The 141,477-nt window shown below is 39.0% G+C and overlaps 12 protein-coding genes across 15 annotated transcripts in view; 6 read left to right on the forward strand and 6 right to left on the reverse strand.

Annotated features, from left to right (window-relative positions):
* Positions 1-15,782: 15,782 nt before the first annotated feature.
* taf1a (TATA box binding protein (TBP)-associated factor, RNA polymerase I, A) lies at positions 15,783-22,061 on the reverse strand. The gene is made up of 11 exons (XM_054619129.1): positions 21,855-22,061; positions 20,706-20,908; positions 20,085-20,248; positions 19,659-19,772; positions 19,369-19,570; positions 19,016-19,137; positions 18,558-18,716; positions 18,272-18,338; positions 17,886-18,009; positions 17,614-17,768; positions 15,783-16,693 (listed from the first exon to the last, which is right to left on the reverse strand). The coding sequence occupies exons 2-11, from the start codon at positions 20,827-20,829 to the stop codon at positions 16,668-16,670; spliced, it is 1,257 nt and encodes a 418-aa protein (XP_054475104.1). The 5' UTR covers positions 20,830-20,908; positions 21,855-22,061; the 3' UTR covers positions 15,783-16,667.
* Positions 22,062-22,666: 605 nt separating this feature from the next.
* mia3 (MIA SH3 domain ER export factor 3) lies at positions 22,667-37,923 on the forward strand. Of its 2 annotated transcripts, XM_054619127.1 has the most exons (28): positions 22,667-23,272; positions 24,756-24,889; positions 24,992-25,078; positions 25,186-27,319; positions 27,876-28,205; positions 28,677-28,807; positions 30,758-30,889; positions 31,170-31,191; positions 31,299-31,387; positions 31,499-31,576; positions 31,753-31,863; positions 31,945-32,016; positions 32,109-32,213; positions 32,466-32,588; positions 32,684-32,771; positions 32,934-32,986; positions 33,101-33,191; positions 33,305-33,443; positions 33,655-33,817; positions 33,902-33,937; positions 34,064-34,131; positions 34,459-34,544; positions 34,810-34,923; positions 35,578-35,640; positions 35,727-35,773; positions 35,883-35,951; positions 36,425-36,836; positions 37,147-37,923. In XM_054619127.1, exons 1-28 carry the CDS (start codon positions 23,152-23,154, stop codon positions 37,392-37,394), a joined length of 5,346 nt encoding a protein of 1,781 aa, XP_054475102.1. In that variant the 5' UTR covers positions 22,667-23,151; the 3' UTR covers positions 37,395-37,923. The 2 variants fall into 2 exon arrangements, with proteins under 2 accessions (XP_054475102.1, XP_054475103.1); XM_054619128.1 differs by lacking the exon at positions 35,883-35,951 and having other exon boundaries at positions 22,668-23,272.
* A 1,073-nt stretch (positions 37,924-38,996) lies between these two features.
* Positions 38,997-45,943, reverse strand: aida (axin interactor, dorsalization associated). 2 transcript variants are annotated; one of them, XM_054619130.1, is made up of 11 exons: positions 45,599-45,943; positions 44,840-44,906; positions 44,691-44,744; positions 44,069-44,123; positions 43,916-43,979; positions 43,692-43,795; positions 43,501-43,509; positions 42,271-42,393; positions 42,017-42,139; positions 40,472-40,589; positions 38,997-40,384 (listed from the first exon to the last, which is right to left on the reverse strand). In XM_054619130.1, exons 1-11 carry the CDS (start codon positions 45,718-45,720, stop codon positions 40,285-40,287), a joined length of 939 nt encoding a protein of 312 aa, XP_054475105.1. In that variant the 5' UTR covers positions 45,721-45,943; the 3' UTR covers positions 38,997-40,284. The 2 variants fall into 2 exon arrangements, with proteins under 2 accessions (XP_054475105.1, XP_054475106.1); XM_054619131.1 differs by lacking the exon at positions 43,501-43,509.
* A 2,365-nt stretch (positions 45,944-48,308) lies between these two features.
* Positions 48,309-62,502, forward strand: LOC129107083 (dynein regulatory complex subunit 5-like). The gene is made up of 14 exons (XM_054618449.1): positions 48,309-48,557; positions 48,791-48,919; positions 49,436-49,884; positions 50,014-50,221; positions 50,496-50,558; positions 50,731-50,820; positions 50,916-51,023; positions 51,181-51,385; positions 54,018-54,149; positions 57,702-57,731; positions 58,981-59,094; positions 59,187-59,755; positions 60,654-61,103; positions 62,332-62,502. Exons 1-14 carry the CDS (start codon positions 48,435-48,437, stop codon positions 62,500-62,502), a joined length of 2,841 nt encoding a protein of 946 aa, XP_054474424.1. The 5' UTR covers positions 48,309-48,434.
* Positions 62,503-66,198: 3,696 nt separating this feature from the next.
* Positions 66,199-71,947, reverse strand: tmem151ba (transmembrane protein 151Ba). The gene is made up of 2 exons (XM_054618711.1): positions 71,452-71,947; positions 66,199-68,280 (listed from the first exon to the last, which is right to left on the reverse strand). Exons 1-2 carry the CDS (start codon positions 71,533-71,535, stop codon positions 66,838-66,840), a joined length of 1,527 nt encoding a protein of 508 aa, XP_054474686.1. The 5' UTR covers positions 71,536-71,947; the 3' UTR covers positions 66,199-66,837.
* A 2,675-nt stretch (positions 71,948-74,622) lies between these two features.
* On the forward strand, positions 74,623-83,758 carry nfkbie (nuclear factor of kappa light polypeptide gene enhancer in B-cells inhibitor, epsilon). 2 transcript variants are annotated; one of them, XM_054618978.1, is made up of 7 exons: positions 74,623-74,815; positions 74,894-75,317; positions 78,811-78,913; positions 80,148-80,358; positions 80,936-81,024; positions 81,901-82,149; positions 82,828-83,758. In XM_054618978.1, the coding sequence occupies exons 2-7, from the start codon at positions 74,995-74,997 to the stop codon at positions 82,894-82,896; spliced, it is 1,044 nt and encodes a 347-aa protein (XP_054474953.1). In that variant the 5' UTR covers positions 74,623-74,815; positions 74,894-74,994; the 3' UTR covers positions 82,897-83,758. The 2 variants fall into 2 exon arrangements, with proteins under 2 accessions (XP_054474953.1, XP_054474952.1); XM_054618977.1 differs by having other exon boundaries at positions 74,623-75,317.
* A 2,496-nt stretch (positions 83,759-86,254) lies between these two features.
* Positions 86,255-92,699, forward strand: slc35b2 (solute carrier family 35 member B2). Its single transcript, XM_054618591.1, has 4 exons — positions 86,255-86,478; positions 88,650-88,837; positions 88,938-89,098; positions 90,330-92,699. Exons 1-4 carry the CDS (start codon positions 86,459-86,461, stop codon positions 91,260-91,262), a joined length of 1,302 nt encoding a protein of 433 aa, XP_054474566.1. The 5' UTR covers positions 86,255-86,458; the 3' UTR covers positions 91,263-92,699.
* A 6,823-nt stretch (positions 92,700-99,522) lies between these two features.
* Positions 99,523-106,298, reverse strand: hsp90ab1 (heat shock protein 90, alpha (cytosolic), class B member 1). Its single transcript, XM_054618961.1, has 12 exons — positions 106,191-106,298; positions 105,047-105,193; positions 104,656-104,862; positions 104,137-104,296; positions 103,088-103,221; positions 102,690-103,004; positions 102,415-102,580; positions 102,082-102,272; positions 101,502-101,649; positions 101,067-101,335; positions 100,157-100,490; positions 99,523-100,076 (listed from the first exon to the last, which is right to left on the reverse strand). The coding sequence occupies exons 2-12, from the start codon at positions 105,191-105,193 to the stop codon at positions 99,958-99,960; spliced, it is 2,190 nt and encodes a 729-aa protein (XP_054474936.1). The 5' UTR covers positions 106,191-106,298; the 3' UTR covers positions 99,523-99,957.
* A 1,191-nt stretch (positions 106,299-107,489) lies between these two features.
* Positions 107,490-118,444, forward strand: rbm25b (RNA binding motif protein 25b). The gene is made up of 17 exons (XM_054618486.1): positions 107,490-107,662; positions 108,001-108,101; positions 108,318-108,529; positions 108,769-108,826; positions 109,026-109,186; positions 109,359-109,541; positions 109,647-109,730; positions 112,255-112,508; positions 113,218-113,335; positions 113,623-113,712; positions 114,063-114,136; positions 114,293-114,443; positions 114,675-115,086; positions 116,005-116,303; positions 116,627-116,725; positions 116,817-116,864; positions 117,646-118,444. Exons 2-17 carry the CDS (start codon positions 108,023-108,025, stop codon positions 117,736-117,738), a joined length of 2,415 nt encoding a protein of 804 aa, XP_054474461.1. The 5' UTR covers positions 107,490-107,662; positions 108,001-108,022; the 3' UTR covers positions 117,739-118,444.
* A 1,690-nt stretch (positions 118,445-120,134) lies between these two features.
* Positions 120,135-126,478, reverse strand: eif2s1b (eukaryotic translation initiation factor 2, subunit 1 alpha b). Its single transcript, XM_054618445.1, has 8 exons — positions 126,338-126,478; positions 124,727-124,969; positions 123,365-123,444; positions 122,961-123,112; positions 122,732-122,838; positions 122,081-122,178; positions 121,743-121,886; positions 120,135-121,118 (listed from the first exon to the last, which is right to left on the reverse strand). Exons 2-8 carry the CDS (start codon positions 124,965-124,967, stop codon positions 120,993-120,995), a joined length of 948 nt encoding a protein of 315 aa, XP_054474420.1. The 5' UTR covers positions 124,968-124,969; positions 126,338-126,478; the 3' UTR covers positions 120,135-120,992.
* Positions 126,479-126,547: 69 nt separating this feature from the next.
* Positions 126,548-129,557, forward strand: atp6v1d (ATPase H+ transporting V1 subunit D). The gene is made up of 9 exons (XM_054618446.1): positions 126,548-126,801; positions 127,363-127,480; positions 127,586-127,665; positions 127,746-127,813; positions 127,914-127,958; positions 128,034-128,137; positions 128,565-128,631; positions 128,714-128,792; positions 128,897-129,557. The coding sequence occupies exons 1-9, from the start codon at positions 126,761-126,763 to the stop codon at positions 129,039-129,041; spliced, it is 747 nt and encodes a 248-aa protein (XP_054474421.1). The 5' UTR covers positions 126,548-126,760; the 3' UTR covers positions 129,042-129,557.
* A 401-nt stretch (positions 129,558-129,958) lies between these two features.
* pals1b (protein associated with LIN7 1, MAGUK p55 family member b) overlaps positions 129,959-141,477 on the reverse strand; it is an 18,100-nt gene continuing 6,581 nt past the window's right edge. Inside the window, exons 4-14 of the mRNA XM_054618523.1 lie at positions 139,323-139,400; positions 136,260-136,367; positions 135,520-135,681; positions 134,933-135,010; positions 134,656-134,839; positions 133,276-133,344; positions 133,020-133,091; positions 132,210-132,371; positions 131,815-132,017; positions 131,404-131,514; positions 129,959-130,926 (exon numbers count right to left, since the gene is read on the reverse strand). Coding sequence (XP_054474498.1) covers positions 130,750-130,926; positions 131,404-131,514; positions 131,815-132,017; positions 132,210-132,371; positions 133,020-133,091; positions 133,276-133,344; positions 134,656-134,839; positions 134,933-135,010; positions 135,520-135,681; positions 136,260-136,367; positions 139,323-139,400 — 1,404 coding nt within the window. The 3' untranslated portion in view covers positions 129,959-130,749. The remainder of the gene's footprint in view (positions 130,927-131,403; positions 131,515-131,814; positions 132,018-132,209; positions 132,372-133,019; positions 133,092-133,275; positions 133,345-134,655; positions 134,840-134,932; positions 135,011-135,519; positions 135,682-136,259; positions 136,368-139,322; positions 139,401-141,477) is intronic.

Genomic DNA, 141,477 nt, shown 5'->3' on the forward strand with positions numbered 1-141,477 from the left:
AAAATGGAGCTCCGTTATGATACTATAGTGGGAGAATATAATAGCTTGTGTGCAGCAGTAACACATTAAATGAAAGTAAAAGCAAATTAGACATGTGAATGATGTGTCCAATGATGCGTCCGTCTGCATGAACATACATCACATGACACTGTTGACATTTTGACACGTCACAGTAAGAAAAGCACAGGTGTAAATAATAAAAATGAACGGTAGCTGAATTCCATTTAGCTGCTTCAAGTCCTGGATTGAACATGATGGCTCAATGTCACACTGTCACGGTTTACCTGGACACTTGAATAGAATGGAACTATCGTTACTGTTATTAGTAACAACAGTGCTATTCATGCTATGACTACTCAAATAAATTCAAACCCTTGTTCCTTGGTCAGTGGGCTAATCTTTCACCAAATGTCATTTAAATCTGTCATGTTTTTTTTAATATACGGCCAACTAATAGATAAAGGATCACACAAACAAAAGGGTAAAAAATGGGACGGGAGTGGAAGAGGTAATATAAACTGAATGAAATAAAATAAATTATCCAACACACCTGTTTAATGCCATAGGTCTATAAAGATGTGTCTTTAAACTGAAATATTTCAATATCCTTTGTCTGGTCATTTCCTGTGATGTATATTTCCTCACTCATCATTCTGGTCAGCTTTTTTTCAAATGAATCATCTAAAGGCCGACCGAGCTTGCTAGACGACATCTGCACCTTTTATGAACAAACAAACCACCTCTGTGTTTTCAAATTCCTTCAGCTGAACTCATATTGCTTTTCTGGGACCTTTGTCTTTCCAGTTTTCCTGAGGTTACAGTTACACTTCAATTACTTGTGAAGAAACACAAATTAACTGGATATAGATTATATGTATCTATTTTGGGAAGGTTTTACTTTGTGAATAATGTGTCAAACTTACACACTCATCATTTCCCAGTAATACATTGGTATAGTTTACATTTGAACCCGAACACTTTTGATAAAACCATGACACACACGAGTTCTTGTTATTATTCCCAATAAATCCAAGCTGAGGTAAACTATAAAGAGTGTTGCAGGAATGAATCCAAAACCAGGAAATTATTTGGTATCTTTGCACTTCTGGTTCCCACGTCTCAAAGTCAACAAGTTTCTTGAATTGGTTTTTTGTTAGATGCCTGAGATACTATCTGTGGTAAACATAATCTTAAGAGATTTTAATGTTTTGCTCTACGATATAAGATATGTCAGCAGACATTGGCTTTTTGTCAAGAACCGGTGCGATGATAACGTCCGGGGTTTGGCCTACAAAAATACGTCATCCCTTCAGCTTTCTATTCATGGTTAAAATAACACAACTTTAAGAACATTAGACACTTCGGGCAGCTGTGAGTCACACATGTCTGGCAGACTGCAAGTTTGTTGCTTTATTTCCTCACATACTCTTTTTCCATTTAAAAAAACATCAATTGACCTTTCTTTTAAAGTGACCAACCTGCTATGACTGTATTATATAATAATGAAAGAACAAAGACTTCAAGATGAAGATCTGGCATGTGTTAGACAACAAAAGTGGCCTGTATGTGAGATAGGGAGGTAACATTATTGGTGGTAATAAGTACTGTAGGTTTCTTTGGCAGGAGAGCCATGAAACAAGTGCCAAGTTGGCTGACTTTACAGTCCCATATGACAGGAGCACCCATGTTGCGGTGAAAGGGTCTTGCTGGCTTCAAACCCCAAATATAATCTGAGGTCTCTATTTATCCTCTCTGGCAAACTGAAACAATGCAGGGCATGTATTATTGCTTCTATTATTAGCCCTCTGTACAGTTATTTATAAATGGACACAGCTGATCAAAGCCTATTCAGATAGCTACTCCTGTTTCACTCGTGATAAAGGGTAAATGAACACGGACCCTGGCCTTCAGAGGAGACTGAAAAGTTTGGTGTTTGTTTGTTTTTTAATTCCGTACCACCCAAATGTAAATGTTGTTAATATACTGGTATTTTTTATTTTGTTTTGTGAGTTTTGTTTTGTGAGTTTTGTGATATTTAATCTAGTGGCCACAAAACTTCATTACTTTAAAATGTATTCAAAACCACAATAACTTCAGTAATATTTTAGATATTGTAATTCAGTAGTAATGGTAGAAATGTGAGTTTGTGTAGAGTCTTTTGAAATGAGAAGCAGATGAGATCTGTTGGGAGTTCAAACATTGGCTGCAGCAGGACTTGAGCAGTTATGTAAATTCAACCAGTTCTGCCTGTGTGGCTGGTTTCATTTGTTTGTCAAGCTGACACCATAGTATTCTCTCTAGCTGTTGTCAAAGTGTTTACATCTAATGAGAGGCTTTTTTCAGTTGCGGTTATCATGATGACATGTTGGTGATGTTGATCAGGAACAATTCAGATGCTAACTGGTTACCTGGAAGTCATGCTGGTTCACTTAATTCTAATTCCACTGTGGATGAACGATTTCTGAATCAAAACAACTTTATGTCAACCCCGTCTACTAGAAATTGCATTTATATACTACTAATTAGATTTTTCTGAATAGGTCTTGAGAAATGTAGCCTGAATTATGTTCATTGGACACGTTGTGGAATAGAGCTATATTTTTCTAGAACAAGCTAAGTGTTTGGCCAAGGTTTTGAGGGAGAATACACAATGGTGATTGATCCTAAGGCCCACTGATGAAAGCCCTTGCATTTGCAGTATACAAACTGGGAGTCTTCTTCAGAAAAATCACAAACTGCTCACAGTTGGTGAGACGTTTTCCTTCACCCAGCAGTGGTTGGTCTGCCAGAGAGGGCAGGCGGAGCTATCGCAACAGACGAAGTGGTGTACTTTTTTTCCCGGCCTTTGCTAGCGCTGCGAGTAAACGGTTTCTAAGGCAGAATACAGATGATTAGAATAAAAAAACTGCCGGACGGCGACACACAGGCAACACTAGGTGGATCTCTGGGAAGCTGCTTTTGTTGGCAAGACAGCATTCCGGCACTATTGATCATTGATTTGTATTTGCCTCAACCGGCTACGCAGGGCGAGTCTTGCCAAGAAACAGTGTGTCATAATTACGTGTAATTACCTCTCATAACCAAAGGTGTTGCCAAAGAAACTGCAACAGAGATCCTCGAGAGTGTAACTTCAACAAAGCTTTGCTATAAGCATAAATCATAAAATTGTAATCATGCTTTTATTGCTGGGAATGACATTCTACCGTTTTTTGTTGAAAATTACTGGTACAAAGATGTAGGTGTAGATGACAGGTCGCTTATATTGGCACTGAAATGAACAACATGCTTTAAAACGTATGGCTACATTTTTTAAATACATTTTTGTTATCATTTGATTATTAAGTTCAACTAGCCACAATGTCTATCATATATTTTGATTTGTTCTCCTTTCAAATGTCAGGGGGGTTATGTATAAAAAACAGCTACATTTGTTTTCACAACATATTTATTTTCAATATTTGATGCTTGTTTCTTTTTTGTAATGTTGCTTTAAAAATGGAAAGATGCTAAAATGACATTACTACCATTAATATCTTGATTCTGTTAAAATTATTTCTGCTGCTGAAAAGTGTTATAAGCCTTTTTTATTTCATTTTGAAGGCTCAACAGGATGAGAAACCTTTTACTCCCTTTTGGCGAGATCTTGAACCTGATTGAGAAGACTATCTTCCTTCATAAATGTCAGCCCATGGAAAACATGACTAAGTGCGGCTTTGTGTATCTGTTAAAGATCACACACATGATGAGAGATAATGTCAATCTTTGATGTTAAATACAGTCAAGTGGTTTTGTCTGTTTTTTTGGCATGGAAAATATGACGTGGTGCGGTATTCGCTGGCCCGGATAAAAGACCCAAACCACTTCCTGTCTACAGCGAGGTAGAGCCTCACATTTTAAACAGCACAGGAAGATCTCAACCTTATGTCACCTTGGAAACCAGTTGTCATATATTTACAAAAGACCCTAGAGACAGTGTTTGACTTTCACATTAGCCCATTTACTAATTGTTGTTTTTAGTTTTTAATATGCAAAAGCCTGCCCCTCACTCCCAATATTTCAACCCATCTGGCCATAAACTTCATTTCTTATTCAGGGCTGAGGATTTAAGAAAATGACAAATGTGGCTACTGATGGTTTCTAAGAGGGAACGGCACAGATGGGCCTACTGCAGACTCAACAGCTTGAAAAGCAACATGTCCAGCGATAGCAAAAAGGGACACTGCCAAAGATTCAACAGCCTGTCGACCTATGCCCCTTTACTTTCTGCACATTTATCAGCTTCCAGTCTGTCTGTAACACAACACAACACAACACACTCCTTCAAACGTGTCTAACCTCCTGAAACTTACTGGACTGCTCATCCTCCAATTCTAAATAATTATCATTAGCTTCATTTGGCAATTTAATTGAATGAGCAAGACCTTAACCGAGGGGATACAGCTTTCGAAAATGACATTCTGTTCATGATAAATGCTCAGGCTGTGCGACTATCCTCATAAAAAACTGTCAGAGCTTTCAAAGCACTACCCCCCAAAGAAAAAAAAATCTGCCCAGTCTGTCGATGCATTATGGTGCCTCCCTCATAAATACTGTCACACCACATGACTGCAGGTCTTCGTTTCTTTTTCTTTTTTTATTGGATGGAAAGTAGATTTTCGGTATCAATTTATGTAAGTATCACAGCAGGAAACAAACACAAGTTTCTGAGTTTGACATGTATTTCAGGTATGGTGAAAAACTCCCTAAAACACTCAAAACAATATCTGAAGCTCTGATAGATCAGTTCCTCTACCCAGCATTTAAACTGGCAAACACACATTAGATTTCATCTCACACAGAGAAGTAATTATAAGTCACCACTACACCAACGTACTGTGTGAAATTAAATTTAATCATGTTAAAATATGTCAGAAGTCCAAAACTGAATTGATAACAACTTGTAAATCTTTGTTTCAAGCAAGGGAAAGCTTACTTTTCACGTGTGTTACATGAATGCTAGAATACAGGGCATTACGGAACAACTGCTCTTAACAGTTAAATTGTATTTACAAGGCATTATAGAACAGATGAAAGTCTGGCAAAGAAATGTAACATATTTGTTAAGGAATATCTGGAAATGACCATGAGTTTATGGTCAAACACAAAATATCCCACAAAATAAGATTTAAACAAAAATAACAGAAGCTGACATTTCAACTGCTTTCATCATTTACTATTCAACCGACAATTTAACTGCTCTTAGTGGTTATACATCAAGTGACACTTTGCCTGCATTCATTTCTTTCTCTTCAAGTGACATTTCAATTTCTTTCAATGTTATACTTTGGTTGACGCTTCAAACCCTTTGGGGTGTTGGGATCCAGCAGGTGCAGGTTTGGTTATTAGCCTAATTAGAAAAATCTTCTTCACCTCTCTCTTCCACAATTCCAGGATTTAACTTCAACTTACATTTTAACTGTATTTTCAGCACTTTCACCTCAAATGATACTTCACTAACTGCTTAAAATTTACACTTTTACTTTTTTCAGTAACTGTGTTTCTGCAACCACATGCAACTGCAACTTCAACTGTTTCAATATTTGAACTATTTGAACTCACTTTTCAACTGTTATTTTCAACTATTTTCAAGGATACACTTCCACTGACATTTCAAATCCTGAAATTATGTAACAGATTGCATCCTATAAACAAGCTAAACAATGCTTTAAACTAAACCCAGAGCTGTCTAAAATCACAGAAAAACAAATAAGATAAATCAAATTTCAAAACATTTCATCTTGTGATACCAACCTCCTCAAAACCATCTCACAACCCTCAGGAAAGTTCCAACTGAAGGCTTAGAACTACTGGAATTAGCTGATGATTGTAGGCAGTGAAAATAAAAGACCCAAAAATCTGCCAAAAGAACAATGTCTCTTTTAAGTGTTGCAAATGCGAAGAGGCCAGCGTCTGTGACAGATTACCGGCAGAAGTATAGTTTACACCTAACAATAACAGCTACATCACCGAGCTCATAACAACCCTATTTTCTTCTGAGTTGGGCCAGTCGGCTCAGTATTATTCATTCAAGTTGGCATGTCCCTCCGCCTGAGGAAGGTTGAATCATCCTCACGGTCACTTAGCAACAACCAAATATTGTTTAGTTAACGATCAAAAAATTTAAACTCTCGCTCTCCCTCGCTCACGTATACACTCACGCTTATAGTGCATTAAGTCGCTGATGAAGCGTCACTTATCTTGGTAGTGCCTGATATATACGTACAGTGACAATGTGTTCTCTTGCAATTTTGGTTTACCTCATGCTCTGATGAAATCTGAGATAATGATCTCAAGAATAGCAAATATTGTCATTCTCCCTGCAGTGGGAGCCCAATTTAATTCTGACCTTATCCCGGAATGGAAGCATATCACACACATGGATGGATTTACACGACTGAGGGTATTAGATGATGTCTTCTGATATTTAGACCCATCGCCCACAGTGAGTGTCTGTTTATGAAATGTCTTCTTAGAGGTTATAAACCAAACTTCTCCAGCGCGACCCTGGAGTGGAGCGGCTCATCAGAAATAAATCCGCTGCCCTCAACCTTTGAAACAAACACAGTACTGACACAATATAAATAACAATGACTCCCTCTGCAATGGTCGCTAATCACGTCTAAATAGCAACTGTTTCTAGGACAGGGGGTCACCTGCTGCATGGCTGTGTGGGAGCCAGGCCCTTCAGCTCTGCATGGCCGTCCCACAGGGGCTGAGGTTTAGCCTCTGTTGGCAGCTGCCTCCATGCTTCTGGAATGGACTGCTCTGGACTATATCTGCAATAATAAAACTATATTTCAATAGACGTTATGTAAAGTACGTCAGGAATTACAGGACACAGTTATCTGGCTTTGTTTAAATGATCAACTATGACATTGTGTGTCTTTTATTAAAAGAGGATTTTCAGATGTAAGTTAGTGTTTATCCTTCGTCTCCTCAGGCACAGTTGCTAATTCTGCTCATGCTAACTTCTCTGCTTCCCCCACATTATTCTACACAAGCTGTTGCAGCTGTCAGAAATGTAAAACGCTTCACTTCCTGTATGACAGTGGATGATTTTGCAAGGAAAAACTTACCAGACACCAGGTGTATAGAATAGCAAATCCCCTCGTGAATCGGCTATTGAATAATAGATGTGCTCAGTTATTCAGAGAATAGTAAACAAATATTGGCAGTTGAAGGCAGACCTTTTACCGAAAGCACCATCTACGTTGGACACATAAATCTGATTATTTTGAGTATTTATAGAGACTTTCACAATGGTAAAATTTGTAAACTTGAACTAAAACTATCCTACATTTTTAGTTATGATAGGATAATCACCTTTAAATGCATGACATGTAAACTATATAATACATTTAATTGCATACCAATGGAGAAACATATAAAAAAAATGTTGATGCTATTCTTTTGTTACATGTTCAAATTAAATTGCATGCAGTGGAATTTCTACCATTTATCAACACTGTTAAATAGCCGAGCATGATAACATCAGAATGATATCATTACAGCTGCTTTTTATACGATGAATAGTTGCACTTTTAGAGCTCGTGTGAAAACTAACTCATCATATCAGCCTAAATAACACTGATGTAATGATAAACTGTGGCCTTATTTGGCTACAGTATATCATGGTGTCAGATCCCGATATACATGCTGTTATGAAAACAGAAAATGATGAACAGGATGTGACAAAAGTGAAAAAACTGACATCGACTCGGAGCAAAATAGAAGACTTTCCCCTTCAAAGACCATATTTGAAATGAGACAGGTTCCAATCCGGTATCCCATATATGTCTGTTTTCACATGACCAAAGTCCAATACATACCCAAACTTCATCTGCTGGCGGTGGTTATATTTACTCAAGGTAAACTTGTACTTAAATACAATTTTTCTTACTTTTGCTTAATTGAATATTTCCATTTTATGCAACTTTATACTTATACTCCACAGCAATTCAGAGGTAAATAGTATACGTGTTACAAATTTGATTTAGTTTGATCTAGTTACTTTTGACATAAACAACATATGATATGTTTATATGGTATGATGCAGTATTATTCTACCAATCTAAACAGTAGTATACAGAGTATCTCAATATGGATCCATATTGACAGACGTTAACATCAAAACGCTCTTACATGTATTTGTTAGTGGTTAAAAAAAGGAATAGTATAATATTCTACATTTTGAATTCAGGGCTTTTACTTTTAATGGAGAATTATAAACCATAGTATTTCTACTCTTAAGTAAAGGATCGGAATACTTCTTCCACCATTATCTGCTGATGAAGACTGTGAGATGTGGTTGAGAGCTCATGTTGGGATTTGCCAAGGTCAATAATTAACTTTTATAATCAATCATTATTGTTACAATTTGGATCTCATTTTTACTAGTATGTGAATGTGAACAATGGAAAATCTCTACCAGATCATAATTAAAAAAGGATCAATGTTAAAGGTTATGAATTGTGAAACACTGTCCTGTAAAAAAAAAACATGAGCTATGAAAAGTAGCTCTATTTTGAAATCTGTGACATTTCCTTTTTCAGATTCCATTGTGGTTAAATAAAATAGTTGTCCCAACCCATAACCAAACACTCAATTCTTAAGTTTTCCTAAAGAATAAAAATCACAGAATTTCCAACTGAGTTTCTTACTGAAACAATTAATGATATTTGTTATTCTGCTTCCTACAGTCAACAGCAGTAACTACTTTAGAAAATCTTGTACTCTATTAACAAAAACCCTCCTGAGAGCACTTCACGTGACCCAACAATCTTTCTTCTCACATTTTCTCTCCCTTTATCTGAGTCTCCTTGGAAAACTAATGATGTCCTTTCATGCTCATCTCCTCCTTGTCCTCTACAACTGACAAAGTGGAAACCTACAATGCAGGAAAGCTGATGAGTATGCAAATGACTGGAGACAAAGAGAGAGAGAGAGAGAGCGAGAGAGAGCGAGAGAGAAAGAGAGAAAGAGAGAAATGAAAGCAGAGAGGCAGTAGTGAAGAGTGATATGTGTCATTTGGTGATGTCATGCGTTCAGGCGTCCAGGGTGACAGCGGCGTTGGTAACAGCCTGAGTCAGAGGATGACATCAACGCAACAAGCTGTCAGACAGGTTGTGGAAGGGCTTAGTTTCACGCTCCCATTGTCCTCTGGTTTAATGCTGTTATTCAGCCCGCTACCGGCCTTACCATTTGTTAATCTGACCTAACACACTGTTAAACACAGGACAAAGACACACAAACAGCAAATTTAAAGGCCAGCAAAGAAAGAAAAGGCCAGCGGCGAAATGTCAGCCTGTAATACACCATCACAGCTTTTTGGATACAAAAGAAGAAGCACACGGTTTTGAGTTAGGTCAGGCAATGAAAATTTACCAGCAGACAGATTCAGCAAAGCTTGAATTGATTAGCTCAGTGGTTAGCATCTATATCATGTAGACTTGTGTATAATTTGAAGTGTATGCAAACAAATAGTGTCATTAGAAGAAGTCCGGTCATTTTGAATATTTTTATTGTTGTCTACAAATCCCTACAAGTCTGTGTGGCCAAAGCCTGAAAGACTTCCATTGTTTTCCAAAAACTATCAAAGTCACACATCAATGAGCCACTGTGTTGCACTGGGTGACATGTCCCCCTCATTACAATGAACATGGCCACTGTAGTTTATTGTGAGTAGATCTCCTGACACCGTCCTGCTACCATACTTACTACAGCGCAAAATGTGTATTTATCCACGATCTAAAATAGTCCCCAACAAATTCACTATTCACTCCGCTTTGATTAACATCAGTTGAACCCTCCAGTGACTAGCTGTTGCAAAAATGTAAGGAATTCAGAAAGTATTAAATAATGTTTTGGTCTTTTAATTTGAATTATTAACGATAAAAAAGATGTAGAATATCACCAAACATATTTCTTTGAGCTTTATTCTAACGTCAGCATGCTTGGATGCTCACAATCACAATGCTGACATGCTGATGTTTAGCAGGTGTAGTGGGTACCATTTTAGTGAAGTGTGACAGCAGGCTAACATTTGCTAATCATCGCTAAACACAATGTTCCGCCGAGGCTGATGGAAATGTCATTTGTTTTGCAAACCAAAGTATTCGATGAGGACGCAAGATAAAAAAAATTGTGGATCAACAGTGTTATTACAATTTATCCTGAGGGAAACATGAATGTCTGTCACAAATGTCATGACAGTCCATCCAATAGTTTCTCTCAAAACAACAAATGTGTACCTCCTAGAGACACTAGTGGTATATTCAGAGGATCACCAAAGTAATTGAGATATATCCTCCAGAGACCATGACAATCTGTATAAATTCCATAGCAGTCCATCCAGTAGTTGTTGAGATGTTTCAGTTTGGTGGACTGACAGACAACATTGCCATATCACCTTTTTAAATGGGTCCAAATACCTGGGGCCTGATCAGCTTGAATCTATTATTTCCACAGATTGATTATAAAGTGTTTTAAAAATGCATTTAAAAACCTGTCACCCTTGAGGCAATAAAACTCCGAATGACAAGTTTTACCACGAAGTTGGATAATATTGAAAAGTTCAACCATATAATCTGAACTAACTGACATTCAGAAGTGAGATGAGGTGTTGATTGAGAGAAGAGTGATGAGTAAAGGTGGAAATGTAGAGACAGACAAACAGAAACTCTGCAGTTCCCACATTCAGTCAAAATGTACCAGGCTTTGTTTCATTTTCCAACCACACAATCACCCACCATAGAGACCTGGTGCGCTGATAAACAAGGCTTCTTTGGGGGTTAGGTTGAGCTTTTTGCTCATTCATTGCTCACTGTGCTCACACAGATTTACAGATAAGTACAACATGAGTCAGTGCGGTGTATGTAGTTAACAGGTGGTTTTCAGGAAAACCGTTTCAAAGAATCGTTCAATTTACCTGGTTTTGTACCTGTAGAGTTTCAGAGAGTTGCACCAAGTGTGAAACTCATTTGCAGACTGCAGGTTTTTTATAAGTGAGTGTGTGGGTGGGTGTGTTGGTGGATGATATCACCGCTCAAATTGTATAAATATCCATTATGCTCTCTTTATATTTATAAAAAAAAGGGGGAACAGAGTTGGAACCAAAAATCTAAGATTACATGTTTACTGAAAACTAGTCATTATCCTCCTCTCGATAGTCAAAATACTCTTTTCAGGACAAGCAAAGGGCATACATTTACAGATGACGTCATGTGAATCCACGCAAAAGAGGCCCACATGTTGAGTAAAAGCAAGTTTTATCTTTCAAGGGCTCTTCAACACTTCTAAGTCTGAGATGAAGACATTACATCAGATACATTTAGTATGTTGCACTTGACTGGAGTGCCTCCTGCAGGAGAGGGCTATAATGACTCAATTACACAAATAGTTTATTTATGTGGCACTTTCAAAAATCCGGTAGTTCACAGTTACAAATAAAGTAAAAATTAAGAACTTAACAATAAGAAAGAAGAAACATTTGAATGAATATATTAATCAAAGTTTCGCGAGAGTGTTCAAAGCATAAATAAATAAATTGGGGCAAGACAACAGAAAAATAGCAATTCAACCTACACCCTCTGATTTTTCCAAGAATCTGGCTGCATGCTGCTTCAAAAAATAAGTTGATGAGAGTGATGAGAGTAAACCAAAACATTAATGTTGCTGGGCCAGAAAACCAAAACAATGAGCCAAAGGTTACTTAAAAGAATTCCCAAAGTCAGGTGATCATTTTCACACATTCAACCCATTCTCCTTCCTATCTCGTCAAATACCGACTCTTGATCAGTGCTCCTAAGCTGCTCCTAAGCTGTAAACTATGACGCTTGACGTACTCCAGTAGCTTCAGTTTTGGACGTGTCAGGGACGGCGTGTCAGTTTCCACTTGTTACATGCATAACGTCGTTTCAAAATGAGCTTCCGTCTTCACAGGAAGTGAGGTTTGGGCAACAAAAAAACCTAGTTGAGTTTAGGAAAAGAGCTTTAAGTTAAGTTAACTTGACTGACTTACGACTCCTGTGAGTCATGTGACTAACGACACTAACGGCTCACATGACCAGGGCGTGACAGACGAGTCATATGACTGGCAACTCATGGGAGTCATGAGACTAACAATACTAAGACTCATATGGCTAATGATTGACGTGACATTATGTCGACTTAACCTTTAATTTCCAGCATTCTCCTTGACAAAAGCCCTTTGTTGACCCATCCCACTATCTCACTCTTAATACTACGCCAGTCGCTCTGACCGTTTAATAATGACACGCCGGTGTGTTGACATTGGAGTTAATTGAAATAATGTTGTACGTCTGTATCATACGCCGAGGTTAACTGACCAATGTCAATGACGAGTTGGGAGTGAGACCAGGTTGGGTCATCACTATGAGCTCGCCTTTCACATTACACACAGTCTTGTGACCCATTCCTGATATTAAAAAATAAGATTTGACCAGCTTTAATATGGGATTTAAAGAGGATGCTTATGAGTTTGATGACCTGATATGAACCAAATATTAAACTCAGGCAGAAATGTTACATGCCTTTGTTCAAATATGCTCTTCTAGATGCAAACCACCCAAAATACTGTCAAGCAAACCAACAAAAAAAAGGGTATCATCTGTAGATTGTGTCACAGCTGTCTTCCCTTTCTTAATAATTGATGCCTGCCTGGAATTCTGTCTTGCTTCTTTCTTCAGATTTCAGATCATTCTGGGTTTTTTTGTTTTTTTTTCACTTGTGCTCCAGTTAGCTGGTCTCCACAGAGCTTGAAGGAAAGTCACAACATTCAGATTGCCACTTATCACACTCAGGCACGCAAGAAATTAAAACCTCCATAGCCTTAGGTGAATGCTCGGCTGGTCAAGGCATTTTGCATTTCGGAGTCATTACATTGCTGTTCTGCACTGCTTGTCCTCAGCTCGGTTGGGGTTGGGGTTGGGGGTGGGGGTGGGGGGGGGGGATATGTAGATAGGATATGGACCATCACAGATAATTACATATCTATGTAGACAGATATGTAATTATCTGTGATGGTCCAGTCCCCAGTGACAATATGAGATCAGATGTAAATTTATATAGAAGATGAGCTGTATGTTCCATGACCAAATCGTATTCCTCCCTGGATTAAATAGAGCAATCTTAGGAGTCAAGAGGATCAGTCTGTGTTCACCAGCCTGATCCATCCTCCCAGTGGGTGCACGGCAGAGAAAGCTCCTGGTCTTGGCACAAACACAGAGCCGAGCGCCTTCTCCCCAGAAATCAGCTCACAGTCTTTATTCTCCTAATACATTATTGAAAGCTATTTTTGCAGCTGCACTCCAAGAACAAAGAGGTATTGCAGTTGTCACTTTCAACCTTACAGACAGAATGGGGAGGATATTTTGGGATAATTATTATTATTTATTTGTTTTGCTTTTTACCTCTCCCTGAAGTTCCCCAAAACTTGACTGACTCCCCTCAAGCAATTATCTGCCAGTTTGATGAGTGTGTTGAAAGCCTTTTGTTATCAAGCTGTTCAAAAAGGGGCCATCGTAGGTTTGGAATACATCCATTACACGCCAAATGTAATTATGATAAGATTTAAAGCTGACATTTTTGAAGACGATTCAAAACTTCATGCTCTCCTGTTTTATCTCCGTCCTGCTTGTAGCATGCAGCACTGGCGAACACATCAGTATGTTAAGTCCAAATTGCATGCTTGAATTATCACGCTTTCTCCCTCTTTTCCCTCCACGCTCAAACCATACCAGACTTCAAATGCCTTGCAGAGTTACTGAGATGTTACACTGTCACTGTGCAAGTCTGGATTTTAGGTTACAAATCCTCAGAGCCCAGCAGACCAACCAAGCGAGACCCTGAGTCACCAACTGCTGTGTGTGTGTGTGTGTGTGCATGTGTGTTTAGTGTGCTAGGAGAGGAGGGAGTGAGACCGTAAGAGAAGGGAAAACTCAATTAATGTCAGCCTCAACACAACAAAGCAACATCCAGGGCCTCTCTACGCCAGCATTAAATGAAAACATCTCCCTTTACCCAATTTTTTTTCTCTCTGTAGCAAATAGATTCATTCTGCAACCTGCGCCGATGATTAATTACACTACAATTATTATGCCTGTCAGTTCACAGTGGGGTGAGGCCTAAGACGCTCCCTGAGCTAGAGGAGGTATAAAAGGCCTGTTAGAGTCATCAAATAAGCCCACAGAGAAAGGTTTTTGTTTTTTTTTACTGATAGATTTTACAGTATGTCCCATCAACCTTGGGGTGCATTCCAAGATGAACATAAATCATCATCATCTTTCCTCTTAGACTGACTGGTAGCTGGTAGAATAAGGGGGAGCTGCCTCGTGGCCAGCAGCACCAGTGGATCAGCAGCTTATAAACGTGTGTCACTACCTCCACCTCCCATTATTCTCCCAGACTGTTAGAGTGAAAACAAGTGTGTTGAAGTGAACAGGACAAAGAAAGGTCACATCAATAATAAATGGAATGAAGCACTGTGATTCGTCAGGTGTAGTATTTGCTGAATAAAAAAAAAAAAAAGACATTCATGTCTGGTTATTTTTTCCAACAAACTTAATTTCTAAATTGATTTATATTATTATATTCATATATCTTCATGTAACTTAACATTTAATGCGATTGAGGATTTTATCCATATTGCCCTCTGCAACCTCAGTGTCTTAACCAAGTACACATGGACACTGCAGACTTGTTAGCAGCCAGGACAGCCTGCCCCAAACTCCCGCTGCTGCTTCGGGAAGGAACAATAAGCTGATGGCTGCGATAGAGACACTTTTTGTGTGACTCTCTGGGATCCCTAATTGGGTGATTACAACGACCTCTGAGGTCAGAGTGTTCTCCAGTTTCCAGGGGAGAAATTAAAAAACCTAAACAAACCAGGTCCTTTTTGACATACAGTACCAGTCAAAAGTTTGGACACACAGAATCTAAAATATAAAACATATTCTGGTTTGTTGAGCATTTGTTTGTTTACCACATAATTCCATATGTGTTCCTTCATAGTTTTGATGTCCTCAATATAAATCTACAATGTAGAAAAAAAAAAAAAAAAAATAAAGAAAAACCATTGAATGAGAAGGTGTGTCCAAATTTTTGACTGGTACTGTATTTGGTTAGAAAAAATGACAAGAATCAATTGTAGCTGCAAACTACAATTTCCCAAGAAGCTCCCTTGAGGGACCTTTGAATGGGTCAGAGTACAATGGGGCCCTAGACAAAAGAGTCTCCACTTTAAATCACTGGACAAAAAAAATGAGTGCTTAAATGTCAAGGCGCCCTTGAGGAAGACACCAAACCCCCAACAGAGCCACTCCACGACAGAGAAAAAAAAGTAAAAAGGCCGCCTCAACGGTGAGCATCTGTGTTGGTGATTAAAAAATTAAAAGCTCCTTAAAATGCATGCTTCAAAAAGGTCACAACAGGGACACGATCCAAAAGCATTGACCAGCTCCTAACCGCGTCCTCTTCACTGCTCTCCGAGTTTTTGAATTTTCAAACGACATGTGTTGTGTATTCCCAGATCCCTTTTGCAGCTGCTCCTGTGGTCGGGCAAGTGCTTTGGGCTTTGGTTTATGTAATGACTGCAAAGCAACACACACACACACACACACACACACATCCACATACAGTACGGCTCACTGAGTTGCTGCATGGCCAACATTGTGGCAAGCCGAAACAGAATCATTACAAACACTTTCACTTATTAAATTGGCCTGCTGCTGGACGCAAGACTTTATTTCATGGTTGGGTCTTTAAAGGAAAGTAAGCACACGGTTGAAGGCCAGGAAACCGCCATTAGAAACACACAAAAGCCTCCTTTTTTTTTAAAGAAATAGATGACGTAAAAATATACAAGCCTCTTTGTGAAAATGAAGATTGACAGTGCTGCTTATACTGCATGGGTGTAAGATGCAAGCTGACCACAAGTCAGTTATGATCTCTTACTGAAGGCCCCTCTCACATTCAGGGAAAAAGGACTCATACTGACACTTTTAGCAGCAACCACCTGTCTTTGGTCCGTCCAACGTACTTAAACATATGCACATTATGTTGCTGAAAGCTCTGTGTTTATTATTCTGGCTGAATTAAACTTGACAAAGAGAATATCCCTCAGGCTGAGTGTGTTGTGACCTTAAAGCCCCTCAGACCAGCAGTTAAAGGTCAGCTGAGGTCAGAATGAGACTCTGGTTCCATTGAACTGTTTACAGAAACAAACACAAAACAAAACATGAACACTGACATTCAGAGCCACGCTGCCAAAATTAGGCGGTCATACCCTTCAGATACTCGGTGCAAAGAAACTGAACGAGAGCTCCACATAGTGGGCGATGAACTAACACTCAGGCACAATTAATTAACAGAATGGAACAAGGCTAAATAAGAAAATATGGATGTTCATAGATGTTCATTCAGATAAACAACATGTGAAAAAAACATATCGAGACTTTAGCTCTTCATCATCATTGGGATGCTTTTGCTGGGTTTTCCAGTTGTTTCTCCATTCTGATAGCATCTCAGCTCTGTTCTTGGTTGAGAATTAAAGACATAATTGATTTTCTCTTTGAGTTCTTCTCTCACGTTCCCTCTCCAATGGTTACCTGTCACGCGGTGTATTTGAGCATTAGGTCTGTAAGAAGAAAGACATAAATGCATAAAGATTTACATTATATGTACAAATTTAGCATAGAATTCAACTGTTTTCAGACTTGTTAGGTGCTGACAATGGTGCACCAGAGGACGTATGCTGCTATTGGCACCATTATGTATCCAACTACCTCATTAACAAATCAATATTTTAACCAACCACAGCTTTATAGTTTTCTCTAAAGGAAAAACTAATTAATTCCCCAACTTATTCAGAAATAAAGAACCATGCGTCATCTTTAAATATTTTGCTGAGAAAATATTGTCATTTAAAATTGTTCATGGTAGAAATACACCAAGCTGACTTTTTCTGTCCTGATGTCGGTACCTGGGCTTTAGGTGTCCGTCGAAACTGATTACTGATCCAATACCAGTCTTTAATCCACACAGTGAAGCTGAATGCCTCACTGTGTGGAAGTGGCTGGTATGATCCTTTAACGTCAGGTGTTAATGTGTCACACAGTAACACAAATACAGCTTGTACTTTTTTTAGGTTGGCCTTTCTTGTAGGTGGGCTTCATTTTGTTGCTGCCCTCATCAACAGCAGTACATTGCTTTGCAAATGGATAAGTACCTCATACAACCCAACTTCAAAAAAACTTTCACTTTAAACTGTGAAATCTCAAAATGCAGGGTTGAGTTTCCTGTGAGAAGCTATGACTCAAGAAGCTCATTTGGCACCTTGTAAAATCTGGTAACTGTGAAAGTGATTGTAACACCAAAGCTCCTATGTGTGGCATATTCATGTGATTATATGGTTTTCAGATGCATGATGTCTGACACCGTGCCTTTCTGTATTCTACCACTAGTAGTCACCAATTGCACTTCTGGCATGTGTCTGAAGTTCAAAGTTAACAGTTAAAGTAAACAATACTTTTTGTTTGCACACGCACAACTTCTTACCAGGGCAAAGGATTTTTGTCAGTGATGCCTTCACTTCCATGAGCTCTGGGTTCTCCTCAGAGTCTTTACTGGCGTGGAAGCTTGTGAAGTGCAGCGCAGGCCACCAGCCTTTTCTTGCAGCCATTTTTCCAGCGACAGAGTCCCTCCAGTCCTCTCTGTTGTGATACACAAATATACAGAAAGACTGGGATCAGCAACAATTAGTGACGTATAAAAAAACTTCAGTCCATCAAAAATGGAGCTTTCAATTTTCAAAACTTTTTAAACGTAACTGTAACTGTAGTTTTTGAATAATGGCCTTTAAACGCTTCCACACATCCAGGTTGCTCCTCCAGCAGGCGAAGTCCAGCATTTCCAGAACGACTCCTAAAGCTTTCTGGATGTCAGTTTTTTTCTCTGAAAAACAAAAACACATCAATAATGGATATTATGGAACAAAGAAAATGATGTAAGAATATTTGGCTATGACTTAATAGAACATATCTTTTCCAAGACCCAATAACAAATCGACTCTTGGTGTTTCCAGTTGGACATCACTTAGTTAAAAATAACTTGAATTAAAGTTTTATTTCTCATGAATTTGATTCATTTGAATTGTGTGTGTAATTAATTATCTGGTAAGACTTTTAATTTAATTTAAGAAAGAATATGCTTTTACCTGATTGAAGCCGGAGAGAGCTGTACTCCAACATCAACTCATGGCTTGGAACCATCACATGGAGGATCTACAGCATAAGGAAGTCAAGTTTTATAGATGCATTAGACACAGAGTATTTCTATGTGCTTAACTGTACATATTATTACTTTAAGGCATAACATCTAGTTTAACTAAATTAATATTGTAGTGTGAACGCAATTACACAGGGATCATCAAAGGTTTCATATATTTCTCTCTAATACCAGTATATTAGTATAAATGCAGTGCTTTTTGTATACAGATATACCTTCAATACTTTCATCAGGTCTTTCTCTGGAGCACTTTGCCGCTTTAGGTACTGGTACAGATAGACATGCGCATTGGGATTGGGTGGAAAAGTGTTGTCATATGCGTAATCATTCAGGACTTTCAAAGCCTCGTCGTGATCCTCATAGAACTCCAGCATCTGCCAGAATAAAACAACCATATAACAAGAAGTAGGGACATTTAGCAAACCTGACAGAAATATTTGAAAACATGAAAGACAAGAAGTTTAATTATAGAGGCAAGTGCATGAAACAGACTGATGACATTAAAGTGAATGGTATTTCTAGTGTAGGGAAGTGAATTTTTTACATTTTTGCTTTAAAATTACTTAATAATTTATTGATTATAAAAATTGTGATGAAATTAATTCTGTTTGATGTTTGATATTAAACATATATGTCTAATAATTAACTCAGGCGGTTGAGAATGAGTTCTTACCTCAACGTAACTCAGTACGAAGGGATCCCAGATGCCAGGTTTTTTCAAAATCTCCTTAAGATTCACAGAGGCCTGTCTGAAGTAGTTGTGCATGTCTTGGTTGTCAACACAGTCGGGATACTCTGAAACAGCAGGATCAGTTTACGCAAACAGTTGAGAGATTTTTCAAACATCAAATTACACAAGGTCGCACACTGAAATAGGTTCCCTACAACTTAACCACCTCTTTACCAAAGTAGTTACAAGGTCTGACCTGCAGGGGGCAGTGTGACATCACACAAGGACTTGCCACATGCCTGCGTAACTGACATAAATAATAGATGCTTTTAGTATTAAGCTGTGTATCACCTTACCAGCGTTGGTGGAGCAGGTATACTTTTTGTCACACCATATCATGTAGTCCAGTAAGCTCCTGTAGGCATGGATCAGTTTAATCCTCTGATACTGAGCTACTGACTCCTTCCCATATCTCCAACTTTCAGCGACAGACAGCTGATGCTTTGCCTCCTCGATGTGACCTTTATGCAGCAGGTGGAAACAATGTTCCAGAGAGATCTAGAGACGCAGAGGAACAGGTCTCAGATGTCTTTTAACGAATGTAAAATAAAAAAGTGTGTGCAGTCAGGTCTGCTAGCTAACATACCATTAGGTAATGTTTAACTCCTGAGTGTTTCATCCGTTCATAGATGTTGTTGTAGTCTTCCATCTTTGAGTTGGGATGATGGTGAAGGATCTCAGCGCTTATTCTCCAAATAAGCTGATATTGAAATTGCAAAAAGAGTGTTAATATCAAGGATGCAAGGCAAATTGAATACATAACTAATTATAACAATTATTTATGAATATACTCTGTTGAAATATTTGCAATCTTTGCTAATTTATTTTTTCTGGATGACTGTGAAAGAGAATTAAGTTGCCTTTTTTGAAACAGGGCTTTATGGGAAACTTGTGAAAAGAGTCAAAGTACTGTCTGCTCATGCTGTGCTGTATGTAGAGTTACGTGTAGCAATTAATGTTCTTCTGTCTCCATGACACAAAAACATACTAACGCAGATAAATCCAAACATACCTCCTTATACCGCTGACCTTGGCCATTGGTTGGGTCCTCTAATATTTGTGGGTAACATGCCATATATTCTGCTGCCTCTTGCCATCGATGATGCAGCAGGGCTTCTCTGATCAGCTCCAGACAGGCTCTGGTAGTCTTGTGAAACCCGGTTTCCTTTGGTGTCGCTTTATACGAAATAAAGTTAATATTTCATGATGAATGCATTTGTTCTAAACATCATTCACTATAATATGTTCTATAGCTCGACTGATACTGGATTTGTTCAGACTGACTCCAATATCAATATACGAGTGTAAAAAAAAAAAGATATATTACCCAATAGTCTTACTTTTTCCATAATAATCCTATTGATTATTTTACCAAAATTCTGATTTCATTGTACTAAATTATGCTGATTGGAAGATTTTTCAGTTGAAAAATAAACTCATTGTTTTTGGTGACAGTCTATGAAAATGAGATATTGTTTCTGAATTATTTCAACATATCATTCGTAATAATATTTTTATTTATCAGCCAACATATTCACTGATGACAATACTTCTGCAATTGGCCTTTATATAAGCCCTTACAATGTATCAGTTTAGCTCCATTAGATTCTGTATTGGAAACAAAACAACTCACCTGCACACATGGGATTAACCAGAGGGAGCCTTGATTTTTTCCCTTTTGAAGAGGTGTCGTCTGAGGAATTGTTGTCATCCTGTAAATCTTCGAAAAGCCCTAGCTCTCTCTGCAAGTCGTCCATAATGATCACAGCACTCCCTGACTCGGTTTATACAGCTGCCCTTTATGACTTGCTCTGATGCTCAGTGTGTGACGTCCACCTACAGGGAGAAAAAAATATTTGTGTTACTTACGAGACATGAAGATTGCCAATTGTCATGAGCCATATCTGAACAATTAGTTTAACTATTGATTGATCTTGTCATTATTTTTTTGTTTAATCTGTTTTTCCTTTAAATCATCAGAAAACAGTGAAAAGTCCAAGCTGAATTCTTTGAAAAATCGAAATCCCAAATATATACAATTTACTATAATGTTAGACAAGGAAAAGCAGCAATTTCTCAGATTGTATAGGCTGGAACATGCATTAGCAGTTTTGCTTGATGACTTGAACAATTACATGATTATAAAAACATGTGCCGATTAATTTCTTGTCCATCAACTAATCGTTTAATCAACTAAATCGTTTCAGCTCTGGAGCAGACAGATTTTTAATTAAGTTGTAATGTTAAACAGATAGTCAAAACAGATGGACGCACCCCAGTGCTAGTATTGTTTTATGATCTTTTAGACTTCAGTTAACTGTTTTATGAATGGTGTAACTGTAGCAGAGAAGAAAATATGTTACTCTAATTTGAGGCCAATTCACTAGCTGATTAGGTTTAGTTAGCTTTCTCAAAATCGTTTTAAATACACGTCACCAACGAGAAAACTAAATCTATTTCTGTATAATGACTTATTTTCATGAGTACCAGTCAAAAGTCTGGACACACCTTCTCATTCAACTACTTTGAAGAATCTAAAATATAAAACATATTCTGGTTTGTTGAGCATTTGTTTGTTTACCACATAATTCCATTTGTGTTCCTTCATAGTTTGGATGTCTTCAATATTAATCTACAATGTAGAAAAAAATAAAAATAAAATAAAGAAAAACCATTGAATGAGAAGGTGTGTCCAAACTTTTGACTGGTACTGTATATCTTTAGTATGAAAAGGAAAAGGTGATCTTATTCTCTTGTAAAACAAAGTTGGATGAGTTCCTACCCGCTGAGCAGGAACGTAAACGTTACTCGGATGCTCCTGAAGGTAGACAAGGTGCCGATGCTAAAATAACAGCTAAGATTTTTCTGCACCGGTGAGCCAACAATTAAATATATAACATACAGAACTCATTAAGACTTGGTGTTTTCTGTTGTCGATTAATGTGACTTCCACATGTTGTTAACTATTCACCACTATGCTCCTGATGCTGTAGCTACGGAAGTAGACAGAAAAGCTGCACGCTTATTGGCTGATGTGACCGGAAGAGGCGGAGCTTAGAGCTTCTTCTTCGCTTGTGTTTTTATAGTCTGCCAACATAACCTGAGGTCTCAAGAGCCTGAGGTCATGTGACAGAAAAGATTCTTGTTTCAGAGACTCTAGCTTCTGTTTTACACGTTTTGTTTCAAAGTTTAGTTCTACCTTGATATTTATAATGGCCAAGATTTAATTAAGTATTTAGTTCATTATGTTTTTGCAATGTTATTTCTCATTTACCTCTCTTGTCAGGCTTTTTGTGTTGTGATTTTTATGCTTGACAGTAAATTTATTTTGCATTAATAAAGTATGCTATATATAGCTTACAATCTATCTATCTATCAATAAATAAATACATAAATCTATCTATATATCAATAAATCAATAATATATATATATATATATATATATATATATATATATATATATATATATATATATATATGTGGTGTGTGCAAACATTAAACAGATCACATGATGAATGGTTTCGTTAATGATGGCTGTTAATGACATGCCAATAATCTTTTATTATTATTATTTTCAAAACTCCAAATTTGCAAATAGGGTCAATTGTGTTGAAACAGAATTGTTGGCAACATGTATTCTCTAATTTTTGGATTGGCATCACATACTGATTTTCCTTTTCAATATTAGGTTACAGTTTTCTTATGTTTTTCTGTTTGCATCCAGCCCATTGCAAAACTGCCTTTCCCCCTCTGTTATCTCATTTGAATGTGTATAAAAAAAGGGGCTCTGTGGAGATTAAATATCATTACAATGCACCTTTAATCCCCTGGGTGAATATTCCTGTTTTTCTGTCTCTTTAATCTTTTCGTGCTGTTTCCTTGTGCGTTTTCTCTCCTTTTTTCCCCCAGTGTGGGATCGTTTCCCACAGTACCACGAAGCAGCCACATCCAAACCTTATATCCTGTGTAAATCTACCCATGCCTACACCCAGCCGGATCTGATCTGCTGACGTGTCGGCTCCTCCAGGGCTCATGCTCCAGCAGCAGCAGAGTCAAGCCAGTCAACAAAAACTGCCAACATGGCAGCAAAACACTTTTACCGACAGGGCTTTTTACTACTTTTATTTAATTTTATTTCAACCGCAGCCTTGGAAAAACGGTTCTCCGACTTTAAAAGATGCGCCGATGAGGAGTGCAGCAGTAAGTTTGCTGTCTTGTTGTTCCTTGCAGCTCATCAGGATGCAGTCTCCTCTCACACAGCTAGCCATAAACTGCGCCTTATCTCTGGACCTGTTGCCAGTCGATATTGTGCGACCTGTGCAACCTCCTGCGGTCGTCCTGACGCCTCGTAGCGGTGATCTGCTCACTGACACCGGGACACGCTCACGGTTACACGCGTTATTAGCTCCGGGGTGTTATTGTTGCAGACGTAGCCCGTAGTGCTGGCTGGTCGCCCGGTAGCTCCGGCCTGGATAGTGGTGGCTAACGTTAGCAGCTAGTTAGCCACCGGCCGGCTTCTGGCAAAGACAATGCTGATGTGTTCAATGGTTGACAAAGACATATTTAACATTAGCTAATAAAGTATAGTGTTAACTCTATTGCTAAACCACATTGACTGTGGTTGTTTCCTCTCTCATTGTAGCCAATGTTAGTCATCACTGTAGTCTGCGTATCTTTACCAGTCAATTTAACTTAATTTGTTATTGTTTGTATATTCAAGTAATATTAGTACAGCATGTTGACACTGTTACAGCTGTTGTTGTTGTTGTTGTTGTTGACATTGTTCACCTGAAAAAAAAAAAAAAAAAAAAAAAAATAGTTGAATGCAACCCAAAAAGCTGGTGCAATGTAAGGTTGATAAGAAATGGTTTTATTGGCGGCTTATCAAGAGGAGAAGATAGTTTTGAGTCATAAAACAGTAAAGATTAGACACATCAAATAAAAAAAGCCACAGGAAGATCAAATCAATATTTTAAATCAAAACATGAGACCTTAAGACATGACTAAAAATCATGATATTTTGGTTTCAGTAATACACTGCATTGTCATGAACACAATGCAGATAACGCTTTACTCTTTGCCATCTCATTTTAGTTTAATCAGTTTAAGTGGCTTGTTGTGCGGCATGTTTTATTAAAAAGGAAAATATTGTAGAGCTGAAACAATAAGTGGATTATCACAAAATAACATGGCAATCATTTTGAAAAACATTCAATCAGTTGGTTGCTGCTTTTCAAATGTGAATATGTGATCTTTTGGGGTTTTGTACTGCTGGATGGACAAGACATTTGAATGTCTACTTGTATTTTTAAATATTATATTTTCTGAGATAACCCAAAGGCTTATATCAAGAAAATAACAGAGAGCTTAATAGGAAATTCAAATAATTATTAGTAGACCTATGGTATTATGAGAAGATCCAGAAAAAGAATGAATCAGTTTTTGTCTGGTGGCATATTCAATATGGCCTAACGATTAGTGAAAGCTTCGAAGCTTCATTTATAACATTAACATTAGAATTATAGATTACCATCAGAATGCTTTATTGAAAAAAGATAGATGTTATCATTTCCAAAATTCACAAAAAGTTTGAATTTTAAAAAGAGAAATATGTGAATAAAAACATGTTGATAAAGCTTATCTTTTAGTAATAATTCAAATTTTTCATATTTTTCTTTTACAGTGCTTCTGTGTCGGGGAAAAGCTATCAAAGATTTCTCGGGACCAGACTGTCGGTTCCTGAAGGTCAAAAAATCAGAAACTATCTATGTATACTACAAACTGTCAGGCAGAAGGACAGACATGTGGGCCGGAAGTGTACGTATACACTGATTAATATGTAATCAGAAATTGTTAACTTATAGCTCATGCTATGTTGTTATAATCCTTAACATGTTCTCTTCTTGTATTTTTCAACAGGTTGGAAGTAACTTTGGCTATTTCCCAAATGACCTTCTTGCAGTTAACCACCGTTATACTGACAAAGAAATTGAAGTTCCAGCACAGGTATGAAAATATGTTGCTCACTAATTTAATCAATTAGACACATGTAAAAATGTTGCAAATACTCTTGGATGTTTTTTTTAAATTGTCATTGTTTTACTTCTTTTCAGGAAACAGATTTTGTCTGTTTTGACACTGGATTTGATAAGTTTGACAATTACGACATAGATTTACTGTTAGGATCTTCACTGGAGGAGAATGATGGTGAAAATAAATTAACATCTGATCAAATTCAAGTGTCAGAGGGAGTGCAGAACGAAACACAGCCATCAGCTGAAGAGGCAACTGACAGTGAAAAACAAACTGAGCATCAAGATGACTCTCAGTACCTTGTTAAAGTCCCAGATGATCAAAGTGCCTCTTTACCTGAAGTTGACGTAGCAACTGAATCACCTCCTACAGAAGATGTAGATTCTGATACAAAAACTACACCTGGTGCTACTGAAATAGCGACAGAACACACAGAAGTTGAGAAAAACACAGTAGTGTCCATTCTTGAAAATGTATCAGAAAGGACTGAAGACACAGGCACAAAATCTCAAGTCTCTGATTTTGCTCCAGATAATGAACCAGTCACCATTTCTGAAGGAATGCAAATCCCTGAGTTAAAAACAACCCTTGGAACAACTTTTGATGCCGTCACCACAGATGACGAAATCACCAAGAATGTTACCCCATATGAAGACGAGGACAGCGAATATGTGGAAAATCACTCCGAAGAAGACATGGATGGTAAAGAAGAAACTCCATTGCTGTCTTTTTATGAAGTAAACATGAACAATCCAGCATTAGATTCCCTCAAAAAGCATAAAAGTCCTCCAACTACACGTGATGATAAACCAGAGGCTGAAGAGGAGAAGAACATGTGGACATCAATTGGAGATGCTGTTTTTTCAGTTGTCACCGGGGGAGAGAGGACGCCGCAAGATTCAAGTTCAGAGGAGGAAGACGATGAAGGGGATGAAGAAGCTGTTCCAACAACCCCTCAGAGTGTTGAGGAAGAAAAGACAATCGTAGAAGAAAAACAAATACCAGTACAATCATCTCAAGAGCCTGAGAAGATAGAGCCAGCCTTGTTCAATCATGACGACGAGAGTGATGGAGAAGTGATCGGACCTGAGGACGCTATGGAGGAAACTCTAAAACCAACTGATGTGCCGATACACCTTCAAAGAGAAGAAAGTACAATGTCAGTGGATCCGGTATCCCAAGAAGATACTTCTGCCATTCATGAGCCTCAAAACTCTGATATTAAAACAATAGATGAACCCATTGAGCATGAAGAAGTTGAAGAAGAAGAAGAGGAGGAGGAGGAGGAAGAAGAGGAGGAGGAAGTGTCCAAAGATTCAGAGGTTAATAATGATGATGACAGTAGCGATGCAATGGAGCAAAGTGAGGATTTGGACATTGAATTGGACGAAGACAAAACGGTGACGGATCTAGACCTAGCTGGTACCGAAACTGAAACACAGCAAGAGCCGTTCACTGAGGAGATGCAGTCAAATAATTCAGATGTGAAAGATGATGAAAAGACAGTAGATGACAGCCTACCTAATCCCATACATGATCACTTAATGACTGATTCAGAGAGTAAAGACGGTCAACCAGAATTATCCGTGAAGGAACCGGAGATTCACGAGGAACATCTTTCACAAGAGTCGAAAGATGAGGAAGAGAAGGACATACAGGAACAGAAAGAGGAGGAGGAAGAAGAATTACTTGAAGATGAAAATGCACTTTCTTTCCCAGAATCCGACAACAAAGACTCAGAACCCTCATCTGAAACCGCTCTGCCCACTGTGACGCCTCCAGAGCCAGAATACAGCGACAGCGTGATGAGACTGACTCTGCTTCGAAACCATTTCACGGAGGAGAAAATGGAGAAGCTCCAAAAGCATCTGGGTCTCAGGAATCTCTTCAAATTGGAGGCCATGTTCTCTGACTTGGACATAGAGTTGCAGGCTACCCGTCTTGCACCGATAAACACCACGCAAGACATTGAAAATGCGCTTGAGGGCATCCTGGAGGCCTCTGAAAACACCATCCTTGACGAGATTGAGAAGATACTGGATAGCCGGAGCTCAAAACACAGTTATGACCAACATCCAGACCCAAGCGCTTTGGATGAGGAGACTGAAATACTGGATGACTTCCAGGAGCTGGCATTCAGCCTACGACAGAAGTACTCTACAGCCAGTGACAGCACGCCTTTGGCCGCAGAAAAAGCATTAGATATTGACCAAGGTAGGTTTTGTTTTTGTTTTTTAATTTAAGTTTAGATAAAGGTTTTAGGTCGGTGGCTGTACCATTGTATATTCTGTTTTTAGCTCTGATTTGGGCCTTTCACACTAAGCTAAGCTAATGATCCACAGATAAAGTGAATGCAGAATTTGATACTGTGGCACAGCAGATATGAAGCCCTGAATTGTCTTTTTAGGCCCCATTCAGACGAGTGTCTTGTTTCCAGATTTATCCAGATTGTGTCTTCATCCAGCTGTTTTACAGCTTTGATGTAGCCTAGAGCCCAAATACAGATTTAAAATAGTTTTATTTCAGTAGTTCAATGTTTTCTCTGCTATTCAAGAGAGTCACACTGACCTCCTACTGAACAAACACCTTGTTCTTGACAAAGCCGTAGACCACACCTGCTGTCACTAGATCAAATATGTTTGAAGGAAACCAGAGTTACGCCTCCCAGAAAAAAATCTCCCACCTGGATAACCATTCAGAAACCTTTGAGACCAGCCTGGAAAATTACCTCCTTAACTCATCCCTAATTGTTCATGTGTTTTTGTTGCAGATGAACCCAAACTACAAGTAAAAGAAGACATGCCCCACATTGTTGAAGAACACAAGGTTGACAGTGTCCCTGAGGCTGAGAGCGATGACAACATCACAGTAACAGATCATGAAGAAAGGCCAGCAGAGACTAAAGAAGACCAGATGGTTTTGGACGAGGTGCACAGCGGACCCGATGTCAGTGGGGAGGAAGATGGCGGACACTTTAATAAAAACAAAGACAATCAGCCTAGCGTCAGTGGATCAGATGAGATTCAGACGGTCCCTCAAGCCACCCTGGAAAATCCCTTAGATGTGGGCCTTGGTGTCGAGGTTGAGCAATCACCCTCAGGTTGGTATTTATTGTCTGTAAAATGTTTTTTTAAGTTTCTTAAAACCTAGAAACAATAGTTGCTCACTTGGCTTCCACTCGGAAGGTGTTTCCGCAAATTTAAAGATTACTTTGAGTCTTTTTGCCAAGCTTTCACCTTAAATTTGACATTTATTTTCAAAATTCCCCACTAAATGTGGCATAATGAAACCCCACTATTAGCACTTCGGACTTGGGTTATAATAAGATATAGTACAATTAGGTTGAAAAGTTAATTCTTGGGGTCCGCAAATCAGTTCAATCATCAGTCTAAGTCATCGATAAGTCTTGTTGGGTTCTTTACTTGATATACCTGGTTTTGGAAGAATTGCGAGTTACTTTGACTATTTTGAATGCATGAAAGGAGAAACGAGTAATGGATGATTATTTTTTCTATTTTTCTCTGTACATAACACACATAACCTGACTAACAGTTACATTTTGTTCCCCCAGGTTCTTTGGACTCCATGGGACTCGAGTCTGAAAATCACGAAGAAGAGATGGGATCATTCTCAACTGGGATGGTTTACATGGGCTGCATCCTTTCGATGATCAAGAGTAAAATTGCAGAGTGGACTATTGAGGCAAGTCTAAGAATTGCAGCTATTGCATGCACTCGTTCAGCATGTATCTTTTAAACATTGGCTCTCTCTTTACTCTCTGACTTCAGCCATCTCTTAAACCAGTGGTTCACAACCACTAGGCTGTGGACCAGTACTGGGTCAAAAGGAATAGAAAAATTTGTTTTAAAAGAAAAAATACTTTTAAAAGAAAGGAATACTACTATTACAAAAAAACTTGGCAGAATCTGTCTGTTATGCCCTTTTTTCTTAAGTCTGCAAGGATATTTGCGATTCATTAAAAAAAAAAAAAAAAAAAAAAACCTGTACTGAAGTGACAAAATCTGCTCCCAATATCAGTATGCCTTCTCACACATAACCCTAACCCTTTTCCATAATGTTTTAATTTGGTCTAATGGTCACAATTAAGAGATATAAATGAAACAATGATAAAATACAGGTCTCACTTAACTGACCTATGATGTGCCTATTGCTATTAAAACATTTTTTACTTGCATCCTCCTGCACCCACACAATTTAAGCACAAGTTGTCAGTGATTACAGGGTGAACATTAGGACCTGTGTAGCGAGGGAAAAGTCAAATTTCCGATTGTGCCTGAACGTCTCCCGGGCCTCCCCCTGTCATGTAGCCCGTCGCTGTGTAAAGGCTGAAGTTCACTACAGCCCGAGCTTAGCTGGATACTAGCACAACCGGCGGGCCTTGTTTTGTCTCATATTTATTATTATAAAAAAAAAAGAAAAAGCCTGCCTTTTGATGAACTGTGCTGTCAAATTAATACAGCTTCTAAATCGCTTTTTATACTTTAATTTGAAACTGTATCTGAACCTCCAGCTCAGCTCGCCAACATTTCCTGCTTGGTTGATTTGTGATCGTGAATGTGACACGACGACTCATCTGGTGTTATCGTTAGCTGTTGTTGTTGCCAAGTCCTACTTATCACCTGCCTCTACTATCTAACCGAGGGCTTTAAGGGCTAACTTAGCAAGCGTACCTGTGTGGTTTACATTGAGGGTGTCTTACATTGAGGTGCTATCAAGCGGGTATCTGTCAAACTAGCACAACGCTACTTGTGCTAGTTCCGTTGTTGTTTCAAAGACCAGCATGGAGAGTGATGCCTTACCCAGACCCCCAATGGAGCCGGATCACGTTAACATGGTGTTTCCAAAGGAGCTGCAGCATGTAAGTGCACATCTGAGTTCAGCCTGTCCCTTGTGTCAGATATGTATGTTGTGCATTATGTACATGTGTTATGCATTGTGCTGCCCTGGCCTGTTGACGTGTTAATGAGCATATTGCTGATGCACATTGACCTGAACGTTAATTTTACTCACCAAACATGACGCAGTTCATGTTGCCTCTGAGATGTTGACAGAGTATCTTTAACCTCCATACGGGTCTTTCACATCTTGTTTTCTGTGTAGATCAGAGTTTGAAGTAAAACCTAGTATGGTTGCAGTCCTGCTTTTGTGCATTGCGATACTGGAAAAAAGTGTAATTGAAGTGAGTGAACTGGTTAAAGAGAGCACGATAATCCTGTCAGGCAGTGGTGTGTTCATTTATTTGTAATCCCTCTGTTTCAATAGAGTGTGTGTGTTTGCCACATGCTCAGTTCAAAGGTTTATCTGTGTTTGGAGCAAGAGTCAAAGTTCTTCTTAGTGTGACTCGGCATTAATGAAGTAGGGAAATCATGCTCCATTTTGACTACTGATACAATTCATAACTACGTCAGCCAAACAACCGTTGTGTGATCATTGATTTAACTGTAAATTGAAACTTAATATTATTCACATAGTAAGAAGAGTAACAATGGTATCTCCCCCATCATTTTTTTACATGCCTTAAGACATGGACCTCCTATCTTCAAACATTATGTTAAACCAGCTTTATTTTATCATTCCTGATCGGGTCCCTGATCGTTCCTGACTAATTTGGTTGTGTTTGTGTGCCACCAGGTGATTTCATTGCTGCCAGAAGAGTGGAAGCCAGGGGAAACCTTGTTTGGTTGTCCATGGCAAGCTGTTGTCATCACTGCTTTGGTCGGAGTAGTGACCTTCACCCTCTTCTTCTGGAGGACCGTGTTGGCAGTAAGTGTTGTTAAATTGCTGCTCTCATCTCTGCTCAAATGATGTGCTCTGAAGATGCATACATCATTGAAATGTCTTGAAATATTAGCTTACCTGCCCATGGTTTGAGATCGACATAATGCATTCTTATCTAGATCACTGTTTATCATTTATCACCTGTTCCTGATATGACAAAGCTCTTTTACTGCATGTTCATGATGATCATACTGTGACAGTTATTCCAAACTGTTGGTGAGATATCAAACTGATCTTTACTTATTGCCTTTCTAAATACTTTTAGGTAAAGAAGAGAGAATATCTTGGTAAGTTTTTACTACTTTTTATATATATTTATAGTATTACATTTCAAAATGCAGAAGTGTAAAATTTGACTGACTGTGTACTTTCTTTTGCATTTTTGTGGACTCAGTGGATGAAAAAAGGATGGCAGAGCAAATTGTGTCACTCAAAAAAGAGAAGAATGACGCATTAACCAAAATGTCTGAACTCCAAAAACGGGTGAGCTACAAGTTATATGTGATCAACTATCTATAAACTGCTTTTGAAAATGTATATGTTTTTTTATTTCTGGAACTTACTCAATTGTTTATTTTTATTTTTTTTCTGAAGACTGAACAACTGAAAGAAAATCAAAAACAGTCAAAGGAAACAGTTAGCTGTACCATTAAAAGGATGCAAGACCTGGAGGTAAGCACTAAGGATAACTTTTGTCTGAACTCTTACTGTATCGAGTGTTGTGAGGGTGAGTGTAGCTGCTCTACCTGTAAATGGCTTATGGACGCTGTGTGTCATTCAGTCCACAAGTAAAATGGCTTCTTATTTTATAAGGAATGTCTAAAGCTTCTCTCATTACCTGTTTGCAGAGTAAAGTTTTGGAGGCAGAAACACGGAATGAACACATAGCTGAAGAAAAAAGCAACTATGCGAAACTACTCGAGGATGAGAGGGCAAACTCTCTGCAAAAAGGCACCAGGGTAATTGTTTAATATGTTTTACTTCCTGCTACGTCTTTGGCTTTGGTCTCAATTCTTAATGCTTAACGGTTTCTCTAACAGATTGAGAAATTGGAGAAGTCAAATGAGAAGTTACAGATCAACAGGAAAAAGATTCAGGAGGCTCTCTCTAAGGTACAGGTCCTTGCTTAATCTTTTGCACATTGCGAGATTAAACAAAGCTTGTGGTTTCAGCTTCTCTTTTCAACTGCGTGCATTTGCTACAGACTGCTGTTCTCCTGGACGAGGCCAAGATTCGCGAAGATGCCCGAAAAGTTCAGCACAAATGTCTTGAGAAAGATTATTCAGCACTAAAAGAAGAAAATAAAACAGTAAGACTATATATTATTTTATTCTTTTTGAGTTGTTTTTTTTTAGTCAATGAGGTCTTAAAGGGCCAGTGTTATTATGGTGACACATGGCTGACATTACATCAGTTTTGGACTCGGAGAAGATCCTTCACACTGTCCCTTTAATAGAATCTAAATTGATGGGGATTTTTTTATCAGAGATAGTTGAAACAGGATCATTTAAGATTCATACTGTTTTCCTGAGGCACTTTCCTGACTTGCCATTTCTTACAGCTTAAGTCTACCATCAAGAGCTGGGAGGACAAACACAAGGAGCTGAACGAGCAGATTAAAGTCTATCAAAAGTCCCAGAAAGAGCTGGAGGACTCGGTGGTGCTCAAAGATCACAACGTGGAGGTCAACATCTTTTTTTTAAACTCCTGTCACAATTTGTACATATAATTCCTTAACTTTATTATATACTTACCCTAAACAAACTTGTCTCCTGACAGGTGCTGTCTGAACTTCTGGCAGACCTAGAGGCTTGTGATTTGCAAAAAAGTGACACCAAAGTTTTAGCCAACGGTGAAGTCGCTCCTGGTTAGTCCATCTCTGTTACTTATTTAATGAACGCAGTAATACACTTGCAAATGTATTCAGTTTATTTTAAACCACCACATTATTTGTTGTCCGTCACAAATTCAATGATGTTGTGTTCAGGTTCATACTAAGTGGTTAATGGTGTTTCTGTGTGGTTTTCAGACAAGAAGACAGCCATAAAGAACAGGATCAAACAGATGATGGATGTTTCTCGGGTAAGATGTCAAAAAAAAACTATTAAATAAATTGTATTCATGAATGAGTGACAAATGTTAATACCAATAACGCTAAGTGTTAACGTGCTTTACAATGTTGTAATTCAATTCAAGGTCCAGACCACTCTCACTGTGGTCGAGGAAGAGCGTGATCGCTTCATGGCCAAACTACTGAACGAAGAAAAGACTAGAAAGTCACTGGAAGGTATGTTGGTCCAGTTTTTTGTTTTTTTTCTGGCAAAATTGCACAAACGTGTCGCCTTTGGATAAGACTTTGTTCCTGCCTCTCTCTAAACACACTATTGTATTTGGCTACAGAGCAACACCAGGAGCTGGATCATGCAATTGCAACCCTAAAAAGCGAGAAGAGCCACGTTGAAAACCAGTTCAAGGTCCTCCAGCAGAAAAACGAAATCATGGTTGAAATGTATCAGCAGAAGGAAAATGCTCTCCAACAGTAAGTGAAGCCGTAACACGTTTATTTATTAGCTGCTGTTACACACTAGGAAATCTGCTGTCATTTCACATTTATGAATATGAATGAGCTTCACTGTTTTAGCATAATCCAGTGAAACATCTCATGAATAAAAGCATATGTCATTTGCAATGGAGAGATGTGGAGGAACCCTGTGTTGTCGTTATTTGAAGATGTTTCTGTGGCTTCGCAGGAGATTAACGAAGGAAGAGCTGGAGCGACGCAGCAAAGAGAGTCAGCTGTCTGAGGTGGGAGGAAAAGCTGTCGAAGCAGAGGGGCAGGTTAAAGTCTTAAGGCAACGCATTAATGAAATGGAGGAGCAGATGAAGAAGACGGAGGGAGTCTATAAAGATCAGGTAGGTATTCATTTCTAAATGATCAAGTACAGAGAGACATGTGACTGAACCCTGACTGAATATCTTGTCTGCTTTCTGTTTTAGATAAAAGAACAGGAAAACAAAACTCACTCAAACTGGGTATGCAGCACAACGTGGAACAATTTATTCACATTTTCCAACATGCTATAAATGGATATTTAAGATTGATCGTAAGCGGAGGTGTTAAGAATGTAGTTCCACACTCATTCTCCATTATGTTTCCAGGTAAATGCTCGTAATGCAGAGCGAGCTCTGAATCAAGAGAAGCTTGAATCATCAAAGCTCCGTGAAAAGTAAGTGTTGGCAGAATTAGTAAAAAAATATTTAGACGATTAGATTCATCATCAGCAAACTAATGATTCATTTTCATCTTTAATGAACATGCTCTGGTTCCAGCTCCTCAAATGTGAGGATTTGCTATTTTCTCTGTTTAATTTCATTGTAAATTGAGTATTGTTTGGTTTTGGACCAAAAAAATTTAACTTGATGAAGTCAACTTTGGCTCTTCACACTTTTCTGAAACAATACTTAACATCAATCAATAATGGAAATACTAGTTTATCCACCCATGGAGCTTATTTGCATCTAACCAAAGGTTTCTTGTTTGTTCTTTTACCCAGACTGGCTGTTCTTACCTCCCAGCTTAATGAGCGCCGCGCTCCTCTCTTCAGACCGAACTCTGGACAACCTGCAGGCCCTCGCCAAGGTAAACGGGCCACACACACCTTTCCTGCTGTTTTCATTCCATTCGGTCAGCGCTCATCCTTCAGAGCTTTGAGAAGAGGATGTTGTTTCCTCATAAAATCCTGCATGTAAAACGAGAAAGAGATTGATGTGTTCCTCCATTTGTCATTTCAATGTGCTTGACAGTCTCGGAGAGCCTGGAATGAGGACGTCGTCTCTGCATATACTGTAGTGTATTGTCACATGTTTCTTTTCCGTTGGTAAATTGGATGGTTTGATCATAACAGGTGATTCATATGGGCCCTCTCCTGTGAGTGGGGGTGCACCATCCCCTCCAATAATGATAGAGGGTCCCAGGCGCCCTCCTTCTGCCCCAGTGGGGCGAAGAAATGACCCGTATGGTGAGTCCCAGTGGATTAGTGCACCTTCTTTAACCGTCGCCACAGTTGGACATCATCCTCCGCTACAGCCTTTTGTCTTTAAATCTTTCTTTTCTTGAACACCTGACTTCATTTTTCTTTTCAGATCTTTCACCCTCTTGAGTTCTTCTTTTTCTTCCTAGTGTGTCATCATGGTATCTCTGTCTTCAGCTCCCTTTTTTACTGCTCTTGTTTTCTTTCTTTTTGTTCAATCATTTAGAAATTTAAAGGCCCTAAAAACATATTTTCTCAATTAACCTAGTGAAAGCAACACGATCCTAAACCTAAACAGTCCTGATGAAGAATATTAACTGCAATTTTAGGTGTAAAAGTCTTAAACAATACAGAAGGATTGGGGTTTTTTTCAAATATTTTGTCGTTGGTTATTTAATAATAATGTTTTTTAATCATGAAATTACAGGTAATTCAATTTGGCACCATGTTTTCAGGGGCTTTAAAGTCATCCATAATGCTTTTTTTCCTCTGACTGTAGTATTCATTGAGTAGAGATGGACAATCTTTGCCCTTGTAATCATTTTTATTCTCTTTGTTTGCTTCTTCCAACTGTCTTCCCTGGAAAAGTGCGAGTCCTGAGGAATTCTTTAATCAATCCATCTTCTGTTTTTCTCCCCTCAGGTCCACGACCTCCATCAGACCCACATGGTCGTTACCTTGAAAGCAAACACATCTCTGGGATGGGTACGTCCTCTGCAGTTTCTGTATTTCAAAAGGTTCCCCTATGCTTTTAGCCTCTTTACAGCACTGTGCCGTTTCTCCTCTTTCAGACATGATGGGCCCCCGAAGCTCGTCACCTGCCAACATGGACGGATCTGTAAGTGTTTTTTAGCATATCATGTTTACACGTTACCTTCCCTCATTTCATTTGCAGGGTTAGAGCTTCTACCTACATGTCCGTTGTGTATGTCCTTGCTCTAAAACAGACACAGGCAGTAGATCCACAGATAAAAGCAGAGACACAGGCTGAGGCCTCCACTGACAGTCCAGAGCCAGTGAGTATAGAGGCTGGACAGTCCGGGTGTGAAGGCGTATGCAGGATTTGCATTTGGGAAGAGAATCAGGGCTTTTTGCTTCACTGGGGCCGACTTAACGTTTTGGGCTGAGTGTGTGGTTTCACCCGTTCTCACAGCACTTGAGAGAAGCAGAGGTTCTTTTCATCATGTCTAAACTTCAACTAAAATGTGTCTTGGAAAATATTTGGGTCCTTGAAAGTTACAAGTATGTGTGTCAGGGGTGGAGTGTTTGTGAAAGTGGTTTTACTTTTCATCCAAATAATCATGGTGTGAGGTTACTGGTCATGTGATTTGAGCCCTAACTAAACGCACTTTTGGTTTGTGGATCTCTTCATTGCATGACTAAAATTTTAATCAAAATACATTCACTTACTTACAGGAGCGACTAAAGTTGTCGTGACCGTGTGAAAACACAGCACGGTACTCTTTCTCATTATCGCGTCTTTTTTCAGGGACCTGGATCCTTCCTAGCGTCTCCGATCAGGGACTCTCCAGGCCCTATGGTCCAAGGACCTCCCCTTGGCCCTGGACCACATGAACGGCTCCTCCCTCCTGGACCCCACGGCCGCCTGCCGCCTCCTGGACTTTACAGACCTCCAAGACCTGGCCTCTACCACCTTCCACCAGGTCCTCATGGTCCTCCTAATGTACCTCCTCATCATGGCCCTCCTCTACCAGCCAATGGACACCCAGGTATGCCACTGCCTGGACCAATGGGTGGAGATTTTGGACCTCGCCCTGCCAACGGACATGCATTCCACCCCAGGCCAGCCCCTGCACATGTCATTGATCCTCGGGGTCCACCACCGCCACAATTCCGTCCCCCTCCACCTCATCACTACGGGCCGATGCCTCCGCCACATGGTACGTTCTGCCCTTTCTTATTGTTTTCAACACATAATCAGTTTGGTTTTTTTTGTCTGGGAAGTTTGAGTGTTCTATCAAATCTAAATCTATTGAACTTTAAGGTTTTTTTTAATAAATACCTCATCCTTCACAAATACTAAGTCATATGATACATTAAACAGATAACTCGTAAATCATGGCATGTCTTTTCTTGCTGTGTTTTACTTGCTACGTGTGAGTTTATGACCTGTACGTACCACTGCAGTACTTTTCAGCTCATCTCACCCGGTCATCACCAATATTTTCCCTTTTTAATTGTTCTGTTAAGGTGTCCGTGGACCTATGGGACCACGTCCACCTCTCCATCCTGACATGCGCTACCCAGGACCACGAGACCACAACAGCCCGCCAATGAACCTGCCTCCAGGCGTCCCTCCCCATCCCGCACACGGTGATGCATACGGTCACGCTCCACCCGATGCCCTCCATAACTCACACACCGGCCCCAGACAGGACCTGCCTGTGAGGCAGGAGGCCCCTCAGGACTCAGCGCGGCCAGCGATGGTCAAGCCTTAAAGATGCCACCAGCTGTGGCAGAGGACTTGAATTTACCCTGAACCCATCACAAACACCCCAGATCCAGTATAAACAAAGGTCATGGTTATTTTCATATTTCAGTTGTAAAATAAAAATCGCAAGGATGTTAATTAAAAAAAAAAAAAAAAAAAAAAAAAAAAAAAGGTCCTTTTAATCATCAAGCATCAATAATTATGTGTCTGAAATCAATGCGTAAGGAGGGTTGCCACTTTTTTAAACAGCTTATTGTGCAATAATAATTAATTATATGCCAGAGGATTTTCTTTTTTGTTGATCTTTTAAAAAGTATTTAGCAATGATTTTTAAGGGGCAATTTTTAAAATGTCATTTCCTGTGGAAATTATTTTAAAAGAGGAGGGAGTTTAGCTTCTAGCATTTCAGGAATTCAATAATTTCCCAAAGCTGTTGCTTTAGAGTCGACTGTAAAGCAAATGTGTAATTTGATGGCCAGATGTATAACTTATTTTACTATGTTGGTAGAACTTTTAATAATAAAGAATGTAAAAGCTGTCGATGTTATGTGACTAACTGGTTACAGTTCCCTTATAGTGGATGTATTTTAAACTGGATCTAAATGCGTCTCAACATGTGTCTTAAGGCGTTTGCATTATTTGGAAAAAATAAGGCATACATCTGTGCTGTTGGGACAGAAACATTACCTTTAGTTCTGTTCATGTTCATTAAAAGTCAGTTGACATTTGAATTTATCCAAAAACTGCATGTACCATATTTAGCTATGTGTTTGGAGTGACAGTGGTAGCATTTCATTAATGATTTAAGACATTTGTCTGTCTGTTCTGTTCATTTTTTGCTTTTTAACTTAGCCTTTTGGAGAGCATGAAAAACAAGTCACAGCCCTTTGAAGATTGTCCAAAGCCTTGAGTGAATACTTAAAAAAAAAAAAGTAACATTCAGTGGCCTAATCTTTGCCTAAAAATGCAGTCTGTTCACTGTCTGATGATCTGGGTGAAATTATCCAACAAACTGCTTAATTTGTAGTTTATTAAAAATTAAAAGCATTGTTAATGTTTGATACATTTCCCCTCAGTCTGTCAAGAACAAGGTCCTACTACATCATAGGGCTTCATACATACACACAGTTACTGTTTATTCATCAGTTAGTCCCATCCTAGTTCATTTAGAGTCCTTAATACTGTGACAAAATTTAAATCCAAAATCAAATATTACAATGTCGATGTTTTAGTGAAGGTTAACATCTGCAAAGTTTGAATGGAAACAAAAAAAGGTACATGCAACTTTATTTTTCTTAAAAGCCCTTTATAACCGGGTTTATGTTAAATTATAAAAATAATAGTAGTGGGTTTAAGAGAGGCAATTCTTAAGAAGTCAGACCAAGAGCACAGCAGTACTTTGACTGCAAATAAAGATGACTCCTGTAGACACGGTTCAAATATAACTGTATACATAACACATCTGATCTGCAATGTAACACTACAGTTTAAAAACAAACACTTCTGGCAGGTGATCAACATCCAACCTGAACACTGGATCTCTGCTTGCTTAGAAAAAACTGGACCGCAACCAGAAGTTCACATTTAATCAGAATCATGCAAACCGGGCTGCTTCCACTGAACTCTTTATGCATTTATAAAACCATATAAAACCGTGTGATAAACTAAATCCAACACATACTGAGGCGTGAACACTGAACTGAAATGTTGAAACTGTCAGTTAAGTAGGGCTAAAACAAACATTTGCTGAGTTTATAGAAATCATACTTGTGATATATTCCAAACAAAGCCAGCACAACTTTTAAAAATGATTACTCTAAAAATGGTCAGAGCATTACTGTGTATTTAAACCTATAATTTCACCATTTAATATTATGAATGCTGAATCTAATACTGTCTGTGACTAAACAACTAACCATGAGAGTGTGCCACCAGGACAATTTGACTATTTTAGTATTTGATATTATTTAAATATGTATAAAATTAATTTATCATTTATGATTTAATGTAAAAAAAAAAAAGAAAAGATTAACAATAAATGACTAATGTGAAAGGTCAGTTAATATTTAAAAAAAGCACACAATGGAAATTGTAAATGTTTAAGCAGACAACAAAGAAATGGTGAGATGGTGCTGTATACACACACTGGTAAATGAATTAACCTAAAGTTTAATTTAATAACCTTTTAAGCAATAATAAATAAAGGTGAATTATTTATTAGGGAATTTTTACCTTGATTGATGTAATGCCAAGTTTATTAAACAGTTTGTAATAGCTTTCAAATTGCTCTACTTAGTTATTACGAATAAAACAATAAAAGTTTTAATTAATTAAGTCTAATTACGGCACACACAAACCATTCTGGACTATGATGCATGTTTTTTTATTCAGGGGAGTGGCTTAGCAAACTGTGCTATAATTTCCCCAAATTGCTTTTAATGTTTAGCTAAATTTACCTTGAGAGACCAAAATCCAGCAGCACAAACATAAAATAGTGACATTAACGGAGCACCTGCAATAACTCACATTGTGTCCCAAGTTTTTCCCAAAATCTGTGAGATAAGGAAGACCGTTAAGTTAAGGTGGTTTAACATAACCCTTCGTAATATGAAAACCCTCTATCTCCAACCAGTCTAAAAACATAATTTAAGGTTTTTGGAGTTTTTGGAGAAGGGTTTCCTGTAACAGAAGTTATATGCACTAGAATAGTCTGAGCTGATGTGACTGATCTTTGACTCCCTTTACTTTCTTCATACACTCATAGAGAAAACAAACCACTACAACCTTGATATGGTATTGCTGGAGCTGATGAGGTGGAGCACCACGGTTTTTTTTGGCTGTTGAGAGATTTAAAAAAAAAAAAGAAAAGTGGTTCAAAGTCCGGGTTGAGCTGCCACTTAGCTGTCCTTGTGTAATGTCTGATGAAGATGGAGATAGAGTTGTTTCTTTGTCAGAAGCTGCAGTTTCTTCCTCTTGAAGTCTGTGGGCTTCTTGTACCTGAAATTCAAGAAGGTACAGTTTAAACCTCGTGTTTCAGGAAACAAAAAAATCCCTTAAATCATTTTAACATGTCAGCTGACTCACAGTTCGATGACGATGGGCCCGGGTTTGATCTCGTCCATTTCCATGAAGGCAAAACATTTAGTGCTGGTGAACCTCTTTTTAGGTTTGTAGTGCTTGAATTCAAAGAAGATAGCTGCTCCTGGAAGAATGTATAGCAGGTGTATCTTGTGAATAGGAAGGTTAACACACTAAATAATTACCTGAAAACTTTCTGCAAACTGGCATTTAAAGGATCAACATTTGTTTTACTGCCTGTCCTCTCTTAGCTCCAGAGACATTTCAGTCATACTGAAGACAAACCTTTAAAAAAGTATCATAGATATATAGTTTAACGATTTACTTACAATTTATTTTTTTATCTCTGGTTTGTTTTCAGTTTGTTTGCTAGTTTAATTTAGTTTCAAATTTTCAGAAAGGGTTAGTTTTTAAATATTTAGTTTAAGTTTGTTTTTGTATATGAATGGCCCTAATGTATTGATTTGGGAATACACTTGAGTCCTCTTTCTCTACCAAAACTTCCCAATCCAGACCCCAGTATGTCAACATCAGACCGGAGCTGAATGACATTTGATCGACTACAATATTCAAATCATGTTCCTGTTAGTTAATTCTACAAGACTAGACTGCATGTAAAATATTGATTAATCGTGAACCAATTTCAACATAGCGCCATCTCCTGGAAAGTCAGGTCCGCTCAATTTCTGTGGTTCAAATGTCCCCATGGTTGACAATTCAAACCTTTAAACTGAAATAAATTCATGTTCATTACCAGCCGCGACAGCCATGCTGGTATTTCTCCTTTTGAGTCTGTGTGTGTGTCGTCATGGAAAAATGACCTACTGTAGCGGGAACTACCACAGAGGCTGCTTTTGGTGTTTATGTCTTTCTGTGGACAGTTTATGACAGCTTTCAACCATGTGGACAGATTTCAACACTTTACAGGTTGTCTTTTTTTTTTTTTTTTAGCTTATTTTTTTTATTTTTTTTTTAAATCAGGCAATAATGTTTTAGTTTGGTTTTAGTATTTTTTCAAAGCTATATTTTTTATTAGTTTTAATTTACAACAATATATGTCACTGCATTTTTTTTGTGGTTCAGTTTAAGTTCATGATAATAACCCTGCGACAGAGTGCTTTCAGTATTTACAGCAGCGAGACGATGCATGAGGGTTTGGAAATTAAACTACAGCTCCCACTTTCATTATAATAACAGACCATGTGCAACAGTTTGGCTCTTTGATGTGTTTTTGATCGTTGTTGAACAATGAAGCTCTGGGCACAGAGGAATAACATTTGAGGACCCTCTTGAAAATGAGATGGCACATCTGGAGGGGTTATTCCTTATTTCCAATAACATATCAGTTGTTGGCTACACAGACAGTAACTGTTAGTGGGATTTTCATTGATGGTTTAGGCCTTTTCATTGGATTTGTTGACTTAAAGCACACTGTGATATATATCTAGAAATATCCTTTGAATTGTGTACATTTTTGCGATGTTAGTAATGTAAATATTAAATGTTGTTACATTTATAGTACTTCACTTGTGATAAGCGGTTAGGTTCTACCTTTTGGTAGTTTCTCCACATGTCTCTGGATCTCTACGTCCACACTGAAGTGAATGTAGGTATCTTCCTTCCTGGAGGCCACAGGTGTGTCCTGCACAGGGTTCACATCTATGCCGTTCAAATCTGCAGGGGGAGAAAAAACTGATTGTGCTCTTGGGTTTGACAGAACGGACATTTTATACTCGGATTTTCAAGACTTCAAGGTGATGCAACTCGGAGATCCAAAGTTCCTGAATAGGTGAGTAGATCATTACCTTTGATACTGATGGTCATGTACGGATCGATGCACTGCCCGGCATCCTTCAACCCAATCTTTTCTATCTTTAGTGTAAGTAGTGTCATCCCAGGCTCTGAGGGTAACCGTGGCAACAAGGTACCTGTGGAGGACAAAGGTTATAGATATTAACGGTTGCCATAACAGTTTAGGGGGTGACACCACTTGAGTCCAAAGCGTAGCCGGTAGCAGAGAACATTTTCAATAGCATTCTTTTCACCATCAGAATACAGACTTAAGTGTAAAGTAACCATTTAAATATTAAAACAATAAAAACTGTTATATAGAGCTTAAGTCCAACCCAACTCCCTGGTTAGCTTTGATGGATAACTCAGAGGGTTTTCTTTCATTAGACTCTCTGGAAAACTCAAACATGATAAAGGAATTTTCCGACCACATACATTGATTTTTTTGGCCACGTACAACACAAAAAAAATGACCCTAAAAAAGTAATGTTTGAAAACAGTTTCCTAATTACACTACTGTTGATGGCCACCTGATGAATTCGTCAAATATAGACTCTCCTTTAAGCTCAGTTTTGGTCTCCACCAACTCCTGATTGAAACATCTGTCTCTTTAGCTGCTAAATGTTCCAAGATGTTCACCAGCTAGTCGCTAACTACACGTAGCATTAAGAGGCGCTAAATCTTTATATTCTACTGTGTAAGAAAGCTGTAAAATGTGTCTTTGAGGCACTGCAGCTGTTGTGATTGTAGATTTCAAACAGAATGATAGAATTGAGGGTTAATTGTTGACATTGGAATTAACAGTTTGAATGGAAGTGTAACTGTGGGAAGAACTTTTTTTTTTCAAAATAAAACTGTTTACTTTCAGCACAGTAATATATATGCATTTAACTTGAATATTAACAATACTTGACTTTCATGTTTCTGCCTGTCAGAAAGAACAACAAAATAAATTCTATATGGAAAAAGTAGATTATTTGGCCAAAGCTAGTGGAAAAGAGGCTGACTTAGTAAATGGAAGGAACTTCAGCTCGCTGTGGATGAGAGAGAAAACATCTATATACCTTTACACATTCAAAAATAGGCAACTTACTCTATAATGAACTCTGTATTATACGCTTCTGTATTCACGCTTCTGTCAATTCAGCATCACGATTTGTATTTCCACTGAAAGGCTTTGATTAAAAACACGTCTGTCATGCAGGAGAGAACCAGTTCCGATGTTCGTGGATAAAAAGCCGTACCTTGCGAAGCTGCAAATGAAGCAGGCAGGAATGAGCGATGAAGCCATGCACAGCACCGACAGAGAGAAACAAAAAGGACACACAGTCAAACAGCCCTCCAAGACAGGACAACGTGACAACATGACAAATCAAACATCCCTTAAACAGCAGGTGTGTTTTATTAACTGTTACAGACGGGGGGTGCATAGTACCGGGGGCTCTCGGAGGAAAAGCTTCTGTAGAACCGGCTCCTGCTGCAGCATCCTCTTCCTCCTCCAGCTCCAGGTTCTCCTCTTCACCTGGAGCCAGGATTTTCCTGACAGAGAGGAACGGCAGGTTTACTCACATCATACAACTTTGATAATCATGCAGGATATTCTGTGAAATACAAACTCAAAAGAGAAACAACGTGGGATGTTTAGTGAAAGATATTTACCTTAAGGGCACTGGCTGCACATCGAAGGGAAATTCTTTGTTGTAGGTCAAAATATTTTGAATAACTGTTGACAAAAAGGAGGAAAATCCAAATTAAAAAGTCACAACAGGAGGATAAACTAGTAGGAGCTTAACTCCCAGTCGCTTCACTTACTGGTTTCCAGTTTCTTCAGCTCTTCTAACTTGAAGTCCTCCTTTGACTGTGTGCACTGCAGAAAAGCAGACACATTTAATATATTTAGAAGAGTCAATTTATAAGAAAGTATGCTTTTGCTTTGACCTTTGTCTTTAATGACCCTAAGAAGTCTGTTTCTGATATATATGTATGACATTTGTCTGTTTGTGGCAAAATAATACTTTTTTACAACATAACTAATACAACTTTGAAAACGTTTCTAAGTGAGAAACAGATTTCCCCTTTCTTGGTTTCATCAGGGTGTTTGATGAAAGCTAAATAGCGAAACATTTTAATGAAGTCTGGTGTATCGACAAATAGTTATGCAACGTCTTTCAAATAATCTTAAAATTTAATCCCAAACACTTTTTTGGGGTGGCTATTCAAACATTTCTAAAGGGGTCTGGGTAGCACGGAAAGGGTTTGGATTAAGATCCACTACTTTACTCATTGATCCTCTTAATTATGTCACTGTTTATTTGATAGTCATTTTCACCTCTTTCTAAAGCACTTTGGTCGACATGAGTTGTTTTTAAGATGTGCTCTATAAATACATTGACTTGACCATTCAAATAGTTCACATTAAAAAAATGACACAAACCTGCAAACTGGCACTCCTCATCTCCAGACATGTTGCTATCTTTCCTAAAGTTTTCTGAAAGAAAATTAAATAAAATCGTGTTAGTTCATGCAGAATACCTTTTCTTTTCTGTGCAGAGATAAAAAAAAAAAGAGAGATGTACTGATTACCTTTTGCTCCTCGGTGAAGTCGGATGCATTTGTTGACTGCACCTCTTTTTGCAGTTGTCTCGCCAAACTAAATGACAACACAGAAGAAGGTTAATGCTTCTGCAGTAAAACTTGAAGATTCTTGTAATTTAAAAAGGTGGCTGAATGATGTATGTTTCTGGCTCCTTCTGGACAAAAAAAAAAAAAAGTGTCAGGGTCTACATTTTATAATATTAGTTCATTGTCAGATAAAACAGCAGTTCACATCTTTAAAAAATGTGTAAAGATATTGTCTGTAAGCAGGGAACATTCCTCACTAAACACATGAAAACCCACTCATAATAATAAGAGGGTGTGGCTGACTATTTCTCAATTCTCTGGGGGAATATTGGCCCCATTTCTGCACTGTATGACACATAATGAAACTCACAGCTCTGGGTTATTCTTTCATGTCATGCTTTAAGAAAGGACTTTCGTCTTAAATCAAACTGCTGGTGAATGAATCTGGGATGCAACATCCACACACAACCAAGCGACTCTGCTGCCTCTGCAACGACTGCCACATCACGTCATGGGTGGGTAGGGTTTGTTTACTGCTGTGAGGAGCTGACTGACAGCTCGGATGCTAGAACTTCTCGTGAAGCACCGTGCAGCCACTGTCTCCTACATGCTGATATGTCCCCGCACGTTTAAGGTTTAACAGGAGACGAAAACAAGCATGCCGCCCGGGATGAACCAGCTGTGTGGAGAGGCAGGATACACATGTTGAATGCAACTTACATTTGGTACTCATCTATAGCCTCCACTAATTGTCCCCACGAGTCAAAGTCTGTGCCTTTGCTAAAACTGGCGTGCCATTTCTGAATAGTCTTGTTGACTTCAGACATGTTGGCGGGACGCATACTCGCGGTGCGTTCAGGGCAGCATAGCCGGGGAGGAGGCTCATCTACGGGGCTTCAGCAGCGTCGTCAGCCCGGTTGTCTGCTGTCCAGAGCCGCACAGATACACCAGTGATACCCGGACCAAGCCCTTTCTGTCGGCTCACTCTGATATCGCATCCGCAACAGAAAGGAAGTCCCGCCCGGAGACAAGGGTGCGCACGTTTTGGGATGCGGGGTCGCCCGAGTGGACGGTAACAGGATGACTGTTTTGAAAACGCGCTCTTGGTGTAAGACTTTATATAAGAAGTGTGGAAGCACATTTCTGACACTGTGATGAAAAAAATAAAGATCCTGTAAGTCATTATAATGAGAAACTTCTCAAAAGAATGACTTAGCATCTCTTAATTATGACTAACTATCTCATAATTATGACTAACTATCTCATAATTATGACTAACTATCTCATAATTATGACTAACTATCTCATAATTATGACTAACTATCTCTTAATAATGACTTAGCATCTCATAATTATGACTAACTATCTCTTAATAATGACTTAGCATCTCATAATTATGACTAACTATCTCATAATTATGACTAACTATCTCATAATTATGACTAACTATCTCGTAATAATGACTTAGCATCTCATAATTATGACTAACTATCTCATAATTATGACTAACTATCTCATAATAATGACTAACTAACTATCTCATAATTATGACTAACTATCTCATAATTATGACTAAGTATCTCATAATTATGACTAACTATCTCTTAATAATGACTTAGCATCTCATAATTATGACTAACTATCTCATAATTATGACTTAGTATCTCATAATTATGACTAACTATCTCATAATTATGACTAGCATCTCATAATTATCTCAAAAATTATGACTAACTATCTCATAATTATGACTAACTATCTCATAATTATGACTATCTCAAAATTATGACTAAATATCTCATAATTATGACTAACTATCTCTTAATTATGACTTAGCATCTCATAATTATGACTAACTATCTCATAATTATGACTAACTATCTCTTAATAATGACTAACTATCTCATAATTATGACTAACTATCTCATAATTATGACTAACTATCTCTTAATAATGACTAACTATCTCATAATTATGACTAACTATCTCATAATTATGACTAACTATCTCTATAATTATGACTAACTATCTCATAATTATGACTAACTATCTCATAATTATGACTAACTATCTCATAATTATGACTATCTCATAATTATGACTTAGCATCTCATAATTATGACTAACTATCTCATAATTATGACTTAGCATCTCATAATTATGACTAACTATCTCATAATTATGACTATCTCATAATTATGACTTAGCATCTCATAATTATGACTAACTATCTCATAATTATGACTAACTATCTCATAATTATGACTTAGCATCTCATAATTATGACTAACTATCTCATAATTATGACTAACTATCTCTTAATAATGACTTAGCATCTCATAATTATGACTAACTATCTCATAATTATGACTAACTATCTCTTAATGACTTAACATCTCATAATTATGACTAACTATCTCTTAATAATGACTTAGCATCTCATAATTATGACTAACTATCTCTTAATAATGACTTAGCATCTCATAATTATGACTAACTATCTCATAATTATGACTTAGCATCTCAAAATTATGACTTAACTATCTCATAATTATGACTAACTATCTCATAATTATGACTATCTCTTAATTATGACTTAGCATGTCAAAATTATGATTAACTATCTCATAATTATGACTTAGTATCTCATAATTATGAGATATTAAATGGGAAATTGGCTTTCATAAAGAAGAGAAACACTGCTGCAGGTGCAATCTTGTTTTCATCACCGTTTAAAGGAGTTTTATTACAGATTGGAGCTGTTAAAGCTAGTAGAGTAAAAAGTAAAATAATTCCCTAGACGTATAAAGTACGATCACATGGACACACAAGTTCAGTATTCATTCACAAGTAAGTGTACATATACTTTCTACCACTGTGTAACATTTAATTGCCATTGAAATATTGAAAAAATGATTTTGAAAGAAAAACGATATTCATTTTAATTTAGAAAATGTAACATTTGGAGCTAAATGGATTAAAATGACACAATAACAAAATGTATTTCTAGAACTAAACACTATTAAATATTGTTGGACAATTCAAAAACACCCTTTCTATTATGTTGTTATTATTTTTTGATTTTCTTTTTGCATTTTTCAAATAGGTTTTATTTTTTTTAAATCTTTATCATTCATTTCTCTATAAATGCTGAAATATATTTTGTTTTGAATAACTACATAAGTTTCAACAATACATCATGTTTTATATTTATTTTACAGATTTCTATTTTACATCTTCTGGTTCATTCCTGCATAGTCAATGTTAGGTCATTTAAAGACTTTATAAAGCATTTATTTATAGTCCTATTCTGAATGTGTCCTTATTGCAACAGGTTTGCTGTTCAAGTGTAATTTGCAAAATCATATTAATGATCAGTTAAAAAAAAAATCTACCTCATCTAACGCCTTTATTTTGAAAACAAACCAAGCGTCTTCCGGTTTCGTCCTGCTGCTCTCCATCTTGACGCAGTAGGACAACGTTAGCTAGCTATGTAGCAACAACACTGTTAGCGATGCGTTTCAGGTCTTGCTAGCCTCTGACAGAATGAGATAAGATGGAAACGGCAGCGACGGACTCGTCTGCGGCCGAGGAGGACGAGTGTTCAGACTCAGAGGTTTTATGTTTGATGAGAGTCGGAAGAAACTCAGACTGGCTTCGCTTGTCCGAAAACACTGAGGTGCAGTTTGCTAATGCTAGCTAGTTAGCCACATTTGCTTTATATTGACCCCAAAACTTGCTCAAGTTTGCAATTTAGCATATTAAATATATTCCTCATGCATTATTCTTTATTGTTTGTTTTTGTAGGAATGTCGTTATCGAAGTGTCCTTTATCTAAGGTTTCTGTTTTATTAAGCTGAAAGCTGCACAGTATATTGGAGATAACTAGATGTTTGTTTTGTGACTGTCCAGGTCACCATAGGACGTGGTCTGGATGTGACCCACCAGCTGTTGTCTCCAAGTTGTCCTCTGATGATCTCCAGACTGCACTGTACTATAAAGCAAAGGGACGATGGGAAGTGGACAGTGACAGACAAAAAAGTAATATTGCATTCTCTGTATATTCTTGATTTTGCCAAATATAAAGCGTTAACAAATACCCTACACGTGTTGATTATAACATGTGTAAAAAAAGAAGAAGAATACAAACAAAAATAAACAATAGAGACTAGAAAATTGAACAAAAGGACATTTATTTTGTGCATGTTGAGTCTGCAGACTAGTCTTTAAAATGTACCAATTTTAGTGCAAAACTTACAAAAAAAGACTGCAGTGTAAGCAGAAAAAACTTCACTCATAAGACACTATGTCAACACAGGATTTAATAAGAATCATCTTACAACAACACAGGATGATTTGAATTAAAGCACAGTCCAGTTAAACGCTACTGCAATTTAAATGATAAACATATAGTTTAATGAGTTAGTTCAACCTCTCTGTCAGTGTCTACCAAAAAGGTGACCCTAAAAAAGTTATATTATGTTCCTGATATTCTTTTCTTATGAATATGATATTAATTTGCAGCCGATAAAGAAATTATTGGTATTTTTCCCTCAGAGTCTGAACGGCGTGTGGGTGAATGGAAACCGCATACCTGCTGAAGAAGCCCATCAGCTGAGGCTCGGAGACTCCATACAACTCGGGGTTCCTGTGATTGGAACAGAAGTGGAGTTTGACTACATCTTCGTCCAGCGGCCCCTTAAAGACATTAAGCACTACTTGGCAAAGGGACATAAAGAAGGCGCTAAAGCAGCGCTCGTTTCCAAGAAGCCTAAGAGAAAGTTGAATGTGGAAGAAGTTGAGCCGTCTACCTCAAAGCCAAAGCTCTACCGCTGCTCTTCTGCAGACAAGTCCTTTGCAAAGCCCTGCCCTCTGTCACCAGTGAAACGGCAGCAGAGGCTATGTCACTCTCAGTTAGAGGAAACTGGAACCAGCAGACAAGTCCAGGAAGTAGACCGGCCCTCAGATGGCTCCAACACTCCCTTTGACCTGGACAACTTGCAGATGTATGTTTATGCCTCTCGTGTATTATCATTACATTTGCATATTTTTTTTTCTTCTGAAAAATGAATCTATTGCAGTCTTTTAAAAAATACAAAACAAAGGTTGTTAGAAAAATAAGCCTCCCTTTGCAGGTACAGCCAGAACATCCTGAGGTTGAGGGAGCAGGTGGATGACACCCAGAGGCAGGTGGCCTCTCTGGGGGGAGAGCCGCGGCAGGCTGACCCTCTCAGGGAGGAGCATGTCAGGGAGCTGCAGGTTCAGCTGGAGATGCTCAGAGCCAAGATGCACCGGATGGAGACGTTAGAGAAGTCTTTCAGTAGAACTAAGAGGCAGCTAGAGGTGAGAGGTTTTTCAGTAACTCTTTTCATACATGGAATATGCATCAACAACAAATGTAACTGTGCAGAATTAAAAGTAGTGTCTTTCTGTTCAACAATATAGCGGTTTACTTTTAAAATATTTGCATGTAAGAATCATGTTTGTTTATTATGTATATGTAAGCTATTAAACAGTAGTAACAGTAACACTGTTTTCTTTTTTTACTTTTTTTGTATGAATGACTACTAGAGGCTAAATACTCTATTTAATTAAATTATAACCTTAATGTTTTTAGGCACAGAAAACAAAGCAACAAGAGGAGCTTTTGAAAAAACAGTTGGAAGAGGCCTTGCAAGAGGTATGTAGCATAAAACTGGAGCATGTACAAGTACAAGAAACCAGACACATAATGTATAATGTCAAAATGTTACTTATATAAACATGTTAAAATGATGTCTTTTAGAGTGCTCTTGCAAGCAAAGAATCCACAAAAGTTGTTTAATTTGTCAAACTTTTTTCAACGTCCAAAGCAAAAGAAAGTAATAGAGGAACTAGCCCTTTCTCGGGAAGGCTTTGAAGAGATTCTCTTGGCCAAAAACAAAGAGCTGGAAGTTACAAAGGTATGAAAACATTCATATCCATTTAAGCATCCTTTTGTGCATTGTTCGGCATGGCATCAGCAAAGCTTTATTAATTAATTTAACATTTTTTGCAGGAGGAGAAAGAAAAGGCCAGGGCCCAAAAGGAAGAAGTAGTTACACAAGTGACTGAAGTTTTGGAGAACGAGCTTCAGTGCATCATTTGCTCCGAGCTTTTCATTGAAGTAGGATTAAGAGTTGATTTAACGTGATGTTGAAAATGAGCAGAACAGATACAAAAACTGAATACAGCAATTATGACACAGCAATGAAGCTATATGCAGTTGTCAGGCAAAAAAGTCAGTAATTAACTTTTTTTTTTAAAAACTGTTTTGTCTACAGGCAGTCATCCTGAACTGCGCTCACAGCTTCTGCAGTCACTGCATTAAGCAGTGGCGCAAAAAGAAAGACGAGTGTCCCATCTGCCGACAGGCCATCCAATCTCAGACTCGCTGTCTGGCCCTGGACAACTGCATCGACAGCATGGTGGAAAACCTCAGCCTGGACATGAAGTCGAGGCGTCAGACTCTCATCACCGAGAGGAAAGGTGAGAGGTGCGTTATCAGCAGTGGCATTAGCATGCACAGATAAAGCTGGAGTGCAGAACTTTTTAATCTCTTCTGGCGGTGAAATGAATTACGCAAACGCTGTCCACGCCAGTCTGCCTGCTGGTGAGCTCGCACCAGCAGGCAATCCGCATTGAATCCGCATTGAATTAACTTCTTCAGCAAGGGCTTGAATGTAATGGACGTTCATTTATATGTAAAAGTCCCACAAACTCCAGCTTTAATACAGTAAGAGAAGCAGCTTTTTATACTTCCTTTGTTTTAAAGAGAAACATGACGAGGTCAATAAAAAGCAAAAAGATGAGCAAGTCAGACGTAATAAGAACCAGTTTACTGTGTTTTTAAATATTACTCTCCAAATTTCTGCAGAAAAAATATGTAATAAAAACGGCTCAATTTTAGCGCCCGAGTTTGTGACTATGATGTCATCAGCTGATGTCGGTTGGAAACCTTGGAATGGGTTGGGGCTGTCGTACAGTGACAACAGGATTCCTTGAGAGGGAGACATAGATCATCTTCCTCACAGTAAAGACTGGAAATAATCCTGCTCTGATGTTGCCTCTTACATTAGTTTCTAAGGTCGCACATTGAGTATAACATTTAACTGATCACACCTCTTCATATTATGAACATTCTCATCTCAAAATACTCTTCCTTGCTTTGCAATTCTTATGTCTGAGGGAAGTATATCACATGAAATTGGACAGAATCTGTACCAGTTGGAAGTATTAGATACCTGACTAAACATATGCTTATATTTTGAAAAAAAAAATAAGGTTTTGTTATTCTAAAACACTAGAAAATTGCCTCAATTAGACAAGCACAGTTTCAACTTTGTACCATATGAATTAGATTTGAAATTCAATGTTGATATCAAAATAATGCTTTGCTTTGTTATTCAAATATGCTCTAATCACCATGCCCTAGTCCCAAACCGACAGCAGTGATCAGGACATTATGTTTCTAGGATTTTTTTTTTTTCACTGTGGTGAACTTCATGTTTATCTCCCTCAAATATCAGTTACAGAACACACATCAAACTACAGTATGTGACAACGGTGTAGCGTACTAAACATCAGGATCACACTCAAGGTTGACCCATATAGCATTAATATCTGACTGACAGTGTGCTTACTAGCAATGGTATGCAGTGCCACATTCATCAAATCAAATGACTGGAGAGCCTTGACATGTCTGGGTGAGCTCAGTGACTAATGTTCCTCTGGCCTTCGGCAGTAAACACTGTGGTGTCCTTGAGCAAAGTGCTCCACCCTCCGCTGGGGTGGTGAAGCTGCTCAGAGGCTCTAAAAGAAATGTGTTTTCCAAGGTGTTTGAAGAGTAAATTCACTCACTGCTCCAGCCGTTCTTGGCTTAATAGAATATGCTTGTTGGTGGAGTGGGTGGTCCAGAGTGTGGAGCACAGTGAGAATTTCAAACACAAGGTGGCAGTACAACGAGGCTCATTCATTCTCTGTTGTATGATCATTTATGAAACATGTGAAAGGACAGTTGAAATAAAATGTAATGCAGCATAAAAAGCTGTATTTAGCATTGAAATACTGCAACTATGCGTACTAGGTGAGATGGTTCTCAAATTGAGCTTGCTTTCCCTCGGGGAAAAAACGGTGGAAAAATTAAATATATGTGCACTTTGCGAATTTGATCAAAGTTATTGAACATAATCCAGAAGCACAGTGGATAAATTGAAGGTTATTAGGTTAGTTAACTTCCTTTCCATTGCAACGTTCACAGCCACATATAAAACATGATTCACAAATATGCATACAATAACATAAAATACAAACAACAAACCTAACGCCAATCTATATGCGAAGTTTTTAAAATATGTCACTGATTCAGCTGATAAGATACTGAGGGGAATATTTATTCTCTAAACAATAAGAGCATGACCCTCTTTCATCCTGAGCCTTGAACATGGAACTTTTAAAGAGTTCGGTTGCCTTGTCAGGTCTGGAAACTAAATGCTTGAGGGCTTCACTGACATTTTTCTTGGAAAGGGAAGAACACATTTTGTCTTCTCAAGCTGCAATATGATTTCAAGCAATGTTGTCCAATTGATCTCAGTCATGGTGCACATGACTCTCAAAACATTTTGACATTTGACATTTTGACTTAATGTTTGTTTAAGTAAATCACAAAGGCTTTGTGCGTTAGGGACATCACACATGTTCTCACCCTAGGATCAAAAAGTCCATGATATAGGTGATCTTCTGAATTCTAATTGTGTTGTCATCCGTAATGGAAAAAAAGTCCCCAACAAATAATCTATTTACGCCTGTGTGAGTAATGGTTGCTGAAAAGTGTCCAGCCTTTTTGAGAAGTGAAACTACATTTTTGTGACTGTCATTATGTCTTCAGTGGGGACAAAATGTGATTTGGGCTAGCAGCCACAGATGGGGAAGTGAAGTCAAGTATTCAGAGACAAACTGATGCATGGTTGGTTTTAATTCATGGATTATGTTGACGATAAGAAAACTCTAGAATAATGTTTCTTTACAGTCATCATGTAAAGGACTTAAAAGTGGTGCTTTCAAATGATTGCAAAGAGAATCTCTCACTGTTTTGTTGTTGTTGTTTTTTTTCTTCCAACAGCTGACTCCGCTCAGGTGATGGTGATCCACGATGACGACAGCAGCAGAAGCAGCCGGAGCAGCGACAGCGATGGCAGTATGGTGTCCATCGATAGTAGCCTGAGCTCTGTGGTCTCTTTGGAAACGGACAGTAGCATCCACTTGGACTCCAGTACGCCCTACAGTGGTTTCTCTGATGAAAGTGTGGATGAGTTTGAGGATTAGCCCCATTTTCTCCAGAGGGAAATGGACTTTTTTGGTGTTGATGTTTGCATATCCCTGGACTGTTCCCAGAAAGAACGCTATGTTTGGCCTCATCATGAGTCCATTAACCAGATTTTCTTTATGTAAAGTCATCAGTTGTCTTATTGTCATTATTTTCAACTAAAGGAATAAAGTTTTTCCTATGCACGTTTACAGTCACATGTGGACTTTGTCCAAGCATTGATCGAAGCCTGATTTCATAAGTTGTGGCTGTTGAAAGTATGACCTTTTATCAGAGAGATGGAGAACGGATGCTAGACAACAAACCTTTGCTGGGAGTGAAAGAATCATTCCAGTGCTTTCGTTTCAAGCCTTGCTAGCGGGGTCACTTTATAGATAACTATACCTGTCTGTGGGTCGGTCCACTACTTTGGTCCACACTGAATTTCCTAAGAAGGAGGGCCAAAGAAATTCTTAGTCGACTTAACACTCATACGATTTAGTCGACTAATGGATAAGTTGATTTTAATCAACGGATCTGTAAAACTGAGTTTCTCCCGAAAGAATAAAACAAAAGCACCACATTAAATCTGTGTTTACCAGAGATGTGCTCATAACTTCCTTGGAAAATAGGTCGTTCAGCTTGAAAATAGCATGATAACATAAGTTCCCTTGCAACTCTGTTGGCACACAACAGTGATGTGACTTTGAAAACAACTCAAGCAGACATGATTACGATAGACAAAATATCAGCAAACTACTAATAGCTTTATTGGACATTGTCAACTTTGCTTTTTCAGTTTGCATTTTAGTATGCTCTGAAAACTACCACTTCAGGAATACATCTTTTATAGTAAATTAACTAAAATATTCAATATTTTGCTGTGGTCCTTTGATTAATTATTTATGTGGATGAAGAGGTGGATTTCCCTTTATCTTTAAATCTAGGAACATTCTGCCAAATCTTTTTAAATTAGACCAACTGTGTAAGAAAAAAATTAATAATCATGTGACAATACTGTAATTCCATAAACATGGCCAAATTCTGAAACCACCAAAGAGGTCTACATTTTGTTCATGGTTGTTATTCAATGTTTCCTTCAGCGATGCTTTCTGTTCCTCCACATGCCCATCTGGGAGTTGCCTCGCCTGGCACGGGAGCTGTAGTGCTTTGCTGAAAGGCTCCTGGGCCGAACATTAATCCCTCCCTTTGGCAACACTCCAGAGTTTACCTCATATCACACCGGTACTCCTGACATACAAAAACAAGTGAATGCTTTCATCCTGTCGGATAATGTGATGAATGTTCAGTAACTTCTTTTTATGTTGAGTAAGCAGAAGCTGAGTTGTGAGCTTGTTTATCTTTTATTATTGTAAGTAAGGCTATTTTCTTCAGTCAATTAAGTTTCATGTAAAATAAAACTTCAACAACATAACACATTTAGGTCATGAGTAGTGAACTCATTCACTACTGGAATGAGTTCCAAGTGTAAAAATAGATTTTACATCTTCAACAGAAACTTCATTTTGTAAAATCCTTCTGTGTTTTGGTAACTTCATACATGCTGTGTTGCCTAGCAACTAATGCAACAGCTCCTTGGGCTCAGAGAGCAAATGGAAGTGCGATGGCAAGGTGAAGCCCTCGGTCCTCCCACTGTAGATAAATGTTGCTGCGTTTGTCTGTAAATTCTCTGCTGTTGCTTCTGTGAGGCAGCAACAGTCAGAGGACTATGAGCTTTTATTGTGCCATTAATAATCCCTACATATATTCAATACTCAATATGAAATACCCTGCACTCTCTAAGATGTATGAGACAATATCCTGCTGCACTATCAGGTTATTTAACAGCACTCTATTAAGGAGTACTCTACTGTCATACGTGAACATGTAAATATCCAAACAAGTTTAATTCCCTAATAATGGCGTAGAATAATTATGTAATTTGGTGCTATGGAAAAAGTCAAAGTTCTGACAAAGCAAGAGTTTAGTTAGTTGTGTTTATATCTCTCTATCAGGAGATATTACAAGTTGTCACAGTAGTTAAAGTGCAGTGTAAAAATTAAATGAATGATGGCTAAATTCCAATTAGCTGCTTTGGTTTTATGGTCCCTGTACGTCCTTCCTACTGGCTCACTGTCACACTGTCAATGGCTTGTTGGGAATAGAATGGAGCCGTTGATTATGTTTTTACTAACCCGTGTTTTTCCTGCCATGATAAGTCAAAATGTCTGCTGTCAAAAAAGGCTTTTTAATTTGAAAGAGCTGCTCGTCTTAACCTCACCTGGCTACTGTGTACTTACCTTTTGGAATTTACTGCAGCCAATAAACTGCAGTTAATTCCTGTAACAGACTTTAAAGTTATAACTATTGATGTTTTTTTATGATAGTTTTTCAGGGACACCCCACACTGACTCTACCCAGAGTGCACTGGAACAGCAGCTCACTCAGAGGGAGTTTGCCTCCTGTGCTGTGGATGGCTAATGTCACGCCAATCCATTAAAGCCAGAGTACCAGGGAAGCGTCTGTCTGTCAGGCTGTATTACGTGAGGACGACAGTGATGGACCGCCTCGGGGGCTACAGTTGGAGTCTCTCCGTCCAACCCTCCATCCGACTCTTGGAGCAACCTTTTGATGTCAGCAACATCCATTTCTCTCTCTCTCTGCCCTCCACATGGGAAACACACTCAGTTATTGCTGCATCATCTACCTGCCTCCATGCTTGTGTGGTCATGTGAAAATGTTTCACAATTACGCAATTGATGAAAGTATATTGAGCTTAGAAAGGATAAGTTGATAGACAAATATATATATACATATATTATATATTTTCCAGCAAAAACATGCCAAAAAGTCACTGGATCCAGCTAATTAAGTATGCAGAATTGATGCTTTTCTTTGTCATTTTATAGTAAACTAAATATCTTTGGAGTTTTTTTAAATGGTTGTAAAAATCTAGAATATAATCTAAACAATAATTGATAATAAAAATGTGCGTTAGTTACAGCCCTAACAAAACATTACATCAATATAGTCTCAATATGATCATCTAAGTACATCCTCCTACATCCAGACAATGTTCTTTTAGAAACCTTTTGTGGGGCATCTTCCACTGAAGCACTTACAAATCTACGTTATGTAGCTAAATAGATAATGTGTTTTTTTAATATACATGCATGTCCTACTGCCCCGTCTTGACTTGTGTTCTATGTAATTTTGTCCGTTATCTTATAGGGACCCACTGAATTTACATGCATACAATAACAACATATTTGGTTGGGCATAGAAATAACATATTTACTGGACAACTCCCTTATTTTCTGTGTTATTTAATAACAGTCAGGATTCTCTTAAGGTGCTATTTACTGATTTCTACTCTCCTACGTTGTAGTTGTGCACCTGCTTTGTGTTGTTGTTGTTGTTGTTGTTGTTGTTGTTGTTGGTAAGAAAGATGGATTCACTCCAATATGCTCTTATCCAAAAGGCCTATGGTCCATATCCGAGGTCCATCTGCCAGCTTTTTAGAATCCAAATGTTCCTCACAGCATGATCAGGCCAAAATACTGCAGCCTTTCCAGCACACAGCCTCCTGCAACACTGATTCCACATAGACCTAAAAACACACTCACTCAGTACTCATATCAATGTTCTCATTTAGTCCAACTGTTAGAATATTACTGTAAGTGAGTACTTGTTAGGTAGTATAATCATACTTTTGTGGTCTTCCCAAAGCCGCTCTGTTTTAAGCCTGCATTTAATAGTGAATAGATACCATTCATTTAAAGTAGTTTGGGATCCCTGAATAATATATTTAATTGGTATATGGAAAATATTGAAGAACATATTTTTTCTCATTTATAGTGCCTTTAGGGAAGTTACTATGTGGCTATGCCAGACAGTATGCAACTTTCCTCACATTAATTTTTGTACAACAATATATAAATATTATTGAATGATATGATTATAACTTTCAAATAGATAGCACATTACATTCACTATTGTATCATGTGTCAGTGGGGTCAAGCCTCGAGTTGCATTCCATGAATGTCGGAAATTCCGAGTTCTGACAGTAAAATATATACAGAGGTAGTGTTGACTCACAATTTCGACAAGGAAACTCACTATTTATCCCAAAGTTGTGTTTTCACAAGGCCCGTTAATTGATGTCCTCTTAACGTAAATGCCAAAAAGCTATAGCTAGTTACGGCATGTTTATAGAGGTTAACCGCCTTTGCCGTAAGATAGCTTCAAGGCTGTGTGTTCAATATTTCCGAGGTTCCAAAAAGGAGACTTAGAGCGTTCTGTTACCAAGGAGACGCTTGAAGCCCAGACCAGCGCACTACAGGTAGACGTTTGTTGTTTGATCGGCTTAAATTGAGTTGTGCTTACATAACTAAATGTTATCAAACAAACAAAACGTTTACAAATATATTCCATGTTAGCAGTTGTAGTAAGCTGGTCGCAGTTTAGCTTACGTTAACTTTTGTGTGAAGGGACTGCTAACTTTAGAAACAGTTTAACTTTTAGCTAGCTAGCTAGCAACATAATGTGGCAGCATGGACATTAAAGCTAGAGTCTAGTTACAATACATTCTGGTGTTAAATGTCATTCAACAAACTAACATCCCATAATAAACACCAGAAAACAGTCAAGAGTCTAACTACAATTGTTAGGATGTGCAACTTTTAATGTGTCATTTAATTTTACTTGTTTTTAACCAGAGACCAGACAGTGTACAAAAACATTGCAACAATGTCCAGGTCCTCTTATCCTGGAGCCGCAGCTGAAGACCTCAGGAGGTTAAGGAGGATCATTGCTGAAGATCCAGACTGGTCCCTGACTATAGTGCCTGGTTTATCAAACCTCTGTCTGCAAAGCATTGTGAGGAACTTTGAGGGTATGCTCTTGTTTTTACTATCATTGTCCTACAAACTTTTATTCACTTACTTATAATATAAATGGATCTTTATGCAAACTTCCCTGTTACAGAAAAGCCCATATTTGAAGACCTTTCACCTATCCACAAAGACTTTGTGCAGGAGAGACTGTCTACGTCCCTGCCTCTGCACGTGACAGCCAACTTGATCAGCGATGGCGTCTATTGGAAGCGGTGCTGCGAGCAGCGGTGGGACATCTGTGACCTCACTGACTATGGCAACAGCTGGAAACGAATGTTCCTAGAGAGGCACATGGAGAACATTATTGAGCTTTTTATCCCAGATGTAACACAGTCGAAGACAGTTCTAGAGATGGTACCTCTTTGTAGGAACTATGTCAAGAGACTTGACATCTCCCAACTCCTGCCGCCTATCAAGGAGCCCCAGAAGGAGGAGGAGGAATATGGTTCAGAGTTGGCAAGTGACAATGAGTATGACGGACCGTCTATGGACCACTTTGACTTTAACATCCTGCTGAACAAGTTGACACAACTAGAAGAGCTCCATTTAGTGTACAGGGTCAAACAATGTGGTATGAACTTTGAATGGAAGATGTTTGAGATGACCGACAGAGATTGTGAGTCCCTCGCCAAGGCCCTTGTGTCCTGCAAGACTTTGAAGGTGAATATTGATTGCTCCTCTCTGGGTTTTTTTTGTTTGTTCTCCTTGCAACATACAGAGCCTGACTCTCTGGAACATGTTTGTTTGCTGTAATTCAGCACTTCTGACTCTCATGCCAGTTACAAAGAATCGACAGACATTTCACTGTCCCTAATGTCATGAAACAGGAAAATTGTTGTTGGCACTACCCAAGCATTCGATTCATGCTCTATTTACATCAAAGACAAGACAGCATAGCCTCTGGCTGCAACCTAAATAAGTCACTCTTTGACACAAAAGTTTTGTCACATTAGTTTACGACTGCACGAGAACATGGAATATATCTGTTACTGATTTCTGTGCATGTTATAGGAACGGTCTAAGAGATTATTGAAGTTGTTATTAGGGCTGCAGCTACTGAGTGTTTATTCTGTTGATTTTATTTTCACTTAATATATTTCAGAAAATAAAGAAAAATACCACCCTAACTTCCCAGGTGACTATTCGGATTGCTTGCGTGTCCGATCAACAGTCCAAAACCCCAAAATATTAAGCATACAATAATGAAACATTAAAAGCAGCAAATCCCCGCATTTGAGCAGCTTATCACAAATGTTGTGTGATACATGACTTTCAAGACAACACAATTATCAAAATTGTTGACAATTCATAATCAAATGACTAATTGATCAATCAACAAATTTTAGTGATTTTTCTTTGACACACTTAATTTTACCATTATATAAAGCATAGTCCCTCAATGATCTGTCATGCTGCTACGTAGGAAGCATTTTTGACATGTGGCAAGTTCATACTGTCAAAAATAATGGGCAGTTGTTTTCAAGTCCCCTAAGTGATTAGTTTTTTGTGCTATTCGCAACATTATCTTGTTAATCTTCATAATATTTTGCTTTTACAGCTTCTGAGGCTCCATCAAAGCCACATTGAGGATAAAAAATGCCGGCTGCTTGTGAAATACCTTTTGGACCACCCGTCCCTGAGGGAGCTCGACTTCTCTCACAACGTGATCGGAGACAAAGGAGCCAGAGCCATTGGCAAACTGCTCACTAGAAATAAACTGGAGACCCTGAACATGTGTGACAACAATATCAGAGGCCCGGGAGCTAAAGCTATAGCTCATGCCTTGTCCATGAACTCCACCCTTTTGTCACTCAACCTGCGTCTCAACTGTTTGACGGATGAGGGGGGGCAGGCTATTAGTAAGGCCTTGCTGAACAACAACACCCTGGTTCACCTGCACCTGGGAGGCAATGAGTTAACAGGGCCCACTGCCATCGCTCTGTCTAAGGTTCTAGTTCAGAATAACACCCTGAAGAGCATCAATCTCTCCTGCAACAACCTAGGCGTGGTGAGTAAGTTGCTATTTCTAGATCCTTACCAACAGTGGGGCATTAAATATAATGTATTACCTTATGGTGGTGCCAGAGAAATGGCCAGATTGTCAGTGATATCAAAAGGATTCTAACTGTAAAATGGCAATTCTAGAAAATTGGTGACTCAGCTTATCAAGCTTACTTTTGTGGCTAGTAAAACATGTATTTTGTTTAACTTCATCTGCAATTCACCAAAGTTATTAGACTTTAAACTCTGGACGTCATGTGCGTGCCTAATGTCATGGCATTGATCATTTAAATAATTTTAAAGCAGAAATAACAAAACCTAACTGATTATATCTTCTAAAATATAGTTTGAAAATGTTTTGATAATGTTATTATGATAAACGTAATGTTTTTGTTGGGTTTTGGGCCCTCGATCGGACAAAAAATGCTGTTTAAATATGTCAACTTGGGCTCTCTATTTTCACTGTCAGATTAATCAACAATGAAAAGATTCCTACATCCAATAGTTGTCAAGATACAGTATGGATAAATAAATGTCAATTTTTCCTAATCGGAAGCAAATGAAATATCTGAACAAAAACATTGCAAGTTGTCCTTTAAAATGTGTTTCTTTGATTATAATAATTTGCATAGCCAGTGGTTCTTTTGGATCAGTGGGGGCACTTTGAAACACTGGGTTATTTTGAAACACTAGAATTTCCTCCCAAAGCATGCTAGTGACTGAATAGACATAGTACTGTGACGTAACAGACAGAATAGCTTGACAGTATAAGGCGTTTCAATTATTCATAGATATGTGTGGAAAACATGCAATAATGGAAAGCTAAGTAAGTTTTGTTTCCCCGTGAGAGGTAGATCACATTATCCCCTTCTCATGCTCCCTCTCACCGTAAAGTATATATCTGACTGGAAAAAATTTCTGCTATGTGGGTGATCAAAAATCACCCACATAGCAGAAATGCAATCTGTGACCTTGGTCTACTGCTCACAAAAATAGAAATGCCTTTTTCAGACATAACAATAAGACATAGATAACACTCACAATAAGCAGTTATAAATATGTGGGCTTTTTCAGACAGCTAGTTGCCCAGGGGGGATTTTTCAAGGTTATCAAGACTGTCATCAGACCTTTTCAGAACAGCATCCTTTGATGTGTTCAACATGGACATGCATCACTACCAAATGTGTTGTTTTCTTAATATCTCTCCCTATCCCTGTGTGTGTTTGTTTGTGCAGGATGGAGGTAGAGCTCTGGAGGAGGCCATGTCTCACAACACCAGCGTGACAGAATGTGATATCCGTCTGACAGAGGTTGACGAGCAGACCGTTTCCATCATCAACCAGGTGGTTTGGACCAATCAGAGTTTAGAACAAAAGAGACATGCTCGGGAGCGCAAGACCAAGTGAACATAAACAGCTTTTTTAAATACAAACTCATCTTTATTTGTCACTGATTCCTGCTTTACCCTATTCATTTAGCCACAGAGCATGGCCATCCTGATTTTTTTAAATAATACAGTGTATAGTCCTAATATTCAGGACAGCTTTTAATTTTTATGCTCATTTTAAAATTTTAATGTGAATATTTCTGATGTCAACAGATAATTGGTACAATGAAAATAATATGATCGTCTCGTCCCATGTTGCAGCCCATAGATTAACTATAACTTTAAACAACGTGTGTAGAAATACAAGCACAAAAACAAAGACCTCTCCAGTTTACAATACGTGAACAACACAAAGAAATATTTGACACATATTTCAGTGAGCATTTCAATTTATTGAGGAGTCTTTTTTTTTCATATTGATACACAGATTTGGTTTTAAGTCCTTATGTAACATTAAGGCAACGTTGTGGTGGTGTTGGAATACATACAGATTAGTGTTTTTTTTTTTTACTATATCTACGGTATTCTTAATATTATTGTAACACCTTTGCAAGGTAGCAAAAAAACACCTCTTTACTTGCAAAATCACTAGTTGTTTCCTATAATCGTATGAAGAGAGGCAAAGCTACTCTGTAAATTGATGGTGGACTAGCACATAGATCAATCTACATATGATAGAATACTGATATTATTTAGATCAGTATTCATTATCAATACTCACCCATTCATTTTGTGTGTGCACCTGACCCTAAATCAGTCAAATCCTCCTGACATTTTCAGTTAAATAAGGGTGTACCAAATATATGTAAAAATGGGTTTAAGGGAAACAAACATCATTCAAAATAGTATATAAGAAGCAGAATAAAGATGCTGTTGGCTGTGTTGCCTAAAAACCTTTTACAGAGGATTGTATTGCCATTTGTGACTCAACAAAATCACCATTTACCATCTGCACATCAAAAATATCACTGCTTCAGATTACCTAAATGCGCACGACACATTCAGCTAAGCACAAGATCCACACTGACAGTCATTCTAACCTCTCGTCTCTACTTTATTTACAGTACAAATCCTTCCTGCCCTACAGTCTTTAAAATCCTAAAACTCATTTAAATATAAAAAGACAAACTCCAGAGCATTCTTGAGTGAAAGAGTACATATCAAAACTACCTAAACTACCTAATACACATGATAAAGGGTTCAGTGCTTTGTGTGACAAAAGAGGGAAAATGTCTAGTTATGAACCTTCCAGAGAGATTTATAACTGTTTTGAATGTCACTGTTATGTAAACATTGCACCGGTAAACAGATTTTATATTCTTACACGTGACTTTGTATGGATCACAGTGAAGTTATCTGAGACGCTTATTGGCCGATCATGAATGAGAGAATGTGATGATGAATTTAGTATAAAACAGTGACTTAAATCCCAAATCATATAAATATATTTGACATCCCTTGTGGAGTTTGCATGCTCTTCCTTGTGGTTTCTTTATGCTTACATTTTACCCAACAGTTCATGGACATTACATTATTTTTTGCCTTCTGATAAATGCATGCTGGGGAATGATCCAGCTCTTTATGAGAAACCTAATCGAGTAATGAGTTCATTTCAATCCCTGTGTGTCATTTGGTTTCCCACTAAAATGCTATTCATGTTGCTCAAGAGGGTTGCGTAGTTCGCCATCCATTAACCATTAAAGGGAGAGTTTGACATTTTTGAGAAATACTCTTATTTGTTTTTGTTTTAAATGAGAGTTAGATGAGAAGCTCAATACCACTGTCATCTGTCTGCTGAGGCTAATACAGCCAACGACCTGCGTAAAATAACAAAATGTCTCCAGTCTTTGTGCTAAGCTGAGCTAACCCGCTGATAAGTGTATTTCCCAAAATGTATGTATGTATATATATATATATATATATATATATATATATATATGGTTGTGCAACATTTGAGAGTTATGGTAGTATCGTTAACCAATTAACACATTACACAGATCTTTGATATTTCTGAAGTTTTAATGGTGCAACCCGATACTAGCTAGTAGTTACTAAGAACTTACTAAGGACTTAAAGATGGATTTATGAATATCTAGTGCGACCAAAATCCTGAAGAGGCGCAGATATCTAACATGTTACTCTGTTGTATCTCACCTGCTTTTTCACCTTTGTTATCTGGAATGGGAACATAAGCAATGTTATGTCCGTATGGTTCATAATCCTTTTTTTCCGCAAACCTCTCATTTAAAATTATTGCGCATCTGAATAGTTTAGAGAAAGTAGTGATGACCATAATCTTTGCCCTGAATACTATCCTGAGTTCTCAGGGCTTGCATAGATGACCCATGAGTAAAAAAAAAAAAACGTTTACAGAATGTTCTACTGCTAAATTGTCTAATCTGTTAATCTGTTAATCATGCCTCTGTCCCGTTTGACTATTTTCAGTGTATTGTATAGTATTGCTACAAAGAGTCTGCAACTCCAAAGGTATGGAATGTAATGAGTATGGCTAATTGGTCACAATTTTACAGTAGAGGCTCATTATTGTGAAGAAAAGAGTTTTCACAATAATATTCTTGGGCATTATAATGGTTTTATTGATCTTAATGGTGGAGAATGACCTGCCCATGCCAGTTTATCTTTCACTGCAGCTCTCATGAGATCTATTTTTACGGTTAAAATTAGCTAAATTGTTACTATAACTAGTTCACTATCATTTTTGTTTGAAAAGGTTTCATCTCTGTTTCAATACACATTTATTGTTGTGCATGGCTTGGCAGTAGAATAAAATGAACCATAGCTAAGATACTGCATGCACTCATTTGAGCGGAAGTTTTTTTTTTTTTTTTTTTTTTTTTAGTTCTTTAAACTAATCCTGTCATATTATTAAATCTGACACTATCAGTAGTGAAGCCAGGCCTCTTCCTATTTCTGGCGTCTTTGATGTCCAGCTCTCTGGCTGTCTCTCTGATATGCAGCAGCAGCAGGAGCAGCAGTATACGAGAGCGGTGTTATATCATGAGGAGAATCGCATGAAAACATTTAGGGCCTGATTCTTAAAACCTTATGTATTTTAAACAATAATTATAAAAGGTTTCTCCTTTGCCTTGTATACCATGTGTGATTATGAGTGTAAATTCAACTTGTTTTAATGGGGAGATGTTGAGATGAGATGACTTTAGTTATGATAGCTCATGCTCGTCAGTAACAGTTTATCGCTAGGCACTTAAATAAGGAGGTAGGCTGAAGAGAAATATTGCCGAATATTAAATTAAATGCATCGCTCAGATATTAATCTATCCCAGTTGACAGTGATCTATTACTATGTAGTTGGCCATTATAGAAAATGTGCAGTTTATAGCAGTTAACAGTGTGAAGAAGTGTTGTTGATTCAGTTTTTAGTTCTTGTGTCCTTTAGCTCTCCTGTGCTAAATTATGCATCGACTGTGTCGCTATATTTAGAAAGCCAGTAAGTATAATGTCATCGCAGCCAAGCCAATTTCTGCTAACTTGATATTTCCGCATCTGAATCAGACAACTCATTTATACTCTGGAAATGCATCCCTTTGAGATAGATTTCCATAAGCATTGACTTTGAATGAACAGACTTAAATCAGCCAGTATCAAAAAGTTACACAAGCAGATGTTTATATTTTAGATTTTATAAGTGCCATAAGACATGTATTTTGTTTCAGCAAAAATATTTAGTCTTGTTAATTATGATTTGACATGGAGGCTGATATCTTTGCAATTTCTCTCATAATTCACCCAAATCCCATGACTCACATAATGTGTGAGTCAATGATTTTCCTCAATATTTCTTCTTTTCTCACTGAGACATCCATTTATTATTGTATCCCTTTCATTTCTTGGCAATGTCTAAGGTCAACGCTGAGTCAAAACCTATATCAGGCAAAAACAAATTAGAAAGTGTCCTGTCTGTGACTAAGATCTACAAATATGGCATTTAGTAGGACGGGACTCCCCTTGGTATTCCTTGGTTATTTGACTCTTGTCCTTATGGACGCTGTAGGACAGTACGTGACATTTTGGCAATTTGGTCCTTTAAAGCCGCATTGTATTTAAACAACAGTCTCTCATCGATAGCGTCAACTTTTTCCCTGACTTTTTGACTGTACTTTAAGGGGATTCCCAGATATCCTGTTTCCGGACTACAGTATCTTCAGAAACTTGAACAAATCCTTGATTGTAGTAAATTGTAGGTGACTCAGTTACCTCTGTTGTAAAAGGGAGAAGCAGAAGTTAATGTTATCCAAGCCCTGGTGTTCAGAGTTCCCTCACTCTGTTCCTGTATCAATGTATCCCATGCTCAGATAAGTCTGGCGGCTGCGGGTCATAGAGAAGTCTCCACACAAGAGCCGTTTCTGTGCAGGGAGCGGTGGTCGTGGTTGAGGCATCCTTCGTTGCGGTGCACAATGAGCACTGGGAAGCACAGAGCGTCCTGATAGGCCGGAGGGTTCTCCTCACTCGCCTGCTGACCTGACAAACAGTGCGTGCTCTCTGTGGGGCAGGAGCGCTCGTTCAGGCTCCCGCTGCTCCTCCACGGGCAGCTCCGCCTGGAGCCGTACAACCGACCCAAAGAGAAGCGGCTGGCGCTGAAGGGGATGCGGGGGCTCCCGGTGTTGCAGATGCTGAGGGCGCTGCGAGAGAAGATGGAGGAGCTGCTGATGGTACGGTGGCAGCGTTCACAGTTCTGCCTGTAGCTACCATAGCCTCCACATACGGAGTAGTTGTTGCAGCTCCCTGAGAGCTGAGCCAGATCCATGAGAACAGCCTCCGAGTAGCTGGGCACCAGCTGCTGGTTGGAGCGGATGTGCCACTCCAACTCCGTGCTGTCGATGGTATTGACCCTTGGAATGTGTCTGCAATTCGGCCGCTCCTCAGACGGCGTTACTGGCACGTAATCGAAGCCAAACAGCTTTTCAACATGGTAGTGCACACAAGCGGTGTGGTACTCTGTCAGCACACGCAGAGGCCAGGAGAGGGTGAAAGCAGCTGCCACCCAGAAAGAGGAGTTGGCTGCGTACCAGGGAAGGTTGTTAGGGTCAGAAAAGGCAATCATATGCTCCTTAAAGTCGACATTCTTCAGGTGCATCCCCTCGCGTGCCTCCATGTAGTCATCCAGGCCCTCATTCTCTGTGAAGAACCTGGCCCGCTGGGTCAGGTAAGAGTTCTCTGACTCCACATTGGCAAAGCTAAAGCACTTAGTGAACCTCAGCCTGGTGATGGGGAAGTCCTCCAGACCCAACAGGATCTTGGCGATGTCCTTCACCCCGCAGTTCCCGTAATCAAACTCCGCCTCAGCCACGTGGGTGTTGACTCGCTCATGGTAGACCTGCGTAGTGGTGTAGGCATCTCCATTACGGTAGCGTGTCACCTGCCGCGTCCTCCTGATATAGTGGTAGCTGATGGCCTTCCACCAGATGCAGGGTGTGGCCTGCTGCATTCGCTGGATGCGCTCCGCCACACTGTCAACATCCACCTTGTACTGTAGCTCATTCCTGGTGTAGCAGTGCCAACACTCCACCAGGTAGACCACGTAGAGCATGACCAGGAAGGCCAAAGGGATGTAGATGTAGCCGTTGGAGCAGGGACTGTCGTGGTACATCATAGACTTTCCCTTGTAAGCGCTGTCGAAGGAGAGGCGCGTGACCTTGGTCACCTGGCACCAGGCCATCACCCCCACGCAGCCGTACATCAGCAGGGACAGCAGCAGGCATTTCCAATGAGTTTCCTGACACAAGGATTTAGTCAAGGACTGCTTCTGGGGCCGCTGCTATAAAGAAGATGAGAAGACAGCAATACGTCAATGGATCAATACTGTCAATAGATTCTATTTATATTCCTTCCTAGAAGTAAAAGTGTTTATTGCCACAACGATTTCTCAGAATATAACTCAAAAACACTTAAAACAATTAGGAACATGGAGGCTTAACTAAGTGTAATTACCGACTTCAATATAAAATTGAGTATGACCTAAATATCTGTTTGGTATAAAGTTAGAAAAAGTTTTAGAAAGTAGTGGCTCATGCATATGAAATATTTAAGGAAATATTCTGCGTTGTAAGTGCTTTGGCATAGTTTATGCATGAGCCTTGAGCCGATTTCTTATGCCTTGGTCTCCACTTATTATTATCAAAAGAGTCACTCGCTCTTGTAATCAAATTCCATAAAAAAAAGCTGATTAATGCAAAAGTACCAATGCTAAGAATATACATTCATGTCAGTAGCACGTTGAGCTTTTCTTTGACTTGTATGTGGGTTTGCATGTGGCCATAGTGTGTGTGTTTATTTAAACGATATTGGCGAATATGAAAGAGGTAAAAGAGCAGAAATATTCGGAGAGGAAGATACCACGTTTAATGTTAAGCCAGCCAGAAAAAAAGCAGGCGTTTGACTCTGGCAGCATAAAGCTGGTGCCATCCTTTATCACCGCGGGGCGCAGTAAGCCCCAGTGCCTGCATCAAGAGCTAGTCACGCCTTTTGGGAACCCTTCCACACAAATCTGGCAGAGATTCAAAAGCCGCAGGAAGGATGAATTATCGCTAAATTAATTCAAATAATTAGCATTACAGACATAACACTGGGGTAGAGCCTGCTGTATAAACACGCTGATTCCGTTTGAAAACAACAGTTATCTTCTCCAACTCTTACATAGGTCAGCCCCTGCATACGTGTGACCACAACAACCAGCATCACTGCATTGATGTTTTGAATTCAATATGTCAGCTCTGGGCTCTTCGAACGACAGAGGAGAATAAATAATAGATGTTTTTCCTCCAGAATTATCTCCCCCACCTTGGCCACATGGTTCCCAAGTCCCTTGCCAACCCAAGACTCCACCCCACAGCGTGAGAGGGATTAACATTGAGATTCCCCTTTGAGATGAACCTACTGCAGAAGGAGAATTTACTCACTAGCATCATGTACACGCTCAACAACTATAATCAATACAACATGACATACTTTGTGGCTCATGTTACAGTTTACAGCCTCTGTCTAAGCACCAGGAATAATGATGAACAGTTGTGTAAAAGGAAATATTTCTCATGGAAACCAAGTTTACCTGTATGTGGCAATATTTGATTAAAAACATGCCATTAAATGAAAGAGGCAAAACTAAAATCTTGAAACAGCAGTCATTTACATTTCCAGATATATAAATTAGGGTGTAACTCACAAAGTTACATTACGCGCCAGTTTCACCCTTAACATAAAGTAAAAAGATGATCAGAGGCTTTAACAACAGGGAGTTGGACGCTAATTGGACTGATAGTAACTTTAAAATTACATTTAAATTAAAAACTCCCTTCAGATCATAACAATCATTAGGCCTATGGATGGCACAAAAATGAAGGAAGTGACTCACAGCATTAACACAATGGTGTTGAGATTTTTGATACATTAGACACAGACATTCCTGTGGCCTCGTTGAATAGCACGAAAGACCTGTTATTGTAAATACTTCACACATTTTTCATGCAGGGACACCCATAGCAGATGAGAGAGGAAAACTCCCTGTATTTGTGAGATCTGGCACATTGAAATAACAAAACATTGTTATTTTAACGTGTTCAACTGAAGTGAAGCGCTTGTATTTGACCTAAGTATGGTGTAAAAAATCTCCGAAGGTTCAGTTAGCAGGAGACTCTATCATTAAATTTGACATTTGGTGGCAATTGCACTGTATGTATTGTACAGTCCCTTTACACAAGAATGCACACAATTTGAACCCAGACTACAAAATGTTAAACGAAACATAAATGGAATAGAAAAAAATGCTCTATTATTTTTCTGAATTTAGACATACCAGCCTGCGTGTTTATATGCCAATTTTACTTTTGTGGTTAAAAGTAATGTGTTGAATCCTTTAGGTTGTCTTTGACTAATACACTTTACATTATATGGATGCTTTAACATTAAATATATTAAAAAAAGAGCCTTAGAAAGGAAAAAAGTTGTTGCTATTGCAGGAAGATTAAAAACCATAAACAGTCCGTTACGAAACGTAATCAATATTTAAAAAACCAAATGGTTCAGTCAGAACCTTAAAGACTGGAGAAGCTTCGCAATTCATGAGCCCACTGAGGCGCCTTTAACTAAGTGCCTCTCCAAGTCAAGGACACTTTCTCTTGACATAATAAGACCAGCGGGGTTATATAAAAACCCTCTTGTGTAATGGATATGTAACTTATCCAACATGTGTGTTTGAATGGAAAAGCCTACACAGTCACAGAAAAGAAGAGGAAAAATATTACTTTCTTTACTCAAGTGATAGATCCATAATGAATGTAATTTCTGTTTCCCCATGCAGTAAACATTTGATTGTGCCTCCCTCTGTGTTAAAGGAGTCAATACAATCTGATGTTGACAGCAACAGAATATCCTTTATTATTAAGATATTTCACTTCAGTGAACAGAGAGTTAAACTCACTGTCTGGAAAAAGACTGTCTTTAAAGTCACAAACCCACACAGATGTTGATTCTGTTAGGAGTTTTCTTGTGGAAAAATAACTATAATGGAAACATTTGAAGAAAAAGGCCACTTTTATATTCTTTCATTCTTGTAACAGTGACAGTGATATTGTAGATTGTTCAGTTACCTAAAAGCCAATTTGGAGCCTTTCCCGGACGCACAAGCGGTCCCCAAACCCCCTTTTTTTTTTGGAAACGTGTCTGAAGGGGAGACCAATAGCACATCCATGCACGTTCACACTCTCGGGGGCGCGCTTGGACGCACAGGTTCTTTATTTACCTTCTGAATAGTAGGGAATTAATCCAACTGTATTAATACAACTAATCTCAAAGCGCTCCGTGTAAATTGGCCCCATTTATCTCTACAAACTGATGATTATAGTTAGATAATTGGGATTCCACTGTGTTTTCTTACCCCCTTTGCATTTGAATAACACAATTGGCCTTCACATTGCAAACAATGAGTCCTCACCTCCTCTGGCGGACTGTCCGGCTCCTCCTCGGGGACGCTGGTGATGCTGCTTTCACTGGCGGTTGCAGCCGATGCTGGGGACATGATGACAACGGTGCAACAAAAACCGGGTCATGGATCTCCTGGTGGGATGGAGGGTTTCCAAATCAGGTTGAAACATAAAGACATTTAAAAGCCCTTTTTTGCATTATCCATAAGATAATCGCCCAAATGGAAAGACTCAAAACTCAAGCATCATCCCAGCATCTTCCAAGTGGGCAGACGTCGCTGGGCATCGGCTACTGGAATCCGGTCATTGTGCCTCCTTAGACGGGCACGAAATAGGCTGAGGCTCCTCCTGCAATGTGTGGAAACGGCAGAGGCTGCAGCCAGCTCCTCTCTCCCCGTCGGCAGGGCCCATAGCAGCACCGGTGGAGCTGCGGAGCGAGACAAAGACGAGAGGCAGCGAACACGTGCGAGCTGCTGCCCCGACACCACAATGTAAATAACACACACATCCCCAGTTCAGCTACACCACAACACACACACACACACACACACACACACACACACACACACACACACACACACACACACACACACACACACACACACACACACACACAGAGGCGGTGCTGCAGAGAGGGGCCCTCCCCCTCCATCCCCTCAGCTGCGTGACCTTCTATGCATGGACCAATTATGATAAGAATAAGAATGATATCCCTGTTGAAAATAAAGGCTTTAATACTTTAAGAAATAAAAATGTTTTAAAGTTGGTTATTGCAGATATATATATACTGCTAAATATAGGCTTATGGTTGGCCTTTTATATTAAAACATAATAGTCAACCCCCACAGTAAACTCACCATTGAATCGAGAAACAAATAGGAAAAACATAATGTATGTAGTTTTGTTAATTTGTAAGAGATAAATTATGCTTACATAATTGTAAGCACATAATAATGTACAGTGATCCCGTCCCTTTCGAGCCACTGTTTAAAGATTTAAAGTATGATTGGTTCATGCATTGGTTTATATTTTTTTCTTGTAGTGATATTTTTTATTTGAAGGTGATTGAATCTTTCATCTTTGTCATGCATAAATCATGCATAAGTTCATAGTTCTTCTGTTTAATCACAACAACACGGATTAATCTTGCTAGTGACAGAGCTTAACATTGTATCATGCTTTCCAGAATTCTTAATACTATCCTCTTTGAGATTGAAACCTGTCAACAGACTTAATTTGATTTTCAGATTAAGGATTTTGCTTTTTTCATGTGAAATAGATGAAGGAAGAAGAATGTATGAGAGATTGGAATAAACATTACAGTAGAAGGCATCAACACATATAACAGCTCTTGGCAGCAGTAAAGGTTTCTCTCTGAAAGTCAGTATTGTTTTATAGACTGTATTATGATGAATCTGGCCCTCAGCAGTAGTGAGCCCTCTATTGGCCAAACCACAACAAGACAGAAAAGGAAACAAGAAATGATAGCTGGGTTATTCCTGGACTTTTGGTAGGTAAAGGATTGCAACTTTAAACTCTGCTTACATACATTATCTTTTTATGTAGGCCTCTACCCAAGACAGAAATGATGGGGCAAATAGGAAAGTTTCATCCCTTTTCAAATGCGATAAGTACGAATAAAATAAATTATTGTTTAAATGTATCAATCAAATAATACTAGAGCTTCCGCACAATATGCAAATAACATTGTTGCTCTTAGACACAAGGTCGTAGCACACATTGCAGCACTAATGGTCATTCAGTGTCAAATTACATTGGACTTACTAAATTGTATGTGAACTGGCTTGTTCAGGTAAATCCCTTGAATAATAAAGAGTTTGTGGTTTCAAGCTGCAAACAGTGACAAGTAAAGATAAGGAATAGTTATATGCCATATCAAGTTAAATGGCTAAAATTCCGGGTTTTGAAACACTTATAGTTGACTTGCAATTTATTTGTGAAGACTTTACTTGCATTTGCCTCTAAAGGACCATATCAGTGTGTTTGCAGGTTTTATACAAATTATAATCTATACTTAATTCTTTTTTTGCCGACCATTTTGACCATGAGTTAAATATTTTTTTTGTCAATCTTACATTATTGTTGCATGCTAGTGTAATTTAAATAAAGACAGTTTTTTCCCATATTGTTTTTCATCAGTCTACTGTTCAATGTTATGGTGTATAACATGGTGTATAAGCTTTCGTCACACTTCCAACAATCAAATTCCGTTGGGGAATTATTTTGATAATTGTCCGGGAGTCATTTGATTAATTCATGCTTTTTGTTGGGCTAAAAGTTGTCACATATAGATGTATTCTTAAAAAATACTGGAGATAGTATATATATTATCAACCACATGTTTTAATTGTAGAATGTAAACCAAAACCCAGAAAAAGTTCAATGGTTGGCCCGAAACTCAAGGAAGTTTCATGTCGCTGTTAGTTATTTTTCATTCTGTACATTTTTAATCTCTTTCTTTCTTCTGGAAAACTCTCCCTCTGTGGATTACAATAAATACAGCTCCCGGAATTACGGGACATAACGTGCAATAATAGGACATTATGCAATATCATGGACATTTTGAAATTAACCATTTACTCTACTTAGATATATATCACTACTCATATATATATATATATATATATATATATATATATATATATATATATATATATATATATATATATATATATATATATAATTTACCAAGAATGATCCTTACATTTAAGTTAATATGTTTGACATTGTTTATATTTTGGATTTGTATCTTATTAATATTTTATAATTGCAGTTTATTTGTACTCTTTCAAATGTTATACTCCAACTGCTGCGCACCAGTTTCCCTCAGGATGAATAAAGTTGAAGATGAAATGAAAATCAATGGCTGCAACAAAAAAAAAAAAAAAGTTTTGCAAAATGATAAATTGTGATTTAAAGTTGAACAATTTCTACTCGTATAGGTCATTGAACTCAAACTGAAGTTGTAATTCTGTCATACAGTCTTATTCTGAAAACCTCATCACTTCCTCATCACTTTTACTTTGACAGTCACATGTTGACGCTCTTCCAGTTGAAGTTATGTGTATGTGTGTGTATGTGTGTGTGTGTGCGTGTGTGTGTGTGTGTGTGTGTGTGTGCGTGTGTGTGTGTACGCGCACTGGGGATTCCCCCGCTTGACAAAAACAGCTTCGCCTTTCATTGCTCTGCCCGGAGCTCACGCTGTTACCGGATATCTAGACGACGGGCGGCCGCTCCGCCAGCTTTAGCTTGATTTTAACCCTTTTCACCAAGTTTGTAATGACCAAACCATAGTGTGAAACGTAACAAAGATATATATATAACCGATTAAAAGTGAGGGCCTGTCGCTGGGAGGTAATGTATTATCGGTTAGTGGCATGAGACGAATCGGCTCTTTGCTCTGGTTTTACAAAGGAGCGGTGGTTTCCTCAGGTGTCAGCAGGCTGTCCTCGGACTCCGGTCACATCACCGACGACACCCGATAGTAGCCTTTAAATCCTCGCGGAAGGAGGGAGGGGAAACCCAGCGAGGCCATGGCGAGCGACGACTGCAGGAAAGATGACTTGCTGGAGGACAACCGCACGGACTCGGGCATTGACTCGTATCGCTCCATACTGAAGTCGGAGGAGCCCCGGGAGCCGAGCGCCGACTTCAGCGGTCCGAGAGACAAGTTTCCCACCGTGGAGGAGCGCCTGGACTCCGCCTACGGCTCCTCGTCCATCACGGTGGAGAGTCTGTCGGAGATAGTAGTTGACTGCACGCTTTCCAGCGGCCAAGAGGAGCAAACACATCAGAGCTCTGAACTCACTGAACAGGAGGAGAACTTGCTCACGACGATCACTGAAGATGGAGACACGTATGTTTTTTTTTAACCATTTTTTTTTTTTTTTTTTTTTTATCAATTTCTGATGCACAATCGCACAAACTTTTTCTGAGCTTGCCTTGGCTTTTTTTTTTTTTTTTTTTTTTTTTTTTGCTCAACGCCCAACTGTTGCATGATGCTCGGTGTAGTTTAAACTCAGTGCATTGCATTTTAACATTATTTAAAATGTAGTAGTCTGCAGTGGTGTATCCCAGAATGACCAAACTTGGAAAGAGAGACAATTTACCCCAGAATTTTAATCATCATCTCTTGTAAATTTATTTCAAATTTCCACTCCCAGGGCCCCATCACCTGCTTTATTTTAACACTAAAAGCACCGGTGTTTAGGGCTGCAACTAATAATGATTTAAATCATCGATTTATCTGTTTTATTTATAAAATGTTAGGAAATAATAATAATAAATAAAAAAAATCCCCTCACAAGTTCCCAGAGTCCAAGAGGACACCTTCAAAATTTCAAAATTTTATCCGATTTACATCTTAAAACGCTTAGATAATCCTTTTACAATGATCTTAATCAGAGAGCAAGAGAAAATCTTATATGGCATTGTTGCTTGAAAAATGACCCTAAATTATTATCAAAACCGTTGCTGGTTCATTTTCTCTTGTTCCAGCACTACTGGCTGCTAAAAAAAACCTATTTTTATTCCACTTGAGATGATGAGATGATTAAAATACCCATAAATAGAGGTAAATGGTGTCTTTAAATGACATTCAATTTGAGGCAGAGCTATTAATGTGATACTGGTTTTGTAGGGGATTTCATAGCGGTGTGATACTGCACTTTTTTTTAATGAACTTTGTCCTTGTCATGAATGTGGATGTCTCTTGTGAGGCGTCTCTCAGTGAGAAAACAGAAGTGAAACAGATAGGCCTGGACTTCCCCATGCAGCACAGACAAAGCACATGCTGTGAGGCAGCAGAGTGGACAGCTTTTGATCCAAGAAACTTGTTGATCAGGATAGGACAGTGTGTGCATGATTGTGTTGGTAAATCCTACAATTAACTGCTGTCTTTCTTTTGATTGTCTTCTGCCACACCAGACGTCTATGTCAATTGGTTACCTGTTCACAGTGGCTGTTTGCTGCCGTTCATTTCTCAGTTTACGTCAATGAAACTGCTGGTATTTTTTTGCACACAATCCAAACACCCCAACCTTCACACACGGCCGTATCACCTCATGTTTCTTGTGTGACCCACTCATCTTGTGTTGCCAAGTCATCAGTCTTTTGACGGGAAAGCAGGCCTGCTAATGACTCGTGCAGCCTCTAGTGTAATCCAGTGATTGATGTCGTCCCCAGCATTGTAGAAGTGTTGTTGTGCGTCTGACCTCTTTTCATTTCCGCTTGCTGGTTGTTGGGGCCACATGGTTTCATTCTCACACCCTAACTATAGATACCTGGGAGGGAAAAAACACCTGAAACATGCCACACTGTGCTGCTTAGACTCAGAGAGAATCATGCAAACATGACTTTTTCCCCTGTGGGATTTTTTAGTTCTTATTCATTCAAGTCTTACTCAAACCAGGAAGTCCCTTTCACACAAAGAGGTTTGCTCACAGGGTTGAATAGTTGGTTGGCAGATCTATTATTCTGCAGACATTTAAATCAGGCAGTGGTGACATTAAACTGATTCAGCTACATGTCATGATACTTTCCCGTGAGGCACATTATAAGTACACATATACTAACATTGAGATAATTTATTGATGGGTTTATTTCTGTTCAACGCGGAAATTTGAATGAGAAAACTTTTCAGTTTTTCTCTCAGTTCAGGTTTTTCTGGTTTATATAGTTTAAAATTGGTATACATTTACATGAAGCCTCATGTTATTGTTGTTTGTGTTTTAAAAAGTAAATGATATGTACTGCACACACTGGTTCAGTTATATTTAGGACTGAAACTAATGATCAATCATGTTTTTGATTAATTCATAAGCTGTTGTTTCTATAACACAGCAGATAATATTAAAAAATGCTCACTGCATTTTCCCCAGAGGCCATAGTCAAATTCATCAAAGTTCAAACAACTCAAAGTTGTTCAATTTGATTTAATTCAGGAGAGCAGAACATGCTAACATTTGAGAAATGAATACCAGCTAATTGAAAAAAAAGATGAAGGATGTTAGCAATTTTTCCAAATAGTTGCTGATAAATTATATGTCAATCGAATACTTGTTTAACTTTGGTTATATTTTGTTAAACACTGGTGTTTGTGACCAGTTCCCTCTTGTTAAATATATATTTTGGTATGTCGGAGCGATGTTTCCTAACCAGTTACACAGAATGAGTGATGTTGATGTTGTTGTGGTTTACTTCCAATTATTCCAAGAAATCTGTAGTATAATCTTTATTCTGAGGCTTTGGCAACATATCGCGATTGTGTCGTATCGTGACTTACCCTTTGATTTCAACCTCTGATATAATGTTTTATGTCCGAATGAAATGTATTTCAACACATTTCGGATGATCAACAGTAGTTGGCTTTATTCCACTTATATTCAAAAAATTGCAGACATGGATGTGTTAAGTCAGTCAGAAGAAACACTATTTATAATTGTTTTGGTCACGATAAGGTTAATTATATAGTTGCATTTAATGGCTTACAAAAGTAATTCAATTTAAAGCTACTCAAACTGATGTGTGTATTAAACTGAATGACATGTCTGTGCAGGATAGATGTGATGAACACAACATTTAGCTGGATGTGGATGTAAGAGTGAAATAAGACAGATAAAGCAAGAGTTATCTCTGAATTGATAAACCACATTTAAACTCATTGCTGATCTTTAAGAGAGCACACTAACTGCAGAAACATAGATTTAACAGCACACTGTTTGCGTTAATTAAATAACATCTTCATGCTGCTTTGTGACTAGGAATCAGTTTCAGCTTTCGGTGTGCAGCCTGACATGAAAGCAACTTAATGCTAAACTTTGATTTGAATGTGTTGTAATCGTTTTACAGATGAGGCTCTTTGTATTGTTCTAGTTTAGTCTAAATTAAGCACTAATGCTTGGTGCCATTTCCTGCTTTTTGCACACATTTGTTTGCTACAGCTTCCCACTCAGGGTTTGAGGTTGACATGTTTTTGGTTAGTTTTTTAGTTAACTAAACCATACAAGGATACACCTACTAATGGGTGGTTTTAACATGCCCCTATACTTTAACATCGCTCTATGCTATTATTTCTAAAAAAAAAAAATATTGTTCAATACCCCAACCACTTAATCTTGCCATTTAGCCCACTAGGTGTTTATTTCAAACTAGTCTCTTGAGATGAATACTGAGGAAAATTGTGAGGCAACATTTTCTGTCTCTTGTTGAAATGCGTTTTTTTTTTTGTCACTGTTACTCTACTACTGCTTTTGTGGAAAACGATTGCTCAATGTTAGATAACTTAAGTTTGCTAGCTTTTGCAATCATGAGAGATAAAGATGTTTCTATTTTCTTTGCCACTCCTGTAGAATCCTGCACTTAGCAATCATCCATGAAGACAAATTCATTGCTCAACAGTTGATACAGCTATTCCCAAAAGAAGTCCTGGACATCCAAAACAACTTATACCAGGTAATGCAACATGACTCTTTCAACTACACAAGCACACTGCAGCTTCTACTGGAATTCTTTGATCCAAAGTGACTTTCTCACAGTCTTGTGTCTTGGTTGTGGATACAGTGGCATTATTTATAACTCAGTACTTCCAGAGAGCTGTTGTTCCTCTTTATTTGTAGTCCGTCCTCTCTTAGGGACGTCACTGTGGGTGGTTCCAGGGTTAACTCATAAGGGACTTTGAATGGAAACTCCCCTCCTCTACCTCCTGTAGAAATGGCACCGCAGGGAGCAGTGGAGTTTATCCTAGTGTGGATGTGGGTGTAGAAATTGTTCCAGTCCTTCAAGATGTCAGACCAGACAGAGTCTTGCTTATGTAGAAATGAAAAATAAAGACTGAGCAAACTGACAGAACTGTCAAAAGGAAACATCTGAAGTTAAGATTCAGCACTTAATGCAGTGACTCAGTTAGCCATTTTGGTTGCCTAATTTCCTCTCATTAGTCATTTTAAGACCTCACATATGGAGACCTTGCCAAGAGGAATTCTTCTGAATGCAATCTTGCATACTGATTAAAATAAAGGCGATGATGATGCATTTTTGTGCCTTTTTTTGTAGTTTTATTGTGTGTTGCACAGATGCAATTCAATCCTACTGATGATAAATTATATTTAAAAAAATTAAGCCATCATAGAGCTAAAATTCTACTCCCACGTTAGCCTCAGTAGATCAGACTGCAATGTGACCACAACCACCTGTTTGTATTTGACCAAAGGAGCAACACTCACTTTCTTAGCTGGATTATTCTCTGTATTTTCTTTATTCATATGTATAACCAACAGCTGAATTTCATGGATACTCAACAGGAACAGGTTCTCTGATGGTAGTTCAAGGCATTCTGGGAAAAGCAGTGACTGAAGTAAAATAGACAGAGTTGAAGGACAATAACTACAGAACAATCTACCTGATTAGGTCTGCAACTATCTGTTATTGGCATTGTAGAATAATGATTTTGCATGTTTTGATATATCTCTTTGTTGAAGAAATTTCAGGAAAATGTCTTTACATTTTTTGTTTTGTCTAACTGAGTAGTACAAAATCCATCTATCTTTAGTGAATTATTCAATCAAAAATGTTATTGACTTAACTTTCTGGCATGCATTGGTTATGCTGAATTAAATGGTATTTAATTTAACCAGCAACTGGCTGTTTTGATAGAATTACACAACTTTTTGTCTTTTGTGATCCTCAGAGCCCTTTGCACCTGGCCACCTACCTGAACCTGACAGATGTGGTGAAAGGCCTGGTGGAGAAAGGGGCCTGTTTGGAGCTGCAGGACCAGGAGGGGAACACAGCGCTCCATGTGGCCTGCCAGCATGGGCAGACAGAGTGCGCCAACGAAATGACCAGAGAGGTTTCCCCTAGCAAGCTGGCGCCAGTCCTCGAGATCCAGAACTGGAGAGGTGAGGAAAACAATTAACTGTGGCGGGGCCTTAATCAGCCAACAGATTATTGCTGTTTTTACGTAGGATTATTTGTCCGTGGGTATCTGAATTTGACCTTCCCAGATTATGCAACTCAGATTTTGTGTTTCCAAATATAACATGGCCTTTTGGCACATTTAGGCCAAGACTTGTCTTTAATGTTGTCAGATCTTTAAAGGACATGATTAACCTTGTTGCCATTGCTAAACCAGTATAGATAGCATGAAAGGAAACATCATAATTAAAATAAATCTGTCAAATTCAGTTTTGATAACTCTCTAGTTTAGGCAGTTTGGGACAAATCAAATGGGAATGTGAGGCATTTGTTTTATGGTCCCACAGCTTTGTTTAGGAATGGCAACAGTTGCAAGGGTAGCACAGATGTGGCGTATATTTGCAAAACCAAATTGTAGTTGATCTGCAGCATATCTTCATGGTTACAGTTTGTTTTTTATTGTTTGGAAAAACCTACCTTTTTTAAATACATTTTTCATTCTCTTATGACCTCAAAAATGTACCCCATGTTCCATATTTGAAACAAGCTGTGTCCTTGCAGGTCTTGCCTGTCTTCACTTGGCTGCACTGAACAGGCAACATCAGATTATGAAGCTCTTGGTGAAAAAAGGAGCAGACTTGAATATCCAGGTTAGTCTGTGTAATGACTCTCTACTGAAATACATCATATGGTTTATTATCGTTTTAAATAGAAATGCTACACTTACATGGTCAATCCCCACTAAATTTGTTATCTCACAAAAATAGAAAGTAAAAGATTTCTGTTTCTATGTAATTGGTGTTAAATTCCCTTCTAAATCAGCTTCATATTGTCCAAGTAAACTTCTACCTGCAGCCAGCTGACCCTGACCTCATAAGATTTAAACGATGTGTCATACGTTGCCTCTCTCAGCATATATTTTGAAGAAAAAGAGGGGATTAGAAAACTTAAAAAGTTAGTTTAATTAGTCTCTGGGTAGGGTTACCCTGCAGTGTCCTTCACATGAACCAGCAGTGTGCCAGTATCACACTTATCCCTTTTCAAACTGTGTTTACTGTGCCTGGCCTTGTGTTGTGTTCTTGTCCATAAATCTGCTGCACCAGTGCAATGTTGATAGTGATATGAGCTGAGCTCAGGGCTTCCTGTAGGATTCATGGAGACATAATTAGATTTGAGATATGATTAGGCTGGGCCGGCCAGCCACTCTTAACTTTCTATTGATGGAAGGGAACATGGCAGTCAGTCCCGAAACTACCCCAGACATTCCTCTCAGTTTGAATCACCGGCCAAATATATAACGGTGCCTCCCCTTCGGCTTATTTTAATTATTATTATTATTATTATTATTATTATTATTACTGTTACTCACTAAATCCTTTTCTTCCAACCTTGCAGAATGCAAAATTAAAATAAATATGTCCTTACTTTCAAATGTCAAACTAAAAATAATTTAATTGACTCACTTTATGGCGTTTGTGTAACTATGCAATTTCTAATTACTATTTTTCCATCTACGCTCCTGGCAGGAAGGTACCAGTGGAAAAACAGCGCTTCATCTCGCCGCTGAGCTGCATGACATCACATCAGTGAAGCTGCTGCTCAGCAGGGGAGCCAATGTGGATGCTGCCATGTTTAATGGCTGCACACCCCTGCATCTTGCAGTGGGGAGACAGGACGCCGCCATCGCCAACCTTCTCTGCCAGTCTGGGGCTGACACAATGCTGCGAAACATGGAGGACGAAACGGCGCTGGATCTGGCTGACGGCAATGATGACGTAAGTTATTGTGAATGACAGTTACAGGAACATCAATGTAAACTGGTCCAACCTACATCGTTTAGAGCTTATTCCTTTGTGCCATAGACCAGCATTCCACTCTAAAAAAAACACATTAATGAGCCACGCTGTTGCACTGGGCTACACGTTCCTTCCTTGCTTTCATTAATACTCACATCAAATATGTATCAATACACAGGTGAAAATAGTCCCCAACAAATGCACCATTTACTCTTGTTTGAGTAGCATTTTCTAAAAACTACAGTGTCCCGCTGTTTTAGAAAACTACTGAGCTTTTTTATCAAATATAATACAGTTTTCCCTTGTTTTTAAAGATTAAGGGATTCAGTAGAACCCCTGAATTTGGGACTGAGTGCACAAGACAGGGTAGAGAAGTCAGAAATTATGTAAGACAGAAGAAGAACATTGCCTTGGTCTGTCCATGAGATTTGTTGACAACAATAAAAAGTGTAGAATAACAGCCCTATCCTCCTCATGATGTATTGTGAGCTCCTGTTTAGGGATAAAAGTTCAACGGCATTTATTTTCATCTTTACTTCCATGACTTCAACTGCAACACCAATTCATGCTTGGTGTGGCTGTCATTTGGTGAGAACAGCAGTGGACAATTACTAAAGGCATCAATGAGATGTGACTTTTTGTATCCTTGTCTTTCAGATTCTGGCTTTATTTCCTTTTGATGACATCCAGATCTCCGGAAGGTCGGTGGTCAGTGTGAAGTTTTGAGCTGGATCATTTGCTTAACAACAATCTTGAAATTGTCTGGTGCTTCACTGCGGCTGAAACCTGTTGATTTAAAAAAAAAAAAAAAAAAAAAAAAAAAAAAAAAAAAGCTGCATTTAAGTTGGACGTTTTCATGTAGTGCATTCTGATTTGATTTGTATTTTTCCATTATCTAGGCAAATATGTGCACATATAAATCTTAACTTCCCTCTGACAAAGACAGATTCTGCTTAATCGAACACCGATTTAAAAAAAAAAAAATTAAAAAAAATTGATGTTCTGAGTCATCGGCTCAATTATTCAGCAGTTTCCGCATGCCTCTGGAGGAGTCCCCTCAATGCGAGTGCCAAACTGTCTATCAACATGTTCAATGTCCATCAAAAATTCTACCTCTTAATCACATTAACCTTGTTATAATGACTAGAAATTGAACATTCAAATTGCTTTTGTTTTACAGTTTCTCAAACTTTATCAGTACTACGATGCATTTTTCACGGCCTTTCATTGTAGCCACAGAAATACTTTTTGTAAAATCAGATGTCTAAATAAATTGATTGCTTAATTTACTAAATGTAAAACTTACTGTGTCCCAAAGAGACCTGCAATCCTACAAGACAAATCAATCACATCCTGCTATTTATTAGAAAACTGATAGCCCAAATAAAAATGTAATACATGATACAAAATTCAGCTTCATCTTTCTGATTTTTTGGTTTGCTACCTGATGTTGTGAAGCAGTTTTCTCTATTTATATAATCTTGTTCTTAATCTGCAGAAACTGTTCATTTACTTTGGTGTATAATTACACTGCCCTGTTTAGTTAATATAAGCAGTTTGTTTATTTTGTAATAAAATGGAGAAAGAAATCTCACTGCATATTGTACTTTTTTCTGGGTTGAGGGAATTTTGGGGACAATTTAAGTTTAGGAGCATCAATGATATTTGTGATATCTGTACACACCCAAACTCATTATCTAACGCCTGCTTTACAGTGGTAGTGGCAGGTTTATCAAAAACCTTCTTAAAAGATATTTCAGAGTTGCAAACAAAGACAGAAGTAGAAATAATATCTGTAAAAATCTGGATACATTTTTTTTGTTTTTTGAATTTTACCAATGCATACACAGTAAATCACTAGAGTGGTAGCATTAAGAGCTCATTTGCTGACTCTTTCATGAAAACACTGAGGTCTGTTCTTTGTTTCCTGTCAGCTGCTTTTGTGAGGTGTATCTTTTGTTTTCCTGTAAGTGGCTTCTTCCTCATGGCTCCTATAACACAATGACTGTGGAGCGGCTGGAAATTCCACTCAGCTGTATCTCTTTTATAAGCACATACCAACCGCATACGTTGAATAAATAGCTTGCATAAGGTAATTAGCCAGAAAAAAATAAAACAAAAGAGTAATTACGCTTAACTTAATCTGAGGCAATAATGTATCTTTCCTCTAGTCAGGTAAACGGTGCTGTGAGGGTTTGACAGTGGCAGATTCAGGGGCAGAAACACAACTTACTATGGTTACAGCTTCTACACAGACAGACCTCTGTGGTAAACAGCTAGAACAGAGTTATGAAACTATACCTACTTCCCCATTGAGCCTATGGCCTGAGGGTACTTGTGTTATAAATACAATGCACTATAGGTCATGCTGGTGTTGCCATGGGGTATGTTAAAAACAGAAAGCTAAAAATGTTTGATATGCCAGTTTCACTTATTATTTAGTAATACTGCATGTTTTCCTTCTATAAATGAGCAAAGTATTTGCTTTAATAATGCATTCTTAAAACTATAATGTCTTAATGACTGATGTCTATGAGCCTTTGTTAGTGTCCAACACTGGTGGCATTAGTTGTGTATCTTTTGTCGCATTTTAGTATGTCATTACTAATACAATTATTTTCATTCTGCAAAATAGCAAACCTCTGAATATTTATACATTTTCTTATTTTACATCAGCCATGTGGATCAAATGCTGCTTTTAGTAACCTTGGAAATAACATAATTAGACTACATTGTCATCAATTACTTGCAAAAAAATTAAGTTAAGTTGTTCATATAGATGAAGTGCTTTATTATTCTTTGTCATCCTGTAATCCTGTGTTGCTCTAACATGCAGGCCTAGCAGATGCATACTTCCAACCACTTTTGGTAGACTAAGTAATTCTGATCAAAAGCATGTAAGGGCCAGACAAATTATAGTATATTTATTACATAAAAGCAGTGGTGGGAAAAGACCCTTTATTTGAGGAAATAAAGTGAAAGTATTACAATTTAAACTTCACTCCATTACAAATAAAAGTCCTGCATTGGCCTTTTTAAATCAGACATGTCATAACAAATAAAATGGCAAAGATGTGCATTCCATTTAGAAGTGTAAATTATAGCTCATGCTCACTCAATGGCTTTGCTTACTTTAACGTAACAGAGCCATCATTAAAGGTATCAGCTACACCTGTGCTTTCACTTTCAGTGCTTTGTCTGCTGTGAAAAAAATCTAATTTAAATTGTTACTTATGTACATTATACTGTCAACTAAGTATCCAAAGTAATGAAACTCATTGTGCAAAATTAACACTTTTATTCTACTGTATTCTTATCTTATTACTTCTCTTGCCTTGTTATTTTTAATTAATTAACTTTTTGTTGGGTAGTGTCTACAACTTCAACTATTTCAAAATGCTTGGAGTGGACCTGTTGGATTGGCCCTTCAGGGCACAAAGCCAAAAGTGTTCCTGAAGTTTTGACCTTTGTTTTCTGATTTACAGTATACTAGTTTCCTCAATTCTGTCATTGCTTGAAAGCTTCTGACTGTCAGCTTCTGAGGAGCACAGGGAGGCAGCAGCGCCAGGTAAAAAACATTGCCTTTAACTGAACATAAACATACAAAATGTTCCACCTTGTGTTTACCTACAGTACCAGTCTAAAGTTTGGACACACCTACATTGTAGATTAATATTGAAGACATCCAAACTATGAAGGAACACATATGGAATTATGTGGTAAACAAACAAATGCTCAACAAACCAGAATGTTTTATATTGTAGATGCTTCAAAGTAGTTGAACGAGAAGGTGTGTCCAAACTTTTGACTGGTACTGTATCTGACCCATTTCCCTCTACCTAACTAGTATGTATTTCCCTGATTTATTATGTCTAATGTATTTTTTCTGTATACATTTCATTAATGCATTTTGTACATCATTTTGACTTGCTTTTGTGTATGAAATGTGCTCTACAGTTAAAACAGATTCGCCTTGCAGTTACTCCTCCACGCCGACAGGGGCGCCGTGTGGGCGCTGTTCTCCATCTACGGCATCCTCTGGTGTTGACGAAAGAGAAGGGGGGGCTTTTTCCTGCTCAACTGTACCAACCGGAACCAACACATCGGCCATTGAGGAGGATAAGTTGAAGACATCAGAGCTAAAAGCGGCAGGTCCGAAGGAAAGACAAACCTTTACTACCACAACAGCTGCCGGTTTCGTGCGGCTTCATGCTCTGCTACTGCGGGGACGTTTGATTGTGTCGGCGTGTGTGCTGCGCCGGGTGCCGGGCCACAGAGAGTGGGGAAAATGCCATCTTTATCATGGAGGTAACGCTGGAGACCAATAGTAACGTTAGCCAAGTGTAAGAGATGATGATGATGAGTTCTAGGTGTGGACGTGCTCGGCTGACAGCTGACCTACATGCCATCTCAGTTATACTCTGTTATTTTTAATATGATTGAATACAATTAATTAACATATGTTGATAGCTGTGACCCTATAATGTATAGCATTTAAACCTCTAACTCAAACGTAGTTACCATATTTGTTTACACTCATCAAAATACTGTACAGGATAATGTGATTAAAGCACTGCAGTGGCAATAATGCTGAAAGTCCTTTACAAGCAGGATAATCTGATGGGCCACATCATTTGGCTCAACACCAGTTTGGCTTGTTTTCCTTCCCACTAATGTTCACTATGAATATATTTATTTATTTATTTATTTAACACCTTAAGCAATATTATTAATTCATATTAATATTAACTTAGCTTAGTTGATATGTGGGACTGGTAAACAAGAAGTGCTCTTTTATTTTAGATTCACTCCATATTATCTTCTTACAAACAAAAGCACTTTTTCACTCCTCAGGTACATTTTTTTTTTTTTTTTTTTTTTGCAGTTGTCTCTGTGTGCTTGTGGTGTGATAGCCTGTGGGTTGGCCGCCCAGCCGATGCAGTGCATTCCTCCATGTAATAAGTTGCTTGTTCAGAGCCCAGGTCTCTCCGGAGTGGACTACTGGCTGGCCAGGCCCCGGCAGAGTCCCACACAAAGAGGCTCTGTTTGAGTCAGGCTCAATGCCCCCCTGGGATGAGGCCCTGGCTCACTTTGAATGGGGCACAAACTCAGTGCCACGACAGCAAGGAGCACACCTTTTTCATGAAAAACTAGGGTTTCGGCACAGGTGTGCTTGATTTATCAAATTTACTAAAGATGCATGGGTATGCAGCCAATCTCGTTTTTCATGTCTAGTTTAACAGGTTGCGGTTGTTTTAAGTGATTCCCTACCTCCCATACAATCATGAAGAAAGGATGGTAATGGTAGTATGACATACTTAGCTTGTGAAAGCCAAGCCCCCGGCAATAGAGCTGGGCTGTGAAGCAATTTTGGCAAAAAAAAAAAAAAAAAAAAAAAAAAAGTTACTGCTGGTTATGTTGCAGATTCAAACTTTACTCACAAAATATAACAATTAAAATAGTATGCATTATTATTCATAAAACTGTCCAGCATCATAGAATATAAAGTTCCACATTGCACAGACATTAAGTACATTTAGGTACAAAGTCCTGCCTCTTTTTCACTCTGCACACAAAAAAAATGGGATGCAGTTTTATTGTGCTGTATTAATAGCTTACTTAATAGTTTTGAGTACTGTTAATAAAGGCTATGTTATTATGTAACTTTATTACGTTTTCATGCAAGAAGGTAACCGTTTAGATTCCCAATATGGGGTCCGTTTATTCAAATAATGCCTGTTTGGAAATTTGCTGCAATCCCCTTTGGAGATGTGAGAGCCAATAAGGGATGCCTTGACTGCCCGGTTGGCATACTTCAGTGAACCTATGGTGACAACTGTCTTGGGAAAAATCATACATACTCATTCTGCGGAAGAAATGCTTGACAGACAGACATGCATTCCTTGCTTTATAGTTAGATTGTAAAATGTCTTTCCATGTCAGCACCTTCAGGTTTGTCTGCTTCAAGACAAGAAGCAATACAAGACAAAGTCAGTTTGATTTTAGAACAATTTGCTTGGTTAAAAAAAAAATTGTGGGGACCTTTTTGTAAAAAAAAATCAGTCATTAGTTTGACAAGGTACAGAATACTACATAAGTTTCTGTCTCTGTTTTTTTCTCACTTGATGTTAGCTGCAATGTTTACTGTTTTGGACTGCAGAAATCTTTATGTTGAATGACTCATGTTGTATTGTATGTTTGTATGTTGCCTTTTCTTTTTTAAATATATTGTTTCTTGCCTCTTTGTCGCCATTATTGATTACAGATAAAAAATAATTTTATTTTTACAATTATACAATAAATTGATTCCAAGGGATTTATTGGGATTGTATCCATCGAGTGTGACGATGAAGGACGTATCATGAAATGGAGCTGAAATACCAACAACTTAACTTGTTGAGAAATAATATGCTTAATATTTTGTAGTTTTTTTTCTGTTGACAATGTGGCCTGATATACCTTATTGTGTTACCCTGCAGGGTTTTCCCTGCAGTTGTGTTGCTTCTCATCCCTTCCATTGTGGCTGCTGATGAGGTGTCACTACTGGAAGGCTGGCACGATGTTTGGCTCTTCCGCTTCCTCGTCAACGTTCTGGGATACTCCACCATCATCATCCCCGGCTACTTCCTTATTAGCTATTTCAAGCGCACCAATTACTTAGAAACAGGTTTGGCCTTGTGATACAGACGTCTAATTTGGAGTTCCTTCCTGACCACCTTGATCTCAAGTTTAATCATTACTCTTTTATGTATGTTTTTTTCTTTCAGGTAGTGGGTTTTGTTTCCCTTTCATAAAGACCTGTGTGTTTGGCAGTGAGGCCAAAACAGGATTGTTGGATGACGTGTCACTTGCACCGAGGAACGAGGGTGATTCAGGCTCGTCAGTCAGACAGGTCGTCAAATTAATCTTTTGTGCTGCCGGACTTCAGGTGGGAATCCCTCTACCGCATGTGGTCTAATCCCTTTAATAGCATGCACTGTTTTATTCTGTTTGTGCAGCTGTGGGAGAGTTTTTTTATGTTTGTTTTACGGTTTGCTCTGCTCTCAGTTGACACGCAATTTTTAAAAAGATGCTTAAGTGAAGTTTGTATAAAGGGAGGTGCTGGCACACTGGTACGAGCCCGTGACTTCCCCATCTACAATATTGGGCGCTATGTCAAAGGTTAGGCCTATCTTAAAGCTGTACTCATCAATATTTTTATCTTAACAATGGACCAAATAGCCACACGTAATGTGACAGGGGTCACTTGTTGTGCAGGCACCCTCAGCTCTATGGAGTGTTTTATTGTAAACCACCTGCCCAGCACCAAACAGCTGACACATAAAGTTAAGCGATGAACTTCATGGAACATTAAGTGGCTAGGGAGCCAGAGTGAAGTTTGTGGAGACCAAAACAGAGCTTCAGGTGGCCTGAAAAAAACTTTAAATAAATGATTATGAAGCTCCACTTCTGTTGAATGTGTAAATAGGAAACGGTTTGCCAACACGCTCACCAATACTAAACTCACACGCCATATGTATGTTGACTGAGTGATAGTCACTGTTATCATTCGTCCTCTTCATACTGGTCATGAGGCGATCCCGTCCCAATGTGACTACTCTTTGAGAGCTTGGGGACAAAATCCATGGTCCTTGTTATATACAAAAATGCACTCTAAAGTTCTGCTGTTAAAGTTTCTTTTTTTGACTGCATTGCCGCAAAAGTGTAGTAGCTCCCTGAGCGCTGTGGCTTTAGTAAGCGTGAGTCGCCACCTCCGCCGTAGCCATATCCAGAGCCTTTGAGAGGCAGTAGTTATGCTCTCCATTGTTTAGCACCTTTTACGTTCAAACCAAATCAAATTGATAACTTAAAAAGCTTCTCTCTTTTAGTACAAAATTCCTTCTTTTTGTTTCCCTGGACAGCGTTCCCTTGTAAAGCTATGGGACAGGGATACATCCTGGTACTTACATGTAGGTTTGTTGACAGGACATGACACCCGCAATGAACCAACATGCGACTGCCAGTATGAAGCTATATTGATGAGTACAGTGATGCGTTAGTAAGGGATCACTTCACAGCCATAAATAAGCTGAACCACTCAACTTTTTAACGCTAGTGCTTCTGCTAAAAAAATATAACATGAAGTACACTCTTGAAAAAGTCGGTTTTCTTATTCTCAGGTATCGTACCTGACATGGGGAGTCCTGCAGGAGAGGGTGATGACACGTTCGTACGGAGCCACGACTCCAGAAGATGAGGGTGAGAAATTCAAGGACTCTCAGTTCTTGGTCTTCATGAACCGTATCCTGGCTCTGACCGTGTCGGGACTGTGGTGCCTTCTGTTCAAGCAGCCTCGCCACGGAGCACCCATGTACAAGTACTCCTTCGCCTCGCTCTCCAACATCATGAGCAGCTGGTGCCAGTACGAGGCCCTCAAGTACATAAGCTTCCCCACTCAAGTCCTGGCCAAGGCCTCTAAAGTCATTCCTGTCATGCTCATGGGTAAGATCGTCTCCCACAAGAGCTACGAATACTGGGAGTACTTAACCGCCGTGCTGATCTCGGTGGGTGTCAGCATGTTCCTGCTGTCCAGCACTCCCACCAGTCACCCGTCCACCGTCACCACCTTCAGCGGGGTCGTCATCCTTATCGGCTACATCGTCTTCGACAGCTTTACTTCCAACTGGCAGGACAACCTGTTCAAGTACAAAATGTCGTCGGTGCAGATGATGTTTGGGGTAAACCTGTTCTCCTGCCTCTTCACTGTTGGCTCGCTGCTTGAGCAGGGTGCCTTTTTTGACTCGCTGGCCTTCATGACACGCCACACCGAGTTTGCCTTTCATGCCGTGTTGCTGTCCGTGTGCTCGGCATGTGGCCAGCTCTTCATCTTCTACACCATCAGCCAGTTTGGTGCTGCAGTCTTCACCATCATTATGACCCTGCGACAGGCTATCGCCATCCTCCTCTCTTGTTTCCTCTACGGTCACGCAGTCACCATAGCAGGTGGATTTGGTGTTGGGGTAGTTTTCTTAGCACTTTTCTTACGGGTGTACGCACGTAACCGCATGAAGGCAGGTCGGCGGGCAGCACAGCCGATCGGACAGAAGGTGTAGCACTCCAAAGTCGCGCCAAACTGGGAACTGAGACCACGTTTTCTGTGGAGCTTTTTGTCTATTTGTGTGTATCTATCGGGTTGGTTTGTTTGTTTTTTACTGTTCTTTTCAATTGGTTTTTAGTTTTTCTTAACGATGGTACAGAAAGGGATTTTGAAATTTTGACTCTTACACCAAGATGCCCCCAAGGGGTCTATGTGATTTGTCAAGTCAGCAGTCACAGAAGTTTTGAGTGCCTGTAAGATTGTCTTATACACGAGTCCCAGACCATAAACTTTGCAAACTGCCTCTTCACCAATATCACACTGAAACAGAATATTTTTCCTACACTACCGTACGTGGCTTGTGCAGCCAAATGAAAAATTCTAAAAAATGTTGTTCATTTTCAAACATTAAATGACTTAAAGGACTAGTGTGTAGGATTCAGGGGGGGATCTATTGGCAGAAATTAAGCATGATATTCAATATTATGTTTTCATTAGTGTATAATCACCTGAAACTAAGAATCTTTGTGTTGTGTTAGCTTAGAATGAGCCATTCATATCAACATAGGGAGCGGGTCCTCTTTCACAGAGCCCGCCATGTTTCTGCAATAAACCAGAACAGACAAACCAAACACTGGTTATAGAGAAAGCCTTCTGCGTTTTTTACATCAGAAGTGGCATTTTGAATTTTAACTTTAATAGATTCCATAAAATCTTACACACTGGTCCTTTTTAAAATGTATCCCAAACATTTGAACAAGACTTTCACTTTCAGTAATGACGAAACTTTCTATTTGTTGAGTTATCTTTCAATCACAATAGCCAATAGCTTATCTCACTCCTCCATGTTGGAGAGCAGGGGTTTTTATGTGGGAATTTTATCTTGTAAAGCTATAAAAAATAGCCTGAAAACATTGTGCACACTGTTTATTTTAAGGTATATTAACATATTGCAGAGGCTACCATCTGTAATAGAGGGTAGTAAACAACAGTTTGCGTAATAAAGAGCGCACTTATAAATTGTATAATTTTATCCCAAGATCAGTGAACCAAATGCTGCTGTGGGTACTTTTTGCACGGCGTTATTTTAAAGAAAACATTTTTTGTTGTCCTCTCAACACAGATTTTACTTAATACTTTAACTTTGGGCTAAAAAGTCTTGTAAATATATCTTTTAGTCATTGTTTATTTCCAACTTGTCTGTCGTGTACTTTTGTAAAAGAACTGCTTCATGTGTTTTCACCGTCACATGTGAATGTTTGAAAGAACACTGAATGGATGATGATGAAGATGATGATCATTGCCGTCATAAGGATGTGAAGATAATGTTGGCCAAGTGGGGATTTTGCGGAACAGAATGCATACAAGGGAAGTGCAATCTTACTGGTACCTTTTTTTATTATTCTACTATTTCCTCTGGTAACTGGATTAATAATAAAACATATTAAATTAACTTAACACTATGAAGTGAAGAAGTTTGATTTTACTGTTTCACAGTGCTTGTGCTTCAGAATTTGGCTCATGGTTAGTGCTGTTTGCTTTGCAGGTAATACATTGACCGTGTTAATGTAGCACCATTCATACGCAAACTGCAACTCAAAATGCTTTACATGTATGTAAAGTGAAGTTAAATTTAAAAAAAAGCAGATAGAATAACAACTCAAAAATTATTTCAAAGATTTTGCGGAAGTAAATACGATTTAATAAAACAAGGCTAAAAGTATTCAGTCATTCTAGTAGCTCTGGCTGTAACACTTATTGTAACCATTACATTACAATCATTTAGCAGACGCTTTTATCCAAAGCGACTTACAATCAGTAGTATATTACATATCATTCACCCATTCACACACTGATGACAGGCTACCATGCAAGGTGCCACCATCAGACTCTAACTAACATTCATGCAACATCCAGTTCACACCGATGGCAAGCCTTCGGGAGCAACTTGGGGTTAGGTGTCTTGCCCAAGGACACATCGACTGCCGAGGCCGGGTATCGAACCACCTGATGGTCACGCTACATGAAAAGTCCCGGGATCACCAAAGTCATTAGGATTTTAGTATGTACAAAAGTTATGGCAGTAAAACCAACAGATGATTTATTTTATTGGACCAAAGTTGGATGGACTGAAAGACTGACAGTGCTAATGTGCAAAGCTAATGTGGCTAAAAATGGCAGCACAGTAGAAGAACGCATTATAGCTGTAATTCATTGACTGACGTTTAAGGAGTTCAGTGTATTACAGTAGTAAGCCTAGTTGTAGTAAAAGCATACAAAAACCTCTCTGCAGGTCTAATCTGCTTGGCAATATTGTTGCAATAATAGGCTGTTTTAGTTATGTTCCTTAAATGTGGCTAGAAAGCTAAATTACTCGATCATAATACCCTGATGTCTTGCCTGAGGTATCGTGCTAAGACAGTGTAGTAAATTCTATGCACAGTTTCTTTCTTTGCTTTGTTGTTGCTCAATAACTAGAATCTTAGTTGGAGGAAATTTGGGGTTATGCATAAGTGGGGCTCTGGTCCATGAGATGACCATCTATATAGTGTCGGGTGTCATCTGCAAATAGGTTTAAGTAGAAGTAGGTTTTCCTCCCTGACATTTCTCTCAATATTACTTCCACGCTCTCAAATCTTATCAAGAAAAAACAGCATGTTATTTTCGAAACAAACATCACTGAGTGTCTCTTTGCATTCTACACTAATTTATAAACCAGACCACTATTATGATTCACTTAACATCAAACTGAAGACAGTATTTGACTGTGTAGTGCAAACATTTCCCCTTAGTTTATCAATCTCACAGCTACTCGATGGGGGAATTTCCCTGCACCTCTCATTTCTCAACGTCCTACACCCCATCTGGTTTGGAGTAGTGCGTCACAATGTTAGCGTCTCCATTCTTCTTTTCAATAATGAAAATGAAAAACAAGATATGGGGGGGATTAAAAAGACGCAGACATGGAGGCCTCTGGTTTCAGCCCCCAACAACCAGTCACTTGGGGCTCTCAATCTGACTGAAGGGATGACTGTTTTTTATTGTAACTTTTATTAGCCAGTGTCAGTATTTGACTGTTTTGGCAATGCTCGGCAGGACTCAGGACCTTCCCAAAACAATCTTTGTATTCTGTTCATACCTCATAGAGCAGCTGGACTGGAGGAAGATTTACGGCTTTGTCAAAGGCATGGAAACTTGGACATTTTGGTTTGTACACTTATTAGCTTTCTTGATGAGACGGATGAGAAAATTGATAACACTTAGGCTACATGTTTGTACACTTAGTTTGAGCCTACTGCTAGCTAACGTAGCTTAGCACAAAGACTGGAGACAGGGGAAACAGTTAGACTTGTTCCGTCCAAAGTTGACATATTTCACTTGGGGTTTCTGGGGGTTATGTGCGGGACTTCTTGGCCTGGTCCAGTGATTTGGAGTCTCCGCTGGTTGCATGGTAACCGGTCCTGACCAAGAAAAAGTTTGGCATGTAACCCTATGAACCCTGCTTTAGTGCTTCTAGGTAGATTTTGTAACATTTGGACAGGGGCAAGCTAGTTTATTTCCCCCTGTGTTAAGTCTTTGTGCTAAGCTAAGCTAGCCAGCTGCTAATGGTTGCTTCAGGGCACAGTCACACATGCACAAATAAAGGCAAGTGACCATTGCCTGCTCAATTGAGATTTGTTCTGAATCTGGGCAAGCGGGGTCAACCACAAACTCACATCTGCTATGGTTGATATTGTGACTTCGCTGGTCAAAGTTGCCATGATGTTAATGTTTGCAATTACCTGCATTAGGGCGTGGCCACACATGCGCAAAACCAACATTGGCAAATATTTGCCCACACATATACGTGTGTGTGGTTGATCAAACTTGGCACTGCCAATGGTCCTTGTCTGAATTCGTGCATGTGACTGACTGTTACTGTGTGATGTATATTTCCCCAAATGATAATCATCTCCTTTAAATTGTTTTTGGGGATCTAAACAAGCAACTTTGGGAACACAAGGCAGCCTTTCTAACCTTTAGGCCACTACAACTCACTCCTTTACTGTACATGTGGAACACAAACACATTGTGACCATGTGTGACTGCGTTTCATCTACTCATAAAGGTTATCGTTTTCCGTGGGTCGCTGCATTTTATACTTCATTACAGAAGGTTTTTATTTCACTTTATCTTGCTTCTTCCCACTCAATGTGGGAGTTAATCCTGTTTCTTTACAAAGTTCTGTCAAATATGAAAAGTAACACTATGCCTGTGTGCGCAACAAAGTTGTTTCAGATCATGAGTAGTAATTATGTTTTTTTCTGACACCTAGCATTGTAAATGTCACGGAAACTTAATAACAACACTTTTGTGCACACAGGCCTGCAGCATGGTGTGGTTGCAGTATGCATTGCAATACCAAGCTACATCTTTTTATCTTGTGATAACTGCAGATCTTCACTGATATTAAAAACCACACCCTCAGTTATCATTACGAAGAGTGTAACACACTGAGGTATAGACAAAGAGACATGTCTATGTGACTGAACAACTCTTTTTAAGTAGGGCATGCATATGTCTTCCAGCTCACACATTTTATAACAGGTTTCTTGGCATTCCTCTGAAAAAGACACACAATACAGAGAAAAGAGATGACAGGATACAAAGGTCATAAGAATTGTGACATCGTGACAAGCAAATGTTAGACACCAGCCCACTGAAACACCAGGAACCTCCCCCTCAATGAATGCACTCAGCATTTGTGGGTTGAGAACAGCTTTACACACAGGAGTCAGATGTTTCCACAGGAAGTCCTTTGTTGAAACAAGAGCCGGTCAGATCAGATACACCTTTCAACTGCATGAGGGAAACCTGCAATGACTCTTGATGAACTTAACCAGAAAAATTTGCATTAGCTGAACCAGATCGAGAGCTTACTACAAACTCCATGCGGCTCTTTCAAGTCACCAGACATCAGCATCCTGTATCTTAACAAGGCACTGGCTCCCTGTTAAATCAAGAATAGAATTTAAAACTCTTCTACTCAACTACAAAGCTCTAACTGGCCAGGCACCGTCTTATCTTAAGGAACTTATAGTTCCATATTACCCAACTAGAGAGCTGCGCTCCATCAATGCAGGGTTACTTGTGGTTCCTAGAGTATATAAAAGTAGGATGGGAGCCAGAGCCTTCAGTTATCAGGCTCCTCTTCTGTGGAACCAGGTTCCAGTTTCAGTCCGGGGGTCAGGCACACTCACCACTTTTAAGAGTAGGCTTAAGATCTTCCTTTTTGATAGCGCTTATAGTTAGGGCTGGTTCAGGTTCACCTTGGTCCAGCCACTAGATATGCTGCTATATGCCTAGACAGTTGGGGGACTACCTAGGATACACTGAGGTCCTCTCTCCTCTTTTCTCCCTCCATCTTTATGTATTAATCTCCTATTTATGCACATTACTGATTTTGCTTCTTCCCCAGAGTCCTTGTGCTTTCTAGCCTCGCAGGTTCCCAGGAATCGGGGTTATATTTGGACTGTGAGCGTGCCACCTGCTGTGGCCTTGCTGACACCCACTGCTACTACCACTATTATTATTAGTCACATTACTATTATTATTCCCTGTACTATTATGCTTATTGGCTTTGCTTCTACCCTGGAATCTTTGTGCTTTCCCGCCTCGGAGGTTTCCATAAATCGTGGCTATACCTGGACTGTGGTCGTGCCTCCTGCTGTGGCCCTGCTGACACCAACTGCTACTACCATTATTATTATTAGTCACATTACTATTACTATTACCTGTACCATTACGCATATTATCTTTGCTTCCACCCTGAAGCGCTTTTTGCTTTCTCGCTTCGTAGGTTTCCACGAATCGTTGTGTTCCCTGGACCGTGGTCGTGCCTCCTGCTGTGACCCAGCTGACAGCCACTGCTTCTTCGATTATTATTATTAGTCACATTACTAATACTATTCCCTATATCATTATTTTAGTTCCACTATAGTCATTGCTGCTTTTAAGATAAGATAAGATGAGATAATCCTTTATTAGACCCGCAGCGGGGAAAGTTGCAATTTTTATAAGTAGTCTTAATTTTTTCCTTCGTTACTCTGCTTACTACTGTGATTATATGAATAATTTATGTCATATACATTGAATGTGTTGTATCTCTGTTATGCTGTTCATTCTGTACACATGACATCTATTGTTTCTTCCTTGTTTCTCCCTGTTAAAGGTTTTTTTTAGGGGAGTTTTCCCTGTGCCGATGTGAGGGTTCCGGGACAGAGGATGTCGCATGTGTACAGATTGTAAAGCCCTCTGAGGCTAATTTGTAATTTGTGATTTTGGGCTATACAAAATAAACTGAATTGAATTGAATTGAACTTTGTTACATAAATACAAAGATTGCATAAGTGCACCATTTTTAAAAAGACTTATGAGTGTTTAAGGTCAATTTGTCCTGGATTCTTTTACTTCATTTTTAAAAAAAAATGTATTTCTGGACATAGTCTTTACTATATGGTCAACCGTATGCAAACCCCCCTGTCCACAATAAATATAATAATTTCATTTAGTAGTAGTTCTGGAACTTTCAATCAAATCACATGATCTACATTTGGAGCTTGAGTCTGTCCAGTTGTCATTTATTGCTAACACATGTAAAATAAAACAATCATTTTTACAGTTATTATCTGGCCAGGAGGATCATGTCATCGGTGGCGTGTGTGTGTGTCAGTTATTGCTGCATGCTGAAGGACATCTCGTGGTTGCTGTGACTCAAACTTTCTCAAAACACAGGCCAGTTGGGGCTGCTAGTAATAATACAGCTGTGTGCATCTCCGACCCACCATCCGCTACTCTAAGCCCAGAGACACAGTGGGGGAGAGAGGTTTGTTCACTTTTATTGTTTTGGACGGTGTGTTTGGTTAACAGCTAACGGAGCTACCAATAGACACACTGCTGAGTACATCGCTGCAATGTGGACAGACAGCTTGGTGAGTTTAATTTTGTTGTGGAAAGATTTTATGAAATGTCTTATGTGATGACTTGGAGCCGATTGCCAGCATACATCGCTGCTTGGTTTGGGCTTGAATGAAGGTGTGTTTTATGACGCCTTACAGCCTGTAAGTGTCTTTACAGGGGGTTAGCCAATTGTGGGTTGTATTCATCAAACCACAGAACACAGCAGTGGTTTTTGCAGACAGACCTGGCAATTATGTGGTGAATACTCATGCATAAAATAATTTGTCAAACCCTCTTCCATCATGCAAATAATTTGTAGATGCAGCAAATTAAGAACGTGGTCAAGTTAAGGAGGCGTTACAAAAAACACTGTTTTCAGCATGTTTCTGAATGACAAAGCTGAAGTTCCCACCATTGCTTGACTCACTAGAGCGAGTTTTGAGTGTGAGTTCAGGAGGGACAGACACCCACACTTTGAAACACATGACTTCCAGGAAAAGTACATATTTTACATTTCCCCCAGAGTTCAACAGATGCCTCACACTTTCAGGGAACTCACGTGTGGCTGTATTTTACAATGCGATACTGCCGACGTGACTAAACATTTCTCATTCAAATTATGTGTGACATTTTCTATAACATTTTTACTTGAAACCAAATTTATGTCAAACATGACATTTTATCTTATTGCAGGTTAAACTTAAATCAAGCCAGTGGGGGACATGATGCAGTCTAAGGCATGGTTAAGCATCTGCTTTTAGATTTGTTGAGAAGGTTTTAAGATACTGTACTTGAATTATAACTAATGTTATTTCAAGGAGCTTTTCCCATACAACAAAATATATTGTAGTCATTTGAGGGAGATTTGTAGTTTTGGGCCATGTAAAAGCAGATACATTTCTCAGGCAGGTTTAAAGTCATGGGATTGCATTGGCTTTCATCTTGTGAATTTGCATCAATCTTACAGGTGTGAACATGGTTGTGTAAGGGTATGCACTTAAACCCAAGTCTGTAGAGATCTAATACAAAAGTAACTTTTAGATTTAGGGTTTATAATCCAGTTGATACAAATGTATGCAATTTCTTTTTTGAAGACTTACTCCAAAACTGCATTTTCTGTACTAGTGATTATGGAGCATTCCCACCACCTTGTGGTCAGCTGGAAGAACAGGCCAAACCATAGTTTCGACTCATAGCGTGAACTTCTCAAATGTTGATACTAGTTAAATATACACATTTTAAAAATCAAGTGTATTAGACAAGGTTGCAGATTTAAAATACTGTGAGATAAAATAATTCTGTATCATAGTAGGCATAAATGTAAACAAGACAAAATATAAGGTATTACATCTTTAATTTTTTGCAAAACAAGACTTGGAATACAGACAAGCCTGGACTCGGGCAAAGGAATCTTACAGTCTTCTCTCCATGCAGCGTGCAGTGTTGCACATGAGCAAAACCTCCCAAACCCTCCACCAGACCTGATCTGATAATGGAATGTACCATTCCCATGTTCACACATTTACCACTCCAACATTTAAAACTCAGTGCAACAGGGTACTCGTTAAAACATGTGTTTTACCATGAACTTATACAGCAAAAACCAAAACTGCTTTTCTTAAGGTCTTGCAGAGTAATGCTCTGGACGCAAGAGCAACACTGGTCCACACCACAACATGAATGACTATTTTTTTTGCAGTTACTGCAGTTTTTAAAGGATGAACAATTGAAAAGTGAGGCTAAAGTGTTAGAAATCTGAGGGGTGGGTTGGTTTAATCAACTTCTTCCATGCGTGAAGCATCATCTTCACCGTCGCCTTCTAGGGGAGGGATCTCATCTGGGACGGATGTTGAGGTTGCCTCCTCTATGGGGACATCGTCGTCATCGATACCTACAGGTACACAAGTTATTTGTGAGAGATCGATACAAATTTCAAGCATGTAAAAACATTGATCGTCTGCGTCTCCTTACCCAGTCCGAGTTTGATCATTCTGTAGATGCGGTTGGAGTGGGTCTGTGGGTCGTCCAGGGAGAAGCCCGAGGACAGCAGGGCGGTTTCGAACAGCAGGATGACAAGGTCCTTCACTGCCTTGTCGTTCTTGTCAGCATCTGCCTTCAGCCTGAGAGTCTCCACGATGGGGTGGTCAGGGTTGATCTCCAGGTGTTTCTTGGCCATCATGTAGCCCATGGTGGAGTTATCCCTGAGCGCCTGGGCCTTCATGATCCTCTCCATGTTGGCCGTCCAGCCGTAAGTGCTGGTCACAATACAGCAGGGTGAAGACACCAGTCTGTTTGACACAGTTACCTGAGAGACAGCAAAACGGAGGACATTAGGACTTTACAAAACATGCATAGCTGACCAGTCTTAAATTCAAGTTAATAAAGCATGCATAACAGTCATGTTAGAAATAAATGCTCAACACACCAGCATAGCCAATTCCACCACATCTTAAATGTTTTGTAAATTGTAGACACATTTTTATACACACTCAGACCAGCAAAATATTTAGACAAACTTTAGCTCATGTCAAATTCTAGTTTCACATATGTTAAATCAAAGGGAAAAAAATTAAACAGGCATCTGTTAGATCACACCGAGTTGCACTAGAAAAGGGAGAAGTCACATCTCCTTAATCATTTGGAATCCATCACTAGTCAAAAAACACATTTGTCAATCAAAAACTCATTCGGGACACACAAGACTTGAGGGGCCTCCTTGCAGATGTATAAAACTCACCAGAATACAAGTAAGGACCAGTTAGGGCACCTGTTTCCAAACAAAACGGGGTCAACTGTAGTTGTGAATTCATTACAACCTAAATCCTCCCGAATGAAGGGAAAGTTAGCTCAAAATAAATATTGACTCCTTAGGATTACTGACCTTCTCTACTTTCTTGTCTAGGATCTCTTTCATGAGCTTGCAGAGGTTCTCAAACTTAGCCTTATCCTCCTCCATCTTTTTCTTCTCATCCTCATCCTCCGGCAGCTCCAGACCCTCCTTGGTCACAGAGACCAGGCTCTTGCCATCGAACTCTTTCAACTGCTGGACGCAGTACTCGTCAATGGGCTCTGTCATGTACAGAACCTCGAAGCCACGCTTGCGGACGCGCTCAACGAAGGCGGAGTTGGCCACCTGATCCTTGCTCTCACCTAGAAGTCAAGTAAGTATCAGCATTATCCTGACAGATTTAATAACATTGGCTTATAAGTAACCTACTCAACGTTTATGTTCCTGTGTGCAGAGCAATTATATTCTAAAATTTTATAACCTACTAAACATTAATGGCATCAGCTTTTTTTAAAGAGACAAACTCACCAGTAATGTAGTAGATGGACTTCTGGTTCTCCTTCATGCGGGTCAGGTACTCTGAGAGGGAGGTTGTCTCATCTCCAGACTGGGAGCTGTGGTAGCGCAGCAGCTCGGAGAGCTTCTTGCGGTTTTGAGAGTCTTCATGGATGCCCAGCTACAGATTAACAAACATTACATGTTCATATGAAAACCATCCCTCACACCAGAAGTCTATATCTAAACACAAGATTAATGATTACACAGCTAAATTGGACTCAACTCATTAAATACTCAACTGCTCATGTTGCATCATCTTGCAAATACAAACTCTACCAAATGAACAGGCTATAGTACGATACTCTTATCAGAATACAAGTTACTTATCATTCAGCAGTACAAAAGAAACTCATCTACAGCACCAAGTGAATAATAGTCTGCCGCACATAAGCACAGTAACAAGTGTAGTATACACAAGAGACTTGTACGCCAAACGATGCACAACTGCCTCAGAAAGCTGGATGATATAGTTAAGTTTAAAGAATTAAGTAGGTAAACCTGATGAGTCATAGAGATGCACTGAAGACATTAGGAGTGCAAATATAAATACCTTGATGTTCTTGGAGAAACCTTCGTATAACTTCTTGTAGTTCTCCCTGTCTTCAGCCAGTTCGGCAAAGAGCTCCAGACACTTCTTGACAATGTTCTTGCGAATGACCTTGAGGATCTTGCTCTGCTGCAGCATTTCTCTGGAGATGTTTAGGGGGAGGTCCTCGGAGTCGACAACACCGCGAACAAAGTCTGGAGATGAACACAAGACATGGATTATTGAAACCATCTCATCAGTATCCATTTTAGCAAAAGTGCTTTATGGGGGATGAATGTAATAACCAGTTTAGAACAAAATACTACTTCATAATCCAAAATATCCAAGTCAACTTACTCAGGTACTCTGGGATGAGCTCTTCACAGTTGTCCATGATAAACACTCTCCTGACGTACAGCTTGATGTTATTCTTCTTTTTCTTGTTCTCAAAGAGGTCAAAAGGTGCACGGCGGGGAACAAAGAGCAGGGCTCTGAACTCCAGCTGGCCCTCCACTGAGAAGTGCTGTAAAGAAGAAAAATAAGTCAGCTTAGTTTGACGCCATTGTCAGCCACAGTGCTGGCTGGCACATATGAACCAGTCAACAGCTGTTTTTTTGCATTCCAACATTTACCTTGACAGCCAGGTGATCCTCCCAGTCGTTGGTCAGACTCTTGTAGAACTCGCCATACTCCTCGTTTGTGATGTCATCAGGATTCCTGGTCCAGATGGGCTTCGTCTTGTTCAGCTCCTCCTCATCGATGTACTTCTCCTTGATCTTCTTTTTCTTCTTCTTGTCCTTGTCTTTGGAGTCCTCCTCATCGTCTGAGCCTACATCCTCAATCTTTGGCTTGTCCTCACCCTCTTCTTTCTCCTCCTTCTCCTCCTTCTCTGCCTTCTCCTCCTCTGCCTCGTCGTCGCTGATCTCCTTGTCGCGCTCCTTCTCCACCTGTGGATCAGAAGTGTTTAACTTCACTGATGTGCAAACAGTTTGAACTAGCCTAAACTAAAATGTCAAAAAGCAATACTTACAAACAGGGTGATGGGGTAGCCAATGAACTGAGAGTGCTTCTTGACAATTTCCTTGATCCTCTTCTCCTCGATGTACTCTGTCTGGTCGTCCTTCAGGTGCAGGATGATCTTTGTTCCACGGCCAATGGGCTCACCTGTGAATAAGATTGTACAGCTATGAGCACAAGAGCTAGTAGATGTCCAAGTAGTACTGTGCATTCACTGTAAATAGACCCTTTTCTGCCATTATTACTTAATGCTGGACGTTAATCCAAAGTCAAACTATTCCAAGATATCAAAAATCTTAAAATAAGTTTGCATAGGGTCCTGTATTTAGGCCTCTAAACAACTACCGTATTTTCCGCACTATAAGGCGCACTTAAAAGCCTTTAATTTTCTCAAAAAACGACAGTGCGCCTTATAACCCGGAGCGCCTTATATATGGATTAATTCTGGTTGTGCTTACTGACCTCGAAGCGATTTTGTGTGGTACACGGCGCTCTGTCAAAATGTTTTAGTACGACTTTGGTAAACTACAAAGCCGCACCGCTTGCAGCATTACGGCTACCGTAGTCAGGAGCGTCGCGGAGTAATACATACTGTGCTTCACCATCATATTACAGTGTGTGTGTATAAGGACCCAACATGGCTCCTGTCAAGAGACACGCTTACGACACGGACTTCAAACTCAAGGCTATCAGTCACGCAGTAGAACATGGGAATAGAGCAGCTGCGAGAGAATTCAACATTAATGAATCAATGGTACAGAAGTGGAGGAAGTTTGACTGACTGTTTTGTTTCGCTTAATGCGCCTTATAGTCTGGTGCGCCTTATATATGAAAAAAGATCGAAACAGACCATTCATTGACAGTGCGCCTTATAATCCAGTGCGCCCTATAGTGCGGAAAATACGGTAGCTTAATGATTCAAACAATGTGCCGGATACAATTACATCCATGTCATAACCCTATGTAAACTGCTTAGTCAGGAAGAGTTGGTCAAAATACTAGTTGAGGTAAAAGGCTGCCTTCTCAACTGCTTTGATTTTGTAACTGTACCAGAACACGTACCAGTGTCGACCTTGACTGTGAAGGAACCTCCAGCGGAGGACTCCCATTGGTACTGCTCATCATCATTGTGTTTGGTGATGACAACCACCCTCTCGGCAGTAAGGTAGGCAGAGTAGAAACCCACACCAAACTGACCAATCATGGAAATGTCAGCTCCAGCCTAGAGGGAAAACAATTTACATCTTCAGGATATTGCAGTCAAAAAGCATTGCTATATTAACTTTCACCATTTGGATCAAGTAACTTCATTAAACTAAGGTGTGCCAAAATCAGATGCTGTTTTTTCAATGCGCCAGATGAATATCTAATTAATTTTAGGCAAATACAAGTATCGGACTCTTAACAGGGCGAAGGAAAATGAATAAATAATCAAGATATCCTTACTTTTTTTTTTAAACCCTTAATCTATGTGTTGCTATTTAACACTAACTATATTTATAAATTACAGGATGTTTAGCAATTCAATGTTTGGCTTTATTTTCCACATGTTGCAATATAAATCATGTCCCACTTTCGTACCTGCAGGGCCTCCATGAAGGCCTTGGTGCCAGACTTGGCGATGGTACCCAGGTTGTTAATCAGGTCGGCTTTGGTCATGCCAATTCCAGTGTCGATGAGGGTCAGGGTGCGCTCAGCTTTGTTGGGGATGATCTCAATTTTCAGATCCTTGCCACTGTCCATCTTGGTGGGGTCAGTTAAGCTTTCGTAGCGAATTTTGTCCAAAGCCTGAAAAAACCCATTGACAAAATACAGTAAGACTTTAGGTACCATTTTGAAGCATCATCACAATGAAAATGACTACCGCTACGTTAATAATTAAATACCCTGTCATAACACAGGGATGTTAAAGTAAACAGTCAAATATTTATGTGAAAAGCTTGGAAACAATGCCATGCTCCTGTAGGCTTACATCAGAGGCATTGGAGATCAATTCCCTGAGGAAGATCTCCTTGTTGGAGTAGAAGGTGTTGATAATCAGAGACATCAGCTGAGCGATCTCTGCCTGGAAGGCAAAGGTCTCAGCCTCCTCCTGCTCTTGGTGCATTTCTTCAGGCATCTGCACAAAAGGAAACCATGAAACATTTTTAGCCAGTCATCCTTGGTTTAAATGGAACAAATTGAACACAACGCAATATAAGTCAACCACACAGAGCTTTAAAAAATTAAAAATTGAAAAAAAAGGGCTAAAATGACCATGTTAGTGTGAGATTCACTCTGTTTAAAGGCGTCAACTCTTTTGACTTCATTAGACAAAATCATCATCATAGTAGCATCATGTCAACAAGCTGGTTTGGTAAAATTGGCCCGCTGCCATGGTGCTGCTACAAATCGGTGGAAGCAGCCATTAACCAACATGGCGTCGAGTGACAGACAATGGACTCCGCAGACACGTGCTGAGGGACGGCTGCTGACGAAAATAAAGACGGATTAGCGATGCGGCGATATCCGTCCACTAGATATTAAAACGTCACGGGGTGTAAAGTTAAAAGACAATTGGTGACGACGCGGCCTTATCCTTATCCTCATCACACACACAACAAGGACTCATTATTTAGGAGGTCTTCATGTTGCAGCGTGAATCACAGGCCAAACACACGTCATCCACTGAAGCAGTGAGATTAATCCGTGAGGTGATGAGGAGGATCCTGTTCTGGGATGGGGTCCTGTCGTCCTGTCTCAGGTTCTCGTACACTACATAAACCAGCCGTGTCATCCTCACCACACCTGCTCACCGCCGCCTGAGCCCGGCCTAACAGCGCGGCGCGGTGCCGCAGTGCCGGATCACGTCTCACACGCTCAGCACCGCAAATCCGTCCACCAGCACGTGAAAAACACACATTTTTTTTTTTAAAGAAATGATGAAACACGTGGACAGACATGGGTAAAGATAAACGTGCTAGCTGTAAGGTTAGCCCACGAGACAGTGCTGAAGCTACGGTGGTCGTCGTGACTCGTGGTTACAACGAGCCTCGGCTACGTGACGGGTTTGTAAAAACACGCATAAAAAGAGCACAATGTGGTCCCGTGGGTAAGCGAGAGGCTCGTGTCCATACCTTGTTTATTCTGTTGGCTTATCTTGAATAAAATGCAACCAATATCTGGTCCCTTCTGCTCTCTGACGCAGGGAAATGGAAAGGGACTTCCTTTTAACAGACCGGAATCTTTATACTCAATCGCGTCAGTGTGCGGCCGTATCCCTCCGCGGTGCAGCACTAGACCTACTCAATGGGTAGAACACACACACACACACACACACACACGACTGTTGTATTATGACACATGCAAGAGGTTATCACATGAACGTATACAGAGCTAGTGAATACGGAATATTATTGATGTAATCATGCAATTGTTTAATATTGAAATGCTTCAATGTGTTGCAGTTTGTGTCTTTTAAAATACTGCAATATCACTTAAGAAAGTCAGTTCCTGTGCCCAGCGCACCTTTGCCGCCATCTTGTGGCAGTTTATGCCAACACGATAGAACTACATGGTTACCGGATAGACCAACATTTTAATGACGAATTGTTTCTACAACGATCGCCACAAACTATCAAGGCAAAAATATTTGCAGCAACCCAATAAATATATTCAATCGAAATCGCAAGTAAATCCTTTGATTTACTTAAAAGAGTGAGGGTCTTTCCAATCTGATGGAAGAATATTTTAAACCAGGAGGGTGTGCTTCGTTTTCTTCTAGCACCTTCCACGAAAAAAAAAAAAAAAAACCCGCCTAAAGTGACGTCACGGCTTGTCAGATGCAGCCATCGCTATACAGCTGCTGTCACAGAACTACCGACAACAAAAACACCATGGTAACCAACTGCTAAATCATTCTTTTGATGACACACAAATAAATACATTATAGCGCTGCGTGGTCTGATGATGTGATGATTACTACGTTATTTAAATATCTTATAGCTGTTTTATTTATTCAATATTAAACCCAGTAAAACACTAATTTCAAAGGTATAATATGTAACTGCAGGCCTTTAATTAATAATCAATGAGTTGTATATGTAACATGGTATTCATGAGCTGTTTGGTGTTCATCATCTCTTCCTGTTGCCACACCTGATCCTAACAATGCCTTTAAAGTTTAAAAGTGAACGGCAAGCTTTAAATGGCAACATATTTTGGAAGAATTCTTATACAATAATTAGGTGACTTATTAATAACATACTACAATACTAAGATATTCTTATTTTTATATATTTTTATTAGCATCACCATAATTATTATCACCAATTATTCCAATAGTATTATTAATAATGCTCAATTATTTTGGTGTTGTTATTTTGTATAGGTAGAAATACAGATATGTTCTAGCCCCGTCCAGCTGCCACGTCCCGATGTGCAAAACAAGCGCTCCTGTGCGCTGGTACGCAGAGCGCATGCGTCAATGTTGCTGAAGGCCCGTGGCTAGCTAGCGTGCTAATCCAACATTCGGGACGTTACAGAGATTTTCATAATAAATAACCTCGTGAAAGCTGTTTTTATCCGTTCGTACGCCACCTAATTCTGGGTATGTATATGTGGAAATGTTTACTTTTATTCCGAACCCACATGGAGCCCGCTAAAGTGAGTTTTGATTGTTAGGTAACGCGAGCTCTGCCTAATGTTAGCTTAGCTTAGTTGTGCCGGGTACGGTGGCGTGCTTGATGCTAGTTAAGCTAACTGTGAGTTGTTTTGGTAACTTTAAACAAAGGTTGATTTATCTAGTCAAAACACAAATAAAACACTTGTTATGTTTGAGTCGTATGTTTTAATGTCTGCTCTACATTGTTTGGAGGGCTTCATTTAAGTGGTATGACGTTATATACTTTATATGTACAATGTTAATGGTCATCACTGTTCCTGCAGGTTGGTCCGGCTCACACCCAGCATGTCATTCCCCCCTCATTTAAACCGGCCGTTGTTGCCACCTCCCGGGATGCCCCATCAGTTTGCTGGCTTCCCCTCAGGTAAGCAACCACATGTCCCAGCATACATGTATAGCCTTTTCACTTGTTTTAGAAGGGACACTAGAGGCCTTCAATGTTGGTGGTTTCAATAAACTACAGATATTTAGCAGCTACTCTCATGCAAAGTATTTATTTCCTGACTGCTTTTTTTTTTGATGAAAATTGAGTTAAATTTAAAATTTACAAGTTGATGTTCATTGACTTTGTCTGTTGTAGGAACTCCAATGATCCCAGTTCATGTCGGCATCATGACCCCCACCTCTGCAGTGATGATGCCTTCTATGCATGTGATCAGTAAGCCTGCAATTCATAAAAAGGAAATATTGAGAGTCAAAGACAACAATGAGAACAGCGGCCCCACCACCACAGTGTTTGTGGGGAACATATCAGAGAAAGCTTCAGACATGCTGATCAGACAGCTGCTCGCGGTAAGTAACAGGAAAAGATCTACAAATATGACATTTACTCAGGTCAGAAAGTTATGGAGTTTTATGTAAAATAGAAAAAGAACTGTCTTCTGACCATGGAAATATTAATATCATGGAATTTGATTATACAATTGTGTGTGGGGAAACCTCCTGAAACTGGTTCATCTGCTGTGGCATTTTTTTTAAATTAACTTCTACCTGAGTTGTGAACTCTTTCTCCCTCTGTGCTAATGTTACAGAAATGCGGAATTGTTCTTAGTTGGAAGAGAGTCCAAGGAGCCTCTGGCAAACTTCAAGGTAATTCATCATACACACATCAAGTTTCATTACATAATGATATACTTTAATTTTGCGATGATCAGCTCTAATTTCACAAAATGATTTCATGTAAAACCAACCAGAAATGACACATTAATGGTATTTGATCCCATCAAACCATTCATGACCATAGATTGATCTGTTGTCATGTCTTTTTCCATTTCAATATCTGTTGCAGCCTTTGGGTTTTGTGAGTACAAGGAGCCAGAGTCCACATTGCGAGCACTGCGGCTGCTTCATGACCTGCCGATTGGAGAAAAAAATTTGTTGGTGAAGGTGGATGCCAAGACTAAAGCTCAGCTGGAGGAGTGGAAGGCCAAAAAAAAGACCACGAATGGGGTATAATTTTGTATTCACCGCTGATGAGTTTTATTAGTTTGCCTTTTTTAATTGCCTCAGTCTTTTTCTAGATGTCTATATTGCTGTCCACATCTCACATTTGTTTGAAGATTACAATAAATGGTTATTTAAAAAGTGAAACTGAACCAGGAGTTTTTTTCTGTCCTGGCAGAATAAGAAGGCTGAAGATGGAGATGATGATGAAGAGGTTTTAGATGAGGAAACAAAGAAGAAGGATCAGATTATTAAAGGTGCTATCGATGGATTGATGAGGGAATATGCAGCAGAACTCAACGCGCCTTCACAGGATGAAGACTCTCAGCGACGAAAGAGGAAAAGGGAGAAAAAAGAAGAGGTATGCCAACTTTGTTCATTCCTCTCTGACTTGTACTGTCCTTCTTTTGGAAATTAAAATGTAAAGTGTTAATTTATTGTTTAATTGGCTATTCTTTTTCTTTAGGATGACATTAACACTATTGATATGGAGGACGACAAGAGAGACCTGATTTCCAGAGAAATTAGTAAATTTCGAGACACTCACAAGGTAAAGTGGCTCCTTTTGATCTTGTAGTTGACATTACAGGTTTTGGACAGCAGCTGCTCACATAGTTCACTCCTAGAGCTTGCACATTTAGTCGACACAGTTACAAAGCTTTTCTTGATCTCAGTAACATGCATACTACGCTACAAATTGGCATTCCTTAAAATATATACCACCAAACATCTTAATTTGCCCCATATTATATGAAATGTTTCATGTTAAATGTTCTAACACCACAAGTAGGCAGATTTGACACCTGTGACCAGCGTAGTGAATCTATAGGTGTGACTATTCTAGATCCATTCTTCATTCATCACACAAAAATGCATGGAGACGATGTAAAGTTACTTAAAAGCTAATCTATTCATTAAACCCCACCATTATGATAGTGATCATATGGTGACTAAAGCAAGATGAATCTCAGAGCTTTGGAAAAAGTTGCGAGGATAGGATGTAAGTATCAGCCTTTATTTACTATATACTTATATTGGGCGTCCCCCTCTTGAGGACTTGCATAGGGGCAACTGACCTTCACTTTTGTGTGTTGGTCAGGGCTTATGATGATCTTTATTCAGCCAACCATTTGACAAAACAAAAGTCCCTCCCAACATTTTGTTACATTACTGGTGGTGCCCCGAAAGCTTGAGTTGGTGAACCTGTGCGAGTCCTCTGTAAATCATGGTTTGTCTTAATGGTGTTCATGTTGAAGCACAAGGACTCCGATCAATAACCACTGCAGTGACTTTGGCTGTAGCTTTTATTATGCTAGTGTGGGGGGGCGCCCTCTCCACAGCAGCACGTTGATCTGAAGAATGACAAGGTATGTGCTCTCTGTATGTGTGTGTGTGTGTGTGTGTGTGTGTGTGTGTGTGTGTGTGTGTGTGTGTGTGTGACTTCTATCCCCCATCTCTTGCTCTCCATCAGTGTCTTACTCTTTCTGCCTTATTTTTCTTTTCTTTTAAATAGATAAGTGAGTTCATGCATATATTTCAAAACTGTACAGGATGTGCTGTAAACATTCCATGCTTTCTGGTATCTAAGAAAAAGCTGACATTACCCCCCCCAAAAAAAAAAACAGTACTTCAATCAGGTCAGAAGATTAAACCCAAAACAGAAAAAAGCAGCACTTCCCACGGAGGATTTTACAGTGTTGAAGCCATTGACTTTTCTAATTTATTGCTTTGGCTTTTAAGCATTACAATACATTCTGCAAAATCAGCTGTTGTCAAAAAACAGGACAAACAAAGAATAATATCTGCACTGTCTGATAGACTGCATGTATTAAGCAAGCCCTGGTAGACACTCTACAGAGGTAAGTAAAACACTCAAAACGGTGGCAAAATTGAACATCTCACATGATTTGTGCTTGAGTCAAGGCCCGTAAGTAATAATACTTAACCTGAGCTTATAAAGTTCTAAATGATTGCTAAGGTCTCCCATCTTCTTTCTTGTGTCATACATTTCCTTCTCTTGAGCTGCATTACACCCAAGGCTTTAAGATAAGTCTGTTTCCAGCAGACCAGCTGACTGCCTGTGGCTGCACATGATTGTGATGCAGTTATGCAATTTGAGTTATTTTTTACTGTTGCGGTGTACATTACTTTTTGGAACAGTTTAATTAGTGCCCTAAAAGTAATGGAGATTCTCCAAGCTTCGTATATTGTTTCTTTGTATTTAATACTCTCATGCTGCGTCAGATTCTTTAAAATTGAAGTACACATTATACTCAAAGCCTTGTGTGTAATGAAAAGGCAGAATTGGGATGCATGTATGTCTGTTTGTTTGAAATGAGTTGTGAGGAGCTGCTGAAGACTTCTGCAGGGGTAAGACCGCTTCTACAATTTAATTTATCTGTACAGAAATAAATGATGTTCATTTCTTGATTACCAAATGCCATGTTACCCTTTTGAAATAAGGTTGTTAGTTTTGATGATGATGATGCTTAAGCAAGACAGAATCCCATAACGTTTTTCCCTTGTATACCGTGTGACCTGCTTTCCTCCCAGGCCTAACTTAAAAGGCTTGTAGGGGCAGCGAAGGGCTGAATCCATAGTTCAACACCTGTAAGTCACAAACAACTAGTTTAACAAACGACTGACGCCTGTTTTTGTTTTCCTTGTTCTGAGAGGAGGACTCTTAAGGAGAGAGAAAGCATTGTTTTTGCTACGCCTTTTTCTTGTTATGAATGCCTCAAGTCGAACATGTTCCAGAGATCTATTTGACCATTGAAGTGGTTTCCAGTTACATTCTTGATAAACGGTAGTTTAATTCAGCAAAGTACGCCGCATTGCTGTAGAATCATGAAGCTGCCTGTCCTTGAGGAGGAGCTTTTGATCAGTCCAGATTTTCCCAGTTAGGATTCCAGCTTCTCTTACAAGCTTTGCACTGATTAGTGTAGGGCATGTTCCTGTATGAAAACTTCCAAATCTGGAAACCACTTGATTTGTGCACAGTAGAAAAATTGACTGCAAAGACTCACTGGATCTTGTGTGGCATTTGATAAACCTGTATGTGTTTTGCTCTGCAGAAACTAGAAGAAGAGAAGGACAAAAGGGAGAAGGAGCGGCTGGAGTTCGAGCGGGAACGGAGGGATCGGGAAAAAGAACGAGAGCGGGAAAGAGAGCGACGGGACCGCGAGAGGGAGAAGGAGCGTGAGAGGGAAAGAGAGCGGGCGAGTGACCGAGACAAAGACCGCGACCGCAGGACCAGAGAAAGAGAGCGAGAAAGAGACTGGGAGCGAGACCGAAGCCGCGACAGGACCCCAGAACCCAGCCGATCCAGGTGAAGGGAAAAAAACTCGTACCACAGATTCAATCAGAGCTGGAAGATCAACTTATTAAAAGAAAACATGATATAGTCACCAACAGTTGAATAAGTTTTCATTGTGACATATTATTTTTTTTCCAGCATTTTTTTATTTTTATTGTTTGACATTGACACTTAATAAAACAGTGCCCATAAACTCTGCGAAAACAGTGCTGTTGCAGGTCAAACTGCAAGTTGGGTGTAGATAATGTCTTGGTTGCAGTCTTATGTCTGACTGTACAATACCAATTTTTAGGCAAGCCAGAATCTTACCACTACGTTGCAACTGGAAAGAGTATTTGCAAGCTGAGCCATTTGTTTTGAAAAATTCAACAAAATAGGATGTTTGGCCATGTGCTGACACTGTCATCATTTTCAAACAATTGTTCTAGGACAACTGTTTGAATTCACAACAGAATGAATCCAAAGTCAAACAGTATATAGTGACTTAAAGTTGTAGGTTAATTAAGGCGTCCCACAGCTGCTAATAGATCGTACACAGTCACAGGTGTTTTCACATTGATTGATTTAACCTCTTCTGAGGACCATGTGGGTATACTGTATATAGACCATGCTTGATTGACATCTTCCCGTCGCTTCTCCAACTTAAACCTCACACGTATGTATATTGTTTGCGATTTAAGGATAATATATTATTAACCTTTTTTTTTTTATGTTTTTGAAGGGAGGTCAGTCGAGACCGAGACAGGGAAAAGAAACGAGACCAAGAAGATGAAGAGGAAGCGTATGAACGCAGAAAGCTGGAAAGGAAACTCAGGGACAAGGAAGCAGCCTATCAGGAGGTAGGGAAGGTTGGAAGGGCTAACTGGGTCAGAAATCACAGCTCCTAGATGCTAAGTTTCTATGTGTCCAGGTATTGAATTTTTGGAAACCCCAAGATAAAAAATAGAATTTTATATTAAATGCAGTTATGTCTTAATGAGACAACCCTGAAATATTTAGGCATTACCTTTTTAAGGTTCTCTTTTATAACGGGGGCAAATAAATTAAAATAACAAAATGTGCATTACTCCTTTTGCTTAATGTGATTAAACATGATTGTGGCTAATTAATACTGTTGTGATGACAGCGTCTAAAAAACTGGGAGCTAAGGGAGAGAAAGAAGGCACGGGATTACGCCAAGGAGGCCGAGAGGGAAGATGAACGCAGACGGGAAATGGTGAGAGGGTATTGAATGACCAGTGATGTTAGATGCTCGCTGTACACATTGTCCACATTTAAACCAGAATATGACCTACGTTTACCTTAAACCTAAATTTCATGACATCACAGAATATATCACAGAATATATTTGATCTTAAAGTTACAACTTTAAGTTACCTTAAATCTCAACTACTTTTTTGTTGCTGTCATGATTCTGAGTTATTAGTGTCAACGTCTGCTCGTTGGCATTTAAAAACAAGCCTTTCATGTGTTTTGTTCATATGTTTTTATTTACTTAGTCAGGCAATAAAAGTTGTGAGCAGAAATATTTTTTATCCTAAATAGTGTGGTCCTGTGTTTCATTAGATGAAAGAGGGCAAACGGTTGAAAGAGTTTCTTGAAGACTATGATGATGACAGAGATGACCCCAAGTACTATAGGTGAGCAACATACACAAATGCACTCCTAAACATGTAAAAACATCGTACAAAGTCCCATCAGATGCTGTGTGACACAGATCTGACTTCTAGTTGCAGATGCGGTACTGCAGCTATGGCTTTTGTTCTGAAGGCTGTTATTTTCGATGTGACCCCTAGGGGCAGTGCGCTGCAGAAGCGGCTCAGAGACCGAGAAAAGGAGATGGAGGCAGACGAGCGTGACAGGAAGAGGGAGAAGGAGGAGCTGGAGGAGATCAGACAGAGGCTGTTAGACGAGGGACATCCAAACCCAGACGCAGAGCTACGCAGGGTAAGCTTGTCCTTAATAATAATGTATGTGTGTGTGTGTGTGTGTGTTTGCCTGTAAATCTGTAGTGGAAAGCATGCTGTCTGTTGTCTTTGTGAAGGTCACTTAATCATCAGAGTCTCCCTGCATCTCTGCATATCTGGGATGTCCAGCTTTCATTGTCTGTTGACCTTCTTTTCTATAAAACACTGATTGGGTGTTAATCTACTGCAAATCTGCCTCTAATTGGTCTAGATGGAGGAGGAAGAGGAGGAGCGTCTGAGACAACCTCCCATCGTTCAAGAGCCGGAGCCCGAGGAGGAACGGGAACGCCACAGGGGTTCAAGAGACCACCGGGACCGGAGACAGGAACAGGAAAGAGCAGAACCTCGATCACGGCTCGCCCACTTAGATGACGAGGTGGAGGAGGGTGAGGAAGATGTTTATGACAATGATGAAGATAACCCCGACACAAAACCTTGCTTGAAGCCCACAATGCGGCCAATCACAGCAGCACCGTCAGTGTCGTCGGCTAGTGGCGGCGCGTCCCCCAACACACCCGGGGACGAGTCGCCCTGCGGCATCATCATCCCCCACGAGAACTCACCCCCTGAGGCCCTGCCGCAGGAGGAACACCGGCCAAAGATTGGCCTCAGTCTCAAACTGGGTGAGTCTAAATGAAATGAGTCCTCATTGTGACATGGACAGGTGTGGAGCGCTCACCGAAATTGAATCTGCAACAGTTTTGATACTCAATTATTTAACTTCTCGAGCTACCTAAGTCACTGCTAAACAGTCACATGTTTAAGCTTCTTAAATGTGAGTATTTGCTGCTTTTCTGTTTAATAATGTCGTAATGGTTTCGCAAAAAGAGCAGTCTGGTGTAAACTACAATGGACATTTTTCCCTGTTTTATAGACTAAATTAAGACTGGCAGATTAATCTAAATGTCTGTTGCAGCCGTACTCAGGACTTTTATTGAAAATTTGTGGCAGTGGTTACTTTGTAAAAAGGAGTGGTACACTGCCACTGCCAAGAGTGTCTTTGCTTAAGGAAACTACCATATTATTGCCAGATTCCCCTCAAAAACACAAATAATTCTGTTTTAAACTGAATTCATTGTATGATGTAGGTAAAGAAAAAATAGCTTCTTTCTAGATTTTGTTATAATCAACAACCTTAAATGGAGAAATCCTCTAGATTCAGAGAAAAAGTATGTATTTCTTCTCTGATAGTAGCCTACAAAAGAACCAGAATGCACAGCTTAAATACCTGTCATTTGTAGCTTGTGTGATTAAACATCGTTATCTATCATTTAAGAAACCTCACACCACAGTTCTGCTCTATTTTCAGCACATACTTTTCTTTGACTGGAATAACTTGAATGAATTATTTGCTATATGTATGGAGCATTAAGATGTTCAGTGGATGTTAAGATTTAGTCTGGATAATGTAGGAAATAATTTTAATGAAGAGGTAGGAAAAGTGGCTTCACATGAAAAGTTCATTTTGTTAGTCACAGCAAACTTCAATTGAACTTTATCATTTGTAAAACTGTATTCGTTAATCTCCTCCTCCTCTCCAGGTGCCTCAGGAAGCCCCAGTCAACCCAACGTAGGTAAGAGGAAGAAGCTGCCTGTGGACAGCGTCTTCGACAAGTTTGATGACGAAGAGACTGACGAACAGCCTCGCAAGCGGAAGCTGGTGCCCCTGGATTACGACGATGACAAGAGCCTCGAGGTGGATGGGGCCGGGGGCCTCTCCAGCATAAAGGGGGCCAACACAGAAGAGAAACGTAAACACATCAAGAGCCTGATAGAAAAAATTCCCACAGCAAAGCCTGAGTTGTTTCAATACCCGCTGGACTGGTCTATGGTGGACACGGTGAGTGGAGAAGGAAAACATGCTGTATGTCATTGAACATGTTTTTGTTTTTTTAAGTTGACAAGTTAACTGAGGACATTATCTTTTACAAAATTGTCCTTCAGGAGAAGCACAGTGATTAATAAAGACCATGATGAGTGTATCAAGATACTTGGCTCTATAACTTATGTCCTCTGAGTAGTTACATTTTTTACAAAACCTGTTACAGGAGAAGTCTGAGATTTGTTCATTTCTGCCTCTTGATTTTCTCAGTTACATACTATAAGTCATTCAAATTAGAACTAATTGTTAACACCACTTCTAAAATCTCTTCTCCTGTTTAGACGTTAATGGAACGACGCGTTCGGCCCTGGATCAACAAAAAGATCATTGAGTACATTGGAGAGGAAGAGGCGACGTTGGTGGACTTCGTCTGCACAAAGGTATTAATCATGTTATGTCTGTGCAGATGACTTCATTCACGCTTGAGGAAAAGTAAAACATGATATGATCCTGATGTTTTGTCTTTCCCAGGTGATGGCTCACAGTATGCCACAGAGTATCTTGGATGATGTTGCCATGGTGAGTAATGTAACGGATGAGTGAGCCCCTCACACACAGTTCCCACATATCCTTATAAAATCTTTCAAGGCATTGAATTCATTAATCTAAAAAGAAGGCCTTAATTAGAACTGAATGTCTTAAATCAACCGTTCAAAAGTCCTAAATATGCTAAGCCATAGGAAGTAGGATTTAATGATTTTTTTTTTTTCAGTTCATTTCTTAAGCCATTTTTCAAGGCAATAATCCAAAATATTTGCTTGATTCATCTTTTTTCATATAAGACTTTGCAGCTGCTCTTTGCCATATGATATTAAACTGAATATTTTAGGGTTTTGACGGTAGTTGAGACAAAAGTCAAAATTTTAATATGCATCATAATGGGCTTTATGGGCATAACGTTTCCGTGGGTTTCATTACATTACTTCCTTAGTAATGTAGATATAATAACTGTGGGTAAAGGCAAATGATAGAACAGCTAAAAAAGTTAGGTTACTCGACTGTAATGCAACCTGTTGAGTCATATTACATTATCCAAAATCGAAGACGACATCTAGTCTCATGTCACACTATCGATATAATATCAATATATTGCCAAGCCCTTACCTTAATGAAAGAAAATGAATGTCTTTAAAATGACCTGTTGCCTACAGATTTACAATGTTTTTATTTTTGGGTATTTTGATGCTTTAATTAGATAGTGAAGAGACGACAGGGAATGACAGAAAGAGAGATGTGACAAAGGTCCCTTCTTCTTCTTCATGTGTAACTCGATAAACTTTCCTTTTGTCTTCTGCTTAAGGTTCTTGATGAAGAAGCTGAAGTCTTCATAGTGAAGATGTGGAGGTTACTCATTTATGAAACCGAAGCTAAGAAGATTGGACTGGGGAAATAAGCCAAACCACCGAATGAAGATCAACTGTTTTCTTTTCATACATTGTATATAACAGTGTAGCGCAATTATGTCACCCCGAAAAAAAGCGACGTGTCCATACTAGTTCAGACTGTAACTGCAGATTCTGCTCATTCTCACATTTGCACCAGTTGGTCAGGTTTATTTTCCGCCCCTCTCTGTTTGCAGGTGCTGACTGTGTCGGTGTGCTTTCGTGTATATACGTATAGTACGTCATTATTTGACTATGATGAAATAATTCTCAGATGAAACTGCGGACTGGCACCCAGGACCATTGTTGTGTTGCCAGATAAGCTGTCTTGTTCCTATAATTTTATTTGTATACATGCCAACAGACTTTTTGGGAAGAGCCATTTGTAGGATTGTTATGAGCAATCAAACTTTTTTTTAAGTCTCTATGGTGTGTTTTTAAAAACAAATTAGACTTGAGAGTATGCATTACTACAACAAGGATGTGATCTTTTTTACAGGATTATTTATCTAGGGTTTTGGACACATCTACGGTTTATTTCTGTTGAGTTTATTCAGGGCAGTGTTCATTGACTCAGATTTAATTTGTTGGCAAGTAGACGACTTCAAAGAGCACCTAGTTATCAATTGCCATTTCTACTTACATACCAAAATATATTGGATGGGGACATCCCTGCAGCTGTAAACACACACACACACACACACACACACACACACACACAAAACAACCACTATTGGAAAATGAACTAAGAACGGGAAAAAATTAAATGAAGTTGTGAAGATGCTCACCATTTGTTTTTGTATTGTGAACATTTGAATAAAATTGATTTTTTACAATGGTTTGTGAACTACCAATTGATTCACTACCCACATTAGTTTAATTCACAAAACACTGCTCTATAGTTAGTTTTTAACAGTCATATGGTATATGATTACAAAAATAACATTTTGACAAAATGTAATGAATAATTCTTAATGTGCAAGTATAAAATTGCATTAACTCTGGGTTTCCACAGGGTCTGAAAGGAAGTTAATAGTTGATGAATCAATTTAGTGACAAAGAAGACCCTTAAAAAGTCCTAAACCCATTTCCAAGGTATTTCATTTTGTAGCTTGATTTTAACAGTGTATGATTGTTCTAAGAAGTTGTACGCTAATGTTTGTGTGGATTTAATCATTGTGTAGGTGTGTAGATTCAAAACTGAAACCGTGTATGCAAAAAGACATAAATATGCGTACTCATTCTTTTCGTCAGCTTTATAAAGATACATGCATGCCCGGTTCTGTTTTAATTCAATTACTTTTTTTACAATTTTTTAACGCCATACTAAACTAAAACATTTTTGTGGCTTACATTACTATTCCCATTCATGAAAATGTAATGCCATAGTATTGTCGGCATACTATACTATGGCTTTTTTATGACATTTTTTAAGCTTACCATACTTTGTTTTTTATATTACTTTTAATGCCATACTATACTATGGCTTTTTCATCACATTTTTTATACCATACTATCCTATGCAATTTTGTGGTATATCTTACTATGCACTTTTAAAAAATATATATTTTACCTTAACAAAGACTGTTTTCTTTAATATTATTTTTATTTTTTTCATTCGATAGTCCACTGACAGCAGGGATTGGCTCCAGGCCCCCCGTGACCCTCAACAGAATAAGCGGTTACGGATAATATACGAATTAATTAAATTAATATAGCTAACGTGATAATAATATAATATAATCATGATAATAGTGGTGTCAAAATTTGATATTGTAAAAGCCCTATCATTGGCATAACAGACATACAGCATAAAAGACAATAACATACAGAATCAATATATATTAGGCAAATTAATATTGAGTTTGTGTATGTCGTAGGTAAAAAGAAATGTGGCTTTGGGTTTAATTCATTACTGATATTACTCAAATAAACCTTGCATTGGGTTAATCACTTAATTAGCTTTGTTCCCACCCTGTCTATCTGAATTATGTTGCATTGATACAGTAGTCCAATGTGTTATCACAAACTTTAGTTGTGCAATCTAACAATTAATGTGTATTACGTTTAAGTGTGTCGCTGATGTACAGGATTAGATAATGATGAGGTCTCAACTTTATGGAAAGGGTCTTAAAAGGTTATAAAAGTAAATTCAGGATTCCTGTATATGCTCCTTAATCAGTGATTTGTTTTTATGCATGCACTTGCTTATAAAACTTAAGTCTTTCTCTTTGCTGGACTGGAAAAAAAAGCAGTGATGAGAAAAAAACTCAACTTTTAAAGAACCACTGCAATTCTAAGTGATTAAATAATCTAACATTTGTAACATTTCCAATGTCATACAGAGAAACATGTTAAAATAATTTCAAAGGTTATTTGAGACCATAGATAAAAGATTTATTCACTTGACCTTTTATATATTAACATCTTGGGTTCTGTCAATTTAAAATTTCCGTCAGCGTTGTGTCAAATTTTACATGTTTGTGGTGTAACAGAAAACATTGAAGACTGTTTAATTATATCCTACTGTTTGATCTTTAATTTACCCAACAAAGACTTTGAGGGATAGTGGGTCGCAATCACTTTCTTAGAGTTATGTAGTGGGAGAACCTTATTGTTTAGTGCTGAAATACATGTTAATTATAAAGGACAACAATCATTGAATTAAAAAGGTAAAGTCTGGTGCCAGCTCATTCAAAATTCTCACAGCAGCTGACAAAGACGCATTTAGATCAAAACTTCCAGAACTTTATTGATGCCATGTGAGCTAAACAACAGCAGGTCTTGCCAGTAAAAACCCTCTAACTGGAAGGAAAAAAAAAAAGCACATAATGTCACGACTGACCGGTGTTGAGACTGACGAGCCTATGCGTTTCTCCTTTAAATCAATCACATCCAGTGACCAGCCAGAGATGAAGCGCCATGGATACTGAAGACACTGGGCTCTTAAGCAAGAGGTAAGTGAAGGCCACTGCTTGTAAACAGCTTTTGTTATTTTATTCAAATCGATGTCATTAAAATAGAAACTGTATTGTTGTTTAATTTGTAATTTAACTTTCTTTCCATATCTGCATAGGAAGACGGCTTTTTATGTTACCATCTTCTGAAACAAACCTTGCTAGAGAACAAACTGGGACGTTTGCCAATGAACTATTAACGCCAGTTAATGTTTGCAATGTACGTGGAAAGTTAACATCTGTTGGACTGGGTGACTGTGGCTAGGTCTGTCCACGTTTCTATTTGATGTTTCCAGCAAAGACCGACTCTAGTCCTCTGCTTTGGCCTCCATCTCCTCTGCATCGTCATCTCCATCCACCTCTGCGTTCTCTCGCTCTAGCCTCTCCAGCTGCCGGGCCAGCTCTGTCTCATCAGTGTCTGTCACCACCTTGGGCTGAAAAATTATAAAAAGAAGTTACATGTATTAATGGAGAATTTTTGTGGTAGTATTTTGGCCTCTCTTTAAGGGGGAAAAATGTAATCTGATATTAAGGAGGTGAAGTAACATTTTGAGGAAAAGCAAGCAGTGATGTAAGAATAAACTCATAATATTGAGAAACAGTGATAAAGTTGTAATTTATGAGAAAAGGCCAAATTGAGATAATTTCACAAGTAAAAGCATATAACATGGGAATAAAATATTCATGGTATATTCAGAATTTTTCTTTCCAAACAGCAGTACAAATACTTACTAATGTCACAAAATCACCAAATCTGAAGATACATGTTTTTCTCTGGACAAGGTATGATAAACTAATATTAAAGTAACTAGTAATATATTTGCCTCGAAGATAAAGTGGAGTACAAGTATAAAGTTGCATAAAATGAATAATCAAGTACAATTCAAATACCTCAAATAAGTACATTACTTAAATACAGGACAACCATTGCTCACTGTACACCCTAGCCTAACTACAAATTGTATTGACATTTAAAAAAAATGTTAAACTGTATAAAATAAAATAAAAACACAAAGGACATGGAATGGCCTTCGCACAAACAAATTGTAGTCACTCACCTCCATCTGGATGTTAAAGACGCCTCTCTTCTCCTCAATCTTCTCCTTGATAGCAGCCATGGCCTGGTTGAGGACAGACAGGCCCTCTGTGCGCTCCAGAGTGGTCGTTGTCATCACGTAGCGGGGTGGAGCGATCAGGTTGATCTGCCAAGAAGAAGACCATGTTAGTCTTATTTACACTGCATCACATGGCATTTACACTAACAACTAAAGCAGAAGGTAACTTGTAATTCCCTTTATTCTTAACAGCATATAACAAGAGTGCAAGGTCACAAGTTTGACAATTCAGCATCAGTGTACAAACATGTGGCTGAGACGGGTTGAAGCGGTGATAATACCTTGATGGGCATGGCCTCTGTGGAGCAGCCAAGCCCGGCCCTCAGAGCTTCCTTCACGGCATCAATGCCCTCATAGCCGTAACACGCCACTTCAATGTCTGCAGTTGGGAGGGAAAAAAAGATGAACACAAAGTGTGATTATAAGTCAAATCTTCACCATGTTACGTGATTGTCTAAGTCCAACTGAGAATCATGATACAGCTGGAATAAACATCAGTATATAGGAGCATAGTGTTCCTGTGGGGCTGTAGCGGTATATTGGTATCACAGTATACAACGGTACAAAAATGGACTGTTATCATACTGTGTACATTTGCTTATTTACAGTATAAAAAAACGTGCACGAGTTGGGCTTTTGTGCACCCTCAGTATATGTTAATAATTATACGTTGTTTTAAAAGCTTACAGCTGATGTTATTTTTCATTTAGAAGTTCATTTAACAGTGCTGCTTACATGTACACTACCATGATTTAGTTATATAAAATAGTTAAATACAATTTTAAATAAGGTATATAATACTTTTTATTATTATTATAATGTTCTCATCCCTTTAAAAAGTGATTGTAATCAATGATAATAATACAAATAATAATATCAGTGAAACACTAATTATTCTGATAACGGCGTGGTACCGTTACAACCCTAGTTACCTGCTCTGATTTTGACAGCCTGTGGAGTGAGTCGCCTGTTGATGTTATCGATGAGCACATTCCTCTCTTCCTCTGTTAAGTCCAGCCCATCCAGAATGGCAGGATCTCTAGTGCGGGGAATAACAACACAATTTGAATTGATCACATCAAATTAAACATTCCTTGCAAAGGAAGACATTTTTTTTATGACTAGAAGCCCCACAATAATGTGCTTGAAACAACCACTTACGATACGGCCTGTTTAAAGACATCATAAGCTCCGTATCCTGGCCTCTTGTATTTCTCATCAAACACCCAGGCGGTGCGCTGGTACAAGCTCTCTAGCTGCTCGTCCTTACTGTATTCCAGCACCTCTGCAACGTGTCGCAGGATGCTGTACACCTGCAAACACAACAACAGCATCAGCTCAGTTAGAATTCTGACGTCAGATTCACAATACATCCGAATGTTTATAAGAGATCAACAAAAAGAAAAACGTCAGAGTATTGTCGTTTTTAACAATCCAGAAATGTACGAAAAATTGTCATGTATGCACAATTCACCTTTTGACAATGCTGTACACAAATTATGTCAATAATTTCATTAATTAAGTTAAAAAAAAAAAGGAAAACTCCTTTGGCAAATGTCACTTACAGTTTTGGATTTGGTGAATTTATCTTCACACTTGATGGCCTCCTCTGGTGAAACTCTTCTTTTTGACAAATCAATGTATCCTAAAGACAAAGCAGAGAAAAGATGCATCGCGGTAAATTAACATTGTCAATAGGAGACCTTTCAAAAAACAATGTCTTCTGCTTCGGGATTGGACCAGTAGCAATTTAAAAGCACTATAAGTACATTCATGTAACCACAATAACATAAAAATAATATAATATAAAACATTTTTGGGCGGGCTGATTACTTCATAAAATTAGATGACAGACATTCGAAGCCTAAATAGAAGCTTCACATGTAAAAAAGGAGGTGGCTGTTTATGTCAACGGTTAACTGATTTATCAATACACACCATCTATTACCCATCTTCCACTAAAACGTTATGGTTTAGGCTTCAGTTGCCTGCTGATCTCAGTCTGCTCCATTATTCAAATGATATACTCATATTTATTTGCATGATGAGACCAATTCATCTCAAAACAACATTTAGACAAATATGTATTGTCCCGGAAGGAGATTTGATTTCACAGCCTGTATTTATTCTACAGAGAACAATATAAATAAGCACTGTGCCAGACTCTGTTAAAAAAAGTTAGCCTTTTAAATGCTACATTGCTGGTCAGCAACTGGCCATATGGTAACTTGGGGGGCAATTGAGTCTTATGTGCTCGGATTAATTTGACATGCAGTTAACACCCAGTCATAATTTAGTTTTAATGAAAACTCAACTCCTGGTATTTGCACCTGATGTTCTTCACCACTGTTGTGGTAGATGTAAATAACAGGAGTAACATGCTTTAAAACAAGCTTTAAAAGTGACATTTTTTCTTTGAAATAAGCGCCGTTTGGTGGATCTAATTTATGCCAATGTGAGAGGTGGTTTGGGAAATTAAGTTATAAATATTTGGAAAAGTAAATGATTAATATTTTAAGAAACTTCTAAGTATTACATTTGAGAAAGGAATTTTGTATGGTGTTAGAGTAAGTGTATACCCCTTCACCCTTTGCACTTAAACATATATGCTTAAATATATATAAATAGAGTAATGCGTCAACAAAAGAGACAATAAAAGATGTGCAAATATTACAGTCATTTAAGGGTAAATTATTCTTTGGTTAAGTTAAAAAATAAATGGATGTATGGTTTACTGATAATGATTTGTAGTTTAAATTATCTGGTCAGTATATAAATTAAAGTTAAGCCTGTGGTTGGTACATTAGGTCAATTCACCTCCCACTTTTGGAACTGGCAACTAAGCCCTACACGAAGGCCTAGATCCAACACTAAACACACCACTAATGACCTTCACTTCTAGTGTTTAACACCCTCCTTTCACTTACCCTTCTCTTTGTCTACTCGGATGACGACCACGCACTCATTGCGTCCTATGCGGATGAGCTTGTTGATGGAGCGGATACGTCGACGTGACAGCTCGCTCAGGAGGATCATGCCCTCGATGTTGTTGTACTCCAAGAGGCTGACGTAGGCGCCCATCTCGGCGATGGACCTCACGTTCACCATCACAACATCCTCCACCTCTGGGAACCGGTGCTGGTAAAATCGACAGCTGAGGCCCGGCATCGCTGAGAGAATAGAAACAAAAAGGAGAGACGGGAGTCAAACATTTGAAGCTGACATTGTGATCGCAAATCCTCCTAAATGGGATACGCTACCAACTTTAGATATGCTGAAACATATAATTCAGCCTGTAAAAACAACAGTTTGAGAAATAACCCTGATGATGCCATAGTGATCATTGATTAGATGTGACTATTAGCTTTTTTTAAACAGAAAACCTATGTTACAAACTGAGTATGTGGGTAAGTACAAGGCAGGAAGAACAAAAAAAACTACCACGTTGAATTAAAGTAATGCAGACCCTAACTAGAAACTAAAAGTCAGGATATCTGCTCTGCTGCTTCGGCTATGACGGGATCTTGGACCCAACTACACTTTTTTCTACATCTTTTAAAATTATATAGCTCAGTTTTATTTGACGATGAGGGCCATAACCTGTGATGGTGTTGATATAACTTTGTTTTTTTTAAAAAGGGGCCACAACAAGCCATAAAGGTTTGGATCCACTGATGCCAAAGAAAGCAACCAATAAATCAACACTGACACATCTATAACACTGACATAGATGCAAAACGTTGAATAAAAAAAAAAACCAGGAGGCTGCAGAATCAGTCCTTCACTGGATGTCAAAGGTCATGAATCTACTGCTACAACATTAATACAGACAGACAGAAGGTTAGATCAAATCACTTCTAACATTCACTCTCAACAGCTCCATGAAGGTTATAAAGTACATCTCTGGTGGAGATTGTTTATGAGAGGCGTTGATATATACTTGATCTCTGTATGCGGAGTATTGTTTTACCGTTTAGTTTAACTGACTCCCAGTTTAGGTAACAAAGACAAAATAATAGAGAAACCTCTCGAATGCGTACTGAATAGTCACAACCATGTGAATGGCATTTGTTGATCTGGTTTCTGGATTCCTTTGTCACGTTAGAAAGTAAAACTGGAAAATAATCCCCAGATAAGTAGAGGGAGATAAAGCACTATGAAATGAACTGTTAGCGGAGAAAGGGAAAATGATATTACATATTTTTTAGTCTATGAATGGGATGATGCAATGCAGACCAACGAGAAGCCCCTTAGTGAGCTTACATTCACAAAAATAAGAAACTCCAACATAAAGTGATTGCAGCAAATCAACATCGACTGTGACTAGTAACAACCACGGAGTTAAATACCGGGAGACGAGAATACAAGCCACAGACAATTACTTTGGTGTCCGTTAGCTGCATAGCTAACAACCCGGCTCACTGCTCACATGCGGCACATGTAGGGCTGTCGAGGCTAGCAGTTAGCTAGCCAGCTAGCAGCTCCGTGTGCTCGCCTCTCCCCGGTAAAAAAAGCATCTTTACCAAATAAAAACTCACCTGTGTCATATGGTTACAAAACGATACACTTGAATGTTCTGCACTGTACGTGTTAAAAAAGTCCGATTATATTTCCTTCGGGGTTTTTTTTACTGAACGATGCGGGCCCGCTAGCTCACATTCATGGGTGTGCTAATTTCTCGACCCGGAAAAGATCGTCATGGCTTATCGAGACGCGCATGCGCAGAACGCGTTCGGTCCAGTCACATGACCAGAGGCCAGCTGATCATCACGGAGAGAGCTAGGCTGACAAGATCACGACCATCGCATCGACCTAGGCTTCTAATCCTGCACAATAAACAACGAGGTGTCGGTGTTGTGTGTTGTAGTTTAATTAAATAGAATAAAAGATAACGTATCAGAGTTTATTTGAGGAAAGGTCAGTAAACAGAAGATCGCAATCATCGACCAAAGGACGAGAAGATGTCTGGAAAAGAGAGGATCGACGTTTTCCCCTCCAGAATGTAAGCAGCTTGTTTGCTAGCTAGTTGCTAATCCACTGTAGCCTCACAGCCAGATGTTATTATTCTGTTTAGTTGATTAATTATGTCACAGTCTCTCCGATTTAGTTCAATTCATCTCACCTCTATATCAGGGCCAGGTTACTGTTAAAAAGAGGAAGGAGTTATTTTTTTGTAGTTGTCATGTGATGTTTCTATGATCATCCCAGTGTGAGCTGTCAGTCTGACATGGTGTCTGAATCTACTGCCCTCCAGACAGTAAAAGTCTTGACAGTAACATTTTGTAACCTGAGTATTTACTGATCAGCAGAGTTTCCTGTGTTGTCTGAAGGGGTTCATCAAGACCACTGATGTAGATTAGGGATCCTGATATGAGACTGCATGTTAGTGGGTTAAAATGTAAAACACCAGCTGGACAGCTAAAATAACAGGCAGTGTATGCCCATGTGTGTCAAATAATCTACATAACCTCTGTAACTATTTGAATCATGTATATACTTGCAATGTAATTGGGGAGAATCAAATACAGCGTTCAAAATGTTTGGGTTTTGCTTTGGCTTGCAGGGCTCAGACCATCATGAAGGCTCGGCTCAAAGGGGCTCAAACAGGCCGCAACCTGCTCAAAAAGAAATCTGATGCCCTCTCCATGCGCTTCCGTCAGATCCTCCGCAAGATTATTGAAGTCAGTGGAAAATGATTGATAACCGACATTGTTCTCCTTACATCTGTTTCTTCTAAGTTCTCTTCATAGTTTTCTGAATGAGGTCTTCTTATCTCTTTTCCACAGACTAAGACTAAGATGGGAGAGGTGATGAGAGAGGCGGCCTTCTCATTGGCTGAAGCCAAATTTGCAGCTGGAGACTTCAGGTAAAAATCACAGAAAGATCATGGGATGTGGCAATAAATTAAGGTTCATCTGTAACTCACATCTGTAATTCTGTCCACAGCACAACTGTAATCCAGAATGTCAACAAAGCCCAAGTGAAAGTCCGTGCCAAGAGAGACAACGTGGCAGGTTAGTCCAAAAATATCATCTTTTTTTAACTTTGACTGTTGGTAAAACAAGTTTTTATGTTTTGTTTTACATACATTTTATATGTTTTTCATTCTTTTAGGTGTCACGCTCCCAGTTTTTGAACACTATCAAGAAGGCGGGGACAGTAAGTCACGTTTAGATAAAATTAGTTTTTGTGTCTAGTAAATGAGAGCGTTCTCACCCTCCCAGTGTCTTTCAGGTTATGAGCTGACTGGTCTGGCCAGAGGAGGAGAGCAGCTCTCCAGGTTGAAGAGGAACTATGCCAGAGCTGTTGAGCTGCTGGTGGAGTTGGCCTCCCTACAGGTAGGGGGCGCTGTTACAAATACACTGAGGTTTATTCAGCTTAGTTTTATTACCTCTCAAGTAAAATGTACAATGGTGGAATAAAGAATAAACTACCAAACAGCATCAAGTTATAAAAATGACCTCCACCTTAACCAACAACATTAAAATGCTGCTAACATGTTAATTCATCAATAATAATGATCAAATATGCAAAGTGCTACATTATTATACTGTATACTATTGCAACTCTCTGAAGGGGACCTGCACAGAGACCTTTTTCAAATCTGTAAAGCAGATTTTGTTTATATTACAAAGTATTATTTTAACATTTGTTTCATCACTCGAAATTCAATGTTAGAAATACTAGTCAAATTACCGCAAAATAGTATACAAAAGTTTGGAGTTACTGAGATATTCCGACATGTTTCCCACTTTCTGTCTGTAGACATCTTTTGTCACTCTGGACGAAGCCATAAAGATTACCAACCGCCGTGTGAACGCTATTGAGCACGGTAAATTCACACTTAACATGCAATTGTTGCCTTTATTCTTAAAGAAAGTTCAGTTAAACCTCATCTTTATTCCACTTTGCAGTGATTATTCCCCGGATTGATCGCACCCTCACCTACATCATCACAGAACTGGATGAGAGAGAACGAGAGGAGTTCTACAGGTGGAAACCTTTTCTAGCATTCCAATAGATCTCTTATTTTACCTTTTTAATTTAAACAACTTACTCTTTCTTAAACCTTCTTTTTTTGTTACCTCCTCTGCCAGGTTGAAGAAAATCCAAGAGAAGAAGAAGCAGCTAAGGGAAAGGACAGAATTAGAGATTGCCGAACGCCTGGCTAAACTGGGTCCCATCGCAGAGCCCACCAACATGCTGACAGAGGAGACGGATGAAGACATGCTGTTCGAGTGAAGTGCTCTCAAGGCAGACAAGCCCCCGACTTCACCTAACATCCTATTTATTCTGTGCCTCTAAGGCCATGTCTATGTCTTATCGTGCAAGTGATGAAAGTTGTTTTCTGTGTACTTGTCTGTGATGATTTGTTCTATTGCCTCAGTGCTGGAAGGTACGGTGTGTTTCCAGATTTCATCACTGTACAGAACCAAGGTGTCGTCTCACGTGGCTGTTTACCCACAAGGGAGTCAGTTCACTATTCACTGGTTTGAGAGTGAATATTAAAGAAGCATTTGGTGTGATTTACTGATTAACCTGTATATATTTCGAGTTCCTCACAAGATTCAGATCCATTGCATGCTGTGAAGCTTAAGGTGGTTGTAAATTTCAAAGTGTGTGCATCTGTGTTGTGGAGGTTGGTGTTACCTCATTTGAGGATGTTTACCATTGAACCAGAAAACCCTAAGGTTGCCCTGCTGTAAAACTTGCAAGTGAACAAAGCCCCAAACTTCAATCAAATAAATATGTTATCAGTATCCAACCATTGTCTGGATTTCTTGTTAAGATTAGAACAACAGGTTTTCCATCTCATAGGCTTTTGCAATTAAGAAGCTTTTCAGTTCGATATATGAAGTAAAAGAGGACTGGGTAAAGCTGCAGGATCAAATTTCTTTCAGCACGTGCTGGGAAACATTTTGTGCAAGTGTTAAGGTAACCCAGCTAGATGAGGAATGGCAGCCATCTTGCATCAGAATGCTACATTTAACACATTGTTTCTAATTACTGTAGGACTTTGCAAAGGTTGAATTAGTACACATTTGTGTTGTTACACCAATATTATCAACTGATTTAAAATAACGTTCTCCAATTTAAGATTACAAGTCAAATGAAATCAATGCATCAGTGCGTTTATCACTCGTTCACATTTGTTCTGATTTTATTAACACTTTTCCAGAATTGTGCTTATCATTCAAGAAGTTCTCTGCAAAGACGCAATACTGTATTTGTTGGAGTTACACTAACCAATAAGGAAATTATTACAGGAGTACTTTGCAATATGAAATTCTCAGCTACAGACAATATCTTAGATTTGAGGTCTGTTATCACCGCATAAATGAGACATGAAACTACAAAACATAATACTGACACTGGTGTAGAGGAAGTACCTCAAAACTGTGCAGGTTACAGCAGTATTTTGCATCCGTGTTACTGAATGGAAGACGTTACACAGCAGTCACTAATTCTTCTAATTCGTACCCAAACAGCTTTTGGTTTACTGCTTTATCAAGAAGCTATTTCAAAATTGTGACAGTCACACTCTTCAAGTTGAGTGTGACAGTTGTATATCACACGCACAGAAAAATCGATAAAATATTTTATCCTTTTGGCTAGAAAATATATATATTTACAATTATAAATAACTATTCAGAATAGGATAGAAACATTTCTATGTGTTTGATAAATGACTTTGCATAAAACTGAGATCAACAATAAACAAACAGAAAAAAACCACAAAGACACCAACAACAAGTTAATGAAAAGTGAGAAAGAGTCCATCCCTGCAACATGCCGTAAAGATCACCTCTTCTACAAACGAGGAGAATGTGCATGTGAATATCCAAACACAATCAGCACTGTCCATCCTTCATTTTTCAATCACCAGGAACATTAATTTATGTTTGACTCCTTCAACCCTGTGGCTACCTGCAGTCACACCCTGTGACCTCTAGCACAGCCAAGAGGTGGGCACCCACTGCGGTTCAGTGTCCAGCTTGTCTATCAGCCTGCGCAGCTCGTGGAATGCCTGCTCTGGATCCATGTTCACGATGGTTGCGTCAAAGAAGTGGCCGAAATTGTGCTCCATCTCGCGGGCCTTTTCAATAACCTCCTTTAGCTCTTCGGGCTGTGCAAAGAAAACAAGACATTTATTTTTTTAGACAGTTTCTTTCAAAATGAATGATCTGTATTGGACGTAAAAATGAAATGCTTGTACGGTCATTATGTTCTTTTATAATTTATTGATTTGAATACTTTGATATCACTGTGATAGCTGTGTATCGGTTTCATGTGATGCAATACTTTTATTTCCGGTGTATTGTGTATTAAGAGTACAAGGAGTAAACAATCATTTTTTACTATTAACGCCGTGATAAAGACCCTTTGAGGTCAAAACCGGACAAAAAAAAAGCTTTAAACATAACTACTTTCTTTGCTTCGCCTAAGAGTGCCTGAAGAATGTTTTTCTCTTCTGTGATGAATCTTAAATGTTTAATTTTGCTGAAATATGTTGCATCTGTTATGCAAGTAACTGCATGCAAGATGTACAAACTATGAAACTTACAATGTGTGTATTAACTTATGAGGGAAATATAGTGGGTACCTTTGGTGTTTTCCCCTCTGCGGCCAGCAGGGTGCGTAGACGTTCCTGAGAAGGAGGAGCGATGAAGATGACATAGGGCTTGAGGTTGGAGGACCTGAATACCTGCAGTGACTGACAAGAGGAGGAACAGGGACGTGTGAGTATATGAAATGGATTGCAAGACCAAACCAAGCACTATTATGGTGTCTTCTTTACTGACTATAAAGTATTTTCTATATCACTCAGCATTCATTTTGTTTTTATCAACCAAAACACAATGACATTTATGTTCAGAACTTAAAAAGGCTTAATTATCTTCCCGTCAAGCCCCAATGGTTGAGATCAAGACAGAGGGATGTAATGTGCTTTGTAATTAACATGTAAGACTGAGACAATGTTGGGAATTGTCCAGACAGTACTCGAGTCTCCTACCCTGGTGTGGAGGCAGAGCAAACAGATGCGTCCAGAGTTGATGACGTGTCGAACTGAGTCGGTGCTGGTGCCGTAAAAGTTCTTCTCATATTCCCCCGACTCAATGAATTTCCCTGCCGCTAAGTCGGTGTCAAAGGCAGGCCGACTCACAAAATGGTACTCGCGCCCATTCCGCTCATGTATCCTTGAGTTTCTGGTTGTGTCTGAGCCAAGAAGAATAGATCAATTTGATTTATTGCAAAAATCCTCTAGCTATTTTGTACCAAGTGGCACAAATGTTTTGACAATAAGATTAGTGAATGTTGTGCAGTTGCAGGTGATGAAAGGTGATATGTCAAATCACAAAACACTTGAATATTACATTTCCCCCATGCTTCGACACGGCATGGACTTACGTGGAACAGCAACAGCAAACTTTTCCGGTTCGATGGACAGAAGTCTTCGACGCAGCTCATCGTGACCGCTGTTTGTGGGACCGATTAGACCAATGGGGCGTTTACGATTGGCAGGCTGGTGATAGAGTGACATCTCCTCATAGGTCAGGATGTCATCGTAGTCTGAAGAAACAGTTGGGAAGGATAATGAAACAAACCTAATTCTTTCTCGCTCTTGGGATACTTTTCTGTAACAAACTGTGAGATTTGACCTCTCTTTGGTTGCAGGTGAGAGGTAATAATAACATACTATAATGTTATAATTCCTGTGTCTGTGTGGGAGTTTTTCCTTTTATATCAATGTACTGCTTCATATTTGACCTTCTATCAAGTATATATGTGTTTTTTATTTATTAGCTAACAACATCATGCATCCCTCTTCAAGCCATCTAGGCACCTGCTGATCACCTGTTGCTGCCCCCTCTGATCCCGTCTGTGAAGACAGGACTAATCTGAGCCGTGACACACGAGTCAGGACAAGCTGCTGTGAGAGCGACAAGACATGTCAACTCTGGCTAACGTGTAGGGTTATCACTGACGATGTATGGACACTTGGAGGTAGTGTTTTACTAGTAGCCCAGGACAGGAGGTAGTGTTTTACTTGTGATAAATGAGAGGCGACAGTAGGAGTTTTGTGGGTTAAAGGTGCAGCTTCTCAACAGTGGTTGTTGAGGAAGGGGAGAACATTCTGAAACCAGCAACCCACTTCTCAAAATGTTAAGCTTATTAAGAAACACAGTGAGAAAAAAGAAAGAAAAAGTAGAGTCTTACCAAAGTCTCTGCTCAAGGTAGACGGGCTCTTCTTCTTCTGTCTCTTGCTTTTCTTTGCATACCAAAGCCTCCCTGGAGAAACGACAAGTCCAAAATATTTGCTTTAAAATGGGTTTTATCATTTCACTTTGTTACAACCTTCTAGACACCACAAACTCTATTTTCATTTGAGTCAGGGTGGATGCAAAATGTTTGCAAATCATATCTTGTATTTTCTCACCACATAGTGTGTGTTTACACATTTTACGCTTACTACCTTGGTGCTCTCGACTCCTGTCTGTTATAGTTTTCTTCAAGGTCTCTCTCTGTTGCTGGAAGCTTTTTCCTGAAAAAGTGAAAAGCAAGGACAAGCAGATCAGCTCTCCAACTCTGTAAATATAGATAGACAAATCCAGTTTATTTTCCCTTTCAAAAGCCCATATGAATTTTAAAATGTACAGATTTGGTCCCTATATATAGCTTATGGATAACATGCACTGGACAACAAAACTAAGAAACCGAAAATTGCAAAAAAAACAACAAGTGTAAAGCTATTCTAGGCCTAGAACTGTTTTTTTATAGTCCTCCTGTTGAGGACCCGCTTTCCATTTCCACTGCTTAACCTCATTTTCTTGTAGCCACAACAGACCTTGGTCAGAGAGTAATCGCAAATAATTCTTAGGCGTTTGTTCTAATCTGCTTGATGTGCCAGGTGGGTGGTGCTTCCTGGCAGGATAGTAGTTCAAGGTTTGTTACTACTCACAGTACTTTACTTTGGCTTTACAGTTTCCCAAACTATTGTTATGGATGGATGGGAAGTCCTGTGTAGTTTATGCATTATTGATAAGATTTTTTTATCATACATATGTGTATCTTTCATGTACTACAGACTGTTAACTCTGTAACTGTTGTTTTTGCTGGCAGTTCAGCATTTTGTAAGTTTCACTGCTGAATGATAAGGTAAAGTCAGACAATGCTGTTTGTGTGTTACAAAGCTGTTGCTGATGACTGCAGGGATTTTATTAACCAAAGAAAGCTTTAATTACAGTCTACATACAATTGTGTGTGACATATCCTGGTAAGATTACAGTTATATTTTCTATATTGACCTACATGTGTGCACTGGTTGGACAATTCCAGATAAAAAAATGTATTCAAGTTATTCAGCATGTAAATCTATTTTCAAATATTTGCTTTATCACCCAAGTTCCCTTGTTCTGAAAATATTTACTGTCGATACAACATTAAAGACACTTATTTGCATGCAACTCCCATTTTGTTTCTCCCTTTCTCACATTTTTTAGCCACATTTACTGTACAGAATGTGAAAATACCAAACGGGCAAAGTGCAGAAAGTTAATAAAAAAAACCTTGAAAACATAAGACTGATATAAGTTGTAAAATAGACAGCTGTATGCATTGTAAGTAGACATACCTTATGAGCTTTGATACAGTACAATGTTTTGTAGTTCAGTTTAGTGATAAACAAAACATAGGAACACATAATCTAACAATTTACCATATAAGTAGATGCTTTTTGGTATTGGTAGCAATTTGTCCTTGCAGTAGTTATCTGCCCTTGTGAAGCAATAAACTATATATTTATATACCTATATACATACTGATTATTGGTCTTCAGCCCTGGTCTGATCCCTACCTGGAATGAGTCCAGCCAGAGGCTGGTTGTCCTCATCTCCGTCCCTGTAGGCCTGCCACCAGTTGGGGTCGTCCTGGCTGATGACATGGAGGATGTCTCCCTTCTGGAAGGACAGGCCCAGCTCCCGACATGGCACGAAGGGGTCATCGGAGGGGTCGTAGTCAAAGTAAGCTCGTACGTGCATCTGAGGACGGGGTTTACAACGTCAAGGTTGCCGTTGCGTGCATGCAGACAGGCGGTCTCACATACGCACACACTCGCATCATTAGAGACTTACCACAGTCTGTCTGTGTGGAGCAGGTTTAATCTGAGAGCTCGGGATGAGGAGGAATGTCAGAGTGCCTTGCATTTGTTGCTGATGGAAAAGATGAGAAGCAATGATTAAACATGACAGGGATCAAATTTCAACTGCATTTATTTACCTCAAAATCTAAACACTGTTTTACTGCTTTGCATATTTCTCAGAACTAAATGCATCAAGTGTTTGTGTCTACATTGTAGATAAGATAAAAAGTAGTGAGAGTGAAGCCCACAAACGCTATCAACAAAAAACACCTAATGAAATTTCTAAGACTAGATATATTTGTCAAACTTACTAACATTAATTTACATTAATCTAGAGGTTGATATGCATTGTGGGTGAAACTTTATGTCACCAGCTATTGAGTAACCGATGTTCTAAGTACCAGACCACTTTATGAATACATTCAGATGCCTTTAATAGTACTGTATGAATACAATTTTAGATTTAAAGATATTTTCAGCACCCATATGTACTCTATAACAAAGCTGTAACAGACTAAATTTTCTTGTTATTATTACTCTTAATAATCAAGAGACCACCGGATAACTTCTGGTCCTCACCAGTAAGTCGTGGACTTCATTGACGTGTTTCCCACGAATAGATACCCCGTTGATCTCCAGGATCTCGTCTCCCTCACTGAGAAGGCCGCTCTTCTCTGCTGCTCCACCTTTCACCACCCGACTCACCAACACACTGTCCATGTCATTACGTACTGTTGCACCCTGATGGCCACACACACGTACCACAAATTAAATCCATAATTTTCTCTAAAATAACAGTGAACAAAGAAATACACGTCTAAAAGCAAAAAGGAGAGGCAACAGTTTAAAATCAAACAAAATATGTCACATACAGTGAACAGTATTGTATCATTTCCAATTTTTTCAAATTTCCCTCTGGAGCTCACATTGACAGGCCTTTTTCTGCCCTGTTGGTTTGTGGGTACACTGACACTGACACACCCAGATGATAAATGTGCGTGGTGGAACATTTTGAAGGCTTAGAGTAGAGGCTTTTATATTGGACACACAAAAACTCAACAATAAATAAACACAATTACATACAACCATATGTGTCTTTGCTCATCATTCATCATTTTTGTTGTTCCCTTAAATGCCACAAATTAAATGCTGCATTGATATTTTTACATTTTTGTACTGTAGTTACATACAATACCAACTTTGATTTTTAGGGTCTGTAACAACTATCCTTGTTTTGGCTGTGAAGGTGTGAAAAAATATACAAAGACATACTGTATGTACAGAGCAATAACAGAGGGTAGTATAATATGGCGTCTCACCAGTGGAGTGTCACGGGCCTTTTCCAGCCGCACCAGCTTAACTGTCTCTCCAATGTACTGGGTCAAATTGTCTTCTTCCATTTCCTGCCCTGCCACACTGTCATGAGCCTTTATCAGTGCCTGACACATAAAAAAAACACAGAGAAACACATCGAGACAAACAGTACAGACATACAAAAGTTTAACAGACACATAAAGGACAGAAACACGGACAGAAAGGAGGAGGCAGCATGAGGTTAAGAGAATCAAATGCATGAATGGCTTCTGATTGTGTCTCTGTATAGATGGTGTCCTTTATAGCAACTATGGTTGGTATGGAAATGAAGTGATCATGAGTCATGTCGCATGGTTTACAACATGATGTACATTTATTGAGTAGTTTGCACTTGTCAGAGTAAACGGATGGAGAAGAAGATACCAAAGAAATGACTAAATCGTTTTCCATGCACCTGCCACCAGAAGCCTACCTATACCCCTATCTTTTTTTAACAAGGCCAGTCAGCAAACCCAGCAGAAATAATACAGAGATTGCTCCTTCACTTTATTTAACGTGACAAGCGCTCTGAGCCCCACAATTAATAACCGTCGGTCCGAATTAGTTTCTCTATCCTGCAGCAGAGGGGACATAAGAGAGCAGAGGCCGGGCTAAGCTTTGGCGTACACACAATCCGTCTTAATCTCCACCTCCATTTAACAGTCAGGATCCACCACCATCAATCATCAAACACCATCGGCTTGCCCGCTGGCGAAGAAACTGTGTCCTACTCTCTAAGAAATACAGGTGCTAAATAGAACCAAATAGCGTTCTTTGGCTTATCCCCATAGGAAACCCTTTTTGGTTCCTGATAGAACCTTTTCTTAAGGTTCCATCTGGAACCCTTTAAGTGGGTTCTACATTGAACCCAACATAAAGAGCTACACCTATGAGAGGTTCTACTGATAATCCTACTATGGTGCAATGGTTCCACCATGAACCCTGTCTGGTGGTCCAATTCAGCACCTTTTTACCTTCTAAGCGTGGTAACAAGAACCCACCCAGACTCCTTAAGGGATTAATCAGGTTTCACAATCATAGTTTTTTAGTTGTTTGGGCTGGGAAGATCTCTTAACACTCATGCTTTCAACTATCCTGGAAGATATACATCTTTCCAAAAGGGTTCTTTGGATGAAAAAAGGCGTATTGTTAGATTCTCATGTCTCATCATAGTCATGTGTCTTCCTCACTGGCAACAAGCTCTCACAAGAGGAGCTTTTTTGCATCATAACTAGGAAAAGTGTACAAAAGAAAGATTTCCTTACATCCATTTAACTTTACAAACACACCCCTTGAAAAAAACTTTATTCCAAAAAGGGTTCTTCAGAGGCAAATGGTTCGGGGTAGAACCTCAGGCTTTAAATAAGAACCCTTATTTCTAAGGACGAAAACAATTAAATGGTGTGTAAACTTCTTACACGTGTACCTAACCATTTGTTTCCGGTATGAGGTTGTCTACCTGTACATACTACAGGGTGACTCATGTTAGCCTCTGCTCCCCGCAGAGATCAACATAATCTGTTCCACTTTCTGTGCCACAAGGCAGCTCACATCACATCATACTGCCCCCGCTGGCTACATGGATCCAGCTCAGTGGAGGGCTTAACAGGGCAATGAGAGAAAGCGGTAGTTAAAAGTCATTTTGGGCCAAAATCAGGCCCCAGGCGTTCCCCTGTCAGAACCCTTAACCATAAAACCACAGCAGCGTCATCCACCTGAGGTGTTTTCTCACCTAACTGCCCCTCTAAAGGATGATAATGTCTGATAATGTGGCAGTTCAAGCCACTTCAAAGCAATTTGAATATCTGTTTGAATTTTGTCATGTCTTCATATTTCACTGAAGAGATGCAAAGGTAAAGTGAGTAAGTCTTTTTATAATGTGACTCCTTACTCAGCTGCGGAAGTGGCCTGCTCGTATCTGTGATGTCTAATCGTTTCTGTAAAGATGGAGGAAGTGGCACACCTAAGAGGGCCCTTATCATTTTCCAGATAGTCAGCAGTGCCAGCAGCAGTCTAGGCAAAGCAATGTATCATCCTTACAAAACAGGTTACAGCCAAATTGGAACCGGATTAACTGTCAGCATGCTAGATGTCTAAACAAATGGACAAAGAGACATAAATGATGTCTATGAGCAGGTGTTTTGCTGGTGGGAGCAGACCAACGTTTTCCTTACATTAGGGTCAGCCTACATTTTAGAAAAAGGTATTTAAAATAAATATGTGAAGCATAGCGAGAGGTGAATTATTGTTTCAACAAACTATTTAAAGATTAATTGGCAATCCTTTTGAAATTAACAACATGGATTAAGGTCAAGTCGCAAAATTTTCAGAAAAAGACTATCAAATGATTATCACAGTTATTTGTATGAAAATGATTGCTCAACTAACATTACATAATTGTGAACTTTCCATCCACAATAGTCGACCTTCTGAAAGGTTAAATGGTATAATTTATATAAACACAACAACTTATTGCAGATAAACTACAGACCAAAGCTTCAACACAAATACATATGACATATATCAGCAGGATCTTTGACATCTTTTTATTACCTCTTTTTCCTAATCAATTTAACATGGAAAAAAATATATAAAATATATTTTTTTCTTAAAATATTTCATCTATTAAGCAAACATTCGCCCCGCCACTGTATCATGATGGAGAAATCTGTCATATGATCTGCCTTTTAACTCAGTATGTTTAACGATACAAGGTCACACAAAAGAAACTACCCTCCATTTGCCTTTGAGCTGGGAAGCAGCTAAGGGCCATTCTTTCCTTTTATAATAGACTATTATATACTTAATCCTGATGTCTGACATCCCAGTTGAAGGTGCAGGAGAAACAATTACCCTATTGGAATTAGAAAAGTATATAACAATAATTATATTTCCTGTATTCAAATGATCTGGATATTAACTAAATAAAAGAGTTGGTCCATAAGGCACAGCTGAGACTCACTTGTGTTGTCTTATAACAATAGCACTGGTTATTAATATAAGTCACAACTGAAAAGCTGACATCTGACCTGGAGATGAGGTTTGGTGAGCAGAACCTTGAGCTCCAAACCCTCCTTATGTTGGCTCGACTGGAGAATCTTCTGGACCTGAACAGGAACACAGACACAGAACTACAGTGGGCTAAATGACACTAAGAGAGATAAACAGGGTGACCAAGTTAAGTAAAGTACAAAATAAAAGAGTTAAATATCAATTTAGTCTCTTAAACCGTTTCTTATATACATCAAAACTACAATCAACATCTCGAATCTCTAAAACTCTTTTCTAGTCTCTTAACTTTTTAAAATGTAAAGTCTAAAGTCACTAGGACCCATTTATTTTTTCTTAAACATTAAGACAAATAAGTAAAACTGTGACTTAAGTCAGATCTGAGTCTAAACCTGCCAGATTCCATCAGAACTACTTGTCAGATGGTTGAATAGCATGTTGAAACTGATTGTCCGACAATTTCTGTAACTTGCTGGAACCCACAACCGACAACATTCAAACTCATTACACACATTGGTTGGCCAACTGTGTGGAGGTGAGAGAGAAAGCCAGGGACTTGGGCTTATCTCTCAAGCTCTCTTTTTCATGCGTGACCCAACTGTTTCACTTTTCATGTGAACAGTGCAACAGTGCAACAGTATGAATGTCTTCAGGGAGAGACTTTGCGCCTCTATCCCTTTATTTAGCGATAAAAGTGACATCATATCTTTCTATGACGGCCGTCTCACAGCTGTAGGTGAGTGTGGCCATTTGGAACCTGTACAAACGCTTTTGAATTCCGATGTGGTAAGACAAGCGGTTGAACAAACTACTTCTTTTCTGGCGTTACTTTTCCCTTAAGCCATGTTTATCAAGTCATCACTTCTTAATACATTAATGCCATAGAGAGGATGCATTCTTTGGATTTTAGTGACTCAATGATCCCCTCAATGGCACAAACTTCAGAGGACACTTTCAACATTTTAAACATCATATCTCAGTTCCATTTGTGTTGAGATATCCCAAACACAAAACATACAAAAACCTCATGAGTGGATACAAGTTACTTTACTTGTATCCCTTGCTTGGTGTTGGTGCCTTTTTATCAGACTGGGTTTAACATCTTGCTGACATTAACGCTTTCCAACAGGTTTTATTTTCTGACGCTTACACCGGACATTATTATTCATTACGTATTAGTTTGAGAAGAGCAGATTTCATAGTTGCTAGGCCCAGGTTGACCCAACACCAATACCTATTGTAGTAATCCTACAGTATATCAACAGTATTAACTGTATAATAATCCTGCAGAAAAGCATGTTCAGGATCACAAAGTCAATACAACCAAATTTGGGCTGCACACATATCTATATTAAGTATATACACTAAATTGATTGTAAACTAAACAGCACAGATTTTATAAGAATATCTTCCTCTTTTCTTCCATGGCTTTTCAGACTTTCCACTCTGCTCATTTTTGTCCTTCCTTTCTCTTCTCCTCTGTTACATGGCTCTATTTTAATCATTTAGTTGTCACTTGTGTTGTCATTTAGTGGGAAGTTGCTATTGTCTGTGGCTTGGACCGTGTAGTGAGTCAACAGAAGGCATTTTGGTGTTCTGATTCTCCGTCTTTCTTCCTCTTCATCGCCTGTTTGGAGCTTAGTTCATCTATTACACTAATCAAACCCTCACTAACAAGGTGACGCACTTTCCCCTCCCCTCCCCTCCCCCCGAGCAACGCTGCGCCTCGACCCACGCTGATGTAAGCTGCTGGAGTTTCTTTTTCTGGCCGCCCAGATCCTGGCCTCCTTCCTGCAATGTTCTGCACCGCTCAGCCAGCACCTAAGGCTACTGGGAGATTAGTTTACCCAACAGCCAATCTGAGTGTCACACAGCACAGCCACTTAGTTAAGACACACTGCAGCTCAAACTGTTACGTGTTGTTAAGCACTTCGGGAGCTGGGCCTGGTGGGTGAGTGCACACACTGATTTACTGTACGCAGGAAGACAACGTGCTGCATGCGAGAAGCAAAACATATCATCTAACGCAGCCCCTCAATCCTCAACCAACTCTTGTCAAGACTGGAATACAAATTCTGTAGCCGTACTGCTTGGTGTCCTTTGAATGAACTCTAGCAGCCTGTTTCGTCAAAACAAGGTTGACTCTTACACATCTAGCCGTTAGCTGAAAATCAC

Source organism: Anoplopoma fimbria, chromosome 18, assembly GCF_027596085.1.
Source record: "Anoplopoma fimbria isolate UVic2021 breed Golden Eagle Sablefish chromosome 18, Afim_UVic_2022, whole genome shotgun sequence".
Lineage (NCBI taxonomy): Eukaryota > Metazoa > Chordata > Actinopteri > Perciformes > Anoplopomatidae > Anoplopoma > Anoplopoma fimbria.

Bases quoted from the DNA above. Each gene is read 5' to 3' on its own strand.
- tmem151ba (XM_054618711.1), bottom strand. From the start codon at position 71,535: ATGTCCCCAGCATCGGCTGCAACCGCCAGTGAAAGCAGCATCACCAGC. The intron at 68,281-71,451 runs GTGAGGACTCAT...TCTTCTTTATAG, and splicing joins CGGACAGTCCGCCAGAGGAG to CAGCGGCCCCAGAAGCAGTC.
- mia3 (XM_054619127.1), top strand. From the start codon at position 23,152: ATGGCAGCAAAACACTTTTACCGACAGGGCTTTTTACTACTTTTATTT. The intron at 31,192-31,298 runs GTAAGTTTTTAC...TTGTGGACTCAG, and splicing joins AAAGAAGAGAGAATATCTTG to TGGATGAAAAAAGGATGGCA. The intron at 34,545-34,809 runs GTAAACGGGCCA...TGATCATAACAG, and splicing joins ACCTGCAGGCCCTCGCCAAG to GTGATTCATATGGGCCCTCT.
- eif2s1b (XM_054618445.1), bottom strand. From the start codon at position 124,967: ATGCCGGGCCTCAGCTGTCGATTTTACCAGCACCGGTTCCCAGAGGTG. The intron at 123,445-124,726 runs GTAAGTGAAAGG...CTTTGTCTTTAG, and splicing joins CCGAGTAGACAAAGAGAAGG to GATACATTGATTTGTCAAAA. The intron at 123,113-123,364 runs GTAAGTGACATT...TTGTGTTTGCAG, and splicing joins AATTCACCAAATCCAAAACT to GTGTACAGCATCCTGCGACA.
- aida (XM_054619130.1), bottom strand. From the start codon at position 45,720: ATGCGTCCCGCCAACATGTCTGAAGTCAACAAGACTATTCAGAAATGG. The intron at 44,907-45,598 runs GTAAGTTGCATT...GTTGTCATTTAG, and splicing joins GCTATAGATGAGTACCAAAT to TTTGGCGAGACAACTGCAAA. The intron at 43,980-44,068 runs GTAAGTGAAGCG...TTTTGTCAACAG, and splicing joins GCTGAAGAAACTGGAAACCA to TTATTCAAAATATTTTGACC.
- slc35b2 (XM_054618591.1), top strand. From the start codon at position 86,459: ATGCCATCTTTATCATGGAG. The intron at 86,479-88,649 runs GTAACGCTGGAG...GTTACCCTGCAG, and splicing joins ATGCCATCTTTATCATGGAG to GGTTTTCCCTGCAGTTGTGT. The intron at 88,838-88,937 runs GTTTGGCCTTGT...TTTTTCTTTCAG, and splicing joins CACCAATTACTTAGAAACAG to GTAGTGGGTTTTGTTTCCCT.
- atp6v1d (XM_054618446.1), top strand. From the start codon at position 126,761: ATGTCTGGAAAAGAGAGGATCGACGTTTTCCCCTCCAGAAT. The intron at 127,481-127,585 runs GTCAGTGGAAAA...TCTTTTCCACAG, and splicing joins TCCTCCGCAAGATTATTGAA to ACTAAGACTAAGATGGGAGA. The intron at 127,814-127,913 runs GTTAGTCCAAAA...TCATTCTTTTAG, and splicing joins CAAGAGAGACAACGTGGCAG to GTGTCACGCTCCCAGTTTTT.
- nfkbie (XM_054618977.1), top strand. From the start codon at position 74,995: ATGGCGAGCGACGACTGCAGGAAAGATGACTTGCTGGAGGACAACCGC. The intron at 75,318-78,810 runs GTATGTTTTTTT...CCACTCCTGTAG, and splicing joins ATCACTGAAGATGGAGACAC to AATCCTGCACTTAGCAATCA. The intron at 81,025-81,900 runs GTTAGTCTGTGT...CGCTCCTGGCAG, and splicing joins GAGCAGACTTGAATATCCAG to GAAGGTACCAGTGGAAAAAC.
- rbm25b (XM_054618486.1), top strand. From the start codon at position 108,023: ATGTCATTCCCCCCTCATTTAAACCGGCCGTTGTTGCCACCTCCCGGG. The intron at 108,827-109,025 runs GTAATTCATCAT...TATCTGTTGCAG, and splicing joins AGCCTCTGGCAAACTTCAAG to CCTTTGGGTTTTGTGAGTAC. The intron at 116,304-116,626 runs GTGAGTGGAGAA...TCTCCTGTTTAG, and splicing joins ACTGGTCTATGGTGGACACG to ACGTTAATGGAACGACGCGT.
- LOC129107083 (XM_054618449.1), top strand. From the start codon at position 48,435: ATGGAAACGGCAGCGACGGACTCGTCTGCGGCCGAGGAGGACGAGTGT. The intron at 51,024-51,180 runs GTAGGATTAAGA...TTTTGTCTACAG, and splicing joins GCTCCGAGCTTTTCATTGAA to GCAGTCATCCTGAACTGCGC. The intron at 61,104-62,331 runs GTGAGTAAGTTG...TTGTTTGTGCAG, and splicing joins CCTGCAACAACCTAGGCGTG to GATGGAGGTAGAGCTCTGGA.
- hsp90ab1 (XM_054618961.1), bottom strand. From the start codon at position 105,193: ATGCCTGAAGAAATGCACCAAGAGCAGGAGGAGGCTGAGACCTTTGCC. The intron at 102,273-102,414 runs GTAAGTTGACTT...GTTCATCTCCAG, and splicing joins GCTCATCCCAGAGTACCTGA to ACTTTGTTCGCGGTGTTGTC. The intron at 101,650-102,081 runs GTATTTATATTT...GTTAATCTGTAG, and splicing joins GTTTCTCCAAGAACATCAAG to CTGGGCATCCATGAAGACTC.
- taf1a (XM_054619129.1), bottom strand. From the start codon at position 20,829: ATGGACGACTTGCAGAGAGAGCTAGGGCTTTTCGAAGATTTACAGGAT. The intron at 20,249-20,705 runs GTGAGTTGTTTT...TTTCGTATAAAG, and splicing joins GGTTAATCCCATGTGTGCAG to CGACACCAAAGGAAACCGGG. The intron at 17,769-17,885 runs GTTACGTTTAAA...GTATCACAACAG, and splicing joins ATTCAAAAACTACAGTTACA to AGAGGACTGGAGGGACTCTG.